Source organism: Eleutherodactylus coqui, chromosome 3 (assembly GCF_035609145.1).
Source record: "Eleutherodactylus coqui strain aEleCoq1 chromosome 3, aEleCoq1.hap1, whole genome shotgun sequence".
NCBI classification, from domain to species: domain Eukaryota; kingdom Metazoa; phylum Chordata; class Amphibia; order Anura; family Eleutherodactylidae; genus Eleutherodactylus; species Eleutherodactylus coqui.
Window position 1 is genome coordinate 179,413,694 of NC_089839.1, and position 108,743 is coordinate 179,522,436.

General features: G+C 45.4%; 3 protein-coding genes across 3 annotated transcripts; 2 read left to right on the forward strand and 1 right to left on the reverse strand.

Moving 5' to 3' along the window:
* The first annotated feature begins 17,433 nt into the window (after positions 1-17,433).
* On the forward strand, positions 17,434-65,519 carry LOC136619882 (ficolin-1-B-like). The gene is made up of 8 exons (XM_066594611.1): positions 17,434-17,511; positions 40,150-40,272; positions 46,542-46,586; positions 49,902-49,940; positions 50,688-50,812; positions 50,912-51,041; positions 57,648-57,782; positions 65,272-65,519. Exons 1-8 carry the CDS (start codon positions 17,442-17,444, stop codon positions 65,517-65,519), a joined length of 915 nt encoding a protein of 304 aa, XP_066450708.1. The 5' UTR covers positions 17,434-17,441.
* Positions 65,520-76,785: 11,266 nt separating this feature from the next.
* Positions 76,786-80,804, forward strand: LOC136620210 (uncharacterized). Its single transcript, XM_066594916.1, has 5 exons — positions 76,786-76,878; positions 76,994-77,097; positions 77,197-77,343; positions 79,050-79,272; positions 80,679-80,804. Exons 1-5 carry the CDS (start codon positions 76,786-76,788, stop codon positions 80,802-80,804), a joined length of 693 nt encoding a protein of 230 aa, XP_066451013.1.
* A 342-nt stretch (positions 80,805-81,146) lies between these two features.
* LOC136620211 (uncharacterized) lies at positions 81,147-92,621 on the reverse strand. Its single transcript, XM_066594917.1, has 6 exons — positions 92,435-92,621; positions 82,788-82,795; positions 82,582-82,698; positions 82,351-82,492; positions 82,050-82,200; positions 81,147-81,951 (listed from the first exon to the last, which is right to left on the reverse strand). Exons 1-6 carry the CDS (start codon positions 92,619-92,621, stop codon positions 81,147-81,149), a joined length of 1,410 nt encoding a protein of 469 aa, XP_066451014.1.
* Positions 92,622-108,743: the final 16,122 nt, after the last annotated feature.

A 108,743-nucleotide genomic window follows, 5' to 3' on the forward strand; every position in this document is an offset into this window, starting at 1 on the left:
TAACTGTGTTGTGGCCCTGCCTACACAATTCTGTCCCTGTAGTATCAATGGAGGGTGCAATGCTCTGCACAGCCGATTTTGAGAAAAAAAAAAAAATGCAACACTGCTAACAGCAGCCAGCACAGTACTCCACATGGTTAAATTTGGCCCTAGAAAGGACCGTTGGGGTTCTTGAAGCCTACACTCACTCCTAACACTCTCCCTGCCTAACCACCACTTCTGTCCCTAATGCAGGGTGCAATGCTCTGCACAGCCGATTTTGAGAAAAAAAAAATATATCCACTGCTAACAGCAGCCTGCACACAGGTAGATGTGGCCCTAAGAAGGACCGTTGGGGTTCTTGAAGCCTACACTCACTACAAACACTCTCCCTACAGCAACTCCAATACAACTGGACTTTCCCTCAGCTAACTCACAAGGCATCTGAGGCGAGCCGTGGGAGGGGCCGACTTTTATACTCGGGTGACATCTGATCTCCCTAGCCACTCACAGCAGGGGGGTGGTATAGGGCTGGAACAACACAGGAGGAAGTTGTAATGCCTTCCCTGTCTTTCAATTGGCCAGAAAAGCGCGCTAACGTCTCAGAGATGAAACTAAAAGTAACCCGAACACCGCGTGGTGCTCCCGAACACCCTAATATTCGTCCGAGCATCGAGCTTGGACGAGTACGTTCGCTCATCTCTAGTTATCATCTTACATATTCCACGAGCGCAAACGTTTTTATTTACAAATTGTTGTTTGCTTCTTTTCTGGTGGCCATTCTCCCTGAGAAAAACCCCCATATTGTCGTTGCAGCTCTCCTCACCTATGAAGGATTTGAAAATGTTAAGACAGATAACCCACCATTAATCCTATTGGCGCTATCTGAACTGTTGTGGTTTCGAATTTTCTGACAGCAGAGAGGCTGGCAATATACAGTAAGAGAACCCCGACGGATATCTTCCAACATCAGAGCAGTACAGCCTTAAAGGGGTTGTCTCGCGAAAGCAAGTGGGGTTATACACTTCTGTATGGCCATATTAATGCACTTTGTAATATACATCGTGCATTAAATATGAGCCATACAGAAGTTATTCACTTACCTGCTCCGATGCTGGCGTCCCCGTCTCCATGGCTCCGTCTAATTTCAGCGTCTAATCTCCCGATTAGACGCGCTTGCGCAGAAGGGTCTTCTGCCTTCTGTTCGGTCTGGCACGAGCGGCATTCTGGCTCTGCCCCCTTCTACGCGTCATCGCGTAGCTCCGCCCCATCACATGTGCCGATTCCAGCCTCCTGATTGTCTGGAATCGGCACATGTGACGGGGGCGGAGCTACGCGATGACGCGTACAAGGGGGCGGAGCCAGAACGCCGCTGCTGCCGGAGCGAGCCGAAGGGAAAAGACCCATCTGCACAAGCGCGTCTAATCCGGCGATTAGACGCTGAAACTAGACGGCACCATGGCGACAGGGACGCCAGCAACGGAGCAGGTAAGTGAATAACTTCTGTATGGCTCATATTTAATGCACAATGTATATTACAAAGTGCATTAATATGGCCATACAGAAGTGCATAACCCCACTTGCTATCGCGGGACAACCCCTTTAACTAATCCAGGGGAATGCTGGGAGCTAAGGGGGTGCAGTTTTTTACAGAAAAGTGTGAGCGGAAGAGAGGAGGAGCCAGACGAGTGGCTAAAGAACCAGGACAAAGAAGAACAGAGTCATGAAAGAATAGAGAAGATTGTGAGAAAACTGCAGAAAGAAGATTGCAGTCAGTGGGTCCAGCAGCAGCAGAAGTCCCAAGACCGAGGAGCAGTTCCTGAGGTCCAGTGGAAGAGGGAGGAAGAAAGAAGAAGAAAGAGCCTGAAGAGGTCAGCTGCCATTACCGAAGATGGAGGCTGTGCTGGTGAGGATCTAAGCGGCGGCGGAGAAACATGGCCGGAAGTGGTTACAGCGGCTGACCGAGGAAGCGCTGCAGGACGAGACGGCTACAGGAGTGATGAGAAAGAGGAGGCCGCGGAGGGCGCATTCGCTGGTGTGCCTGAACTCCAGGCATGCGCCTTGCTGCAGGCGCTGCGTCAGAAGTCCATCCCAGGGCCCCCTGGTTAGGCCTTCTCGCAAGTCCACCGAGCGGGGAGGGGGCAGGCCTGGGAGAAATTCAACACGCTGCAGCGCTGCGTCTCGTACTGGGCCCGTGCTGCGAAGGGGCGGGCCTAGCGCCGGACAGTTGTCCGAGAGAAGAGATGAGGTGGGGATGGCCCTCCCCCTGGGAGCTATAGGGGTCAAGAGGCCACCCCGCCATGTGGCTGATCTAGCAGGAGCTGGGGGCCACTATACAGAGGGAGACAGCAATGGGTGCAGTTCGGCACCCAGAAGATCTGTGGCAGCTGCAAATACAGCGAAGCGGTTGCAGCCAGGGAGAAGCAGGTCAGCACAGAAGGATAGAAGACGGATCGGCGGCTGGTGGGTTCACAGCCCCTGCACAGCCAGGTAAGATACCATCTATGCTTGGTATGTGTAATGTGCTTAGTCAGTTGGCGCCTGCGGGAGGTAGTTGGGGGGAATTTGCGGGGGAGAGGAGGCACTTGCGCGTGCGCCAGACATTGGGGAGCAGATGAGGGCCTTAGTGGGGTTTATGTGGGAGTTCTTATGGTGCCAGAAGTTAGCGCGAACATCGACACCTGCGGTGGCGTGAAGCACGCCGGGGAGCGCGTCATTCAGCAGGGAGAGTTTTTCTGTAAGAAGCTTGGCTAGAGGGACTGGGGTAGAGCAGGTGGTGGGTGTGATGGACGCTTGGCCCACCCCAGGGCTGGTTACGGCATTAAACCTGCCAGATGGCGGATCATCTAGCGGGGAGATTGTCCCGGGCGAAAGTTCCGCCACTGGGGTGGGAGTTGCAGTACTGGTCCAGATGGAGAATGGCGGGAACAGGATCTGCCTGGATGATAGGGCAAAAGGCGAGGTATATGTTTGCTTCGAGTGCCCCTTGGTGGCTCATTTGAAGAAGGAGGTACGGAAAAAAATTTGGAGCGATGAATACATTGAGATATTCTCCCTCTTGCCCTTAAAAATTCAGTTGGACAAGGGAAAACGGACAGAGTACAAAAAGGAGGAAAAGGGCAGGTGGACATTCACAAACTGGTTACACGCTTTTGCCATTTTGGCTAAGCGTCATAGATAAAAAGGCGATGGAAAATTGTTCCAGCCTCTTTCTGCTACTTGGAGTCAATTGGAGAAGCTTATTTGGTTAATGGGGGTCAGACCCGTCTGCGCTATGATGAGCAGGTCAGGCAGAGGAAAGCAGTCCGTCCATTGATTCGATGGAATCAAGAGAATATTGGGTTGAGGCTGAGAGTAATGGCCCCAGTGCGTTTTGGGCTGGCCTTGCAGGGGAGAGCCAGGTCTTCTGGCTCGGCATCTACATCCATGGCAAGGGGTCAAGGGGGACAGGTGGGGGGAAACAAATTTGGCTTTTGCTGGCAGTTCAGTGAGGCCAGTGTAGGTTTGGTGCAGCATGCAAGTTTAAGCATGCCTGCTTACATTGTAGCACAGGGTCGCACGGAGCTTCAAAATGCTTCAAACAAAAAAAAGGGGGGGGGAGCATGGTTTTTGAGAAAAGAGAAGACTCTGGTGAAATTGGCAGAGATTGTGCCTTTTCTAAATACATATCCGGACAGGGAGAAAGGGGCAATATTGTTTAAGGGTTTTTAGCAAGGGGTTCGTTATTCCGCCCCCTGCATATAAAGTCACGTTTTTCCCCAAAAAATCTGCGCTCGGCACTTGAGTACCCGAGTGTTGTGTTAGAGAAACTGGGTAAGGAGGTTAGCTTAGGCTGTATGTCAGGTCCATTTAGGTACCCCCCTTTACAGGATTTGGTGGCATCCCCGCTGGGTGTAGACATAAAGGAAGGAATCGGACAAGCTCCGGTTAAATTCATCACTAGTCCTACCCCAAAGGGGCATCTGTAAATGATGGCAGAGACCCAGACATTTGTTAGATTAGGTAGATTGGCTTGAGGGGGATGTGGTGGCGCAGCATGTTAGAAGAAGTGGAGAGGATGGTGAGTCTGGATAGAGTGCCGGATATACTATTTTTGCACATGGGGAGAATGATTTAGGCAGGAGACCATTTAGGGACCTCTGAAAGGATAATAAGTGTGACATGTGGCAACTGCTAACGTCATACTGTGGCCTTGTAATTGTATGGTCAGAATGAGGCCCTAAGAGGAGTTGGAGGGGAGTGAGGTCGGTGAAGGGTGGAAATAAGGCCAGGATAAAGCTAAACGGGTAGGGGGGGGGGGGTTCTTGTTGTATAGGTCGTAAGGGCAGGGTGGCAGTTAGGTATTTAGATTTGGAGGCAGGCACAGGTAATTACTTGAGATTGGACGGGGATCATGGAAACATCATAGGGATGGATTTGTGCTCAAAAGGAATTCAAGAGGGGGCGTGGCCTGACCGAGGACGGTGGCAGTCGCAAGCTTCTGAGCTCCGCTCCGTCCGATACCTCCAAGCAACTAAATAAGCATCAGCGGGTCTCTTCTCTCCCCCGGAGACGCTCCTGCTTACCTTGGCAACCTGCCATGACCCGACGCAGGACGGCGAAAGCGTCCCCGGTCCCGGGGACGGTCTTCTTCACCGCTCGGAGCGGCAGGAAGACCCCGGCAGCAGCACGCTTCTCCTCAAAAAGCGGCTCACAAAGCTCTGTGGACGACACAGCACAGCCCTGGGAGACACTGACAGAAAGCCCAAGCTCCTGCCGAAGCGACACGCGCCGGTCCCTGAGCCTGGAAGGGGTGAGTGACACTTCTGCAGCCATTATATGCAACACCTCTCACCCAGTTAAAATGGCGCCCGGCCACATGTCAGCCCCTGGGAACAGTCTCTCCCCATCTGCAAGCCCAGAAAAAAGAAGGCAAAGATTGGAGGAGGCAATAAACACCTCTCTGCCTCTCTCCAGTAATGCAGAGTTCCTAGATATGGTCCCTATTTCAGACCAGCCTGCATCACAGGCTTTTATAAAAGAAATGATGCTAGCCCTGAGAAGCACCATGAGAGAGGACTTGCATACGTTCTCAGCCTCCTTTAATAATGCGATAATGGAGGTGGAAGAGAGAACATCCCATATAGAGAATAAAATGGGAGAGCTGACCAAGTCCCACAATTCACTAATTGATGCCCACTACACTTTGGAGGAAGAAGTAGATCAGATCAAAGTAAAAATGGCGGATTTGGAAGACCACAACCGACGTAGCAACGTCAAATTTAGGGGTATCCCCGAAAAAATCAGTCCACCAGATTTGAAGGACTTTCTTATGCAGTTAATGAAAAGACTCCTTCCCTCTACTCCTGTCCAGGAACTGATTATAGACAGGGCGCATCGCTTGCAGAAACCGAAATTCCTGCATGAAAATGTACCCCGTGACGTGATTGCGCGGATCCATTTTTTTCACGTTAAAGAGGCGTTGATGTGCGCATCCCGGAAAATGCCTGATCTACCCCCGCAATTTTCAAATGTTAAGCTGTTTGTGGACTTATCCGCAGCCACTATCCAATCAAGGAAAGCTTTTTCCCGCGTCACTACCACTCTTAGGAGGGAAAAATCCCTTACAGGTGGGGTTTCCCCACAAAGCTTATTCTGCACAGAGAAGGCGTCACGCACATCTTCAATAAGCCAGAAGAAGGGGAGAAATCCCTAGTCTCTTGGGGTCTCCAAATTACTGAGGAACCTCACAACAAATCGCACAACCAACGCCTCCGCGAGCTGTTTGAAGAAGATCTGCAATCCCAGCCACCCCGCTGAACCTAGCTTTTTCTTTTCCTTAAATTTGGAGCTTTAACTCTTTCTCTTTAGTCGGGTGAACTTTTATACCCCCCCAATCCTTTGCAGGATTAAACCCCTGCACAAAACAGCTGATACCAGCTCGCTGTTTATAAGTTCTCATCACCACAAATTTAGCCTTACCGCTAAAATAGAAAAAATGTTTCCTGGCCATATGTTTCAGTGTTATGGGCCAGACACTGCTGTTATGATTGTTTGTGTTTCTAATCCTTTCCTCGACAGGTCATTGGTCGGTAAAAATTTGTGTTCCCACAAAGTCATAGCGTACTTCCCCCCAGCAACATGGCGTTAAAAATTTGTTCTCTAAATGCAAAGGGGCTAAATTCTCCTTTTAAAAGGTCAGCGGCTTGGAGAGATGCGCTTCGCGAGAAGGTCGACATTTTGTGTCTACAGGAATCGCACTTCACCTCCGCGACGCGCCATCTCTTCACGCACAAAAAATTCCCCCAATTTTTTTTTCTTGCGCCCGGGAGAAGAGAGCGGGGACCATAATCGCTATTAAAGATTCAGTAGATACCACACTCACTGAACAGATAGTTGACCCTAGAGGCAGGTTCATAATTTTGGTAGGCACCTTCAATGGCACTCCACTAACCCTAGTTAACCTCTACGCTCCAAACTCCTCACAGATCTCTTTCTTAAATAAGATTGTAAAAAAAATACGCAGAGTCCAAAAAGGGAAAATCATAATATGCGGAGACTTTAACATTGTCCCTGACAAAAAATTTGACTCTACCAGCACGTCTAATAGAATATCCCCTACGCTCTCAACATGGCTCCAAAAACATGCACTCTTTGATTCCTACAGGTGCCTTAACTCTACGGCTAAAGAATACACCTATTACTCCCCTCGCCACAGATCCTTCTCAAGGATTGATCTATTCTTGGTTGATAAATGGACCCTCCCATGCACCAGAAGTGCAGACATAGGCAAGACCACATGGTCAGACCACTCCCCTATCTTTCTCACACTGGTGTTAGCAAGAACCCCTCCGACTTTGGGAAGTTGGAGAATTAACACATCCCTCATGAGACTTCCCGAACACAAAAAGCTTATCAAAGAAGCGCTAAATGAATATTTCTCATTAAATTTGAACCCAGAAATAGATGTGTTCTCCACGTGGTGTGCCCACAAGGCGTACATGAGGGGGATATTAATTAAGATTAGCTCTCACCACAAGAAAAAGAAACAATTGTTAATTAATAACACTCTCGAGCAAATTGCAAGGGTAGAACAGAATATCCAGGCCTCCCCCTCCATCGAGTCACACAGGGAACTCATGTCCCTCCGTCATAGTCTACGCCAGGAACTGATCGGGGACTATATTAAAATTGCAAGTTTTTCTAAAATGAACTTTTATACGGCCTACAACAAACCTTCCAGACTGATGGCCAGGATCATAAAACAGAGCAGGCTCCAACCAAAATCCCATTTCTAGTCAGGCAAGATGGATCAAACTCCAGAATATCTCATCCCCAGGCGATAGCGGATGAATTTAGTCTATTCTACTCTAAACTATATAATTTAAATAATGACGATTCCACTCACCAGCCAGATATCCAACAAATCAACAAATTCTTGGAGGGGATCAACCTTCCCACCATTGGAGAGGACCACCTAAACTCATTGACCTCCCCGGTCTCCCTCACAGAGATCTTAGATACAATAAAATCTTTGAAGTTACACAAGGCCCCAGGACCGGACGGATTTTTCAATGAATATTATAAAGATTTCGCCTCGGACCTGGCGCCTTGTATGGTAGATACATTCAATAAAGCAATATCGACGGGATCTCTCCCGAAAGAAATGTTAAATGCCACCATTGTTACAATCCCCAAACAAGGGAAGCCCCTGTCCTCCCCCGCAAACTTCCGGCCCATTTCACTTTTAAACAGTGACACGAAGATATATTCGAAGCTACTAGCCCAGCGGTTACTAAAAATCCTTCCACAAATAATACACGGAGACCAGGTGGGCTTTACTAAAGGGAGACAGGCGTCCGACGGCACCAGAAGAGTCCTGAATCTGATAGCAGTGGCGGAGGCGAACCGTACCCCAGCTATACTTCTGACTTTAGACGCTGAAAAAGCCTTTGATAGGCTACACTGGGGGTTCGCCTTCGCTGCTCTGGAGAAATTTGGTTTTCGGGGAAATATCCTCAGGGCCATTCGAGCTCTTTATGGCGCTCCTTCTGCTGGGGTCTTGGTTGATGGGGTCATCTCTAAGCCCTTTCAAATTACAAATGGCACCCGCCAGGGCTGCCCATTACCCCCCCTACTTTTTACATTGGTTATGGAACCCCTGGCGGAGGCGATTAGACTCAACGCTAATATCAGAGGGATTTCGGCTGGGGAGAGGCAGCATAAAATTAGCTTATTCGCGGACGATGTCCTGCTCCTTCTCACGGATCCCATTACATCATTGAGGGAGGTGTCCCGTGTGATCCAGGAATTTAGCAGGGTGTCCTATTATAAATTAAATATCGACAAATCTCAACTACTTGCCATTAATATAGACAGTTCCCTGAAGCTAAATATCCAAGAGCAATTTCCATTTCAATGGGGGGAAAATAACATCCCGTTTTTAGGGATAAAAATTTGTACCCCTCTGTCCAATACCGTCCAGGCTAACCTGTCTCCCCTGCTGTCCAGCCTACAAGGAGAACTAACAACCTTAGAAAAAAGAGAACCGTCGTGGATGGGCAGAGTCACAATATATAAAATGCTAATTCTCTCCAAAATACTATACATATTCCGTACAATTAACCTCCCGATTCCCAGACTGGAAGTGCAAAAATTTCAAAAACAACTGTCGAGATTTGTGTGGAGAGATAGAAGACCGAGAGTAGCAGCCTCCATTCTGTATCTCAACAGGAAACAGGGGGGCCTGGGTGTGCCAAATTTGTGGTCATATCTACAAGCGTCTAATATTAACCAATCCAAACACTGGTTGAAACCAGGACCAGGCCCAAGCTGGCTGCAGATTGAGACTCAATTGAATGGTGGTAGACCTCTCCGCTCTCTTCTCCTGGCATCCCTGCTGGCTTCATCCTCCTCTCCTGTGCTCCCAATCTATAATTTCCGTAGTATCTCCCCATCGATGCAGGCCTCTTTAGAATCGTGGAAATGGTTAACTCAGAGACCTACCCTTGGCGGGGGAAAGACAATTCTTCATATACCCATTTCAACTTTGGAATTCTGTGTTCCTAACCTTCATTTGGAGGCGTGGTTGGAGAGGGGAATAACAAATATAGATGATATACTAACAGCGCAAGGCATAGCTTCGTTCCAATCCCTGAGGAAAAGGTTCGACTTGCCTGAGGGAGAATTCCTTAGATACCTTCAAGTAAGGTCTCTACTTCAAACTACAAAAATAGACAAGGTGAAACTACCGGTTGACCTTTTGAAGGTTTTCAATAGCTCCGGCCCGACACCCCGCTCCCTGGTAAGAGTCTGCTACAATATGCTCTCGGGCGACATGGGTGGAACGAAGCGAGCACATGTTCTCAACTGGGAGAGGGACTTGGGGAAAAGGTTTACACCAGATGGGTGGCTCGCGGCCTTTACGTGGGCCAACAAAGCAACGATCAATGCAAACATTTTAGAGGTACACATAAAGGTACTGACAAGATGGTACTTCACCCCAGTAGCATTGGCAAGAGCATTCCCCGATTCGGGTGATGGATGTTGGAGGCTCTGCGGCCATAGAGGTAACATCTATCATATATTTTGGAGTTGCCCAAGACTCTTACAGTTTTGGGACGAAGTCTTCTCAGGAATTACGAAGGTGTGCATCCCTAAATCTCCTGAACTAGCCATATTATTAATTGACAGCAACCACATACCACACCCTATAAAGAATCTGGTAGGCCATATTCTCCTCACTGCCAAACTGTTGATCTCAAGGAGGTGGAGAGCTGCCGAAGTCCCTAATATTTCGGAACCGAGACAGATAATCTCTGATCACAATACATATGAAAAACTCTATGCCCTAAAAAATGGGGAGTATGCAAAATACTGTAGTAAGTGGAACCCATGGTTACAAAATTGTTTGACCTGAATTTCTGGTATTCGAGCAATGACCGATTATTTCTTCCTCCCCCCCCCCCTCCCCCCCCCCTTTAACCTATTGTTATTCTAATATACGTTTCTGCTTTAAAGGATTGAAAGAATTATACACTGATTTCTACATCTCATTATCCAGCAAAACTAACTAATACACTGCTGCTTAGTTGATATCTTTTCCCATTAGTCGCAGCTTTGATATTTACAAAATCTCTGGATAAAGGGAAGTTTCATGTACCTAAATGTTTGTTAATGATTCCAAAAGCCGTGTATCTTTTTTTTTTCTGTACTTATGCTTACATTGATAACCAATTCATGTTTTATGTGTAAGTGTCTAAAATATAATCCAATAAAGAACAAATTGTTAAAAAAAAAAAAGGAATTCAAGAGGGCTTTGAATGAGCTCTAGTGTTGTAGAGGGTGGTGCAGGCTTGAGTGGTCAAACCGTGCTGGCTGTGGCGGTGAGGGGAGGGGTCCTTGGAGTCAGCAAAAAAGTATAGTGGGGGGGAAGGCAGGGGCTGGATAGCTACTTTCCCTTTGATTCTTTAATTGGTGGGTCTGTCGCCTCTTTGCTTTGCCAGGTCAGTGCCCTGCAAAGTTGGTGGGTGTGGCTAGCCAGGGTATGGCTAGTCGGCCTCAGTGTCGGGAGGTCGGCGACTAGAGGAGAGTTGGTTGGTTTACGGCGGTAGGCGTGTGTTGGGAAATAGGGTCCCCCGAGTCAGTAATTTTGTGACGGGCGGCAGTTACAACTATTTCCCAGGTGGTGAGGCGACAGAGTGGTACATGGGTCCAAGGATCTCTCCCCAGTTTTTTCCAGAGAGTTATAAAATGTTGTTTTATGGTAATGTTGTTTGTCAATAAATATGGCTGCTGTGGCCAAAATTATCCAAAAAATGAAATTGTGTCAGTGGTTACTTTAACCCCTTCATGACATGGCCTATTTTGGGCTTAAGGACGCAACAATTTTTGGTGGATTTTCTTCTCCATTTATCAAAAGCCATAACTTTTTTATTTTTCCGTCGACGCGGCCGTGTAAGGGCTTGTTTTTTGTGTGGCGAACTGTAGCTTTTATTGGCGTCATTTTTGGGTACATTGACTATATTGTAAAACATTTATTATTTTTTACAGCTTTAACCATGCAGCATAAATGAGACATTAGATTTTTTCTGCGGGTCGGTACAGTTACAACGATACCAAAATTCTTACATTTTTTTAAGGTTTTTCCACTTTTCTGCAATAAAAACCCTTTTTTTGGAATTTTTTTTTTTTGTTGCTAAATCGCTGCATTCAAAGTCCTGTAACTTTTTTATTTTTTGATGTACGGAGCTCTATGAGGGCTTATTTTTTGCAAGACGAGCTGTAGTTTTTATTGGTACCATTTTGGGGTACATACGGCTTTTTTAATCACTTTTATTGCGTTTTTAGTGAGGCAAAATGCTAAAAATTAGCATTTTGCCTCAGTTTTTTATTGTTTTTTTAAACGCTTTTTTCCGTGCACAGCCAAAAGCATGTGCAACTTATTGTATGCCTTGCTACGGACGCGACAATACCAAATATGTGTTTTTTGGGTTTTTTTTTACCTTTTTTTATGCTAATCTGAGAAAATGCATAAAAAATGGTTTTTTTACATTTTTTTTACATTTTTTTAATTCATTTTTTTAATCTTTTTTTTTTTTACACTGTTTGTGTCTCTCTGAGGGACTTTGACCACAGCCCTGATGATCGCTGTCATAAGGCTCTGCCATGCCGTATCGCTTATACAGCGATCTCAGGCACTGGTAACACAGGACGCCAGTGTCTGGCGTCCTGTTACCATGGCGACAGGCCGGGCTCTCCCGATAACATCGCGAGAGCTGGCCGAAGACACAGAGGGAGCGCGCTCCCTCTGTGAACTCTTTCCCTGCCGCGATCTACTTAGATCGCGGCAGGGAAGGGGTTAACAGCGGGGGGGCGCATCTCCGATGCACCCCCGCTGTTGCAGCGGGACGCCGGCTGTGACTGACAGCCGACTCCTGCTGCGGGATAGCGCGGGATCATATGTGATCCCGCGCTATCCCCAGGACGTAAGTTTACGCCCTGTTGCGGGAAGTACCCCGCTGCCAGGACGTAAACTTACGCCCTGCAGCCGGAATGGGTTAAGTAAGTGGGGTGAGGGGGGGTTTTGAAGGGGGAATGGCTACAGCGGAGACCACTCCATTATACCTGGGTCATGCATTGACACACCAGGTCCACAAATACCAACAGAAAAATACCACAAAATGGTATGTGTGAATGAATCCTAAAAGAGCAAATGGATATGATAGAGGGGAAGCCCTGGCTCAAACTCCTGTCTGTTAACCAGAATGGAGCACTTCCTCTGAAGACCTGCTATGTTTTTTTTTCACACAGACCACCAGTTTAAAATGAATGTTCAGGTTGATGCCAGCAACAAATGATTCCAAAAGTTGCAAAGCTAAGCAGTTTTGTCATTCATGACTCAAGGAAAAATGGATGATAATTGCTGCGAGGATGTTAATGGTGGTGAAAGCAATGGGATAGCATGCTGCACTTCTGCCACAGCTGTGGCAGAGGATTCCTTCATCCACGTGGTCCCCGCGGGGATGAAGGAAACTCCTGTCACAGCTGTGACAGCTATGGCAGAAGTCTGTGGTATTCTCCCTATGTTTTCAATGGGGCTAGCGCTGCTGCCGCTGGCCCCATTGAAAACACTGGCGATGTTCCAGCGTTTTTCTTGCGCTGCGAGGCGAGTGTTTTCACTTGCTCTCGCAGCGCAAGATAGAAAAAAACGCCAGTGGGTGTCCACCCTTAGGGTGATCAATGAGTGGAACAGGTTACCATGGGAGGTGGTGAGTTTTCCTTCAATGGAAGTGTTCAAAGAAAAACTGGACAAATATCTGTCTGGGATGATTTAGTGAAAACTACATTGGAGTTCCCTCCCAACTCTACCATTCTATGATTCTATGATAAGGGTGCCTGGTGGTTTGGAGACTGTCATTGCTCCAGTCTGAATGGACTATATCTGAGAGAAACACACAGCACCTCTCCAGATGGAATTAATTAGAGAACTGAAAAAAGATACAATTATTCCTATAAGAGAACAGAAATGAAGTTCAGACCAATTTAATATGTAGAGTATTTTATGCTTGTGTTAATATAACCCTATGGAATCAAGTCATTGACAGTGTAAATTATATCTGTGATAAATCATAGACACAGATCATATCAGTGCAGTCGTAGTGTTGAACCACCACCAAGTCAATTTTTTGGGTGATGTCCATAAATTTTACCAGCCAACGGCTGTCAACTTTTACTAAGATATAAAGCTCTAACAGAGCTCCGCGCTAGATCTGACTTTAGCTTATGTGGCCTATTAAAAGAAGACCAAAAAATGGATAGGAAATATGATTATCAAAAGGAAACCATTTCTTACACAGCTGAGGTAAAATAAAAGCTGCACTGTGATTGGTTTCTCTTTCTTGTACTGCTAAGGTAAAATAAAAGATGCGCTGTGATTGGTTGGTATGAGCAACACAGATTTTCTTCCCTTCCACCACCCTTAATAATTGCATATATGCAGCAACAACGTCTGCCCTCATGTGTCTGCCCATTTGTGTAGGCATAGCTTATGATGTACACCACTTTCCCCTCTGCCTTGCCTGAGCATCACCAAATAAATGAGTCTTATAGCGCTACCTAGAGAACTCTAGAAATTTTCGGGATAAGACATAGCGTATGTCCTTCCTCAAGATGCCAGCTATCTCCCAACCAAATTTCATGAAAATCATTTCAGCGGTTTAGCCGTGAAAAGGTAACAGACAGACAGACGGAGTTACTTTTGCATTTATATTAGTATGGATTTGTAAATGTAACCTCCTGTGTAATGCATAACCTCATACAATAAATGATTTACCAAATTGTGCTCTGTTTTCTCTCATGACCAAGTAATCAGTCTCCTTTAAAGTTCCCTCCATGTGAAGCAATACATTAGCCCAAACGTTTTTTTTCCCACAGCTGAAAGCTTTTTAGTACTTGTGCTGGTTATTGTTTAATCGCTTCAACAGCGGCAAAACATTTTCCTTTGAGGTTTCTGTAAACCCGAGGAAATAATTTTTAAAAAAGGCTCACAGAACAAAATACTTAATACGGAGCTCTATGTGGGCAGGTGCGTAGTCATGAAGAAAGAACCAGTCAGCTGTCTGCCACAAATCGAGATGTTTTCTTCCTTTCATCGTGACGCAATCTTTTCAAAACTTTCAAATGAAAACTTTGTTTGACTGTTTGACCCTGTGTTACAAATTCTGAGCGCACAATCCCTCTCACATTATGTGGTTTCTCTTGCTGGGAACAATCACATCTCAAATTAAACAAATAAATAAACAATGTTCGCATGAATCAGCCACCGTAAAATAGGTGAAAAACTGAACAATTTATTGAAAAATAATTACTGGAGCCAAATGCAACCTTCACCAACAATGTCGGCTGGCATACCAGGTCAGAAGGCTTCTGCACACATTCACCTAGCAACAGAGAACTGAAAAGTAACTCTCCGCTCACGAGAAGATTACTGTTTCTTTTTGGCACCCTCTCATATAAACCAGTTTATCTCTGGATTGAACTCCTTTAACCATTAATAATAGGAAATCTTGTTTGAAATAATGACACTATAAGCAAAGGCATAGAAAGGCCCAATCTTCTTTGTTACTGGGTCAGAACCTATATACGAGAGGAAACAAGCAGGGAAATGGGTGGAGAAACTCATCACCAAAATGACAGGTCCATTTAAATCATTATTATAGAGCCCTTTCGTCTAGGTATATCACTGACTGTAGGACAAGGACAACTAGCGCTCCAGAGAGTTAAATCCATATGATTAAAACCATTGCTTTGAACTTAACCTTTCACCTCCAGGAAAAAAAACATTTCTTACCCCTTTTTGATGTATTGTAAAACTATAAGGGACATATTTCTGCAGCAGAAAATCTGATGTGAACTGCACCTACATTACCAGCCCATGCTGTTGCAGTACAGAGTTATTGGCTTCTAGCTTGGTCCAAGCTGAGGTCAGATCATCAATAGATAAGTCCCAGAAAACTCTTTGGGTACTAAAAAAATCCCTATCACAACTTCTGTGGGCAAGCACAGGAGAGAGACCCTGCTATAGGAGCTAACGCAGCAAGGAGGTCCTAATGGAAATCATGAGAAAGAGTTGTAGGCTGCTAAAGGCAAATATGGCCAGCAGTTCAGACAGCGCTCACCATAGTTGTGGTGTCTGTGGCTGGAGGATTCTCACAGACACCAGCAGGTACCTAAGCAGCTGCCCAAAGATCATCACCACTATACACTGGAAGTAAGCTGCACCCCCAGTGACGTAAGATAAAGAGTTGGGGCCAAGTAATGCAGTTGGGAGCCCATGTCTGTAGTCAGGAGGATGAAGTGACCTGGGCCAGCCATGATGGAGAATGTAGGAGCCTCTCCATTGTCCTTGGCTTATGCAAATGAATCTCTGGTTGGGCCCTCCCTATACTTCAACCTCTGCATTGGCCCCTAACGGTCACAGAACTGCAGGGTAGATGAATGCCCCAGGTGAGTTGACACCACAATAGGAGAGGAGATCCTGAGCCAGAGGAGCCTTCATCGTCTCAAGTGTGCTAAGTTATGAGATGCTGTGTTCTCTCTTATTTTTCTATAACCTCAGATGTGGTAATGGGGATCTAGGAAAGTTTAGTATGTAAAATAGAGAACCTGTCTTTAAAGTGTTGAATGTGTATTTCATGCTGTATCGTATAAAGTGCTATTGTTCTCCTTGTCTTTGCTTATATATCAGAAAAGATGTTTTACTTGCACAGGATAAGACCAGACTGCTGGTTACAGGAAATAGCTTAACCGAAAACTGACACCTGCTAAGACCTAGCTGCTGTTCGTGAAAGCTTAAAGATTTGCTTTAAAAACTATATCTTTTTGAGTTTCCAAATTAGTTTGTTTATAGTCGAGCTCGGAATAACTTCCAAACCACACAAACAGAGGTGATTGAAAGTTATCTGTTTAATCAATTAACATGCAGCAGTGTATATAGCGGCACACACTTTACTTGTAATATTAATATATTATATTAACATGAATGTTAATATGCATGGTAGGCTGTTAACATCTGCATCACCAAACAGACTTCTCCCAGGTGGAGTGGAACCATACATGACAGACTTCTCAGAACAAGGGTACAGGAATGTATAACAATAAGATGTTTAGGAACAAATGAGAACAGGCTGCTTTGACCCCAGGCTACTAAGTCTACTTTCTCAATCTCTTCTTTGGAATGTTCTAAGCTATCAAGGTTCTCTTTATTATTTAGCACCTTTTTGCAATTCTGGTAAAAGGAAAATGTACAAGAATATGACAGAGAAAGAAGCATACAACAATGGATACAAAACTGAGTCATATTCACTAATTTACATATTCCCTGTAAAATGTCTTTTTTTATTTGCAAAATCTAAAAATCACGTGAACATGAAAAAGTCGCTTGTACTGCAATAGTATTGTGACAAGTACATGGTCACGTGTGGGATTTTGCGAATGTATAAACGGTGTGTCTATTTCCTCTTTAAGGAACTCAGATTTTTGGATGAAAAGTCTCCCCTGAGGCAGCCGACTTAAAATAAATTCACACATTCCTGAAGAATCTGCCCCGGTGTCCTGATTACCCTATAACACAGAAACTTTTGAGGATTTCCTGTCTTGGAACCCACCTTGGATAATGCCCATCAGCCCAGTACTGGACAGATTCCCAGGGTGGAAAGGAGTGGGGAATACTGCATCTGTGGTGACTAGAAAGATATCAGACACTGCAAAAGTGGCCTACAGAGAGTATGGGAGGATAGGGAGTCTCCCTGCCATAAGACTAGAGCTGAGTGGATGAAACAGCCTGGTTGTAGATAATGACAACTAGGCCACAGTTTAGATTTAGGTGACTGTGCAAAGGGTGTGAGAGGAAAGGGAGTCTCCCTTCTTACACGTGTGCCACTGTAGAGACTGGAGACAGATGAGATGACCAGGCTTTCCGTAGACCAGACCAAGCAGATCTGGAGATTGGTGTCAAGAAACTCTGGCTAGACAAGAAAGAGATGGATTCAAAGACTGAGAGTCTGATTAGTGGACAGTTAGTGAGTCTCGAAGACCTCCCCATCGGTAGGAAAACTTAAGACAAGTCTAGACAAGTTAGGACAAGTTAAATGTCTCACTGCATCAGTAGAATACGTGTTACCTCCTTTACAGTTGCATGGCCTAGTAACCATTACCATGCAACATTACCGTGCCCTTCATTTTGAGAGAATTTCTGTATATCTGCAACATGTCATAACCTGTTCACAAACTTTACAGATAATGAGGGATTATCACCATACTATGTCCAATTGGATAAGATCAACAGAGAGGAGCTTATATTTGAATTGTGCAATAAATATCTTTAGGCGGTGCTTATATTTATGAGGAAATATACAGATGAGACTCAAATAAAAGCCCATTACACTCAGGCGGCTGAAGGTCAGATGGTGAGAACAGTCACAATGTGGACTTCGCTGGCTGCTGTGCTCTGCCTGGTAACCTGCATTGGTAGTGCTGAAGACTCATGTCCAGGTGAGTAATCTCTTAGCAATACATACTAGGCAGATCTAACATATCTATTACAGACATTGTACTGAAGCAGAGTTTTGCTGGCCAAAAGATTAAAAACTAACACTATTATTACTGGTAGAAGCATATCATTCAACTAATATTTATTACACCTTCCTAGTAGTGATGGCTCACGAGAAACAAGAAAGGCAGACTGCGTTCTTCTACAATGACAAGTTTCATTAATAAAATTTTAAATTGTCCACAATTTTCACCTGTATATCCTTCTATTTAATTAGTACAAGCTATCAGAATGTCAGTATAAACCACACTGTACTTGTGTACTCGTACAACACAGAGATCTCACAGACCTTCGATAGAGCAGACAAAATCCCACCAAACCTGCTGACAACCATCATTAAAAGGAGATGGCAACATATCTAATTAACTCTATAAATCTATGTGCATCGAGCTCACCATTGTGGCAGCTACAGGCATACATAGCTTTATCACTTAATTCTCAGCTGTGTAGAGCAGAGCACTATGTTGGCGCTGCTTATATGGAGCACTGTAGGCAGTATTGTTTACTTGGGTCACAATGATGGCAGTTGCTGGCTGATCCCCAGGGGGCATTTTGTTGGCATTTTTTATTGAGGGCACTTTCAAGACTGTTTATAGGATACATCCGATGGCATTATTAATTGGGTCAGACTGATGGCGCATTAACAAAAACTATAGGGCTGTTTGGTATTATGAGGAGTATCCGGTACCAGTGGATAGGTTGCACATAGGAAAATTCTGAAATAACTCTTAAAAATAGGAAACATATTCTTTCTATAGATGATTGTGTATAAGTTAACTTCAATTTGGGGAATAGTAGCTCTTTAAATGGGCACTGCACACACATTTCTTTTTATGTCATAGCCAATGTAGATAGCTATCAAAAGTGCAAATCACTTTATTTACCTAAAATTACTTTTTTGTTCTAAAAGAAAAATCACTCTAAAGTGCAGGCGACTAGGGTTTTCCCTCCCTTCTAATTTCTAAGTGCTGTCTGTTGTCAAATGAAGTCCATCTATAGTAGCAGATGCACTGAAATGAATGTGTGGTCTCATGCTACCCATAGAAGACTATAGAGAGGAGGGGGTAAGATGGAGCTGTTAGAGAGACACACAAAAGAAAGGAGACTCTGAGACATGCTGCTGCAGTAAACAATAAGTGTTTTCTGTGTCACAGCTACTGAACTCACATCTACACTTCTCAATACTGTTGTACAATGTCCTCCATGATGTTGTTACTTATGAGGGTGCTATAGAGAGAGAAGATAACTTGCTCTCCTATGTGTGCTGTGTATGGAAGCCATCATAGCAGCAGTCTACACCCACCAGCTAATGGAAAACTTAGAATTAGTGATATAACCTGTAGAGTGGAAAACTGGAACATGCCACATAGAACTGACCATGTAAAAAACAGTCTTCCCTTAAAGGGGTTGTCTCGCGGCAGCAAGTGTGGTTACACACTTCAGTATGGCCATATTAATGCACTTTGTAATATACATCGTTCATTAAATATGAGCTATACAGAAGTTATATACTTACCTGCTCCGTTGCTGGCGTCCTTGTCTCCATGGTGCCGTCTAACACTGTCTTCTTCCATTTAGACGCGTTTGCGCTGTGCGGTCTTCTACTGTGTTCAATGGAGCCGCTCCGGCGTGCTCGCGCCGGAGAGCTGGTCTGCGCATGCGCAGAAGACCTCGGCGGCGCGAGCACGCCGGAGCGGCTCCATTGAACACAGCAGAAGACCGCACAGCACAAGCGCGTCTAAATGGAAGGAGAAGACAGCGTTAGACGGCACCATGGAGACGAGGACGCCAGCAACGGAGCAGGTAAGTATATAACTTCTGTATGGCTCATATTTAATGCACGATGTATATTACAAAGTGCATTAATATGGCCATACAGAAGTGTATAACCCCACTTGCTGCCGCGAGACAACCCCTTTAAGTCTATTTCGGCAACATTCAATGATTGCCCCTGCAATTTGTTGATCATCATTGCAAAGCAGATCTTGAGGGAGAACTGCAGTCTTTTGAACTCAAATGGGTATTCAGTGAGTTTTGCCGGTATTTGTGGCATGAATACAGTTTCCCTTTAGCACATCCAGTGATTAGTGTGGCCTCAATAACATTTCGATGGAGAATTTTTATTTGCAGTCTGGCGCTATTACATAATTTTGGAAGGTTTAGGTTTCTTTGTAAAATAACTGGTGTGCTAATCTTAAGAATGAGGTTATGCGGGGAGAGTGCGGCTGGGTTGAGGGTGTTTAGGAATTCCACGGGATAGTTTACTGTATCATCAGTTTGCAGTACTGAATCTATAGACTTTTATTGCATTTCTTCTCCTTTGAAAGATTTCAACAAAAAATCATTAACAGCAGCTCCTTTGTTAATATTGGGAGTTAAAATTACACGCTTGCATAACCAATTTATTGGCTTCACTTTGATGTCATCTTAGCAGTCAATTCTATAAGAGATGTCACTGCTATGGCTAAGCATGTTGTTATGATGCGCTTACCTTCAAATGTAGAGTTTTCTCCATCTCTACGTATTTTAAGTGACATCTCTGAAAAATGCCCATGGGAAGCCTCGTCTCTTAGGAAACCGCTCATATTTGTTATTAGGGCGAGCTTCTGACTATGAGGCTACAAATATGAAGATTTTAATAAGTATGACCTTACTTCGTCAAATCATGTTCCTCTGGGCACGACTGGTAAAGTTTGCCGAAATAACAAACCCAAAAATAAATGTCCAGGACTGCAGAAATTTATCATTAAAAATTGTTTATTAAGAATTACAAATATAATAAAAGCATTTAAAAAACAGAACATAAAGGAAAGGCAGTATCAATACAAGGGGAATACATCACCTCACGTCACATACATAAGAAATTCCCAAAGAAAATCATGCTTATATAAACTTACAATGGGCGTAACAAGTCTCAATGTCATGCATATAGTAAAGTGGAGTAACCAAAGATCTGGAAATCCCTGCGCCCTGATGCGCACGTTTTGCCCTTAGCTTCATTCAGGAGGTTCCAGGTGAGAGAACCATAACACCCCCCATTAAGCCATCATTTTCCCTTATATCTTTCAGCATTCTACTGAGCGCTTTAATCTCACCTTTGTGAGCCTTGGAGAATTCATTCAATACTATTAGCTTAGTCTCTTTCAGCACTTGCTCCATAATACTCTGCTTTGATGTGTTGCAAAGAGGTGCCACTACATTCATCAGATTTAAGGGCAGTTTAAAAACAGAATGTGAAGTGGCCCAGCACATCATCCTGGTTCTCTCCATAAATGTCATATGTTTGTCTCATGTAGATGCACTGTGCAAACCTGTCTTGTTATTTCCAGTGTGTATGTGTTGCACAGCTGTGGCGCTTGAGAGGTTAACTTTAATAAAATCCTTGCCTGCATGTAAATGTATCAGCCTATCATGTCATGTAGTATGAGTGAAGATATAAATAGGAGTGATAGAGAGTGGGAAAGAGAGAGTTCCATCTTCTGAAGTAGCAAGAATTTCACCTAACAAAGAGCTACATGGAAGCACCTTCAGCTTCCACGTGGTGAAGATGGAAGAGGAGGAGAGATTTCCTGTAGTGACTATATTCTTGATGTGAATGGAGTGAGCCACAAATAAGACAAAGAGCAATTGTAAGTAGTCACTTTTCCTGACAAGGTCAGTGCAGAGGTACTAAATAATCAGTCTTTAAGTTTTCCTACGCGTCCGTCCATAGCCAGGATCACCGTGTGGAAGCATGCTCTTTAAGTGTTTACACCCGTGCATCTCCAGGGCTTGGTAAAAGTCAATAATTGCTGTCAAATTGTCTGTGGAGTGACCCTACTCCTTTCCTCCTCCAGAGTGTTCCCTTCCAGGAGCGGTTCCTGGCAGATAACAGACTGCAGGACCAGTGTCATCCTGACCGCAAAACTCTTGTTTTGCCTGCACTGTAAAGACTGTACTTAAACTGCCTTGTGATTATTGTTTTACAAGTTTGCCAAAGTAAAGTTTATACCGGGCCCTAACCATTCCTAGAGACCCGAGGTACTCAAAGATTGTCTGTGTCTGAATTTTTTCTCTGCCAAGTATCATTCCGGTGTGTAGAAATGGTGGCATCACCTGTGACAAGCCAAAACGTAACTCTTCCAGCTCCCCACGTATGTCAAGTGTCAGGGGTATCCCTATGGTAATCTGCAAATGAGCTGTCTAACCTCCATCTAATAATATGCCAGTAATTTAAGAAGAGGTGACAGCCAAGGCTGTCCCACGACTTTTCCGTATTCTGGCTAGTAGCAGATTTAGGACTAATGTTTTGCTAGTAACCCCAGGAGCATCCAGGAAAAATATTTTGCCAGTGCCCTTCTCAAGACTTTCTAAAATTTGGTTGTAAATTTGAAACTGTTCTTCAATTAACAAACTTTTGTTACTAGACACTACTTGTGCCAAGAAAATTGTGTCATAACTAGAGATGAGCGAGCACCAAAATGCTTGGGTGCTTGTTACTCGGGACGAAATTATCGCGATGCTCGAGGGTTCGTTTCGAGTAATGAACCCCATTATAGTCAATGGGCGATCCGAGCATTTTTGTATATCGCCGATGCTCGCTAAGGTTTTCATTTGTGAAAATCGGGGCAATTCAAGAAAGTGATGGGAACGACACAGCAACGGATAGGGCAGGCGAGGGGCTACATGTTGGGCTGCATCTCAAGTTCACAGGTCCCACTATTAAGCCACAATAGCGGCAAGAGTGCACCCCCACCTCCCAACAACTTTTACTTCTGAAAAGCTCTCATTAGCAATGCATACCTTAGCTAAGCACCACACTACCTCCAACAAAGCACAATCACTGCCTGCATGACACTCCGCTGCCACTTCTCCTGGGTTACATGCTGACCAACCACCACCCCCCCCCCCCGCACGACCCAGTGTCCACAGCGCACACCAAACTGTCCCTGCCCAGCCTTCAGCTGCCCTCATGCCACGCCACACTCATGTCTATTTATAAGTGCGTCTGCCATGAGGAGGAACCGCAGGCACACACTGCAGAGGGTTGGCACGGCTAGGCAGCGACCCTCTTTAAAAGGGGCGAGGCGATAGTCCACAATGCTGTACAGAAGCAATGAGAAATCCAATCCTGTGCCACCTCCATCTGGAGCTGCACACGTGGGCATAGCAATGGGGAACCTATGTGCCACACACTATTCATTCGGTCAAGGTGTCTGCATGCCCCAGTCAGACCACGGTTTTTTATAAATAGTCACAGGCAGGTACAACTCCGCAATGGGAATTCCGTGTGCACCCACAGCATGGGTGGCTCCCTGGAACCCACCGGCGGTACATAAATGTATCCCATTGCATTGCCCATCACAGCTGAGGTAATGTCGTGCTTAATGCAGGTGGGCTTCGGCCCACACTGCATGCCCCAGTCAGACTGGGGTTCTTTAGAAGTGGACACATGCAGTTACAACTCCCTGTGGACCGACAGCATGGGTGGGTGCCAGGAAGCCACCGGCGGTACATAAATATATCCCATTGCAGTGCCCAACACAGCTGATGTAACGTCAGCTGTAATGCAGGTGGGCTAAAAATTAATTTGATTACACTGTAGGCGAGGGCCCCCAAAAATTGGTGTACCAACAGTACTAATGTACCTCAGAAAAATTAGCCATGCCCAACCAAGAGGGCAGGTGAAACCCATTAATCGCTTTGGTTAATGTGGCTTAATTGGTAACTAGGCCTGGAGGCAGCCCAGTTAAAATAAAAATTGGTTGAGGTGAAAGTTTCAACGCTTTAATGAGCATTGAAACGTATAAAAATTGTTTAGAAAAATTATATGACTGAGATTTGTGGGCCTAAGAAAAATTGCCCGTTCGGCGTGATTATGTGAGGTTTCAGGAGGAGGAGCAGGAGGAGGAGGAGGAATATTATATACAGATTGATGAAGCTAAAAGGTCCACGTTTTTGATGGTGATAGAGAACAATGCTTCCATCCGCAGGTGCAGCCTACGTATTGTTTAGGTATCGCTGCTGTCCGCTGGTGGAGAAGAGAACTCTGGGGAAATCCAGGCTTTGTTCATCTTGATGAGTGTAAGCCTGTCGGCACTGTTGGTTGACAGGCGGGTACGCTTATCTGTGATGATTCCCCCAGCCGCACTAAACACCCTCTCTGACAAGACGCTAGCCGCAGGACAAGCAAGCACCTCCAGGGCATACAGCGCGAGTTCAGGCCACGTGTCCAGCTTCGACACCCAGTAGTTGTAGGGGGCAGAGGCATCACGGAGGACGGTCGTGCGATCGGCTACGTACTCCCTCACCATCCTTTTACAGTGCTCCCACCGACTCAGCCTTGACTGGGGAGCGGTGACACAGTCTTGCTGGGGAGCCATAAAGCTGTCAAGGGCCTTAGAGAGTGTTCCCCTGCCTGTGCTGTACATGCTGCCTGATCTCCGCGCCTCCCCTGCTACCTGGCCCTCGGAACTGCGCCTTCGGCCACTAGCGCTGTTGGATGGGAATTTTACCATCAGTTTGTCCGCCAGGGTCCTGTGGTATAGCATCACTCTCAAACCCCTTTCCTCTTCGGGTATGAGAGTGGAAAGGTTCTCCTTATACCGTGGGTCGAGCAGTGTGTACACCCAGTAATCCGTAGTGGCCAGAATGCGTGTAACGCGAGGGTCACGAGAAAGGCATCCTAACATGAAGTCAGCCATGTGTGCCAGGGTACCTGTACGCAACACATGGCTGTCCTCACTAGGAAGATCACTTTCAGGATCCTCCTCCTCCTCCTCCTCCTCCTCAGGCCATACATGCTGAAAGAATGACAGGCAAGCAGCATGTGTACCCTCAGCAGTGGGCCAAGCTGTCTCTTCCCCCTCCTCCTCATCCTCCTCATGCTCCTCCTCCTCAACGCGCTGAGATATAGACAGGAGGGTGCTCTGACTATCCAGCCACATACTGTCTTCCCCCGGCTCTGTTTCGGAGCGCAAAGCGTCTGCCTTTATGCTTTGCAGGGAACTTCTCAAGAGGCATAGCAGAGGAATGGTGACGCTAATGATTGCAGCATCGACGCTCACCATCTGGGTAGACTCCTCAAAGTTTCCAAGGACCTGGCAGAAGTCTGCCAACCAGGCCCACTCTTCTGTAAAGAATTGAGGAGGCTGACTCCCACTGCACCGCCCATGTTGGAGTTGGTATTCCACAATAGCTCTACGCTGCTCATAGAGCCTGGCCAACATGTGGAGCGTAGAGTTCCACCGTGTGGGCACGTCGCACAGCAGTCGGTGCACTGGCAGATGAAACCGATGTTGCAGGGTGCGCAGGGTGGCAGCGTCCATGTGGGACTTGCGGAAATGTGCGCTGACCCGGCGAACCTTTCCGAGCAGGTCTGACAAGCGTGGGTAGCTTTTCAGAAAGCGCTGAACCACCAAATTAAAGACGTGGGCCAGGCATGGCACGTGCGTGAGGCTGCCGAGCTGCAGAGCCGCCACCAGGTTACGGCCGTTGTCACACACGACCATGCCCGGTTGGAGGCTGAGCGGCGCAAGCCAGCGGTCGGTCTGCTCTGTCAGACCCTGGAGCAGTTCGTGGGCCGTGTGCCTCTTATCTCCTAAGCTGAGTAGTTTCAGCACGGCCTGCTGACGCTTGCCCACCGCTGTGATGCCACGCCGCGCGACACCGACTGCTGGCGACGTGCTGCTGCTGACACATCTTGATTGCGAGACAGAGGTTGCGTTGGAGGAGGAGGAGGAGGGTGCTTTAGTGGAGGAAGCATACACCGCCGCAGATACCACCACCGAGCTGGGGCCCGCAATTCTGGGGGTGGGTAGGACGTGAGCGGTCCCAGGCTCTGACTCGGTCCCAGCCTCCACTAAATTCACCCAATGTGCCGTCAGGGAGATATAGTGGCCCTGCCCGCCTGTGCTTGTCCACGTGTCCGTTGTTAAGTGGACCTTGGCAGTAACCGCGTTGGTGAGGGCGCGTACAATGTTGCGGGAGACGTGGTCATGCAGGGCAAGGACGGCACATCGGGAAAAGTAGTGGCGACTGGGAACTGAGTAGCACGGGGCCGCCGCCGCCATCATACTTTTGAAAGACTGCGTTTCCACAACCCTATACGGCAGCATCTCCAGGCTGATAAATTTGGCTATGTGCACGTTTAACGCTTGAGCGTGCGGGTGCGTGGCGGCGTACTTGCGCTTGCGCTCCAACACTTACGCTAGCAACGGCTGGACGGTGCGCTGACAGACATTGGTGGATGGGGCCGAGGACAGCGGACGTGAGGGTGTGGGTGCAGGCCCGGAGACGGTAGTGCCTGTGCCCTGAGAGGGGGGTTGGATCTCAGTGGCAGGTTGGGGCACAGGGGGAGAGGCAGCGGTGCAAACCGGAGGAGGTGAACGGCCTTCGTCCCACCTTGTGGGGTGCTTGGCCATCATATGTCTGCGCATGCTGGTGGTGGTGAGGCTGGTGGTAGTGGCTCCCCGGCTGATCTTGGCGCGACAAAGGTTGCACACCACTGTTCGTCGGTCGTCTGCACTCTCAGTGAAAAACTGCCAGACCTTTGAGCACCTCGGCCTCTGCAGGGTGGCATGGTGCGAGGGGGCGCTTTGGGAAACAGTTGGTGGATTATTCGGTCTGGCCCTGCCTCTACCCCTGGACACCGCACTGCCTCTTGCAACCTGCACTGCTGCTGCCCTTGCCTCCCCCTCTGAAGACCTGTCCTCAGTAGGCGTAGCAAACCAGTTGGGGTTAGTCACCTCATTGTCCTTCTGCTCTTCCTCCAAATCCTCTGTGCGCTCCTCCCTCGGACTTACTGCCCTTACTACTACCTCACTGATAGACAACTGTGTCTCATCGTCATCGGCCTCCTCACCCACTGAAAGGTCTTGAGACAGTTTCCGGAAGTCCCCAGCCTCATCCCCCGGATCCCGGGAACTTTCCAAAGGTTGCGCATCAGTCACGATAAACTCCTCTGGTGGGAGAGGAACCACTGCTGCCCAATCTGAGCAGGGGCCCGAGAACAGTTCCTGGGAGTCTGCCCGCTCCTCAGAATGTGTCATTGTAATGGAGTGAGGAGGCTGGGAGGAAGGAGGAGCAGCAGCCAGAGGATTCAGAGTTGCAGCAGTGGACGGCACAGAACTCTGGGTGGACGATAGATTGCTGGATGCACTTTCTGCCATCCACGACAGGACGTGCTCACACTGCTCATTTTCTAATAAAGGTCTACCGCGTGGACCCATTAATTGTGAGATGAATGTGGGGATGCCAGAAACGTGCCTCTCTCCTAATCCCGCAGCAGTCGGCTGCGATACACCTGGATCAGGAGCTCGGCCTGTGCCCACAACCTGACTTGGGCCTCCACGTCCTCGCCCGCGTCCACGTCCTCTAGGCCTACCCCTACCCCTCAGCATGGTGTATTACCAGTAGTGCAGAAACAGAACGCTGTAATTAAATGTGCCGCTTATTGGCCTGTGGTTGGAGGCTGACTTCGCTTACGGAACGCCAGGAAATAATTTTGTGCAAGCCTGCTGTAACACTTAGCTGGCTGCGTATGAATTAGGAGGACTACTACACCCAGCAGAGACCCAGAACACTGAGGACAGTCACAGGCAGCCCAAATAGATTTTTTTCCCCAAATGTTTTTGCAAAGGCCCACTGCCTATATTCAATAAATATATCTCTTTTCTCTCTGCGTCACCGCTACTGGCCCTGGAGTATGTCAAATAACTGCAGAGTGTTGCACTGTGGACTGCAATACAGCGGTGATTTAACAGCCAACACAGAGCCAGGAAATAATTTTGCGCAAGCCTGCTGTAACACTTAGCTGGCTGCGTATGAATTAGGAGGACTACTACACCCAGCAGAGACCCAGAACACTGAGGACAGTCACAGGCAGCCCAAATAGATTTTTTTCCCCAAATGTTTTTGCAAAGGCCCACTGCCTATATTCAATAAATATATCTCTTCTCTCTCTGCGTCACCGCTACTGGCCCTGGAGTATGTCAAATAACTGCAGAGTGTTGCACTGTGGACTGCAATACAGTGGTGATTTAACAGCCAACACAGAGCCAGGAAATAATTTTGCGCAAGCCTGCTGTAACACTTAGCTGGCTGCGTATGAATTAGGAGGACTACTACACCCAGCAGAGACCCAGAACACTGAGGACAGTCACAGGCAGCCCAAATAGATTTTTTTCCCCAAATGTTTTTGCAAAGGCCCACTGCCTATATTCAATAAATATATCTCTTCTCTCTCTGCATCACCGCTACTGGCCCTGGAGTATGTCAAATAACTGCAGAGTGTTGCACTGTGGACTGGAATACAGCGGTGATTTAACAGCCAACACAGAGCCAGGAAATAATTTTGCGCAAACCTGCTGTAACACTTAGCTGGCTGCGTATGAATTAGGAGGACTACTACACCCAGCAGAGACCCAGAACACTGAGGACAGTCACAGGCAGCCCAAATAGATTTTTTTCCCCAAATGTTTTTGCAAAGGCCCACTGCCTATATTCAATCAATATGTCTTCTGTCCCTGCCTCACAATATATGTGTTCTGTCCCTGCCTCACAATATATGTCTTCTGTCCCTGCCTCACTACTACTGGCCCTGCACTATGTCTAATTACTGCAGGGCGCAATGCTCTGCACGGCCGATATACAAAAAAAAAAAAATGTGCAACACTGCAAAAAGCAGCCTCCACAGTACTGCACACAGTTAGATGTGGCCCTAAGAAGGACCGTTGGGGTTCTTGAAGCCTAAAATACTCCTAACACTCTCGCTATAGCAGCTCCACCAAGACAGCACTTTCCCTAAAGTATGTCAGAACGCATCTGTGGTGAGCCGCGGGAGGGGTCGATTTATATACTCGGGTGACACCTGATCTTGCCAGCCACTCACTGCAGGGGGGTGGTATAGGGCTTGAACGTCGCAGGGGGAAGTTGTAATGCCTTCCCTGTCTTTCTATTGGCCAGAAAAGCGCGCTAATGTCTCAGAGATGAAAGTGAAAGTAACCCGAACATCGCGTGGTACTCGTCACGAGTAATGAGCATCTCGAACACGCTAATATTCGAACGAGTATCAAGCTCGGACGAGTACGTTCGCTCATCTCTAGTCATAACTGATCTCTCTAAGGTAATCTCTATTTTGTAAGACTGTATCATATCTCGTTGGTTGAGGAAAGCCATAGTGTTCTTAACATTGTCCTCCCAAAGACAACACTGCGTCTACAATAGAAATTAGGCATTTATTATAAATTTCATCATAATGCGGTGAACATTTTCTTGCAATTCTGACGCTATATGACTCTGTGTCCCCCGACATACTATCCTTGTATGTTTCCCAAAGATATAAAGCGTCGGATGGTTGACAAAATATCAACAATACAGAGAAAAGTTTCCGTAGTCTGAAAGGAAAATCACAAAGAGAAGCTTCTTCCATAGTAGCATTCCAGTGCTTGTCATCTTCTAGTAAGCGTAGAGCCTTACAGACCGATGTGTCAGGTGAACAATACCATTAAGTCTTCAAATCCAAGAATGATGTTGGACCTTTAGTTTCATGAAGTAGAAGACGAAGATAATAGCACTAAGCATTGCTTGGGTGGACAGTGTACACTCTTCCCAAAGCTTGATCCCTTTTAACTTCTAAATACAACAAAATAACATTAAAAACCCCATGCTCCTGGAGAATGAATATTAAACAATGTGAGAAATAGATGCACTTTGTAGGAATCCTGTTCCAAGTTGGGACTCCTCTAAATTCAGGTAGATCCTCATTAATCCAAGGGATTCTTTAATTGATTAATTCTTCCATTCAAAGATAACAAACATACATACAATCATACTATAGACCAATATATAATGCAACACATTTCAAAGGTATACAGTATAATCTTCTTTATCAAGCATAGAGAACTGGTAAAAAGTATGGGTAATATAGTTTCAGTGTAATAATGTGATGGGGAGAGGGGAGGGGGAAGGAGGTCATGTGGATGTTCGTCACATGATGGCATTACATAACTCTAGTCATGTGACGTTTGCAAAGCTACATACCTTAAGTCATGTGATGTTTCCAAAACCACATGGCATTAGTTATCAACGTCATTTCCACGTTTCCTCCGCTTCAATCTGTTACTTTTCCATACAGAGTAGGAAGGAACTTCCACATAGAGAAGAGTTTTTGCAAAATCATCTGTTTTGCATAGGTTAAAAAATGCTAAAAGTGTAGTTTTCTGTGGGCTGTTACAGAACTGGAATACTCTATGTTAACCCTTTCCAATCCACTTTGTATCCTGGTTTTCCTAGGCGGCTTACTCTTTTTCTGCCGTTATACAATGGTGCTATATGGTGGCTAAAGCCAGTACTGCATGAGGTGATACATTGGATAGGCTCCGACAGCAGAGAGGCTGGCAATATACAGTAAGAGAACCCCGACGGATGTCTTTCAACATCGGAGCTGTATAGCCTTAAATCGTAATGTCTTCAAACGTCAGACAGTGGATTGGAAAGGGTTAATATAGGCAACAAATGTACATGAAATAACAGGATTATGAGGCACCACGGAGCAGTTATCCTGGGTTACACCATTAATTTCAGAGCTCTTCATCGGTAGGAGGGGTATCCGTCGTCTTCTGTTTGAGTTTTTTTCAGGAGGGGTCAATGATACTTTTTGCTGCAAGAACCTTCTTTCATACAAAACAGGGTGTAGTGCAGGTGTTCCTAGTGAGAAGGAGCTCCGGGAGTTGGGGTAAAGGGTAAAACAGGTGGAACTCACTTTTATTCTTAGAATCAGGAAAATACAACAATGTCCAAAACAGGTCCAATTCCCATCGACTGCAATCCGCAGTTTGTTGACTGGAGACACTGCACTCAGAACAATGTGTCGTATCTTTCTCTTGAGATACCGCTCTCTATACATACGTCACATCTGGCACCTTCTTTCAAATGGGGGAATGACTCTCCCCTAACTGTCCCATTTTCCATCTTTTCTTTAGAATAAGTACAGAGAAAGAACATTATAAAGGGAAGGAAAATAAGATCTAATCTTTTCTTGCTCCTAACTACACCTTTCCTTCTCACTGCACTACTTCTTAGTTTCTCACTCTAAGACTCTGGGTGGAGGCATATATAGATTCTAGGTTGTCCACTGAGCACAGAGCTCTGGGAGTAGACAGAAGCCTGGCCTATCCTTTAATGGGGAGTTGTTGGTCCTCCAATCACCAAATCCATTCTAGAGTAAGTGTAAATTAAAGTTACATATATACATTTAAATAAACTATATACATTCTTTATGCGGGGACAAGTCTGGGTCACTACATAGAGCGGAGACGCTGTATCCAAGTCTGCTGTGGAATAAAAGTTTCAATATATACTTTAACCCCTTAACGACCAGCCCATAGTGTTTTTACATCCTCCCGAAGTGGGCTTTATTCTCTGAGGACGTAAAAACATGTGTCCTGCAGAGAATAAAGCCCCTCGGGCTGTGGACGTGACAGCTCCATGCTGTCGGTGTCTGCAGGTGGCCGACAGCATGGAGCTGTCATCCCGGGCTGTTCGGACACCCCCCCCCCCCCCGGCATTGCGATTGGCGCTATCAGGATCCATCAGGGCAGCTGAAATTACTCACCGAGGTTCGCCGTACGACTCCCTGCTGTCCCGATGCTCCGGACACCGTAGCCGTCCTTCTGCACATGCGCGCCAGGCAGCACTATGTCAGCCGCATGCGCAGAAGGCCTGCCGGCACGGGAGACTTAAGATTTCCTAGCTCCTGGCTCCTGTAGGTAGCTGGGAGGCAGGAGATGTCAGCGGGGACCGCGGTGAGCGGTCCCCGGTACCGCGATCGTCGTTATCCAATGGATAACGACGATCGCGGAAAAGTAAAAAAAAGTGTAAAAAAAGAAAAGTTTCACCTCCCCTCATGGATCGGATCCATGAGGGGAGGTGAAAATACTCACCTCAAGTCCGCCGATGTCCTCTGGCCGGTGTCGGGACCCCCGCTGGCGCAGAAGGCCGGCGAGCTCGGCAAATTCAAAATCTCCCTGCACCCGGCTGTCACAGATAGCCGAGTGCAGGGAGATATGACTGGGAACCGCTGTATGCGGTTTCCAGTCATATGATCACCGTTATCCGATGGATAACGGTGATCATATAAAGTTAAAAAGTAAAAAAAAAAAGTTAAAAGTTAAAAAAAAGTTTAAAAAGTTAAAGTTTCATTTAACGATCCGTAAGGGGGGATGAAATTACATACGCAAGGTCCCCGGATTTGTTCCCTGATGGGATGTTGATCCGCGGACCTTACCCCAGCTTCGGCGCATGCGCCCGTCAGCATGATGGCGGACACATGCGCAAAAGTGAAATATTGCCCAAGAAATGTAAAATCTCCCTGCTGCTGGCTACCAAAGATAGCCAAGAGCCTGGAGATGTCACGGGGAGCCGCGGTATGCGGTTACTGGTCACGTGATCGCCGTTATACAATGAATAATGGCGATCACATAAAAGTTCTTTAAAAAGTGGCAGTTTCATATCCCCTCACCGATGCGATCGGTGGGGGGAGATGAAACATCTTCTCGGAGGCTTTCGCATTTGAATCCAGATGCGATTATCCTCCATGGACCCTTACGGCTGCTGCGCATGCGCCCGCCTGCAAAATGCTGGACACATTCGCAGGAGCCGGGGAGCCCAGAAAATTTTAAATCTCCTTGCTCCCAGCGACCAACGGTCGCTGAGTGCTTGGAGCAGTGACCGGAGACCTCGCTGAGCGGTCCCCGGTCACGTGATAAAGTAGCGATCTAACATTATGCTGGTCACGCATGACCGGAGAGGAATTACAGGTTCTGCATGCGCTTGATCAGCGGTAATCCACGGATCAATCGCATGCATTGGATTACACAATTCCCCCCAATTAGCGGGTCGGAATTACGTAATCCACTCGCAGAAACAGATCACAGCATGCTATATTTTACCGCACATATCTGCGACCTAGAGCCCATTGTGCTCTATGACCGTGGATATACTCGCAGCCCATATGCAAATACATTGTGTACAGGCTGCGGGTACTCGGGTCATCTCTAAGCGACGGCGCGGGAAATGCAAACAAAAAAAAAAGTGCTGCGCATGACAGCCTGTGTGAGTAGGCGGTTATGCGCAGTACATTACGCGGCCGTACGCAGGGTCACAGCCGGGCTCACAGATGAGATCCGCTGCGGGCCTCCGCAAACGGATTCTGCATACGGCCGTGTGAGCCCGGCGTTATCCAGACCACTACCTGTAATACGAAATTTACAAGAAGCCCCGGGAATGCTTGCATTCATGCAGTTCCAGGAGCAGTTTGTTGAGCGCCTTCTCTGTGAGACCGCTGCACCGCAGCAAAATTACAAAGCCTCACAGCGCCACTTTTTACACCCCATCCCCGCTGCTGAGGTTACGAAATACCTCCCAAAATACATAAGAGGAGGGGGGATACCCGGTTTTCTTGCCCCATGTGCCCATCCCAAGCAGCCTCCGTAATTACCCCTGTCTTCGGACATAAAACGCAGTTTATATTATTACCTTTATGTAATATTTAGGGAATGCCAAAAAATGGGGATGGTGGTGGGTTGGGGGGGGGGCCCGGGGGGGATTATTTTTAGGAAGTCAAATTTTTTTCCGTATAAGTGGGCAATGGGGCCTGGAATTTATTCAGTTCTGCCCTGAAATCCAGCGGGCATTCCCTCCATTATGGGCCTAGCCATGTGTCCTGTAAGTAGATTAGGGCCACAAGTGGTATGTTTCTGAACACGGGACAAACGGGGGGATCCATTTTGGGGTGAACGACTTCATTCCTATGTACACTGTACAAAAAAAAACAGTTTTTAAATTGACAAAATTGCCAAAAAAATGAAAATCGTATTTTTTTCCTTTTGCTTTGCTTAGATTCATTCAAATACTGTGGGGTCAAAATACGCAGTACACCCCTAGATGAATTTGTTAAGGGGTCTAGTTTTCAAAATGGGGTCATTTGTGGGGGTTCTCTATCGTTTTGGCCGCTCAATGGCTCTACAAGTGGGCAATGGGACTGAAATTTATTCCGTTGTACCCTGAAATCCAACGGGTGCTCCTTCCATTATAGGCCTAGCTATGTTTCCTTTAAGTAGATTAGGGCCACAATGGGTATGTTTCTGAACACAGGACAAACGGGGGTATCCATTTTTGGGTGAATGTCTTCATTCCTATGTACACTGTACAAAAATAACTGTTTTTAAATTGACACAATTGCCAAAAAAATGAAAATCATAATTTTTTCCTTCTGCTTGGCTTAGATTCATTCAAAAACTGTGAAGTCAAAAATGTCATCGTACCCCTAGATAAATTCGTTAAGGGGTCTACTTTTCAAAATGGGGTCATTTGTGGGGGTTCTCCATCGTTTTGGTCACTCAATGGCTCTACAAGTGGGCAATGGGGACTAAATCTCCTTCAAGCAAAATTTCTGTTCTGAAAGCCACCGGTTGCTCCTTTCATTTTGGGCCCCATTGTGCATACACACGTAATACTAGGGCCACAATGGGTATGTTTCTGAGCACGGGACAAACAGGGGTATCCATTTTGGGGTGCAAGTCTTCATTAATATATGTGCGGTACAAAAAAAAATGCTTTTGAAATGACAGAACTACCAAAAAAATGAAAATCATAATTTTTTTCCTTCAGCTTGGCTTAGATTCATCCAAAAACTGTGAAGTCAAAAAAGTCATCGTACCCCAAGATAAATTTGTTAAGGGGTTTACTTTTCAAAATGGGGTCACTTGTGGGCGTTCTCCATCGTTTTGGTCACTCAATGGCTCTACAAGTGTGCAATAGGGCCTAAATCTCCTTCAAGCAAAATTTCTGTTCCGAAAGCCACCGCTTGCTCCTTTCATTTTGGGCCCCATTGTGCACCCAGACGTAAGATTAGGGCCACAATGGGTATGTTTCTGAGCACGGGACAAACAGGGGTATCCATTTTGGGGTGCAAGTCTTCATTCATATATGTGCTGTACAAAAAAACTGCTTTTAAAATGACAGAATTACCAAAAAAATGAAAATCGTAATTTTTTTCCTTCGGCTTGGCTTAGATTCATCCAAAAACTGTGAAGTCAAAAAAGTCATCTTACCCCTAGATAAATTCATTAAGGGGTCTACTTTTCAAAATGGGGTCACTTGTGGGCGTTCTCCATCGTTTTGGTCACTCAATGGCTCTACAAGTGTGCAATAGGGCCTAAATCTCCTTCAAGCAAAATTTCTGTTCCGAAAGCCACCGGTTGCTCCTTTCATTTTGGGCCCCATTGTGCATCCAGACGTAAGATTAGGGCCACAATGGGTATGTTTCTGAGCACGGGACAAACAGGGGTATCCATTTTGGGGTGCAAGTCTTCATTCATATATGTGCTGTACAAAAAAACTGCTTTTAAAATGACAGAATTACCAAAAAAATGAAAATCGTAATTTTTTTCCTTCGGCTTGGCTTAGATTCATCCAAAAACTGTGAAGTCAAAAAAGTCATCTTACCCCTAGATAAATTCATTAAGGGGTCTACTTTTCAAAATGGGGTCACTTGTGGGCGTTCTCCATCGTTTTGGTCACTCAATGGCTCTACAAGTGTGCAATAGGGCCTAAATCTCCTTCAAGCAAAATTTCTGTTCCGAAAGCCACCGCTTGCTCCTTTCATTTTGGGCCCCATTGTGCACCCAGACGTAAGATTAGGGCCACAATGGGTATGTTTCTGAGCACAGGACAAACAGGGGTATCCATTTTGGGGTGCAAGTCTTCATTCATATATGTGCTGTACAAAAAAACTGCTTTTAAAATGACAGAATTACCAAAAAAATGAAAATCGTAATTTTTTTCCTTCGGCTTGGCTTAGATTCATCCAAAAACTGTGAAGTCAAAAAAGTCATCTTACCCCTAGATAAATTCATTAAGGGGTCTACTTTTCAAAATGGGGTCACTTGTGGGCGTTCTCCATCGTTTTGGTCACTCAATGGCTCTACAAGTGTGCAATAGGGCCTAAATCTCCTTCAAGCAAAATTTCTGTTCCGAAAGCCACCGGTTGCTCCTTTCATTTTGGGCCCCATTGTGCATCCAGACGTAAGATTAGGGCCACAATGGGTATGTTTCTGAGCACGGGACAAACAGGGGTATCCATTTTGGGGTGCAAGTCTTCATTCATATATGTGCTGTACAAAAAAACTGCTTTTAAAATGACAGAATTACCAAAAAAATGAAAATCGTAATTTTTTTCCTTCGGCTTGGCTTAGATTCATCCAAAAACTGTGAAGTCAAAAAAGTCATCTTACCCCTAGATAAATTCATTAAGGGGTCTACTTTTCAAAATGGGGTCACTTGTGGGCGTTCTCCATCGTTTTGGTCACTCAATGGCTCTACAAGTGTGCAATAGGGCCTAAATCTCCTTCAAGCAAAATTTCTGTTCCGAAAGCCACCGGTTGCTCCTTTCATTTTGGGCCCCATTGTGCATCCAGACGTAAGATTAGGGCCACAATGGGTATGTTTCTGAGCACGGGACAAACAGGGGTATCCATTTTGGGGTGCAAGTCTTCATTCATATATGTGCTGTACAAAAAAACTGCTTTTAAAATGACAGAATTACCAAAAAAATGAAAATCGTAATTTTTTTCCTTCGGCTTGGCTTAGATTCATCCAAAAACTGTGAAGTCAAAAAAGTCATCTTACCCCTAGATAAATTCATTAAGGGGTCTACTTTTCAGAATGGGGTCACTTGTGGGCGTTCTCCATCGTTTTGGTCACTCAATGGCTCTACAATTGTGCAATAGGGCCTAAATCTCCTTCAAGCAAAATTTCTGTTCCGAAAGCCACCGCTTGCTCCTTTCATTTTGGGCCCCATTGTGCACCCAGACGTAAGATTAGGGCCACAATGGGTATGTTTCTGAGCACGGGACAAACAGGGGTATCCATTTTGGGGTGCAAGTCTTCATTCATATATGTGCTGTACAAAAAAACTGCTTTTAAAATGACAGAATTACCAAAAAAATGAAAATCGTAATTTTTTTCCTTCGGCTTGGCTTAGATTCATCCAAAAACTGTGAAGTCAAAAAAGTCATCTTACCCCTAGATAAATTCATTAAGGGGTCTACTTTTCAAAATGGGGTCACTTGTGGGCGTTCTCCATCGTTTTGGTCACTCAATGGCTCTACAAGTGTGCAATAGGGCCTAAATCTCCTTCAAGCAAAATTTCTGTTCCGAAAGCCATCGGTTGCTCCTTTCATTTTGGGCCCCATTGTGCATCCAGACGTAAGATTAGGGCCACAATGGGTATGTTTCTGAGCACGGGACAAACAGGGGTATCCATTTTGGGGTGCAAGTCTTCATTCATATATGTGCTGTACAAAAAAACTGCTTTTAAAATGACAGAATTACCAAAAAAATGAAAATCGTAATTTTTTTCCTTCGGCTTGGCTTAGATTCATCCAAAAACTGTGAAGTCAAAAAAGTCATCTTACCCCTAGATAAATTCATTAAGGGGTCTACTTTACAAAATGGGGTCACTTGTGGGCGTTCTCCATCGTTTTGGTCACTCAATGGCTCTACAAGTGTGCAATAGGGCCTAAATCTCCTTCAAGCAAAATTTCTGTTCCGAAAGCCACCGGTTGCTCCTTTCATTTTGGGCCCCATTGTGCATCCAGACGTAAGATTAGGGCCACAATGGGTATGTTTCTGAGCACGGGACAAACAGGGGTATCCATTTTGGGGTGCAAGTCTTCATTCATATATGTGCTGTACAAAAAAACTGCTTTTAAAATGACAGAATTACCAAAAAAATGAAAATCGTAATTTTTTTCCTTCGGCTTGGCTTAGATTCATCCAAAAACTGTGAAGTCAAAAAAGTCATCTTACCCCTAGATAAATTCATTAAGGGGTCTACTTTTCAAAATGGGGTCACTTGTGGGCGTTCTCCATCGTTTTGGTCACTCAATGGCTCTACAAGTGTGCAATAGGGCCTAAATCTCCTTCAAGCAAAATTTCTGTTCCGAAAGCCACCGCTTGCTCCTTTCATTTTGGGCCCCATTGTGCACCCAGACGTAAGATTAGGGCCACAATGGGTATGTTTCTGAGCACGGGACAAACAGGGGTATCCATTTTGGGGTGCAAGTCTTCATTCATATATGTGCTGTACAAAAAAACTGCTTTTAAAATGACAGAATTACCAAAAAAATGAAAATCGTAATTTTTTTCCTTCGGCTTGGCTTAGATTCATCCAAAAACTGTGAAGTCAAAAAAGTCATCTTACCCCTAGATAAATTCATTAAGGGGTCTACTTTTCAAAATGGGGTCACTTGTGGGCGTTCTCCATCGTTTTGGTCACTCAATGGCTCTACAAGTGTGCAATAGGGCCTAAATCTCCTTCAAGCAAAATTTCTGTTCCGAAAGCCACCGGTTGCTCCTTTCATTTTGGGCCCCATTGTGCATCCAGACGTAAGATTAGGGCCACAATGGGTATGTTTCTGAGCACGGGACAAACAGGGGTATCCATTTTGGGGTGCAAGTCTTCATTCATATATGTGCTGTACAAAAAAACTGCTTTTAAAATGACAGAATTACCAAAAAAATGAAAATCGTAATTTTTTTCCTTCGGCTTGGCTTAGATTCATCCAAAAACTGTGAAGTCAAAAAAGTCATCTTACCCCTAGATAAATTCATTAAGGGGTCTACTTTTCAAAATGGGGTCACTTGTGGGCGTTCTCCATCGTTTTGGTCACTCAATGGCTCTACAAGTGTGCAATAGGGCCTAAGTCTCCTTCAAGCAAAATTTCTGTTCCGAAAGCCACCGGTTGCTCCTTTCATTTTGGGCCCCATTGTGCATCCAGACGTAAGATTAGGGCCACAATGGGTATGTTTCTGAGCACGGGACAAACAGGGGTATCCATTTTGGGGTGCAAGTCTTCATTCATATATGTGCTGTACAAAAAAACTGCTTTTAAAATGACAGAATTACCAAAAAAATGAAAATCGTAATTTTTTTCCTTCGGCTTGGCTTAGATTCATCCAAAAACTGTGAAGTCAAAAAAGTCATCTTACCCCTAGATAAATTCATTAAGGGGTCTACTTTTCAGAATGGGGTCACTTGTGGGCGTTCTCCATCGTTTTGGTCACTCAATGGCTCTACAAGTGTGCAATAGGGCCTAAATCTCCTTCAAGCAAAATTTCTGTTCCGAAAGCCACCGCTTGCTCCTTTCATTTTGGGCCCCATTGTGCACCCAGACGTAAGATTAGGGCCACAATGGGTATGTTTCTGAGCACGGGACAAACAGGGGTATCCATTTTGGGGTGCAAGTCTTCATTCATATATGTGCTGTACAAAAAAACTGCTTTTAAAATGACAGAATTACCAAAAAAATGAAAATCGTAATTTTTTTCCTTCGGCTTGGCTTAGATTCATCCAAAAACTGTGAAGTCAAAAAAGTCATCTTACCCCTAGATAAATTCATTAAGGGGTCTACTTTTCAAAATGGGGTCACTTGTGGGCGTTCTCCATCGTTTTGGTCACTCAATGGCTCTACAAGTGTGCAATAGGGCCTAAATCTCCTTCAAGCAAAATTTCTGTTCCGAAAGCCACCGGTTGCTCCTTTCATTTTGGGCCCCATTGTGCATCCAGACGTAAGATTAGGGCCACAATGGGTATGTTTCTGAGCACGGGACAAACAGGGGTATCCATTCTGGGGTGCAAATCCTAATTTTCATGTGTACTATAGAAAAAAGTCCTGTCTTTAAAATGACATATTTGCAAAAATATGAAATTTTACTTTTTCTCTTCTAAATTGCATTGACTCTTTAAAAAAACTGTGGGGTTAAAATACTCATGACACCCCTCAGTGAATACCTTAAAGGGTGTAGTTTTTAAAATGGGGTAACTTGTGGGGGTATCTATCATTTTGACTCCTAAGAGCCTTTCCAATCTTGGTTTGGTGTAGGAAAACAAAGTGTTCCTCAAAATGCTGAAAAGTAATGTTAAATTTGTACGTCTCCTAAATGGTTAAAAAAAACCGAAAGTTTTTCCAATGTGCGCCAAAAATAAAGTAAACGGATGGAAATATATATCTTAGCAAAAATTTCTATATTATGTTTGCACATATTTGAGATATTGCAGTTGGAAATGTGAAAAAAATGACGATTTTTTCAAAATTTTCCCAATTTTGGCGCTTTGAATAAATAAACACAAATTCTATCGGTCTTTTTTTTTCCGCCTAGATGAAGTACAACATGTGGTGAAAAAACAATGTCAGAATCGCTTGGATATGCAAAACCTTTCTGGTGTTTTTCCATGCTAAAGTGACACGTGTCAGATTTGCAAAATTTGGCCTGGTCATTAAGGCGCAAACAGGCTTGGTCACTAAGGGGTTAAGAGGGGATTCCACTGAAAGTTACAGATAGGTCACTGCGGGGAAGATAAATATTTAATTTAATGAGAAAAATGTCTTCAGTTACAAGTACCTGTTATGTGTGCTGCTGAGACATGTTGTACTACTGTGCTTCCAGCAGCACAGCACTCTCAGGGTTAGTTGATTGAGCTGGCTGGTTGTGGTACTTCCTGCTGGCCAATCTCCTGGGTCTCATCTTACTTACAGAAGTGAAATACGTGGCAATTGGAGAGACTGAGAAGTTGACTATCCTCCAAGGATGTCCAGGTCTGCCTGGCCCTCCTGGACCTCCTGGACAAAAAGGTGAAGCCGGTCCCATAGGAGAGAAAGGTGAATATTAATGGCATTTTAACAGGCACTTCTACATGTAAGTTATTTTACAACCTATTGCAGGGTTTCCCAAACTTCCCAAATAACCTTCCACATGGGACGGAGTATTCCACAACAGCGTTCTGCCTCAAATACCATATGGCTAACTGCAGATTTGAATGCAGAATTGCCACCAGTATTCTCCTATTTTCAATTCCGCATCAAAATCCACATGTTAGTGGTGCAGATTTTGGTTCTGAATATTCTGTAGGAGGGCATATAGCCCAGTCAATTTATACATCAGACCTTGCATCAGACTTTTTTCTCAATATCTCCTAAAGTATGCATCTGACATACCTTTTTAGAGTTGAATAAATTTGCTAAAACTGGAGCCCTCTCCTAGCTCTGTACGTCCAGTACTTTGAGATACAGCTCTACAAAAATTGGCCATCTATTCCAAAAAGTGAAACATCTTCGTTTTAGTCATGTGTCTTGTCAAATATGTAAAAAATACTCATCCAAGGAGAATAGTCATAGTTAATAAATTTGAAATACATTTATTTAACTTTGAATGAGGTGCCTACCTTGTGTGAAATATAAAGTATCTTTTGGGCTTCATTGTATTTCTTAGAGCAGGTGGGGTGGCACCGTGTGAGTAGGAACATCTGGAACTGGCATAATATATGTCTCCACTGGATGGAGACCAGGAGATGCCAAGCCCAGCTTAGCACACCCACTGGGCCAGGTCACGCCCACCTGCAGGAAAATTGGACATCCACCACCTCCTACTTGCCTATCTCTCCTATTTACTCTTTATATCATTCTTTTGTAGGAAATTGCTGTTTTTATATTATGCAAATGGGGTTGATATATAAGAAGGTTATTTACTGGCAGAGTTCAGTTCTACACCTCATAGAGCTCTAGAGGAAGCTGCTGTTGGTAGTTAGCCAAATATCATCCACAGAAGACCAAAGAGCTGACAGAAGTAATAACAGATACTTTGCTGTTTAAGCACTTCTAGTTCATCTGTGCAGAGCTGGTGAGATCAACTCTGCTACATTTACTATAAGTCATTTATTGCTTTGTGCTCTGGTTTTGCCATGTAAATCGAAGTGTTCGGACTGCAAATTTATATAGTTAAATGCCTATTCCACTGTGCACTGTGGGTTTGTTTTATATGTCGCAGGGAACTGGAGGAAGGCCCAGTCATTGTCAAAAAGAAGCTAGGTATTCTCTCACTTATTAACGCAAGTGTGAAATGTGGTCTTCAAGAGAATCAAACTGTAGGAATGGTGTTCATAGCAAACATTTACGAAGAAGTGGAGTGTTTCTGTAACATCTCCTGTCCAGCTGCTGAATAACATGTTGATATGATACCTTCTCGAATCAGTCAATGTAAAAAAATGGTGCTGATGTGGAAAACTGAAAAATTAGTTCATTCTCCACCATCCATTTCCTATTACTGATAAGTTGCTTTCCATCAGTAGTGGAATTGTAGAAGGTCAATACATAAATTGCCACTTGGCCCAAGAACTGGGAACTGAAGGAGTGATGAAAATTGTTGGTAACACATTTGGTAAAGTAAAAAAGTAACCTTCAAACGTAAGAACAAAGTAGCCACATTGGCATCCATCACCAACCCCGTTGAAGTGGCAAACAAGAGAGTAGTCATTGATCCCCTTACAATTTTCCAAAGGGTGTGCATAACAAATAATTAAGATGAGGAATTAAAAAATCATTTCAAGTACAAATTAGCCCCATTCACAATATCTCTGTTCAATGAACAGGGGATGCGAAAGGGAACCAAGTCCAGTCTCTACTTTGCTTTTACTACACTCGCCAGCCACACGGCAATTGACACAAATATGCATGTATATGTGGATGGTGGATATATTTTGCACAAGGTTGTCTGGCACAGGAAAAATTCCATAACAGACATTGTCTCAGGTTATGGCAGCTATGTAAAAAAACACTTTGGCAGCAATGTCTCGATTGTTTTCGACAGTTACTCTGAGGAGGCCGCCAAGAAAAACATCAAAAGTGCTGAATGACTGTGATGCTGTGCTGCTAACGTCTGCAGTGACATACTTTTTGAGGAATCCACAATCCTCTACCTACCTCAGGAAAAACTATTAGTTAATGAAAACAACAAGTAGTGCCTCATCACACCACTTCGTGATGCATTCAAGCAGCGGGTTGTGGAAGTGAAAGTAAAGGAAGAAGACGATGAGCGGGACATGATTGACATGGCGCTATCCAAAATTCTAAAATTTGACCTGTGATCATAGTAGGAGAAAATGTGGACCTCCTCGTTTTCCTGAATGGCTTGGGCTCAGGCACAACAAATGTCTAGCTACAAAAGAGTAGCAGAGGTGAAGCTAGCTGCTATTATCATTCAAGCTCCTGTTATGCCCATGAACCTGCTCAACACTCAACAGAGGCAGTGTTTTTTATAGATGCGTTCAGTGGGTGCAACACCACTTCTGCACCTTTTGGCCAGGGTAAAACTAAGGTGCCACCGTCATTGACAAAAATCCTCACCTTTTAGAACTGGCTGAAGTTTTCCTGCAGCCAGATTTGAGTCACAAAGCCATAGCAAAAGCTGGGGAGAAATGCTTTGTGGCTCTGTACGGGGGTGATTTTGAAAAAAGATACCTTGAATAGTCTTTGCTTTCTGTTGTGTGTTACATCTGCAGCCAACACCAAGATAAATCTTTCTTGTTTGCCTCCCGCACCTGAGCTTCTACTGCACATGATTTCCTGTAAGTGCAAGAAAGATTGCAGCGGCGATTGCAGCTGCTGCAAAGCTGGACTGAAATGCTCGGGCCTTTGTAAATTTTGTGGTGCCAAATAATTTCAAAATGTGCCATCTCTTCAATTTGAAGATTCCGACGACGAGGAAGACTATCCTATGTGTTATGTCTTGCCAACGCTAGATTGGAGCCGCAGGTGTAGTAGTCGTCCTGGTCACTGGAGAGTAGTCAAGATAACCAGGAATAGTTATCGGGAAGGCACGATATGCAGCAGAATGGGATGAGACAGAAGTGTAGTTAAATGGAAGCCAGAGGTCATTAGCAGTAGGTATCAGTATGCAATACAATGCTATGAGACGGAAGCGTAGTTAAATGGAAGCCAGAATTCAGCAGCAGTATGTACTGGTATTTAGTACAATGGGATGAGACTGAGGCATAGTCAAATGAAAGCCAGCAGTCAGCAGCAGGAGGAAGAGGAGCTTAATCAAGGTGGAGGAGCACAATAATCACATACTGGACCTAAGGCATGGTCAGGCTTTTATAGGAAGTCCTAATTAGTAACAGGACAGGGAGACAAGAAATGGACTTAGCAAGAGCAAGGAAACATAGAACAAGGCTGGGTTTCAGCAAGGAACTGTCCAAATCCACGACAGCCCAGGGGAGAGAGCTACTGACTAGAGCACAAGTGGTCCTGGGTTCAAGCCCTGACACCAGTCCCCTTCTTCCAGGATGGCTACTGGATATCCCAGGAGCCGGCTTACCTGATCACCTGAGATGAAATTCCCTCGTCAGATGAGCAGCATGAATGTTGGGGGTCGGTTCCAAGGAATTCTCCTCTGTGCCATATCCCTTCCACCAGACCAGGTACTGCAGGCCCCCTCTGTTTTCTGGAGTCCAGGAACTCCTCTTCACCCTGAACCCTCACTGGTGGAGGAGGTGGTGGGTTTCTTCCAGGAAAAGCAGTGATACATTAAACACTGGATGGATTTGAAGACCGCCAAGGAGTTTTAGGCGGACGGTGACTTGGGCCAATTTTGCTGAAATCTGAAAGGGACCAATAAATTTTTGCCCTAATTTGTGAGCGGGTACGTGGGGAGAGCTGTTGACTGGAGCACAACAGGTCCCTGGTTCGAGTCCTGACACTATGTTTACTGAACGAAGTGACGAGCCCTCACTTGTTCAAGAAGAAGATTTCTTAAAGCCAGTGCTGTCAAAAAAAATGAAATTATAATGAGATATGTTGTTTTTTTGCATCCAAATCTTCAAAATCTATTTTACCACTTCTCTCTTGAATTTACATTACTACGTGAACTGCTTTCATTGATTCTTCCCCAAATCTATTCTTCCAGGTTTTTCTTTATATGCTATTTTTGAGAGGAACCATTGACCAAATCAGTGCCCATCGGAGCTCAAATTAAAGCAAAATATAATGTATTTCAAATTCATTAACTGACTGTCCTTGTTGGGTGAATATATTTTTTTTACTATATTTGACAAAATACATGACTAAAACGAAAATGTTTCACTTTTTGGAACAAATGCCCAATTTTTCAAGAGCTGTATCTCGGAAAGTACTGGCTGTTGGCCCCTTTGTGTATTGTAATTGTACTTCCTCACTCCTAAATTGCAGTGTCCAGTTTTTAGTTCCATGTGTCGTATGGCAACACCCCGTTGCGACCTACCAACCTAGCAACTTTCCCAAAGTAACTTTATCCAAGCCCTAGTCAATGGTTTACTAAATTGAGAGGCCTCTGAGTTGGAAAAGTTTAATTTCACTACCCTGTATGTGGGGTTATTATTGAGATGATGGCTAAATTGCTGTTCTTGTTTCAGGATATAAAGGAGACCCCGGGAAGGCTGGACCTACAGGGCCGCCAGGTTTGTATTTAGATAACAGTGTCTTTGTGCCACAACGACACTTATATGCACTGTCCTCACACTATCTAGGGTTTATACACTTTTAATAGCTGAAAGTTTGTGGTTTGCTTTTTGAAGATTACATTAGGGTGTTACATTACTGACAATCCTCTAATAAAATGTGCTTTTTCCCAGAATTACTACACAAGTGGCCATGAGGCCATGATAATCATCCATGACTACCAAAGGATTCTATACTATTTTATATTGCCCCGCAGTTGCCATTGGTAGAATACTGGCACTATTTTTCAGCAAGTTATATGATATGCTAATGTACAATGCCCAATGCACCAAAGATGGGGAGACCATGGGGACTGTAAGATGGATGTCACGGGTGGCTTTGTAATCTCTCCCAACAATGGCGGGGAAGGTGTCCTGCTCAGTCACCCCACAGTGGCACAAATTGATACAATCTTGATGGTGAACGGTGGTTTGTCACATGACACCAGCACTTCACTCAGAACTGTAAGACTCAATTGGCAGGAAATAACTTCACAGGTCCTGGTAGCTTTTAATAGTAAACAGGAAGCACATGGTTTACTGAAGCTCTTAAGTAATCAACAGAATACAACAATGGCAGTGGAGCAGGGCAATCAATCTGGCAGTAGACTGACAACATGGTGTAACACAGTTGAATCCTGAACAAATACAGTTCTATCTTCAATGCTCTTTTTATACAGCTAAAGGAGACACAGTAAAAATTCCCACAGGCTAGTTATCTGTTGGGTTTACTGGAAAGTTATTGATACAGTTTTAAGATGAAGATTTTGGTGGACCTTTTGACTATCCCTGGTTTTGACTCCACCCGGTTTTTGTGTAACTCACTGTTTAAGTGGACTGGGTCCCAGTTTCTCTCCTCCTTAGTGTAGTCAGGTCAGGAAGCTGATGAATTCAAGCCTCTCTGCTGTACAAAACACATGTTGAAGCTACTCGCTTTGCTGAACTCCTCCTACACGTTCTCCTTCTCCTCCGACTTCTTAAGCAGACTCTACTTTAACTCCTTCTTCCCTTCCTGTCTTCTTTCCGCACTTTCTCTCCTCTCCCTAAGCATAGTGGCTCACTGTGTAGTTTCCTCTGAGCTCCAACCACACCCCTTGACCAATCAGTGAGAGCATGACAGCCAGCCAATAAGCAGCCAGCTGTTGATAAGTTCTAGGCTTCAAGCTTAGGAAGACGTAAGGCACTTTCTAAGCCTTCTTGGAGCACATAGGCAGGTGTGACAGAAGCATGTTTCTATGGCGCACAAACTGCAATAAAAATGGCATGATAACTTTATTCTATGGGTCATTTTCAACAATGCCTTCCATTCACAAAACTTTGTTGTCCACCACTGAACGTAGTGAGTCAGCTTTAATCTCTTCAATATGCTGACAAATGCTGTCCTTCAGATTTGACACCGATGGAGGCCTTTCAAGTTAGACCTGGCCCGCTACAGCATTACATATCAGTGACTTTCTACTTTAAAAATTTTTTAATAAATGGCAAGTGCATCATCTGAAGTGGTTGCTGTCCGAATTTCATCTCATTTGGAGAGGCCTCTGAGTTGGTGAAGTTTAATTTCACTGCCCTGTATGTGTGTTTATTATTGAGATGATGGCTAAATTTCTGTTCTTGTTTCAGGATCTAAAGGAGACTCTGGGAAGGCTGGACCTGCAGGACAGCCAGGTTTGTATTTAGAGAACAGGGTTTTCTGTAGTAAATGAAAAACTGTGTGATGGATACTGTACCGCTAGGTTATGTGCATTCACAAAGACACTTCCTTGCACTGACCTCCACTCACACTAGCTGGGCTTTATACACTTTACATGGTCCTAAATAGCTGAAAGTTATATTAGGGTGTTACATTTTTTACAGTCCTTTAATATAATGTGCTTTTGTAGTGGGCCAGAGTCGGTGGGGCTCCTCCGTAGGGTTGAGTGTGTTTGTCTTGTGCAATGGTATTCTTAGCATCTTCTATGTGTGTGCATTTGGTGTTTGTTGCACCTTTGCGGCACTGAATGGGTTGATGTCTGGGTTGTGTCTAGGAAATGTATCATGTTGTGCGTCATGTGACCTTGTGTGATTTATGTGTGTTTGGAAGGGGAATGCAAGGGTTGGTCTGAGCTTTGGTGGGAGTGTGGCGGGAGTGCTAGCGAGAGAGGAGTCTACTCACACACAGACACTGCCTTATCGGTCGGTGTGTGGAGGCATGGAAGAGGGTGAGCGATTCCATGTTGTGCGGCCTGGGATTATTCCACCTGGGATGTACCAGTGCTACCACTGAGTACTGAGTGAGGAGAGGGACGCTGCTTGGCGTATTCACGCACAGAAAGCATGAGTGTGTACGGGTAGAGAGTTGGAGAGAGAGAAATAGAGTTGCCAGGGGCCGGATCACACAGATAACTTGACTGTGGATTGTCTGGACTGCCCCCAGTATCCTCCCTGTCACACTTCCCTCCTTTCTCTTGCTGTATCTGTGCCAATCTACTGTTGAACCGTTATCAAAAGTTACAGTAAACGGACATTACCAACCATTCCCGGTTTTGTTCAGAAAGTTATCCCTGTGTGTGGACTAAATTATTTCCAATGACAAGCTTCACCGCAGAGGATGGAACAGTGGCATCACAAGTGACAAAAGGACATTGAGGTAACTCCAGGTTACCATTTCTCTGACCTCCCCCAGCAATAACTTGCATAGGTCCCGAGCTACCCCCAGGGGAGGAGATTGTATAGCTCCGTGGCAGAACTGTGTGTGGTGTGTGTGACACACTTGTAGCAGAGCTGTGTGTGGTGTGTGTGTGACACACTTGTAGCAGAGCTGTGTGTGGTGTATGTGACACACTTGTAGCAGAGCTGTGTGTGGTGTGTGTGACATACATGTAGCATAGCTGTGTGTGGTGTGTGTGACATACATGTAGCAGAGCTGTGTGTAGTGTTTGTGACCCCCGCATGTAGCATAGCTGTGTATAGTGTTTGTGACCCACGCATGTAGCAGAGCTGTGTGTAGTGTGTGTGACACGTGTATGTACCAGAGCTGTGTGTGACACGCGTATGTACCAGAGCTGTGTGTGTGACACGCGCATGTACCAGAGCTGTGTGTGACACGCGCATGTACCAGAGCTTTGTGTGTGTGACACGCGCATGTACCAGAGCTGTGTGTGTGTGACACGCGCATGTACCAGAGCTGTGTGTGTGTGACACGCGCATGTACCAGAGCTATGTGTGTGTGACACATGCATGTACCAGAGCTGTGTGTGTGTGACATGCGCATGTACCAGAGCTGTGTGTGTGTGACACGTGCATGTACCAGAGCTGTGTGTGTGTGACATGCGCATGTACCAGAGATGTGTGTGTGTGACATGCGCATGTACCAGAGCTGTGTGTGTGACACGCGCATGTACCAGAGCTGTGTGTGAGTGACACGCGCATGTACCAGAGCTGTGTGTGTGTGACACACGCATGTACCAGAGCTGTGTGTGTGTGTGAGACACGCACATGTACCAGAACTGTGTGACTGTGAGACACGCACATGTACCAGAGCTGTGTGAGTGTGAGACACGCACATGTACCAGAGCTGTGTGTGTGTGAGACACGCACATGTAGTAGAGCTGCCTGCCTGCACTGGGGGACACTGTATGCTTTCCCCATAAATCGTTAGTGGCCTGCCAGGACCTGCAACCCATCCACCTCTGCAGCCAATCACATAAAGGGGCATCACACCCCTGTCAATCTTGACTCCACAACTACTTGCAGTACTTCATAGCTGTTTGCGTGTGATGTGCATATACCACAGCTGTCTATGTGTGACACGCAGATGTACCACAGCTGTGTGTGTGTGTGTGACGTGCATGTAGCAGAGCTGTGTTGTGCATTGCACCACGAGAAACACTGGTGTTATCATTTTCTAATAATTACTTGTAATTATATAAGTACAGCTGGTATAAGTTATACATCTCCTGCATATAGTGTTATGGAGCATGCTGGTATAACTTTAGTTTCTCTTGTATATTATTATATATTTAAAGCTACTATAAGTTATACATGTCCGTGCACGCTTTACACACAATAAAAAAATGCATCAAAAATCTGCATGTGGTTTTTTTTTTAAAAAAAAGCATGCGATGTTTAAATCTGCAAGCGTTTTTTTTTTAATAGTGTATGCAGTTTCTTAAAAACGTATGTTGTTTTTCAGTACCGCATTCAGTTTTTTAATGTATCAAATTACAGCATATCACATGCATATACCACACGTGTGTAGTAAGCAGAAATACGCTCATGTGAACGCGGCCTAAGGGGCTATAAACAAATTTTCACATAGTCCAAGAAATGAGTCATGTTTGGAAAGCTTATGCCAAGGGTCTAGATTATGTATGTAAATGTGTTTTGCAGCTGCATTTTGCATGGTTTAAATACGGCTACAGGTTGGGGGGGGGGGGGGGGGGGGTTAGCCCAATCTGAATTTTTGCACCCAAGCTCCTAAGCCTTCAGTTATGCCCCTGGCCCTGATGGATGGAGTTCTAAATAGTTGATGAATGACCAACCGGTTTCTACAAGTCTGAAACGTTAGCAGGTAGGTGGCATTGTGATGTTTTTTGAACCAGAAAATTGGGAAGTGAGGGTGTCACAATGAACTCTGAATGATATGTGGAGTTCCTAACTGAGCATTTTCTGCTATGGTATAAAAAGAATTGTGCCTTTTGAAATAAAACAGAATGTTGGAAATTATATGCATGTCATTATCTGCTCAAAAACGTAATTCTACATAATAATTTGGCACAACAGATTGTGTTTATTTCAAAATAGAAAAAAAGCAATCACCGTTATCAGGACTTCTCATTGGTTGTTATAACTGCGCTATTTCTCTTTCTTACCAGTTTTGCTCTTCCACGGTCTTCTGCTCTATTTTTTCCTATTGAAAGGATGGGAAATGTTTAGAAAATGCTCATTTATTTGTTATATTCATTCATAGTTTCATTCATTTATCAATACGTTTTTTTCTAGGAGAGAAAGGAGACCCCGGCCTCTCCGCTCCAGTATATGGTGAGTCTCCAAAGATATTACACTTGGATAATATGCAGTAAATTTTTAGTATTCCATAATTGTGGATTCAGAGATGGTAATAAATAAAATATATAAACACAATAAGGAAAAAAAATGACTTTACCAAATATGGCAGAAAAAATAAAGTAAAATTAAGTTAGGAAAGAATAATCAAATAAAGCAGATAATAAATAATCAGCAAATAAACAATCGCAAAGTGAAATAAGAAATTAATAGATTACTTAGCTTAGGTCAGTTGTTAAAGTTGCATGTACAAAGGAGCTAGGAATTCAATGAGAGTGACAGTGTGTAGATGATTGATCCAATTAGAGCTCCCTCTACCTTGTCCCCATCTCTTTATATCTAAGGCCGGGACGTTGACCTCTGCGGACCACCTGTGTACCTGTCTGCAGTGTTTCTTCATCCGTAATGCGGATGCGCTGGCACATGCGCAACACAGATGACGCTACACTGTCGCTAGGCGATAATGTGGATTCCATTTTTTTTTCTGTTTCTGGTTATTGCTCAACTTCTGTTAGCTGTTATGTGACTGCAATTTGGTGGTTACATTATGTACAATTAGTAATTGTATATGACATGTAACGTCTGGTTTACTATACAGTTAACATGTTTTATTTCCTTGGCCATAGAACCTAGTTCTTGGCAGTAAAAATCTAATAATATCATCACTTTATTCATTATATCTCCATTGGTACTCACCAACAAGCTTTCTATTTCTTTCCACAGCTCGAAATTGCAAGGAACTGCAGGACCAAGGGACGGTTCTTACTGAGTGGTACGAAATATACCCAGATGGAAAGAATCCACTTCGAGTCTATTGTGACATGGATACAGATGGAGGAGGATGGATTGTATGTAATAAAATAGAATTTGTGTTTCCTTACCGTGACCCTCTAAACAAAAACTCTGACTCCATCTCCAAAGTTATACTTTGTTTGTCCTGTCTATAGGTTTTTCAGAGACGGTATGATGGCAGTGTAGACTTTTACAGAGACTGGAATGATTACAAGCGAGGGTTTGGTAACCAACTAAGTGAGTTCTGGCTGGGAAATGATAATATTCACCGCCTCACATTTTCAGGTAACTATTGCATCTAACAGGATCCTCTGTCATTACTGTGGACGAGTCTGCTCATATTGTGACATATTACAAGTTGTCACTGTGGAACTACAGATCACTGCCCATCAGATAGGGTTGCCAGACAGCTTCTGAACCACTGACCCAATCAGTAATTAGGCTCCATTATTGGTTCTGGTATTTAATTTGTGCCGGTCATATTAATGGCCAGTAAAAAAAATTATTTCTTCCTGTGAGTATGGCCGGGCAGCAACCCTGGCCGCAAGTAATTCACTTACTGAAGCAGCTCTGGTCTGGCTGCCACAGCTGCTATAAGCAGAGAGCCTGCTTTGTCACCCGGCATCTGCATTGTGCCATTGCTGCTGTATGCAAAGACCCTGCTTCCTCTCCCAATGTCTGCATAGACACCGCTTCCTCTACTGCCATCTGCATTCCTATATGTGCAGTACGCAGCACAGACGCCAGGGAAGGAAGCAGGATCTCTAAGGGATGACATTTTAATCATACTAATACTATTGGTGCCACTGTCAAGGGTACACTATCATAAATTGGACCACAGTCAGGGGCACTATTACTATTGGGGAAACTAAGGGTTACACTCTTACAAATAGTAATAAGTGATTAGTGGAGTAATCTGTTTGTGTTGGTATTTGGCAGATCTCATACAAATCATCATGAATCGGGACAGTCGATTCCAACTCCCATTGCAGTCAATCAGAGTAAAAATCAGGTTTACTAATTTGCCTTCCAGAAGGCCCCCAATTCAGCTAAATCCCACTAAATTACAAGGGAATACAGCCACACATCTGGGGAACACTGTACTCCTCCCAAAAATTGGTCATAATAGTGTACAGTGTTGTAGGGGTTAATTGTAGTACTGGGGAATCACTCAAACAAAAAGAAGGCACACATAGGGTTTCTTAGGTCAAAACTTGCATCAATGAATATCAGGTGTGCTGCTTGTTTAAAAGCAATGTCATAAATTTTATAAGGACAAATTCTGCCAAGTGAACCCAACACTCAAGCATGGACCTGCTCCAGAGAACAGCTGTAGAGCTACCAAAAATTTTGCTTCGCAAGACAGTATGTGAGCTGCGTGTTTTAAAACAATGTCATAAAGTTTGCAAAACAGAGATTCTACTAGGTGAACAGAACAGCCGATCACGGGCCTTCTCCAAGGAAGAGCTGTAGAGTTACAAATGTTTCCTGTGCTCTAGAAACATTTCGTGTTGGGAGAAGGAGTGACATACTAAGGCACTTGCAGTGTGTAGGATAAGTGAAGTGTGATTGCTCTCAGTAAGAGAAACGAAGCAATCTTGTAGATATGATACCTTTTAATAGCTAACAAAAATACATGATGTTACAGCAAGCTTTCGGGGATATCTCGCCCCCTTCGTCAGACTTATGAATGAAACTAGTTTAGGTGACACATAATTATAACATACAGATGTAGAGGGGAGGGGGGCACACTCCTCTTGATCCAAATAAATGTTTACACAGAAATTTGAGACTTGAAAAAACACAAGACCCTCTGAGCAGAGAGACAAACACTAATCACTAAGCTGAGGACTTCAACAGTTTGATAATGTCTGCTATCACTAATGCACACATAAGAAGATAGAAATACTACCTCAACAGCACCACCTATTGCATGGAAACATTCTTACAATCAATTTCTGAATTCGTATGAGAAAAACAAAAAGAGATTGGGATTATAAGAGTGGTATATGAAATAAAATGGTGTCACAGCAGCTATACCACATCTCTTCAGGTAGTAATGTCTGCAGCGGAACCCAATAAATTTTATGGCATGATATGTTGTGACGCCAGTGCTCTATAGCACAATAGTTAGGTGAGAGGAGTCAATAAAACACAGGCGCAAATGGTTATGAAAATAATAAAATAAACCTTTACTTTAATTTCATCAGAGCAAGAAAAACAGCATTTATCTCAGTATAAGGTGAAACTAGGCAGCATTTCTCTACAAACATTAGATCAGCAGATCAAATAATTTGCATAGAGGATCATCAATTATATACAGTGGCCCTTCTGACTTTTGTCAGTCTGCAACTTGGCCTTTCTGTTACCAGCATTAGGCAAATCCTGGCCCTGGCTGCTGCACTGTCTCCGTCACTCAGGAGCACTTCACTAGGCCTCTGTTACTTCTGAGCCATTACTAGGTCTCTGTCAATTCTGGGACGTCTCCCACTTATCAGACGCCTTTTTGCTTTACCTTACATATACAGACTCACAGTCAGGGACTACCACTTGAAGAGGGGCTTTGGTCTTTCCCTTCCAGCGCTCTAACCCGCTTCACAATCTGTCTCACGTCATCTCCTGAGTCCGCCACAGCTCTTCGCCGACTTCTCACTTCGGCATTGTATCACGCCAAACCACTGCTCTCCACTCACCAGGTAGCTTGACAAAGACTCCAGACGTGAGGCAAAACATCACATTTTGTATGCCAATGAGGGAATAAAAGGTGCAACCCACTGGATGACTGTTTATTGCACCATTTATTGTCGGCGTTCTTCTATTTTTTAATCTGCTGTATTGCATTTGGATCTGATCTATTGTGGGGTGTTCATGAAGGAACACCTCTCCATAATTTGTGGTTAATGCTGCTGACTTAGACAAATCTTTGTCCTTGTAGCGGGAATTAAAGTGGGTGGCCACCGAGTAATCATCTGATGTTTTGATGTGGGCTATACCTCTGTACTCATATGCTCAACGCGCCTAAGAGTGATTGCCCAGATTCCTTGGTTCAGGCCTAAGAGTGTCCTCCAGCTGGTCTCACCATCAATGTACAATAGCTGGGATTAGTGATGGATGGAAGGAGCATTCCATAGACCCCTCCCCTGGCTCTGGACCCATATTATCCCCCTCCTCTTTCTCTATACTTCTTTCATGGGTGGAAAAATGATTTAGAAAAGATGTCCCCTTTCTTGTCCAAAGCGATGCTCCCTGTTGCGTAATGGCGGACTGGTCTGGCAGTTAAGTGTCCCTTCCTCCTAGTCCTATAACATTGTTCCAGAGGCAGTGTAGTTTCTGTTCTAGCAGGCATACAACAGGAATAGTTGTAATGCTCAGTGCATCATTATGACTGACCATTTTGGTTGCTTCCTTAAAGCAGGCTAAAATGGTACACATGTCTTTGATCTACAGCCACTCCAAGGGCATCAAGTGACCTACCTCCATACAGCTTCTGCTAACAGAATACAGCATCTGCTGTTCTGTGATAACTCTCTGATACTGACTTAGCCTCTGAAACATGGAATTCCAGCATGTAGGCATGTCACAGATGAGACAGTTGGGTGGTAGCCCGAACTGTTGCTGCACCTCTGCCAGACAAGAGATGGCTGGGTGTCAACACAGTTTTCTGGTCTTTTCCAGCTTCGGATGTAAACCTGGGTAATTGTTTAGGAAGCACTGCACTACCAGGTTCATCACATGAGAGAGGCAAGAAATGTTTGTGAGAGTGCTGAGGTGAAGGGCTGCCAGCAGATTGGCCCCATTGTCACACATGACCTTGCCTAGTTTTAGATGGTGCAGTGATCAGCCATGTGTCAGCCTGGGCCATCAACCTCTCTTTGGTTGTGTCGCTGTGTTCACCTAGTCATAGGAATTTTAGGACAACATTTTGGCGTTTACCAGTGCACTGCTGTATGGAGGTCAGATTTAGTCACTTATGGATATCTGTGCTGATGTGGAGGATGTTGAAAGTGATAGGAAGAGGTAGAGAAAGAGGAGGTGGATGAGGAGGGAGCAGAGAAAAATGAATGTTCCATAACTCTTGGGGGTACAAGAAAATGAGGGCCACCCCTTTTAGCTTCAGGCCCCACCTGCAGGACATTGACCAACAGGGCTGTTAAGGATTTGCCACGCCCCAGGCCATGCTTGCTGGACCGCCTTTCCGCCAGGGACACGTTATCACTACCATGGTGATGCAGAGCAGGGACAGCTTTTTGGGCAAACGAACTGGCAGCTGGGCAGCTGGTACTGCGAGTTAGCACAGAGCATCATGTTGCAGAAGGCATCTGTGTTCACTAACCTGAAGGGCAGCATTTTGATTGCAAGCAGCTGTGCAATGCTTGTGTTCAGGCTCTGTGCTTGTGGATGGTTGGGATGGTATTTTTGATGCTCCCATAGCTGGGAGATAGACAGCTCTGGCTACTGACTTGGGACATGCTAGAATATGGGATGGATGTGAATGCTGGTAAAGGTGGTGGTGATGGTGATGTCTCAACTTCTGCTCTCCCTTTCCCACTCCTGCTTCTGAAGCCTGTAGCCCAATTGTCAATTGTGAAGGAGAGGCCTGAAGTGCTACTGCCCCTACACAAAACTGCCTCTTTGTGCTCAGAGGATATGGCATGAACAGGGAGGGAGATAGAGAAACAGGCAACTACAGCAGCAGAAGAGGGAGCAGAATAAGGTTGACTCTATGCCCTCTGGCCCAGGTGGGCTCTCCAACTTAGCGGGTGGTGGGAGTTCATGTAACTATTCATACATGTTGTTGTGTTGAGGTGGTTTACATTCTTGCCACATTAAAAACACTTACTGCAGATCCTACAGATAACCACTCTTCTGTCATCATGTGTGGTATCAAAAAATGTCCAAGCTGCGCAACTCCTGTGACCAGACCCAGTTGTGGGCCTGATGTTGGTGCTGTTGCAACAGGTGGTGGTAGCTAATGGTAAACGGTACAGTTTTTTGATTTTGTCTACGACACCGTGCTTCCTGTCTTAGCATGGTGCTGCCCCACAATATCCGCTTCTTTCTTCTCGTCCTGCGAGCTCAAGTACCTCATCATCTTCTACCTCCTCTTCCTTTTCCATCTCCTAAGTGGACTCTATTAAACAGTGAGTGAGCATCTTCATTTCCACATCCTCCTGAGTATGCATTGCCTGTCACTTGACCGCTTGCACTAATCCACACTAATCTTCATCTTCGGAGTAAAAAAATGGTTGGGCATCAGTGAATTGAATGTCTTGGTCTTCTCCCTCTAACTTTTTGGACTGTTCAGTTGACATCCATGACACTGAATGATCAAACAGCTCCTCAGACTGATACATGTGGAAAACATCAGAGGGTGCAATGGATTAGACATTGGGTAAAGAAGAGAAGGGGTGATCCTGGCTGACTGGTGCAGACTGACTGCCACATGCCTGTGAATGGGAGGAAGAGGAGATGCTATTACTTGATGCATGCTGTGTCATCCACTCTATGACCTGTTCTGCATGCTGCGGATGTAACAAATGGGCAAAACCACCTCTAAGGAATGCCAGTGGGATTGCCTTTCCTCCTGAAAAATGTGGAGCTTTTGCTTCAGTGGGACCCGTTGAAGTGCCTACTTGACCCAGTCTCCACCACCATTAACACATCCCTTACTCCTTGCTTTCTTCATGTTTATTTTTTATTGCATCCTTAATTAGTTTTTTTGCTTCACTTTTTTGAGTAGTTGTATGTAACTTATCTGCTAACTTTCCAGTTTGCAGAAAACCACTGCTAGCTGTGTAGGGCTTGCAAATACTTAATAGTGGCAAACTGTAGATTGAACAATGTCTGAGGTTGCTGATATGCACTGTGTGTATTGGCCGTTCTGTCTTGCTTTTCTTTTTTTTTTAATATTAACACGAAACACCACTGTCAACTAAGTAGGACACAACCCCTGAATGACTTGATGAGTGAGAACAGAAGGCCACACAGTGCAGCTTGTACATTTGTGCACTGTCCCTCAAGAAAGTAGGGCATTAAAACTCTCTCACCCAACAGTATTACGGTAAATCCTCTGTAGAATAGCTCTCCCTAACAGACCACATGTTATATAGGCATACAAACATGTTTCAGCTTCTCTGTCCTGTGCTCAACTGAAAAATGGCCGTTGGTTACGCTGTGCCTATGTTCTACAAGGCTAGGTCATGTGGATTCAGCCATACAATAAAACTGCTGCCTACATGCCCGACAAGGCCACTGCAGCAAGCATTATGGGAAATTCAATTTCAACCACGATTTTTGCCAAAAGTTTGGTTCAGGTTTATGGGGAATTTTCTCACCCGACCGATCAAGACACGCAACACTAATTACAACCCCAACTCCAAAAAAAAGGGTGTAAAATGTAAATAACTTTAAAAAAAAATAATGCAATGATTTGGAAATCTCATGTGACTATATTTTATTTACAGTAAAATATATATCAGAAGATGAAAGTGAGACATTTTTGTTATTTGATTTTAAAAAATTAAGAGAGTTTTGTCATGACAACAAAATCCCATCTACCTGCTAGGCCTGGACCTAAAATAAAAAAAGAGGGCAACCTGCCTGTCCTGGTCCCCCGAAAAGCACCTGAGAGCTGCCGCCGACATCGACGGCGACTTCCAGGTTGACAACCCGGCGAAAATCAGGTGTCATCTGCGGCAAATCAGAGGTCTCAGTATACAGTACATATTTATCAGAAGCATGCACTGTGACATAATTACAGTTACGCTGCGGCCTCTGATTGGACGCAGGTGACATCTGACTTCCTCTGTATGTATAAACTTGTAGAACTGTACAGCCTGGATTCTGGCATCTTCCTTTATCCACTGACTTTGTACATGTTTAATCTTCTAGGAACCTATAAACTTCGAGTCGATCTGACAGATTTTGAAAATCAACACACTTTTGCTGCTTATGCTTCATTTTCCCTATCCGGAGAGGCTGACAATTATAAGCTGCACATTGGCAATTTCACTGGAGGCAGTGCAGGTAATGTCTACTCTGGTAATTCATGTAATGTTCTATCATGGGGCCCAATATCTAATACACTGTTTCCCCAAAAATAAACCCTACCCCAAAAATAAGTCATAGCCTAATTTTCAGTGTGTGCGTGTGTATGGGAAAGGGGGCGGGGTGTTTAAATATAAGCGCTACCCTGAAAATATTATGAATCCCATAAGCAGGAAGTGATGTTGTGTGAGCGGCCAAGGACTGCGGGAAGCACATCAGAGCTGTGGAGAGCAGAGGGAGGGACCTAAACCGAGCCTGCTAGTAATAAGACCTAGTGCCTCTTTTAGGGCAAAAGTTAATATAAAACACGGTAGCTTCTAGAGCAGTGATGCTGTCGGGGCATGCTGGAACCTGTAGTTTTGCTACAACTGGAGAACCACACTTTGGAGATCACGGTTCTAGATAAGATGACTAATTTCCCCCCACCATCCCCATCCCCCAGTAATAGGATCCCTCACATTTAGCTGCTATTCTCAGTGTCTGCCAGTGGCAGGAAACATGAGGCATTGCACTTCATCCGTTAACTCCTTGCAGTTTTGCACCCTTGCTTTCCAAGATCCATAGCTTTTTTTCACATTTTTCTGTCTCCATATCCATAGCTATATTAGAATTTTTTTTTTTTAGGACAAGGTTTATTTTTTCAATGTCACCATTTAATGTACCATGTAATATATTGAAACAGTTTTACAACTTTTTAAAAAGAATATATTGCTTTCTATCTCCATATTCTGACATACATAATTTTCTTTTCTTTGGTGCCCCTTGTGAAGATTTGCTTTTTTTTTTTAGTTCAAGCCAGGGTTTATATCTACCATCATGGGGAGCATAAGACTTTTACCACTTTTTGTTACTTTATTTTTTTGAGAAGCAAGGTCACTAACAACACAGTTCTGTCATTGTATAATTTATGCCTTCCTGCTCCAGGGCGTAAGTTTACATCCTGGCAGCAGGGTACTTCCCACAACAGGACGTACACTTACATCCTGTAGATAGTGTGAGATCAGAAGAGATCTCGTGCTATCTGGCAGCAGGAGCTGGCTGTCACTGATAGCTGGCCTCCTGCTGCAACAGCAGGGGTGCATCGGGACAGCAACCCCCGCTGTTAACCTCTTTCCTGCCGCAATCTATGTAGAGCGCGGCATAGGAAGAGTTCATGATGTCATCGGACTCTCAGGATATAATCGCGGAGAGCCCGAGTGGTTGCCATGGCCCGATACCGGCGTCCTGTATTGCCTGTGCCTATGATCGCTGTAACAAGTGATAAGGCATTGCAGGAGAGAAGTCCTGCAATGCCTTATCATAGCGATCATCTGTGCTATGCTATAAGTTCCCCAAAGAGACACAAATGGTGTAAAAAAAGATAAAAATATTGTACAAAAAAGAATGTAAAAGAAAAAACTTTTTTTATGCTGTTTCCCATATTAGCATAATTTTTTTTAAAATAAATAAAATGCACAAATATTTGGTATCATCATGTCCGTAACGACGCGTACAATAAGTTGAACCTGCTTTTTATCCTGCATGACAAAAAGTGTAAAAAGAAATACAAAAATACTGAATAAAAAAATGCAATAAGTGATCAAAAAAGCCGTTTGTACGCCAAAATGATACCAATAAAACCTACAGCTTGTCTTAAAAAAAATAAGCCCTCACAGTGCTCAGTCCATGGAAAAATAAAAAAGTTATAGGATTCTAAATGCAGCGATTTAATAAATAAGAAACTTTCAAAAAAAGGATTTTTTATTGCAGAAAAGTGGAAAAACCAAAAAAAAAATAAAATAAGAATTTTGGTATTGTTGTAATTGTACCAACCCGCAGGAAAAAAAAAAAAAATCTATTGGGTCATTTATGCTGCATAATTAAAGGGGTTGTCCGGCGGCAGCAAGTGGCGTTATACACTTCTGTATGGCCATATTAATGCACTTTGTAATGTACATCGTGCATTAAATATGAGCCATACAGAAGTTATACACTTACCCCCTCCGGTGCTGGCGTCCTCGTCTCCATGGCACCGACTAACGCTGTCTTCTCCTTCCATTAGACGCGCTTGCGCTGTGCAGTCTTCTGCTCTGTTCAATGGGGCTGCTCCGGCGTACTCGCGCCGGAGAGCTGGTCTGCGCATGCGCAGAAGACCTCGGCGGTGCGAGCACGTAATTTTACTATCGGCGGTGCTCTAAGCCCAGGACCAGCCGCCGTAAATTTACGGCGGCTGGTCCTAAACGGGTTAAGGGGTTAAAGAAGGATAAAATAATAATTCTGCAATTTTGGAGGGGATTTAGATTCACATTATAGTTTTTTGTTAATCTTTTACTACCTTTACATGATAAAAGCATTTTTCATAGAACTTATTTAGTTTGCCATATTCGGAGAACCACCATGTTTTTTTTTCTGTCTGTGTAGCTGTGTGAGGGCTTGTTTTTTGTGGGATGAGTTGTCATTTTCATTAGTAGCAATTTGGAGTACATACAACTTTTTGAGTGATTTTTATTCTGCTGTGGGTAGATGTCAGTTGTCCTGCACAGCCGGCAACTGCCATGTATGAAGGAGGCCCGACTCTGACCCTGCACCATACAACTAGAATGACCAAGAGTGTACTCAGCAGAGCAGCTTTGCCATTCAGCACTGTAGAAAAGCTGGATGATAACTGCTGTGGGATTTGTAATGGTGGCCGACTTGGTTATCAAAAAGAAAAGGCACAGTTTTTCATAGATAAGTACTACTTTAGGTCTAATATTTGTTGGTGATTTAGGCCGCCTGCACACGGGCGGAAATCCCGCGGCGAGATTTCCCGTGGGATTTCCGCTACTGAAAGTCTGCATAGGAGTGCATTACAATACGCACTCATATGCAGACGGCCGCGGTTTGGCCGCGCGAAATATCGCGTGGCAAACAAACCGCGGCATGTCCTATTTCTGTGCGGGGCTCGCAGAGCCTCGCACAGAAACATCACTCACCCGGCCGCCGGCTCCGGTCTGCGCATGCACCGGCTGCTCGGCAGCCGGCACATGAAAGAGCCGGGGCCGCCGGGCGCGGGTGAGTACGCGCTCGTCCCTGCAGGCGCTGGGGTCGGGTCCCGCGGCGAGAATCCTCGCCGCCGGATCCGACCCGCTCGTCTGCAGGCGGCCTTAGGGTGTATTTATATGAAAATGTTTAATGCTGCTGATGTGCTACAATTATGAAGCTCCCAGCAAATGTGCGAAATAAAATTGTAAAAAATATATAGGAGATAAAGTTCTTTCCTGCTGTGGACAAAAGCTACATTACGATGGAGATTTTTTGGAAAATTGTGTACTCATTCATGTTCTTGTCTGATATTACCTTTTTTTTACCTGAAAATCGTGTACACCTAAAGAATTCAAAAACATGCGATTCACAAGAAAACCATTCACCAGTGTGGCTTGTGGCCGCACTTTGGTCACTATGTGACGTCTTGTCTTCAGACTGGGTTCTCACATTGTGACCAAATCTCTGCCGACTTAGGCTACATTCTCATGGGTGAGCACAATATTGGGTCAAGAATCCCGGTTCAATATCGCGCTTGTCGACATGCGTGTTACCCGAGGATGTGAGGCGTTTTACATGCAGAAACACCTCACATCACTTCTATAACAATTGAGATCTTCCGGCGCTTGATTCACACAAGTCAGAGGATCGGCAAGTGTTTCCCATTGATTTATATGGAAAACATCACATCGCTTTTGCGTGCACATCACACGGCATGTCATGTGTTTGACTGTCCCATTGAAAACAATGGGCGATGCGTTCCGAGGGACGTGAACAAATAGGACATGCAGTGATTTTTTTTTTTTACCTCACAGCATCGCTCATGTGTATGACTCCATTTAAAAGAATGGAGTTCACATTTGCACGAGTTTTGTCCTTGTGTGAATGTAGCCTTACAGATTAACGCGTTTTTTAAAATTTAATTGCGCGAGAACAGTTTGATGGTGAACGGACATAGTTTTGCAGATAACAGCAGTTTACACTCAGCCGCTAAGTCAGACTACTTCCAGGATAAAAACCAGCAATCTAAAAACCAGGCCAAGCTGCAGGTACAGTAGACGTAGTTTCATCTGCGACTTGTCAGCAACACAAGAATCCAGCCTGCGTGGTGCGTTCACGCATTGTGTTCTTTCTTCCAAATCTACGCCAAACACTGTATCAAAATGTACACCATTTGATGCAGTGTTTACAGCAGATCAGAGACAGATTTAACCCTTTCAATTCCGCTATGTGTGAACACACCCTTAGACTGTCTTCACACACGACGTCTGTTGTGTATTTTGTATATGTACTTGAGTTTTTAGTTGTGGATTTTCTGCTGTGAAATGTGTGGAGTTTTTGTGACATGAGTTCACACTGACAAAATGCGTTTTCTAACATCAATAAATGCACATTTCCAAGCTGATTCAGTGTGTTTCTGCAGCAGAAACACATCAAAGCTGCCTTAGGCCTTAGTCAGACGGGCGTTTTTTCGCGCGATTTGCGCATGTGCATGCGTCCAGCGATTTTTTAAAACCATTGCTTTGCAATGGTATCGGACACATGAGCGCTTTTTATGCGCTCGTCCGATAAATTATAGAACAGAAATCGCAGATCGCACCTATCTGCGATCTGCGATTCCTGTTCTCTTCTCTATATGCGCTCAATGGGGCCAGCGGCAGCAGCGCCGACCCCATTGAGAACATATACTAGACAAATCATTCTTCTCTGCCACAGCTGTAACAGCTGTGGCAGAGAAGAACGATGTTTGCCCATTGAATTCAATGGAGCCGGCAATACAGCTGGCTCCATTGAAAGCAATGGGCTGCCGGCGATCGCGGGATGAATTGTCGGGAAGGGCTTAAATATATAAGCCCTTCCCTGCAATTCATCCAGAAATGTGTAAAAATAGAAAAAATATATATACTCACCTTGTCCCGGCAGACGGAGTTCAGCGCGGCCGGCCTGCAGTGGGTGTGAAGGGGGTGTGAGTCAGAGCTGCCTCTGATTGGCTCAGCACAGGGACCAATCAGGGGCAGCTCTCACTCACACCCATTCATGGATTCATGAATGGGTGTGAGTGAGTTCTGCCTCTGATTGGCTCAGCGCTGAGCCAATCAGGGGCAGCTCTGACTCACACCCCCTTCACACCCACTGCAGGCCGGCCGCGCTGAAATCCGTCTGCCGGGACAAGGTGAGTATATATATATATTTTTTATTTTTACACATTTCTGGATGAATTGCAGGGAAGGGCTTATATATTTAAGCCCTTCCTGACAATTCATCCCGCGATCGCCGGCAGCGCATTGCTTTCAATGGAGCCGGCTGTATTGCCGGCTCCATTGAATTCAATGCGCTGGACAGCTCCGGCCCGTTTCTAATGAAACGCGGCTAGGAGCAGATTTTTCGGGCGATTTTTTTGGCCCCGGTCACGCGATTTGTGGATGCGCATCCGTCATGCGATCCGCAAATCGCGCGAAAAAACACCCGTGTGACTAATGCCTAAGGCCACTCTCACGCACGGCATCAGTAAAATGCCGAAATTTCAAACGGGGTGCTTCACTGCAATTTTGAGTTTTCGGACACAGGTTACTGCATTCAACAGCATTTTTTTAATGCACCCAATCATTCTGATGGGTGACGATGTGCATCAAAAACATGAAAATGCATGAAAATAGAACAGACAGCGATAAAAAAAATGCAGAGTTAAAAATGCTGCGTTCGAACATTGTACCCAGCGCACGGACCCAATTGGTGCAGTGTTTAAAACATTGCGTTAATGGCAGTAAAAAACGGTCTATGTGAGAGCAGCCTCAGGGCTTCTACCCACTAGCATTTTTATTTATTTATTTATTTTTTAACACTGCGATATTGCTGTGTTTTTTTCAATGGAACTTTCTAATGTTAAAATAGCATTGCACAAAAATTGCAAGCTGTGCTTTTGCGATTCTTGTGCGATGCAATTTTAACATTAGAAAGTCCCATTGAAAAAAAACGCAGCAATATCGCAGCGTTAAAAAAAAAAAAAAACAACCAACAAAAAGAAAAAAAAACCCACGTTTTCACATAGCTGAGAAAGTCGTGTGAGATTTGTGTGGTGCGAGACGCAGAAATCTGGCACGAATATGAAGCCCATTCTTTTGAATGGAATTTTTTCTCGCATTGTACCTGGATGCAACGCAGGAAAAAAAATTGCGGCATGTTCTATCTTGGGGCGTGCCCTTGCATCGCATTTCCCATTCCTTTTAATGAGTCTGGCGGCAGCATCGTCCCGCGTGCTAGGTGCACGCGGTGAGATGCAAGGTTTCCCCATTGAAAGCAATGTGAGAAACTCCATAATCCTCTGGCGCAGCTGTCAGCCGCAACAGAGGATCACTACTTCCCTGGAGTGATGCCAGGCAGTTTTGATATAAAAACTCTTCGCATCAGCAAGGAAATTGCATGTTGGCGATCACGATATTGGACTGCGATTCATTGCCAGTGCGCAGTTAGCCTTAGAGCTATTTCAGATGACCGTATATTGGCCGCGTAGTCACACCGGCCGATATACGGTGTCTCTCTCTGCAGGGGGAGGAGGCTGGAAGAGCCGGGAGCAGTGCTCTGAGCTCCCGCCCCCTCTCTGCCTCCTCTCCACCCCCTCTGCACTATTTGCAATGAGGGGAGGCGGGGCAGGGGCGGATCTAATTCACGCACTTAGCCCCACCCCTGTCCCACCTCCTCTCATTGCAAATAGTGCAGAGGGGTGGGGAGGGGGTGGAGAGGAGGCAGAGAGGGGGTGGGAGCTCAGAGCACTGCTCCCGGCTCTTCCAGCCTCCTCCCCCTGCAGAGAGAGAGACCGTATATCGGCCGGCGTGAATACCCGGCTGATATACGGTCGTCTGAGATAGCCCTTAGAGTGCATTCACACAGGCAATAAAATCATGCAAATGTGTGTTGTGAGAAACCCAAAACTCACATGAAAATAAAAGCTACTCTTTTCATTGGGTCTGTTTTCATGGGCGAATTTTTTTATTTTTTTTTTCCTGTAAAAAATGTCCGTGTCCAGTGCGATGCAAGTCGCACTCACTACTGTGAAGGCAACCTTAGAGTGCATTCCCACGAACGTATATTGGCTCGGTTTTCACACCGAGCCGATATACGTCGTCCTCATGTGTGGGGGGGGGGATGGAAGAGCCAGGAGCTGGAACTGAGCTCCCGCCCCCTCTCCACCCCTCTGCACTATTTGCAATGAAAGGGGTGGGGGCGGGGCCAAGTTCCGAGAATTAGCCCTGCCCCCATCCCACCTCTCCCCATTGCAAATAGTGCAGAGGGGCGGAGAGGAGGCAGAGAGGGGGCGGGAGCTCAGTTCCTGCTCCTGGCTCTTCCATCCTCCCCCCCCCCCTGCACATGAGGACAACTATCGGCTCGGCGTGAAAACCAAGCCGATATACGTTCGTGGGAATGCAGCCTCAGAGAGAAATTCTGATAATTGTTGCTTTTGTTCCAGGTGACTCCCTCAGTTTTCACAACAATCTCCCTTTCACAACCAAAGACAGAGACAATGATGCTAATCCAAGTAGTTGTGCAACATTTTATAAGGGTGCCTGGTGGTATGGAAACTGTTATCACTCCCATCTGAATGGACAGTATCTGAAAGAACCGCACAGCACGAATGCAAAAGGAGTTAATTGGTATACTGGAAAAGGATTGAATTATTCCTACAAAATAACAGAAATGAAGTTCAGGCCAGTTTAACATGTACGGTATGTTTATGCTCGTATTAATATAACTATGGAATCAAGTCATTGACCGTGTAATTTTTTTGTCCCATATATTATAGGCACAGATCCTAGCGGTGAAGTCTCATCTCAGACCACCACTAAGTCCATTTTTCGGGTGATGTCCATTATCTTTTTCCATTGGCTGTATATTAACAAAGACCATTGCAATTATGGAAGTGTTTATTAGCTAAAGGGTAGAGATGAGCGAACGCGTTCGTCCGAGCTTGCTATTTGTGCGAATATTAGGGTGTTCGGGATGTTCGTTATTCGTAACGAACACCATGCGGTGTTCTGGTAAATTAAACTTTCTTCCCTGAGACGTTAGCGCTTTTTTTTGGCCAATATAAAGACAGGGAAGGCATTACAACTTCCCCCTGCAACGTTTAAGCCCTATACCACCCCCCTGCAGTGAGTGGCTGGGGAGATAAGGTGTCACCCGAGTATTGAAATCTGCCCCTCCCGCTGCTCGCTATGGATGCATTCTATATGCGCTCAATGGGGCCAGCGGCAGCAGCGCTGACCCCATTGAGAACATATAGAAGACAAATCCTTCTTCTCTGGCACAGCTGTAACAGCTGTAGCAGAGAAGAACGATGTTTGCCCATTGAATTCAATGGAACCGGCAATACAGCCGACTCCACTGAATGCAATGGGCTGCCGGCGATCGCAGGATGAATGGTCGGAAAGGGGTTAAATATATAACCCCTTTCCTGCAATTCATCCAGAAATGTGTTACACTAAAAATATATACCGGCGTATAAGGCGACGGGGCGTATAAGACGACCCCCCAACTGTCACCTTATACGCCGGTAATACAGTGGAGCAAAGAATAAAAAGCATTACTTACGTTTTTAGATGATCTGCGGCGCTCCTGCAGGCTGTCACTCCCTCCTGGTCCACGGCAGACAAGCTTTCTCCACGAAAGACTTTAAATCCCTGCCTCCAGAAGCACATGTGCCTTCAGCCAATCACAGCCAATGACAATGATGTCATTGAATGACTGTGATTGGCTGTGTTTCTGGAGGCGGGGATTTCAAGGCTTGAAGTCCCCGCCTCCAGAAACACAGCCAATCACAGCCATTCAATGACATCATTGTCATTGGCTGTGATTGGCTGAAGGCACATGTGCTTCTGGAGGCAGGGATTTAAAGTCTTTCGTGAAGAAAGCTTGTCTGCCGTGGACCAGGAGGGAGTGACAGCCTGCAGGAGCGCCGCAGATCATCTAAAAACGTAAGTAATGCTTTTTATTCTTTGCTCCACTGTATTACCGGCGTATAAGGTGACAGTTGGGGGGTCGTCTTATACGCCCCGTCGCCTTATACGCCGGTATATATTTTTAGTGTAACACATTTCTGGATGAATTGCAGGAAAGGGGTTATATATTTAACCCCTTTCCGACCATTCATCCTGCGATCGCCGGCAGCCCATTGCATTCAGTGGAGTCGGCTGTATTGCCGGTTCCATTGAATTCAATGGGCAAACATCGTTCTTCTCTGCTACAGCTGTTACAGCTGTGCCAGAGGAGGACGATCTTTATGCTGACAGTGGGGGGGGGGGGGGGGGCCACTCTTGCCGCTATTGTGGCTTAATAGTGGGACCTGTGAACTTGAGATGCAGCCCACCATGTAGCCCCTCGCCTGCCCTATCCGTCACTGTGTCATTCCCATCACTTTCCTGAATTGCCCAGATTTTCACACATGAAAACCTTAGCGAGCATCGGCGAAATACAAAAATGTTCCGGTCGCCCATTGACTTCAATGGGGTTCGTTGTTCGAAACGAACCCTCGAGCATCACGGGAAGTTCGTTACGAATAACGAACACCCGAACATTTTGGTGTTCGCTCATCTCTACTAAAGGGGTCTTGTCTTTCTTTAGGATGTGCTACAATTCATGGAATGATCTTTTATATGGCACACTTGTATATGTAACCTCATGTCGAATTTATAACCTCATACAATAAAGGATTTCTATCACATTGTCCTCTATTTTCTCAGACGATCAAGTAATCTAAATCTTTTATACATAAAACAGATCTCCGTATTGAACTCCCTAACCTAAATGACCAGAAATCTTGGTTGAATTATATACTATAGGCAAAAGGTGTACAAACCATAAAGGAAGACCATGCAGCCCAGCCCTAGATGGACCCATCTTTGTTACTGGGTAGGAACCCATGAAGGAAGGGTTAAAGCAATGAAGGTGAAATAAACACCACGCCCTTCTATGCTGGGTGGAAAACTGATCACCATAATTAGATGCGATTTTGAATATTGCTTAAACCCCCTCTCTTCTATGTACACCACTGACTATAGGACAAGAACAACTAGCACTCCAGAGAATAAGTGGATTTTCCTTTTTTCTTTCTGTACCCACCCCAAAATTAATAAACAATTTATACAAAAGAGAAAAAATGAAAACCATAACTATCTACACACTTTGAATCTAAACCTTACACCTCGTTACATGGTCAATATATAATGAGCTGACTATGGGGTTGGACTGGCCAACTAGAGACTCAGAAGAGGCCTTCAAACATGAGGCCTTCAATACAAGTGGAGGGTTATGCTACGGTGCAGCAGTAAGCAGGTGGAGGCAATAAGGTGCAGCAAAACAATACTTTTATGATGTACAACATGCATATATTATCACTCCATATGATGGCCCTCTACTTGTAATATTACAGACAGTCCTGAACAGGCCTTATGGCCACATGTGATAATTTCATATACTGGCTGAAACTCGGACCATTCTCTAAAGGTCCCATGTAGTCCCGAGGGAACCTCACGGATACAGAGTCAAGGTTCTCCAGCTCAACAGCATGCTTTTTTGACACACCGTTCTGCCTACTCACTATCTCACTAGCCCCAGTACATGTCATGTAGGGTTGCAGAGAGGCTTTTCAAAGGCCTGTACTGCTCTGTGTGGGTCTGTGCAGGCAGAGCACGTGCCACAGTTTATGACATTGTGCTCTGCAGGGCCCATAGTGAAACATAGCCCAGAAATCTTCCGGGCTATATCGCTATGGGCAGTGGAGCTGGTCCCAGAAAATTTCACGGGGTGCCACTCAAAGGGTTAATCAGGTCATTAATCTTTGGTGGTAGCATCTGCAGATAGACTTCCCTTGTTTGTCAAAGTGGTCTGCGGATCTCCTCCCTGGTGGAGGGTGATGCCCTCCATTAGAGCTAGTTGTTTTTTGCCTTTAATGCAGCTATTAGCTCACCTGGATGGGTTTCCAAGCACTATCTTCTGGAACTTCTTGGCTAGTCCATGATCTAATTTGATCAGAGGAGGCAGAAGTTGAATATTCTCAGTGCCTCTGGGTGATAACTCTTCAGCTTTTGTATAGAACTGTCTTTTTCTGGGCTTGAGGCCGAGACTTAAATTCCGTTAAACTCTTAAAGGACACGGACCTTTTTTTAAAAAAATCGTAACTCCTATATTTATTCATCAACATAGCTGTCTGAGGGCTTGTTTTTTGTGAGACGAGTTATATTTTTCAATGGTACTATTTAATGTACCATATAATGTACTGAAAAACCTTTTAAAAAATTCTAAGTGGAGCAAAATGAAAAAAAAGACATTCCGCCATCTTTTAGTGCTTCTTATTTCTACAGCGCACAAACTGCAACAAAACAACATAATTTTATTCTATGGGTCAGTATGATTACTACAATACCAAACTTGTATAGTTTTTTTTTGCTATACTACTTTTATTTCTTTTCAAAAACAATTTTTTACAATTTTCTGCTGCAATCTTCTGCGCGCAATAACTTTATTATTTTTCAGTTGACATAGTTATGTGAGGGCTCATTTTTTACGAGACATCCTGTAGTTTATGTTGGTACCATTTTGGAAAACATATGACTTTTTGTTCGCTTTTTATTGCATTTTTTCTGGGAGACAGGGTGACTGAAAAAGTGTATTTCTGGCGTTCTTTATTTATTTCTTTGGACGACGTTCGCAGGAGTAAATAATGCACTACTTTGATAGATCAGACTTTTATGGACGCGGCTATACCAAATATGTATTTTTGTTGTATGATTTAGATTTTTTTTATTATAGATATGGCACAAGGGGGGTGATTTAAACTTTTTGTTCAAAAAGTTTTTATTGGGACAGATTACACAAGATACATGAAACAAACCAATCCGATTTACAGCAAGGCGATTTAAATGTTTATTACTTTTCTTTTTTTTTTTACAATTAGTAAAACTTTATTGATATTTTTTATAGCCCCCCCCCCCCCCCTAGGGGACCACAACTAGCGATGCTTTGATAGCTCCTGCAGTATGATGTAATGCATACTGCAATTTGACAGGCTGTCTATCTAGCCACCCCATGGGGATGGCTTACTAAGCATACTGGCAAGACAGCCCAGGGGCCTTGAAAGGCCCCCGGCTGCAATGACACCTACATGGCTCCCTGCAATCTCATTGCGGAGGGACCATAGGGAACCCCGAACATCGGTATGGAGATTTAAATGGTGCTGTCAGAGTTGACAGCGGCATTTAAAGGGTTAATAGCGGTGATCAGCCACATGGCTAATTGCAGCTGTTGCCCGTGGGTATCAGCTGTAATAAACACTTGATGCCCGTGCTGAATGATGAGCGGTTACCCGCAATCTCTCTTCATACATTCCCCGACACTGCAGGATGTAAATGTACGTCCTGGAGCGTTAAGGGGTTAAAGCAGTGCCCTGTAGTTGGCCAAACAGGATTTCCACCTTTTGTTTGGTTGCCATAGAATACAGATAGATAATGGCCATAATGTTATCCAGAAAGTCTCTTAAAATGTGGGAACTCCACTGTAACATGGCGAACATGTAACCCTCAGGTAATATGGCATAGAAAGAGTGATGACTGAAGAAGGGATCCACTGTCGCAAGGCTGCTTAGTATCAGACATGGCTGTAGCCATTTCTCACTTGTCTGCACACTCAGCACACAATGTTCACTTATATATAAATGGTCTCTACACTCACCAATATCACAGATTTGCCACATATACTATATAGTGCTGCCTTATGCAGTGGTATTAACTGTAGGAGGCTGGGAAACGTTAAGCTTAGTCTCCAATCTACAGTAACATCAGCGCAGACAACAATACTGAATTCTGCCATTCCAAAGATAGCTGCACCCAGAGCTTACTTCCTGTGGGTATTGCTGAAATCTTCCTTCCAACAGAAACAAGTAGTTGAAACTTTAGTTCCCCTGATGGACAGAGCTGAGCAATGATGATGCAGCAAACAATTGCACCTAGTAATAATCGGTACTGGTGCATCTTGTCTCCACCAGAACAAGGGGTGGAGACCAGGGTTAGTCCTGGTGGAGTTTAACATGTTATGGGAATAATATCTTATTCCAGAAGAGTTCAGCGCTCTGCTCCAAATTGGTTATAATGAGAGGTTTGCATGCATGCAGATGTATTTGAGTCTGAGCCCTTGTTGGTCATTTTCTAATACCCTTCTGGTTTACTCATATCAGAACGTTACAGATATATTTGAACATGACGCATCAATTACATGCACGCCCCCAACATCATAAAAACTCATGATTGGCATAGTATGTAATGACTATGATTAACATGTTAACACCCCAGGTGTATGCCGATACCAAACACGTAATTTCTAAATACCCAAGTAGCATTGACTGTATTAATATCACTGCCTGACCAAAAGAATGCAAGAGGAGATAAGAAGCAGCTCATTCCCATGGGAATAAGTGTCCCAGAGTCTTCTTGTAAGAAACACATCTGGAGACAGTGCTGGCAACGATACGTAGGAGTGTGTTGTAGATAGCACACAAGAATACAACACACACACTAGTGTACAATAATGAACCAGTTAACCATTTAACTGCTATTTGCTATACACACACACACACAAACACGTTTGCCTAGGCTGATGTAAGAAACACATTACTATAACAAGTGGAACCCCCACAGCTGCCAATTGGTTACCTTTAGAGATGAGCGAGCATACTTGTCCGAGCTTGATACTCGTTCGAGTATTAGGGTGTTCGAGATGCTCGTTACTCGAGACGAGCACCACGCGATGTTCGAGTTACTTTCACTTTCTTCTCTGAGAAATTTGCGCGCTTTTCTGGCCAATAGAAAGACAGGGAAGGCATTACAACTTCCTCCTGTGACGTTCCAGCCCTATACCACCCCCCTGCAGTGAGTGGCTGGGGAGATCAGGTGTCACCTGAGTATTAAAATCTGCCCCGCCCGCGGCTCGCCACACATGCATTCTGACATAGATCAGGGAAAGTGCTGCTGATGCTGCTGCTGCTATAGGGAGAGTGTTAGGTGTTATTTTAATCTTCAAGAACCCCAACGGTCCTTCTTAGGGCCACATCTGACCGTGTGCCGTACTGTTGAGGCTGCTGGGAGCAGTGTTGCACAATTTTTGTAGATCGAGCGTGCAGACCATAGCGTCCTCAGTCTGCAGTCATTTTACAGAGTATAGGGGCAGTACTGGTGAGGCAGGGACAGGAAAGGTGAAAGAGGTATACTGGCTATATAGGCAGTGTGGTTGTTCCCACAAAGTTAAAAAATATACAAGATTTGGCCTGCCTGTCAGTGCCTTCCGTTTACAGCGTCTCTGCTGGGTGTAGTAGTTGGTGAATTAATACCCAGCGTTGCGCATAATTGTTTCCTGCCTCTGCAGTGCGTTACGTACGCGAAGTCAGCCTCCAACAGGGCAATCGAAATACAGTGCATATCACAGGCAGTGTGGTTGTTCCCACCAAGTTAAAAATTATACAAGATTTGGCCTGCCTGTCAGTGCCTTCCGTTTACAGTGTCTCTTCTAGGTGTAGTAGTTGGTGAATTAATACCCAGCCTTGCGCATAATTGTTTCCTGCCTCTGCAGTGCGTTACGTACGCAAAGTCAGCCTCCAACAGGGCAATTGAAATACAGTGCATATCACAGGCAGTATGTTTGTTCCCACCAAGTTAAAAAATATACAAGATTTGGCCTGCCTGTCAGTGCCTTCCGTTTACAGTGTCTCTGCTAGGTGTAGTAGTTGGTGAATTAATACCCAGCCTAGTTTCCGGCGTAGTGGGAGTCAGCCTCCTCAATTCTTTACAGAAGAGTGGGCCTGGTTGGCAGACATCTGCCAGGTCCTTGGAAACTTTGAGGAGTCTACCCAGATGGTGAGCGGCGATGCTGCAATCATTAGCGTCACCATTCCTCTGCTATGCCTCTTGAGAAGTTCCCTGCAAAGCATAAAGGCAGACGCTTTGCGCTCGGAAACGGAGGCGGGGGAAGACAGTATGTCGCTGGATAGTCAGAGCACCCTCATGTCTTTATCTCAGCGCGTTGAGGAGGAGGAGGGGGAGGAGCATGAGGAGGAGGGGGAAGAGACAGCTTGGCCCACTGCTGAGGGTACCCATGCTGCTTGCCTGTCATCCTTTCAGCGTGTATGGCCTGAGGAGGAGGGGGATCCTGAAAGTGATCTTCCTAGTGAGGACAGCCATGTGTTGCGTACAGGTATCCTGGCACACATGGCTGACTTCATGTTAGGATGCCTTTCTCGTGACCCTCGCGTTACACGCATTCTGGCCACTACGGATTACTGGGTGTACACACTGCTCGACCCACGGTATAAGGAGAACCTTTCCACTCCCATACCCGAAGAGGAAAGGGTTTCGAGAGTGATGCTATACCACAGGACCCTGGTGGACAAACTGATGGTAAAATTCACATCCGACAGCGCTAGTGGCAGAAGGCGCAGTTCCGAGGGCCAGGTAGCAGGGGAGGCGCGGAGATCAGGCAGCATGTACAGCGCAGGCAGGGGAACACTCTCCAAGGCCTTTGCCAGCTTTATGGCTCCCAGCAAGACTGTCTCACACCTCCCCAGTCCAGGCTGAGTCGGAGGGAGCACTGTAAGAAGATGGTGAGGGAGTACGCAGCCGATCGTACCACCGTCCTCCGTGACGCCTCTGCTCCGTATTACTACTGGGTGTCAAAGCTGGACACGTGGCCTGAACTCGCGCTGTATGCCCTGGAGGTGTTGGCGTGCCCTGTGGCTAGGGTCTTGTCAGAGAGGGTGTTTAGTGCAGCTGGGGGAATCATCACGGACAAGCGTACCCGCCTGTCAACTGACAGCGCCGACAGGCTTACACTCATAAAGATGAACAAAGCCTGGATTTCCCCAGACTTCTCTTCTTCACCAGCGGACAGCAGCGGTACCTAAACAATACGTAGGCTGCACCCACGGATGGAAGCATCGTTCTCTATCACCATAAAAAACGGGGACCTTTTAGCTTCATCAATCTGTGTATTATATTCATCCTCCTCCTCCTGCTCCTCCTCCTGAAACCTCACATAATCACGCCGAACGGGCAATTTTTCTTAGGCCCACAAGGACTTTTGTAAACAATGTTTATACGTTTCAATTTCCATTAAAGCGTTGAAACTTGCACCTGAACCAATTTTTATTTTAACTGGGCTGCCTCCAGGCCTAGTTACAACTTAAGCCACATTAACCAAAGTGATTAATGGGTTTCACCTGCCCTCTTGGTTGGGCATGGGCAATTTTTCTGAGGTACATTAGTACTGTTGGTACACCAATTTTTTTGGGCCATCGCTTACAGTGTAATCCTAGTAATTTTTAGGGGTTTCGCCTGCACTCCTGCTACAGCAAGGTGTGTGGGGTTGGCCTACACTTTTGCTACATAAATGTAACTGGGGCCTTGTCTATACTGCAAATACTGAAATGTGAAAGAGACTGTTATCTCCCTAAACTGCTGCAACGGGAATGTTACTGTGGCCAGTCTTGACTGCTACTACTACTGAAATGGAACTAATACTGTGCTCCCACTATACTGCTGCTTCGGAATTGTTACTGTGGCCTGTCTTGACTGCTACTACTACTGAAATGGAACTAATACTGTGCTCCCCCTATAATGCTGCTAGTGATATGTTACTGGGGCCTGTCCCTAATGCTACCGCTGAAATGTTACTAATTCTGGGCTCTGCCTATACCGCTGCTAATGCTATGTCACTGGGCTGTGGAAACAGAGGCTTCCAAAAGACATGATGGTGGCGAGGCCATTTCCCACCAACGCGGTTACTGTTAAGGTGCATATAACCACGGACACATGGAGAGGACACGTAGTGCCTCAAAAACATTCCCCTCCTCCTCCAACAATGAAAACATTCTAGGCAAATACCTTTGCATTGGTCCGTCTGGTGGCAGTCCAAGAATTTCACCTTTAACGACACAACAAGAGAGCCCCCCCACCATGGCCCACTTAATCCTGGCCACATTCGGAAAATCAACTAAATAAAACAGCACTACTAGGTCCGCAGTCACCACCACATTCCCACCAACCCGGTTACTTTTAAGGTAGATATTACCAGTCTGACTGGGGCATGCACTGTGGGCCGAAGCACACCTGTATTGTATGTGACGTTAGCTCTGCTGAGCAGGGCACTGCAATGGGATACATTTATGTACCGCCGATGGGTTCCAGGGAGCCACCCATGCTGTGGGTCCACAGGGACTTCACATTACGGATTTGTACCTGCCAGTGTCTATGTATTAAAAACCACGGTCAGACTGGGGCATGCAGTGTGGGCCGAAGACCACCTGCATTTAATCGGACGTAACCTCAGCTGTGCTGGGCAATGCAATGGGATATATTTATGTACCGCCGGTGGCTTCCTGGGACCCACCTATGCTGTCGGTCCACACGGAGTTGTAACTGCATGTGTCTACTTATAAAGAACCCCAGTCAGACTGGGGCATGCAGTGTGGGCCGAAGCCCATCTGCATTAAACCTGACATTACCTCAGCTGTGCTGGGCACTGCAATGGGATATATTTATGTACCGCCAGTGGGTTCCAGGGAGCCACCCATGCTGTCGGTCCACATGGACTTCACATTAGTGAGTTGTACCTGCCAGTGTCTATGTATTAAAAACCCCAGTCTGACTGAGGCATGCAGTGTGGGCCGAAGCCCACCTGTATTTAATCTGACGTTAGCTCTACTATCCAGGGCACTGCATTGGGACAAACTACAGGAGCAATACAGCGCTAATGCGACGTGCACAGCTACGCTAGCATAGGAGTCCGCTGTAGGCCCACGATTGCTGAGGGTTTGTGCAGAGGCCTATGTCCTTGGTGCAGTGAAAGTCTGCTTCCTGCCTAGGATTGCTGAAGCTGTGGGCCGAGGCCTATGTCGTGGGTGTGGTGCAAGTCTGCCATGTTTGGCCGCTCAGATCAATTTTTTGTTCATGTCTTGGGCTTCCTAGGACCCCCCTATGCTGTTGGTGCAAACTTAGTTCCCATCGCGGTGTTTGACCTGTCTGGCACAAAGGCACTGACTGACTTCGGTAGAGGGCAGAGCGCTGACGGCTTTCCCCTTGCAGTGTAGATTGAGCTATGCGACACCTTGACAGAATGAATACTGTGTGGCACATGGATTCCCCATTGCTATGCCCACGTTTGCAGCTCCTGATGGAGGTGGCACAGGATTGAAGTTCTCATTGCTTCTGTACAGCATTGTGGGCTATTGCCCCGCCCCTTTTAAAGAGGGTCGCTGCCTGGCCCTGCCAACCCTCTGCAGTGTGTGCCTCCGGTTCCTCCTCATGGCAGACGCACTTATAAATAGAAATGAGGGTGGTGTGGCTATGAGGCCAGCGTGTGGCATGAGGGCAGCTGAAGGCTGCGCAGGGACACTTTGGTGTGCGCTGTGGACACTGGGTCATGCGGGGGGGTTGGGAAGCATGTAACCCAGGAGAAGTGGCAGTGGAGTGTCATGCAGGCAGTGATTGTGCTTTGTTGGAGGTAGTGTGGTGCTTAGCTAAGGTATGCCTTGCTAATGAGGGTTTTTCAGAAGTAAAAATTGTTGGGGGGGGGCCCACTCTTGCCGCTATTGTGGCTTAATAGTGGGACCTGGGAACTTGAGATGCAGCCCAACATGTTGCCCCTCGCCTGCCCTATCCGTTTCTGTGTCGTTCCCATCACTTTCTTGAATTTCCCAGATTTTCACAAATAAAGAAAAAAAGAAAAACACCTTTCTCTTGCTGCGCTCTATTGCAGGATCTCAAAGATGTTTAGGGAATAAGCTACTAGCACAGCCGTACATAGTAAGCCAAGTTTATTTTGGAGAGGCGCGTATTTTAGTAGGTGCAGATTCTAAGAAAACCCTTTCCTGTGAGGTCATCGTCCACGCTCATTTCTGCACAGGGTAGGAAGAGGCTAAGAATTTGTGGCCATTTTCTCTTGAGCTATGGAGCCTACCACAAGAATTCGGCTGAGGCGCGCCAACCGCCGCACACGCATCGCCCTAATGTTGTACATGCAAGGAGAAGAATCCGAAAAGGTGAGCAGTGTTTCGACAGTGTGTGCTTTGTTTCCTTGTTGTTTCTTTAGATGCATTGTGGACTAGAGTGCGATTGCTGCCATGTTCTTTAATTCCTGCTAATATTCTTTTACAGACTGATCGTGCTTCCCGGCGCCGGAGGCGCTACTGGGTGCATCCCCTACTCATCGAGAGGGGGACGAAGGGGCATTTCGCAAGCCTGTACCAAGATTTAAAAAAGTAAGTGAAGTGTATCATGTGATGTGAATAGGTTTGAGATTGTGCAAAGAATTTGTATTTAGTTTAGCCCGCTCTCCCTTTCTCTCTCTCTCTCTGCAGCCATCCGGAGAAGTTCGTAGCCTTCTGCAGGCTGCCTATGGAGGCCTTTGACCGCCTTCTGGAGCTGGTGCGCCGGGATCTTACGTACCAGGATACGCACATGAGGAAGGCGATCACTGCAGAAGAAAGGCTGCTCATCACCCTTCGGTAAGTAACCTTTCTTATCCTGTCCCAGTTGTTTTATCCGTAATGTAATTTGCAACTGTATATATATATTTTTTTCTTACACGTTTTGTGCAATACATTTTATTTTTTCATGCGATGCTGTGATTGCTCCGGCAGTAGGACGTAATGCAATTGCATTACGTCACACTGCTTTTGGACAGCTTGGCTATCGAGCACCCCTTTCATTAGCAACACCTCCATAATGACACGTGCACGGCATCCCCGAACTCACCGGTCGGGTGGGTGTTTGGTTGCCCGTGCGTGAGCCCTCGACACCATTTGTGCTATGTAAATGCCGCTGTCAGAATTGCTAGTGGCATTTCAATGGTTAACCCTTTCCAATATTTTTTTTTTTTTCTCACCCATTCTCCCCAGTTCAAAATAAATTGGTGCTGGGGAGAATGGGTGAAAAGAATTCCTTTGTCCCTGCACCCTCCTGAACTGACAGAGTTCAGGACGGTGCAGGGAGGGAACTGCTTACCTGTCCGGCGTCTTCCACATTCTCCTTCTGCCTCCTGGCTCGGCGATGATGTGATCGCAGTGGTCAGGTGGCACCTGGCCATCACATGATGGCCGGGAGACAGAAGGAGAATGTGCAAGAAGCAAGTCAGGTAAGCATGTCCTCCCACAGTGCTGGCTCCCGACTCGGCTTTGATGTGACCGCCGTGGGTCGGGTAATCGCGGCGGACACATGATCGCCGGGCTGCCGGAATCTCTATGCATTACATAGCGCTAATTGAGCGGTATGTAATGTGTAAAGGAGAAGGCTGAAATGGTTGAAAACCCTTTCTGCATTCGCTACGGGGGTCCTCGATGAGGATGAGTGCAGGAATGCATCTGCACCCGATGTGTCTGATGATCGGGTGCAGATGCACTGCTGCACTGCACTGTTGGGCCTGCCACCACATCGCAGCTGTGAAGGCAAATTATGATGTCGGGGCAGGCCTGAGAATGGATTGGAAAGGGTTAATAGCCGCCATTGGCCCAGCGGCCGTGTGTTGTAGTTCAAACCACCTTACGCCCTTGCTGCGTGGAGTGAGACAGCGCTGCTAGCGGCCAAGACACACGTTCTTCAACAGCTGGAAATAGGTTAATTTTGTGACGTCACAAAGGGCTTCATCCAGCGGAAGACAAACTCCATTTTTTAATTCACAGGCGACGTTGCTGAAAATGTACAGTTGTACGTTTTCGGGTTCTCCTCTAGTAGTTTTGGGAGAGGGCGGTGGAACAGTTCGTTGTCTTTGGTATTCTGTCTTCTGCCACATAACACAGGCATCATCATCTTGTGGGTGGTTGACTTCCGAAACAAATTGGCAGAAGTTAGATTGTTGAACTTACCATAGCAGCCAAGTTGGCCAACCATTGTTGCGCACCGGCAGTCAACGTACCCTAGTTATGTACCTGAGTGTGGCAGGAACATCTTTGCACTTTAACTTTCTCTCTCCCCTATGTTGTAGATGGGGAGAATGGAATTGTGAACCATGTGTGGCGTGTAAAGTGACAATGTAACCTCCCCCATGGCTACCTCTGCAATGCTCATGTTATTTCCTTCACATGAATTATACTGTGTTCTCATATAAATTTTGTGTTGAGATTAATATCTGAATACTTTAATTGTTTGAAGTGTTGACATTATGCGAGTCTTCATTGTGTACTAACTTTTGTTTTTCTTCTCTGCTTCTTTTCAGCTTCTTGGCCACAGGAGAGAGCTATGCATCCCTGCATCTCCAATTTCGTGTTGGTAAATCTACCATCACCGAAATTGTGAGGTGCACATGCAGTGCTATCTGGCAGAAGTTGCAGCCCATCGTGATGCCTTCACCTACCAACGATACTTGGCAACGTGTTGCAGCAGGCTTTCAAGATGTTGCCAAATTTCCTAACTGCATAGGCGCCGTCGACGGCAAACATGTGCGTGTGCTTTAGCCAGCCCACTCAGGCTCCAAATTTTATAATTACAAAAAAAAAATTTCTATTGTCCTGATGGCCGTGGCTGATGCACATAGCAAATTTGTTTGCATCGACGTCGGCGCCTATGGCAGCACTGGAGATTCTCGGGTGCTGCGAACTTCACAGATTGGGATGCAAATTCTTCGAGATGGCGTTTCGCTCCCAGCCCCACAACCTTTCCCGGGAACCACACATCCAGTCCCCTTTGTGATGGTATCGGATGAGGCTTTCCCGTTGTTGCCAAACCTGTTGCGCCCATACCCACGAAGAGGACTGAATGCCCGGAAAAGGATTTTTAATTATCGGCTGAGCCGGGCACGTCGCGTGGTTGAGTGTGCCTTCGGGATCATGGTTAGTCAGTGGAGAGTTCTAGGGACTACCCTAATGGTAGACCCTACCACAGTTGATGACCTTGTCAAGGCATGTTGTGTTCTTCACAACTACCTCCGGGACTATCGCCCCGAGGTAGATGTCGAAGAACTCGCTCCTGCCTTTGACACGGTCATCAACTGGGGTGCAGGTCGCACGGCTGCTACTGCAGTGCAGGTTCGAGAACACTTCACTGACTATTTCCTTAGTCACGAAGGCACCGTGCCATGGCAGTTCTCCTGTGTCGGTGGTGTGCAGCCCTAAACTGGAGTGTGACCCTCCCCCGGCGCCCAGCCCCAGAAGGATGCAGAAGACATTATTGGCATAAAGTGCATTTATTCAAGACCCACCAAAGGCGGTCCATGCAGTTTGTGATCGGTCATTAAAGTTTACAAAATAGTTAGAAAAAAGTTTGGACAAATAAATTTTACTATATTTAATGAAAAATATCACTCTTCTTTTTTTGTTGTTGAACAAAATACCTGAACTTTATGTTAAGTTGAAACAAATGTTAGGCTATGTTGGTTTTTAATAAGTAGCCTAATGAACATGGCAGGTGTATTGGTTTTTAAACGTAACCTTTTTGAAGCATTTCAGCAGTTAACGATTACAACAACATGAGTAGCACAATACATTTCACCCAAGCAATGGAACCACATTCACAAGCTTCACGCCACAGCACTACCGAGCGTTACATTAGGCACGCCCCAGGAGCACATGGAAGCGATGTGTGTGACCGTTTTTTATCCACTAAAATACTGACATTAATTTACATCAATGTTTGATAGCGAAATTCAGGGTTTGGTGTTTCATTGCTCCCCACACAGTTGCAGTCATTTTGCACGTGGTGACTTTTTTTTGGGTAAATGGTGTAACGTTTCTCTCTGTCGCCGGGCGATCCAATACCAATTTGGCTTTCGCCACACTTGACGGATATACCGCAAGGGGAAATGCGGATGGGAACAGGCCGACAGACAGACTGCCCCTGTTCTCATCAGCATTTCTTGGAGTTTATTTCATGTTCGAACTCCGGTAACATGCGTTACACTGGAGCAAACATGAAAATGCACATGAAAATTAAAAAAAGGAAAACAACAAACAAAGGCAATGACCCCGAGAAGTGAAATACCCCAACCTTGGAGGACAGCGAGGCAGCGGACAAAATCACTCTAGACGCACATACACAATCCTTCACGTATAGTCGCACAACCTGCGAATAATTTCACGGTCATGCCACTCACGGGAATGAGTGTGTGTGCCTTGCCTATTTAGCAGCAGAGCAGATAGTAGCCGGCAATGAGCGATGGAAGAAATTGCACCCCAATCTTTCACCTGAGCATCCGTTAGGATTTCTGGGACAGCAGGCAACTGCATGCACCGCTACAAAAGGCAGCATCACAACGGATCCTGCACTTTACAATGCTTGCGTATAAGACATTGCAGTTATCACCATGCAACAGCTGTTATCACTGCAGTGTCGTATAATTGATAAAAGAGCCGTCTCCTGTACTGGATTGAGATCCGCTTAGCGGCGTGTACAGTACCGTGGTTGTGTGTTGCGAGGTCTGATGAACAGGGCTGCTCATCATTGATAGAAACGATTGCTGGGAAGGGGACCCACCAGAGACCGTGTCGCCGTAGCCAGTGTCTTGAGAAACATGGTGCATGGGGTATCCCGTTGTCCTAGGAACCCTGCCTGGTTGGTCAGCGAAAGATTGGGGTGGAGGCAACATGCGGTGCGATTCTGGTACTGCATAGCCTGTTTTTTTCATTGCCGAAATAAGGCTACAGCTATCAGCAATGGGCCTTTCAGAAGCAAAAAGCTCTAAAGTATAGTAAATAACGGGCGCAATAGCCCACTGACGCTCCGGCCTCAGTTCACGAATGCGTGACGCAATGGTGGCACCCATTGCATCCCACTGATCCTCCATGTCAACCCGCCGCAATAACGTCAGCGCCTCGTTTGCGGCATCTGCCTTGTTCTTCCGACGCGGACGAGCTGCAACGCTGCGGCTCGTCCGCTCGGAACTCACCTCCCGGCTACTGCATGCTCTGCTGCTAGTGCCAGCACTGCTGCTACGCGACACGTTTTGTTCCACCACTTCCGGTGTTACAGAAGTGATGGACAAATCGGGCGTGCTCCGCTGGCTGTCTTCCAAGGTTGGGGTACCTTCTCTGATATCATCATCCCGTGACTCCTGTTCCTGCCCTTCTGTGTCGGCTGTAGCGGTTTCGACCGTGGGAGGGTCGGCCGTGACGTTCCCGCTGGATCTGTGGACGAAACAAGAGTATCGTTAGAGACATAGAACATCAAAATGCAACAACAGTGAAGCTGAGCTATAAAAACTCGCCTAAAATACAGCACTTACGGACGCAATGCTCGACTTGTTCTGAGGAAATGCAGTATTTCCTGGTTTGGACACTTTTTCTGAGACGGGGACATGCCGCTTTTTTCACACTCTTTCTCGTGTTTCTTGTAGCGGTCCCGAACTGACCTCCAGCGATTCTTGATGTCTTTAACTGCAATATAATAAAACATGGTTAAAAGCAGAATGTCAAATTATGGAATCCACCGCATGCTGCAATAAACAGTGTGGTTAGATGCAGTACAGTTCTAAATACATGGAAGAAAGAAACACCAAAGCGTTACAACCAATACTGTAAACTTACGGATTTCACTTTGGGTGGCAGCTGTAGCAGAGTCCCAATCGGGATACATCCCAGTGCAGACCGCATTCCAGGCGTCCGCCTTTAAGTCACGGTCACTGTAGCCCGGCTCGGCTGGGTCCCAAATCTCCGGCCTACTTTCAACCTGCAGGGGGGGGGGGGGGGGTGGAAAAACCAGTTGAATTGCATTCCGAGGGGGGTGGATATGGTTGTGTCAGCGGAGACTACACTCACCAAGGTTATCATCCTGATGACGTTGATCCCCATTCGTTGATACCAGGCCATTTTCCGGAAAGTGGCTTGACGTTGCAAACGGAATGCACTCGGCGACTTCAGAAAATGTAGGTAGTCCTGTGAGCAATAAGAAACAGTTAACATTCATCATATACACATGTTGGCCCACTAGCGCACAATTGCAAGTCGCCAAAAATATCGCTTACAATCACATCTGCAAAAAAGTGACAGGCCAAAGTGAGAACAACTATGTAAAAGGAAAAATGGTAAGAAAAAATGTGGGGCGGCTATGCAAAAATTGGACTAAACGCGTGTCCTCGGCCGTGCCAAAAAATGCCATGCAACCGGGTGTGGGGGCCATACAATGTTGGAAATGACCGATGTTACACCGAGCGTGACCCTTGGAAAGGTACACCATGCAACAGTTGAGTAAAGCAAGTGAGCTAACGAGCGAATACCGCTGGTGGCAATGGCCAAAAAAGCCGCGCAAAAGGGCATAAAGCTGCGAAGAGAGAGCACAAGAAGGTGGAGTGGGTGGAGCTGGACGCGTGTTGCCTTCAATGCATAATGTGGTGAAGTAGTTACTTACCTTTTTTAGCAGAGGTTCCCGATGCTGCTAGAGGTGATTGCGATGGCGGTGCTGAAAGTGCTGCTGCCGGTGGTGGTAGCTGTGGTGGACAGGCTGCTCGCCCCGTTGGGGGTTGTAGTGCTGCTGTGGTGGACAGGCTGCTCGCCCCGTTGGGGGTTGTAGTGCTGCTGTGGTGGACAGGCTGCTCGCCCCGTTGGGGGTTGTAGTGCTGCTGTGGTGGGCCAGTTGCTCGCCCCGTTGGGGGTTGTAGTGGTGCCTCCGCTGGGGCTAGTGGTGCCGCTGCTGCTTTTCCCGCCACTGGGCGTGGTCGCAATGGGGGTTGTAGTGAGGCTGTGGTGGACCCGCTGGGGCTAGTGGTGGGCCCGCTGGGGCTAGTGGTGCCGCCGCTGCTTTTCCCGCCACTGGGCGTGGTCGCAATGGGGGTTGTAGTGAGGCTGTGGTGGACCCGCTGGGGCTAGTGGTGGGCCCGCTGGGGCTAGTGGTGCCTCCGCTGGGGCTAGTGGTGCCGCCGCTGCTTTTCCCGCCACTGGGCGGGGTCGCAATGGGGGTTGTAGTGAGGCTGTGGTGGACCCGCTGGGGCTAGTGGTGGGCCCGCTGGGGCTAGTGGTACCTCCGCTGCTTTTCCCGCCACTGGCCGTGGTCGCAATGGGGGTTGTAGTGAGGCTGTGGTGGACCCACTGGGGGTAGTGGTGGGCCCGCTGGGGCTAGTGGTGCCTCCGCTGGGGCTAGTGGTGCCGCCGCTGCTTTTCCCGCCACTGAGCGTGGTCGCAATGGGGGTTGTAGTGAGGCTGTGGTGGACCCGCTGGGGGTAGTGGTGGGCCCGCTGGGGCTAGTGGTGGGCCCGCTTGGGCTAGTGGTGCCGCCGCAGCTATTCCCGCCACTGGGCGTGGTCGCAATGGGGGTTGTAGTGAGGCTGTGGTGGACCCGCTGGGGCTAGTGGTGGACCCACTGGGGGTAGTGGTGGTGCCGCCGCTGCTGGCGGTGCTTTTCCCGCCACTGACGGGGTTGGGAGTTTCCCGCCTGTTGGGCAATATTTTCCCCTGGGCGTCAGTGAAGTGCCTACCGGTGGTGGTGATAGTGCTGCTGCCAATTGGTGTACTGGTGCCGCTGGGGAGGGTCTGGTGCCGCTCGGTGGGGTGCTGCCGGCGGAGCTCCTGCTCCTGCTTCCTCTCTCCATGCAGTCCAGGCTGAAATGGCGCCAAGCGTCTAAAATGGCCGCAGAACCACTTCCTGTTATTGCCCCTCCTTTGTCATGCGGACAAGCAGCTGCGGAACCGCTTTGAAAACCGCGACAAAATAAGCAAAAGCGGTTTTCATAGCGGTTTTTGCTGCGTCCATGGGGCCCTATGGAAAAAAAACCGCTGCGGAAAAGTCGAAAGAATGGACATGCTGCATCTTTCAAAACCGCGACGCAGTTGCTTATCCGCACTGCGGCTCTGCGGTAAATTTTACGCCCTGTGAGAACGAGATTTTTGCCAAACACATTGGCACTGCATTGCACTGCAACCGCGACGGAATGGCCGCAATGCGGATATGCAACGGCAAACCGCGGCAAAACCGCTGCTAATCCGCCCTGTGTGAACCCAGGCTAAAAAACTTCAAGCAAACACAAGCTCTACCAACCGTTGCCGGTTATGCTCTGAAACGTTGTGCGTGGATTCTTTATTGTCATCTTAAGGATTCACTGCAGAGGACAGAATGATGGCATCATCCGTGACAAAGGACTGTTAAAGGTAAAGCCTGTATTGGGTTACCCCAGTGCAATTTTCCCTCAGCGGCACCTTGGATGGGTCCTGTGCTTCCCCCAGGGGGGGAGATGGTAGAACCCCGTAACAAGGCCCAAACTCTAGCCCAATGTCCCTTAGGTTGTGGGCCCACTCCTCGGATGCTGCACCAGAGTGAGGGACAGCTTTATACTGTGACTCCTACTTGGTTATACTACAAATAAAGTAATGGTGGTTATAGTGGTCCTTGTTTGTGATGCCAGTTTTCTGCAGTATCCAGACACCATGCCAGGTATTGTGTTTGGTGGCTGAGGTGTTCAGTGCTGAAAAAACAAGGCAGAGGCTGGAGGCTAGTGAAAACAGAAACTAGAAATTGAACGAACATTTAAGGTACCTTCTCACTTGCGATCGCCATATCGCTACGCTTTTTTAATGTGAATGTCAATAAGACTTTCTAATTTAAAACTGCATCACGCAAAAATTGCAAGTTTGTGCTTTGAGATTTTTATGTGATGCATTTTTAACATTAGAAAGTCCTATTGACACGTGCGTTAAAAAAACTCACGATATTGCGATCGCAAGTGTGAAAGCACCCTAAGTAACATATTACAGCCAACCTTTACCACAAATCTCAGTACTTGTAAAATACACAGTATCTCCAATATGTATATCTCTGCCTTGGAAGCACTTTGATATTTAACTGCTGATAGCCTAATCAGAGTGACTTAGGCCGGGCTCACACGGCCATATGCTTAAAACGCTATGTGGGTCAGGTAGCCTTTTACCGCTGTGGAAATAAGGAAGATGGAACATTACCTCTGCAGTGCCACCCATTGGATGGCGGCATTCCTTCAAATCAATGCTTGGCCCTTTATACAGGTCTGTAAAGCAATGATTAGGAATTGAAAACCAAGGCAGAATCCATACTCAGACAGCTGTTTTGGGGTTTTTGCCCCTCATCAGTGGCAGTAGGATCCAGCTTGGATAGTGAGAGGTCTGTGATATGGGTCAGGAGGGGTAAGATCTCTCCTTACGGAGAGCACCAAGGAGGTGAGTGAGGAGACTTATAAGGCCACCGATAAGTCTTCTCACTCACTTTATTATGGCAGCGAAATTGTACTGACGTTGTATTTCATGCACGCTGTCATGCGCAGTCTACCTGCTTACCCTCACTGTCCTGTTGCTACTAACAGTGGGGGATATTTCTCCAAATCCTGGTCCACCCTTTATTGCTCCTAACTATTATCCTCCACCTGCTCCACTGGGACAGCCTTTAAGCCCAACTACTAGTTCATATATATACTCTCCTGTGTCGTTTCAATGTGCACCCTGGAACTGCCAGTCAGCATGCAACAAACTCCCCACCATCCACAACTTTTTCACTGCTAAATCTCTAAACCTGCTTGCTCTCATAGAAACGTGGATACAGCAGTCTGACATGGCCTCCCCTGCTGCATTGTCTTGCAGTGGCCTGCAGTTTTCCCATACCCCAAGACCAAAATACATGCATGGTGGAGGGGTAGGTGTTCTTCTTTCTCTGCACTGCACCTTCCAGGTCATCCCCCCAGTACCCTCACTCACTTTCCAATTATTCAAAATATATACCCTGCGATTTTTCCGTTCGCTGTCCATGTGAGTAGCAGTTATGTCAGGGTACTGGGGTTTGGGTACTGGAAGTCCCTAAAAGCTACCCGCAACCCCTGTCCCTACCTACTTGTCCCCCTGGGCTAGGCCCCAGGGCGACAACTGGGCGACAGTCCCTATACTCACTAGGGAAGCGGGGCAGGGAGTCAGACTTACAAACAAATACAGAGACAAACAGACACAGAGGCAAGTCAGGAAGTCCGGGTCGGCAACAGGAGAATATGCGGTACCAGGGATCAGGCAAGGTCAAAGTCAGGTCCAAAAGCAGAGGGTCACAACAGGAAATCAGATGAGAATAATGTGGGTGTAGGCTGGAGACAAACATACACTGGCAATGCTGGAGAGAAACAGGCACGTTTAAATGCTGTCAGAACTCCCGCCCCAGCAGCTGATTGGGCCAGGGAGCCTGCCAGCAGCCAGACCCAGGCAAAAGGCAGAGAGTGCAGATCCCAGACATCCAGCAGCAAGTGCAGATGCTGCTAGTCAGGATGTCATGGCAACGTGGACTGCATCGCCGCATCTTCAGCAACAGACCACCCAGGCGCCGCTCCCTGAGCCCAGGAGCACGCGCCCGGAGCCAGTGTCCGGGCCCCCTACGGCCCGGGGAGGTCACCAAGACCGGAGCTCCCCTGCGCCACAACCGATCAGCTCGGGTGATAGGACCGGTGGTGCGGACGCGGAGACCCTGAGAGCTGCCGGTCCTAACAAGTTATCTACCACCCCCAGGTCTTCCCTGCTTGTTTCTGGATCACTTTGCTGCCTGGCTCCCCCACTTCCTACCCTGCAAAATCCCATCCCTCATTCATTCTAGGCGACTTTTATATCCTCACTAATGACCCCATCTCCCCATCGCCCTCTCAGCTTCCATCGCTCACCTCCTCCCTTGGTCTCTCATTAGGCCTTGAAAGTGGCACCTGCTTCTTGCTCATTCTCTCTCTTCAATTGGGGCTCACTCCTCTCTCATCTCTGGAACATACAGTTTCAAGGAACATCTCTTCTTCCTCCATTCTTCACCACATGAGGCTTGAAGGTACCCCCATGTGGCTGGCACTCTCAGAAACCCAGAAGAATTTCTCAGAACTCTGAAGAATGGACTCCTTTTCTGCTCTCACACATTCCTGTTTATATTCTCACTCTCACCATGTGACAAGACAAATTGATATATTGCAAGCATCTCCCAGGTTCATGCAAATACTTAACTCCTCATTTGCTGCAGCTGTGCAATACACATAGCAGAATGACAAGACACTTTTGCACAGTGCACCAATATAAGACATTACATGTATGACATTTATGGAGGGGATCAGGATAGTATGTACTGGGCCACTACACTGTCAGTGACTGAACGACAAACGATAATTTGTTCACTTATCGTTCTTTGTTCAGTTTCAGCAGGCATAAAAGTCAAAATGATGATTGACACGAGTAGACACACAGTCGTTCATTTATGAACAACTGCCAGTTTACTGTGAATGGAGGCGGATAGCCGGAGTGATTATTGCTGGGACAAATGTCCGGCACTTCCAACAATTGTCTCATGTAAAAGGGGCCTAAGGCACCCCGGGAAAAGTTAATGAGTTGCTGAAATAGTGAGAAGCCAAAAAGGTCTGTGCTACAAACTTTGTAGCACTAAGTCGTGCCTGAAAGAAATCTTTATGGTGGTCTGGGCTGGATGGAATAGACAGGTAAAGTAAACAACACCAGAGAGGATGTCACCTGTAAGTCATGTGAGTCACTAAATATAACCATACTGTAATCACTTGTATAGTTTGCAGAGCTCCCATTTAGAATCGGTATTAGTCATTGCGCGGTGATAATATTGTTCTTTGTATAACTATTCTAATTAGGGTGTGCCTGTATAATGTTGTGAGTTTGGGTCAGCAGACCTGGGCTGCGCGGGACACTCGTATATTATGAGGGCAAAATTCGCAAATAATACACTCATCTAAACTGTTTCTGGGGTGATATATATATATATATATATACACACACTGAGGTTAGCGTTAGTACTATATTTCTGTTAAATGGATAAAGAGGTTAAAGGGTAGAAACACACGGTGTGCACCTCCCAACTTCTGAGCGATGAAAAGAGAGGCTGGGGCTGGAAGGAACTGGGGCTCTACAGTACGCAGCTGTATGCGTACTGTAGAGTTCTGGAGTGCGTTAGACGGATCAGGGGGGTGATTTGAGCTTCCACTTCGCATGCGTGCAGAAGTGTGGGAAAGCTGGATACAACTCAGCCTGTATTCTGCAGAGTGTTTGAGGACCAGAGGCGGAATCGATAGGTATCGTCCCTTCCCCTCTCTCCTCTTGTCCAGTGTTAATAAATGCAGGGCCAGGTGGATTGCTGTAGAGTTGTGGCTGTGGCTCATGGTCGCTTTTCCGGTGCCTGGAAAGTTGGGTACCAGTCAATCCACAATCTATGAGCCTTTCCTCCTCGCCCTACCCTGCTACGTGACAGAAACTAAATGGGAGTTACCACAGTGAGAGTTTCAAAATCGCACACAGATGTGTGCTCGGGGTCAGCCCCTTGGAGGTCACTATACGTGAGGTCTGGTCCGCAGTTCTGGCGCTACTCCACGCCAAAGAATGGTAACACTCTTCTTTTAATCCCTGTTATTTTACTGTCTGTCATATCATATGTAAGTCTCTTGCCATTTATCTTGTAACATCATTTTAGTATTAGTATTTTTTCTGTAAATAAGCACTGCTCTTTTCTTTGAGAATTAACCCATTCCCGCTGCAGGGCGTAAGTTTACGTCCTGGGAGCGGGGTACTTCCCGCAACAGGGCGTAAACTTACGTCCTGGAGATAGCGCTGGATCATATGTTATCCAGCTCTATCCCGCAGCGGGAGCCGGCTGTCAGTCACAGCCGGCGTCTCGCTGCAGCAGCGGGGGGACATCAGAGATGCGCCCGCCACTGTTAACCCCTTCCCTGCCGCGATCTAAGTAGATCGCGGCAGGGAAAGAGTTCACAGTGGGAGCGCGGCTCCCTCTGTGTCTCCGGCCGGAACTCGCGATGTCATCGCGAGAGCCCGGCCTGTCACCATGGCAACAGGACGCCAGACACTGGCGTCCTGTATTGCCTATGCCTGAGATCGCTGTATGAGCGATAAGGCATGGGAGAGCAGTATGCCTTATGACAGCGATCATCAGGGCAGTGATTAAAGTCCCTCAGAGGGACACAAACAGTGTAAAAAAAAGAACGATGCGTACAATAAGTTGCACATGCTTTTGACTGTGCAACGAAAAAAACGCTAAAAAAAAAGCTAAAAAACTGAGGCAAAATGCTCATTTTTAGCATTTTGCCTCACTAAAAACGCAATAAAAGTGATCAAAAAAGTTGTATGTACGTCAAAATGGTACCAATAAAATCTACAGCTCGTCTCGCAAAAAATAAGCCCTCATAGAGCTCTGTACATCAAAAAATAAAAAAGTTACGTGACTTTGAATGCAGCAATTTAGAATAGAAAAAAGATTTCCAAAAAAAAGGGTTTTTATTGCAGAAAAGTGGGAAAACCTAAAAAAAATGTTAGAATTTTGGTATCGTTGTAACCGTACTGGTCTGCAGAAAAAATGGAAAGTCTCATTTATGCTGCATGATTAACGGTGTGTAAAAAAAAAAAAAAAAAAATCTATGGCAGAATTGATGCGTTTTCTCTCTCTGCTATCATTAAAAAAAAAATAAAAAATTTTACAATATAGTCTATGTACCCAAAATTGGCATCGATAAAAACTACAGTTCGCCACGCAAAAACAAGCCCTTATACGGCCGCGTCCACGGAAAAATAGAAAAGTTATGGCTTTTGAAAAATGGAGATGGAAAAATACCAAAAAATCGCTTGGTCCTCAACGCCAAAATAGGCCATGTCATGAAGGGGTTAAACTTTAAATTAATTAGTGAGCCTCGTCCGTGTTAACACGAAACCATATTCTCTAAAGATTGTATTCATAAGTCATAATTTGGGTTCCAATTTACCGTAACGAAATTGGCAGTGGCAGCTGTATGCGTACTGTAGAGCTCTGGAGTTCGTTAGACGGATCAGGGAGTGATTTGAGCTTCCACTTTGCATGCGTGCAGAATTGTGGGAAAGCTGGATACAACTCAGCCTGTATTCTAACGACTGCCAGCTTGCAATACTGCAGAGTGTTTGAGGACCAGAGGCGGAATCGATAGGTATCATCCCTTCCCCTCTCTCCTCTTGTCCAGTGAGGGACAAATTGTTAATAAGTGCAGGGCCAGGTGGATTGCTGTAGAGTTGTGGCTGTGGCTCATGGTCGCTTTTCCGGTGCCTGGAAAGTTGGGTACCAGTCACTCCACAATCTACTAGCCTTTCCTCCTCACCCTACCATGCTAAGTGACAGGGCAAGGTTGAAGATATGCCCAAAGGGAATAGAAGATCCAGGGAGTAGCTCAATAGGACAGTTATACGGATGGTGAGGTGGCAGCTGGTCAGCCTTCTGCTTACTGCAAACATCCTCGAACATCCGGTAGTGTACTCTAAGTCCTGCTGCTCACCCTCGAGGTCCTATACTAGTTTAGGGGTGGATGGTGCCATCTGGCAGTTTTCCTTACAGTATTCTTAGGGGAAGGCAATGTTCCTGGTTTCCTAGTTGATAGAGGGATTATGGGTAGAAAGCCAGGGGATCCCAAGAATCACTGGAAATGTCTTTGTCACGAGCGATTTTAAGTCCATGAAGCGTGTGTGTGTGCCCCCCCCCCCCCGCCCGCCCCGGGGTCCAACATTGCTGAGCACTATGTCTTCTGATCGCCTGTTACAATCTCCATTGGGAGGATAAAATGGTGGAGTGGGGGAAAGGGTTTCCACACCGCCCTGAATTATTGGTACAAAGGTGTGTTGGATGGCATCCCCTTGTTTCATGATGGCTGGATTGGCGATTGGCCTGGCGTGGGCCAAGGCAAGAGTCCTTTGGAGCTAGCTTGGACAGTTTAGGACATAATGTATCGTACTCCCACAGTAGTGGCACAGATTTTCAGCCGGGCACCTTTCTTTTTCCATGATAGAGAGAGGTCCACAGAGGACATCCACCTGCATGAGTTCAAGGGCGGTTTCGGTCCCTGACTAGGGACTAAACATGGGTTGACTAAGGCCGCCTGCACACGAGCAGAAATCCCGCCGCTGAAAGTCTGCATAGGAGTGCATTACAATACGCACTCCTATGCAGACGGCCGCGGTTTGGCCGTGCGAAATATCGCGCGGCAAACAAACCGCGGCATGTCCTAATTTTCTGCGGGGCACGCACTCACCCGGCCGCCGGCTCCGGTCTGCGCATGCGCCGGCTGCACGGCAGCCGGCACATGAAAGAGACGGGGCCGCCAGGCGCGGGTGAGTACGCGCTCGTCCCTGCAGGCGCTCGGGTCGCATCGCGCGGCGAGAATTCTCGCTGCCGGATCCGACCCGCTCGTCTGCAGGCGGCCTAAAAGAGTACGGAGTGCTGGTGCCTGAACCCCGCAATTTCTCCCTTCGCCGCTGGGAAAGTCTCTGGTCAATCTGGATCCATAACTGGATGAAGTCCTCCAGGGTATTGTGAATCTCCACTCTGGCAAGTTTGTCTTTTACCCACTCAGATAATCCCCGGCAAAATTGACTCTGTTATGCAGCAGGATTCCATGTGGCATTATTGGCGCAGCAACAAAATTCTGCTGTATATTCTACGAAGGAACATCGCCCTTGTCATTGGTCATGCAGGCTCCCTTCAGCCGTGGCACAGCAGTTTGGTCTCTATGTATGGGGAGGCCCAGGCAAGCGCCTCATCAGTGAGGAGGTTAATAATAAAAAAAATACCTTTTTCCGGTCACTGGTAAACAATGTGGGCTGCATTTAGAAATAAATCCGGCATTGGTTTAAGAAACCCGACATTGACAATGGTCACCTGCAAATTTCGCTGTCAGTGGTATTCGGACATCTGGTGCAGAGTTGTGGATCTCCAAGACCTGCCTCTGTAGCCCTTCGATCTCCCGTTGCATAGCACGAACCTTCTCTTGGTAGGAGGTACAAAATTCCTGAAGTTCTATGACTTGTTCCTGACTGTGGTCACTATGGACTCCATTTTTGGGCATGATTATTTTTTAAAAGTCTTTCCGGCGCTGGATTGTAGCCCAGGTGTAGTAGACAAACCAGACTGGAGAGTAGTAGGGAGGAAGCCAGGTCGTTAGCAGGTAATCACGGTTGCAGTACAGAGATTAAGGCAGGAATTCTAGTCAAGTGTAAACCGGGTCATTAGCAGGTGGTCACGGTTGTAGTAGCAGAGGAGCAGGTAGCAGTGGAGTTTGATTACAGTCTCGAAGCTCAATCTACATGTACAAAGGGCTAGGTTTATGTAAGAAGTGCAATCTGGAACAGGGGCAGGGTCAAGACCAGGAGGCAGGAACTAGGTAACTGGAAAATACAGAACAAGGCTAGGTTTTGAGCAAGAGAACTGTTCAAGTCCTCAATAGCCTAGCGGAGAGAGCTGCTAAATGGAATGCAAGAGGTTGTGGGTATTTGCAGCCATTTTCTAAAAAACCCTTGTAACACAGAGTCCCTCTGATCTAAAAAGTTAAGTAAAAACTCCAGAAGGGATCTCAACACCGAACTTGAATTCATATACAAGCTGAGCATCGCTTGGACTATACGGACTTTCATCCCCAGCTCGCAGTCCTATCCTGAGTATAAACAGCTGGTCCTTCGGTGACACTGCTACAGTTAATTGTAATTATTACTTTTCAATTCTGTATTTGTTATGTTATAACTTTAAAATGAATAAAAGAATTAAACATAAAACTGAAATAAACATTTCCCTTTTCCCATGGAATTCAATTGTTTTTCTTAAAAAAAAAAAAAAATGCTTTCTACTTGCATTGGTTCCATTACATAGATCTTCGACTAAAAATCTGTTTGATTATTTTCAACCCATTTCCATGTATTTTGGTGTGCTGAAAGAAAAACTAAGAAAAATCATAGACGTCAGAATTTACCACAGGCTGCAAAATTCTCTTCAAATGTAGTAAATTTTCTCAATTTTTGGTAATTTTTTTTTTATCTTATGGTTTTTAACTACCGTATATTCCAGCATATAAGGTGACTATGCGTATAAGAAGACCCCCCAACTATCGCCTTATACGCCAGGAACACGGTGTAAAAAAAAAGAAAAGCAGTACTCACCTCCCCGGCATTCTGCGGTGCTGCTGCAGACTGTCGCTCCCTGCTCGTCCCCGACAGAGCATTGCTTTCTGGATGCAGGGTTTGAAATCCCCGCCTCTAGAAAGCTAATGCTGTGATTGGCTAACTCACGCGGCGTCAGCCAATCACAGCCATTCCCCATGAAAAGGAGTTGTTCCTTACTTTGCACAGGAAGACAAGTTGGTTTATTGCATCGATGTCGAAGGTTTGATGGGTTGATTCAAAATCTGTATTGTCCCAGCAGGCACTACAAAACACACACAGCACACTGTCCTGTCTTACCTGTCTGTATGCCATCCTTGGATACCTAAGGTGCTGTCAGTGGGACAGACCCTGTGTCTCCCCCTCTGCTCTAAGCAATGAGCTCATCCCTGATGTCAGCTGGTCCTTCATTGCCTGACAGTCACGTTTAATTTTACTGGTGCAGAGCCCAAAGACAAGGAAGCAGCTCTATTAGTCCCTATGCAGGGGGAGGAGTTTAGAAAGTGTAGGAAGGAAAGATAAAGGTGATAAATAGAAGAAGACAGAACAGTTACTCAGTCGTCAGAGTCAAAAAGGAGGAGGACATCAGACAGTGAGAGTGAGCAATGCAACACGTTTTGCCCCAAGGGAACACAATTAATACCCGGTCCCTTGGCATCCCACAGCAGAGGAAGAGAAGCCTCTCTCTGAGATCCACTTCAGTGAGTCATAACTTTCCGCTGAAGTCAAAGCTGTGATCAGTCTTCCAGCCACTTATCCTCCTGCTTTAGTTCATCTAAATCATTTCCTCAGTCAAATCTACTTGTGGGGAAATTGTCTAGTTTTTCAATCTACAGTAAATATTATAGAGAGAGCATTGAAGTTAAGAAGTGTCATCATTACAATTGTATTTTCACTAAGTACTGTAATCCACCGTGTTCATTGCCAATTACCTCAATTAGTAAATTTGCTCACTCTTGGATTACTAATTTACTGGATTCGTCTCCGTTATTTCTGCGGCATATCATCTGGAGAGTCCAATTACAGTGTGGCGTCACGTGACAAGGACTAGGCCTCTGGCCATACGCATAGTAAGTGTATTGGGGTGTTACAAATCCAATATAATTCAATGCAATGGTGTCTTTTCATAGATTCTTCAAAAAGAAGTCTCAAAGCAGTTTTTCTTCACAACAGAGTTTTTTTACACTTCCATCCCTGTAGGTCATTCCAAACACTTGAAGGAAACATACAAGAACTTGGAATTGGTTCTTCGTAAACTTAAATATATACTTAAAAAAGAAGGGTGGATTGCATTTAAAAAGGTCGTAGAGAAATTTTTAGGCAATAGAAAGATCCTGACTACAAAAAGATCGTTTCAAGAATTTCAAGCTTTAGGTTGCCTGATGAGTTTGAAAGTGCATTTCCTCCAATCCCATTTTGACTACTTTCCTGAAAACATGGGAGCTGTGAGTGAAGAACAAGGTGAACAATTCCACCAGGTCATAAAGAGATGGAAAGAAGATACCAGGGAAAATGGAGCATTACAATGATGGCAGACTACTATTGGATGCTTCAGAGAGACATTCCAGATGCTACTTACAAGCGCAAATGTACCAAGAGGAGCTTCACAGAGAAGAAGAAACAATTTGTGTGTTTTAGTGAGCTCATTTCAGTTCAAAAATGATTTTCATGTAAAATTTGTAATTAAAAATTAATTTTATGTCTATTTTCATCTATTTTGAGGTATTGCTTTATTTAACATAGATAACTGAATTGTCAGGAAATGTGATGTCCTATGACAAAACAGAGGTCATTTTCGGATTTAGCGTACTAAAAAATATAAAGATTACGTGGAATAACCAAAACAGCTCTTAAAAAATGGTACTTTGCAGACCTGTCTTATGTTTCCGAGGAACATTTGCTGTTCACTTCCAAGGTGGGACTGGAAGTAGCCAACGGCTCCATTCAAGTTTATGGAGAGGGACATTGCCCAATTTTACAGATAGTCATGTTATAAAAAAAGTCAAATCTGCTTATCTGTGAGCATAACAAGTAAACTTAGCCCATATAGCAGCGGAGCTTGTATTTTCATATTCTGTATATAACAGGTGAAGAAGACCTGATGTGCTTATTGTCTCCAAATATTTATTTCCTCTAATAAAATAAAGTGCAGAAGTGATCATGCGGAAAATGGACCCAGGCAAATTGGAAACCGGGGTAAAAATAGGAGGCAAATAACATCTGTTATGCAGATGACACAATTCTGCTTGCAGAAACAGAAGCAGGTCTGAAGCAGCTGATTTGTAAGATTAAAAGTGAAAGTGAAAAAATGGGCCTCTACCTGAATTTAAAGACAAAAATTATGATGACTGCAAAAAATGGTCAAATTCAAATCAAAATCGACAATGAGGTCATGGAATGCGTGCTAGACTTCATCTTCCTTAGTTCAATAATTGACCAGGCTGGAGAATCTATGCCAGAGATAATGTAGGATAGCATTGGGGTGAAGTGTAATGCAAAAGCTGGACAAAATCTGGAAAAGTAGGGATATCGGTATACCAACTAAACGCAGGGTAGTGCAAACCCCCGTTTTCCCCATAGTCATGTATGGATGTGAAAGTTGGACTGAGAAAAAAGCTGATAGGAGGACTGATACGTTGGAGCTGTGGTCCTGGTGAAAGCTGCTGGGTATACCCTGGATGGCAAGAGTAACAAACAGAGAAGTCCTGAATTGCTTAAAGGGGTTGTCTCGCGGAAGCAGTGAATTTTTTTTTTTGCCCAGTCCCCCTTATTAAGCATACATTACTAATCACCCATGTAAATGACTTTTCTAGCCGGTTTCTACTTACAGTTCCAGCGTTTCAGCAACTTATAAAAAGTTTACCCAAGATGGCCGCCGGCTCTTTTCCGTCTGCTGTAGCCCGACGTGCTCGCTCCCGAGACGCTACCAGCTGTGTCTCCCTGACAACCAGACGCCCCGCAGCCGCCGACCGGACCCCGGGATTGAACGCGGCCGACCAGTCACCCACCGCCAGGCAGCAGGTAACCGGCGCTAGGCCCCGGCTCCCCCGCGCTAGCCCCGACTTCCCCGCGCTAGCCCTGGCTCCCCAGCGCTACGCCCCGGCTCCCCAGCGCTACGCCCTGCCTCCCCAGCGCTACGCCCCGGCTCCCCAGCGGTAGGCCCCGGCTCCCCAGCGGTAGGCCCCGGCTCCCCAGCGGTAGGCCCCGGCTCCCCAGCGGTAGGCTCCGGGGCCAAAGCGGTAGGCTCCGGGGCCAAAGCGGTAGGCCCTGGGGCCCAGCGGTAGGCTCCGGGGCCACAGCGGTAGGCCCCGGGGACCAGCGGTAGGCTCCGGGCCCACAGCGGTAGGCCCCGGGGCCCAGCGGTAGGCTCCGGGCCCAGCGGCAGGCTCCGGGGCCACAGCGGTAGGCCCCGGGGCCACAGCTGTAGGCTCCGGGCCACAGCGGCAGTCCGTCACGCGTCACCCCCATCAGTCCGTCACCCATCACTTACCTGGGCGGCTGGGCTGGGCGGCTGGGCTGGGCGGCTCTGCTGGGCGGCTCTGCTGGGCGGCCGGGCGGCTCTGCACCTTCCTCTAAGAGAGGATGGTAGCAGAATGGCCGCTCCAGCGCGCTCCCGAGAAGATACAGCTCTTCTGCGCATGCGCAGAAGAGCTGTAGCGGCGAGCACACTGAAGCGGCTCGTGCTCAGAGCAGAAGACCGGACTGCGCAAGCGCGTCTAAAAAAGCAAGCCGCCAGCGAATTTAGACGGAACCATGGAGATGAGGACGCTAGCAACGGAGCAGGTAAGTGAATAACTTCTGTATGGCTCATATTTAATGCACGATGTATATTACAAAGTGCATTAATATGGCCATACAGAAGTGTATAACCCCACTTGATTTCGCGAGACAACCCCTTTAAGACCCGTTATATCACTGGAGGGCAAGATGACCAGACTCAGACTCACGGATTCTGGCCATGTAATGTGAGCAGAGTCGCTAAAAAAAATCTATAATGCTTGGACAGATCAGTAGCAAAAAAAGACGCGGCCGACAAAGAACTTGATGGCTGATATTGTCAAAGCGGATACTGGATATCACACAACTGAAAGAAGCAGTGCAAAACTGAACAACATGGAGGGAGCTTGCCTTTAGGGTCGCCAAGGGTTGTGAACGACTAAACAGCTAACAACAATAACATAAAACATTGACCTATAATGACTCTTCTGTCCTCTTTAGGCCAGGCTCACACAACTAGATGGTAAAACACTTCGTAAAAATCGCTGGCTACTTGTTTTCAATTTGCTGCAAAGAACTGGCTACTTGATTTCTTATTTTTGTTTTTTACTTTTCTTTTATTGTTTCCTAGCAACATGCATATAAAACGCCACACATGCGCAATGAGATTGCATATGTACAGCTTTTTCATATGCACACATACAGAACAATAGGGCTCTATCGTGCCACCTAACCCCAGCGGTCACATGATCGCCAAGCCGAGAGGCAGAAGGGAGAATGCGGAAGACGCCGGACAGGTAAACAGGCCCACCACGGTGCAGTGAGCATCTGCACCCTCCTGAACTCCTGAACAGTTCAGGAGGGTGCAGGGAAATGTATTTTTTCTCATCCATTCTCATCAGCTCCAATTTATTTGGAGGTGGGGAGAATGGATGAGAAAAAATAATTGGACTGAAAAGGGTTAAGAGTGCCTCAGCATACAAGCTTTTTGACTTGAGAGCAAACTCTCTCCTAAATTTTTGCTTTGATTTAAGAGCAAAAACTTGGGTTACGAGTAGAGATGAGCGAGCATACTCGCTAAGGGCAATTACTCGATCGAGCATTGCCCTTAGCGAGTACCTGCCCGCTCGGAAGAAAAGATTCAGCTGCCGAAAGACAATTACAGTTTAGAAAATATTTTAATTTAATTGGATATTTCTCCATACTGATAGGAATTTCTTTTCTCCCGTGTTGAATATTTGAGCAACACTTGCAATTCTTTAGCCCACATTTAAGAGCAGCACTAAGAAGCTTAGATGAAATATTACTTGGAGTGGTATTATTAGTATGTGTCGTAATACGGGAGCATGAAGGGGCTAAAATATTTTTAAATGTCCTATTTCTCTTGAAAATTTCCCTAGGTTTTTCTGGGATTTAGCAACATAGAAAAGGGTCCAAGTGTTTTGCTAAAATATTCTTCACATGCTCATGTTGTAAATTAAAACACGTAGTGCAAAGGGTTTAAAAAGGAGGGGTCATCTGTAATTGAATTCCTCGTATTACCCACAGGGTGGTCTTCTACCAAGACATTCCTATATGAAGACTCCATTAACCTCATGGGATAACCTCTTTCCCAAAAGCGTGTTTTTACTCCTATGGGAGCCCATGAAAGTGGATGGAGGTGGAAGGGAGTTTAGTAGCGTGGCTGCTGAGATCCCTCCCTCTGCTTTCCTCCCCGCTCGTTCTTTGCAATAGGAGGGGGCAGGGCAGGGCAGTGCTAAGTGCCGCCCCATCTCGTCTACTCCCATTGCTGGCTATTGACAAGGAGCGATGCAACCAGCAATGGGAGGAGGCAAGACAGGGCTTAGCTTCACCCCATCCCGCCCCCTCCCATTGCAAAGAACAAGCGGGGAGGAGAGCAGAGGTTAGCCTGTGAGGGGAAGAGGCGATGGCATGGTGACCTCAGCGTATATGCGCCGGGGCCCATGCCATGTGAACGGGCACACAAATGGTAGATTTGTGCGCCTGTTCACAGGCTTCTATGCCCCAGATGGTAGCTTATATCGGCCGACCGTGAAAACGCCGAAGGATATACGCTCATGGGAAGGAAGCCAAAGATTTTTTGTCTTAGTTTGTATAGTATCATCCACAATTTACAGTTCTAAATCAGTTCAAAGATACCTGTAAAATCTAAGCATTATGTATTGTCCTTTAGAATCTCAATAAAAATGTTTAAATCAGTCATACTGCAGTCCCAAACAATTAAAATATCATCAGTGAATGTCAAACATTGGAAAACAAATATTCTCTATGGGCAATTTAAGCGAATACAGAGAAATCGCACCTCTACTCATGTTTTTAGTGAACAATTTAAGAATTTAAAAGCATGTTTTAGGAAAAAGAGTATAACTATGTCCTCTCAACACAACACAGTTATCTCTCTATTTTCTCTTTAAGTAGCTGCTGGTCCTTCCTCCTCACTGCTGATAAGAGTAGAAAATCCACCCAGAATGAACAACAGCCCTCTGTAGTAGTAGCTTTTTCTGCTCTCTGTCCTCCTGATCCCCTCCACCATCCCCCAGTACTGTTATACAGCCTTCTGTAATAGCGCAGTGGAAAGGCAGTGAAAGCATGTTCACAATAAGGGGAGCAGACTAGAAGAGGAGCTGTACATTTTTTCCTAAGATTTCAGTCTTCCAGTCAGCAGGGTATTGGAGAAAATACAAGCAGAAATTTTTAATCAAAACTGTTTACAAAAAGTCTTAATTTACAAAAACACATTGATTAAAAAAAAACTCGATGATGTACCTTTAATTTTTTTTAAAGTAATTATTTAAACTCCTTAAACTCATTTTTACATTTTTTTGTGGTTTCTATAGAAGACAAGAACTAGCTATGGTTTGATCGCTCCTGCAGTATGACATAATACCATGATAGCAGTGGCATAACCGCTACTTGCATCATATTTTAGCCATAGGACACAAGGAACGTTAAAAATATGTTGAGGACATCACTCCATATCCAGAGGTTATCATGCCATAACCGTGGCTTAACTCCCAAGTCACGTCCGACTCTACATAAACTCTTCTATCCACGTATCTTGCTGCCCCATTACACCTGTAGTATGCACATTATAATATCTTCCACATTTCATCATAACTGCATCACACATTAATATAACATTATCCTAACCCACCAACTACACAAGGTCTTGCATTAATCCGAACTATGGCACCATAAATACATTACGCTAACACTATTACAGTCCCAGTGAGTCAATCGGTCCCAGCCTGACCATAGATTTTACATTACACAGACCCGGGAGTCATAGTCCCCTCACCCAGCTGTTGATGTCCTCTCCATTTTCAACATCACCCCCAAATGTGAGGCAATTTTGGTGAAGGGAGATTCGCTCTCCTCTCATACACTGCAGAGTGCTTCACCAAGGGTCTGGTCGGTCAATCATCATGCACTACTTCTTCAGCCACCAGCTCTTAAGGGCCCTTATGAACATCTCTCTGGTCCGTGGCTTCTCCCAAGCATAGGTGTGTTAAAGCAGTGCTGTGCTGTGTGTTAAAACAGGACTATACCATCCCTGGGACATTCACATGTTCCATGTCCAATGTTGTGTATCTGATCCTATGCAGTAAATGTCCCCCCACAGGCCTTTATACTGGAGAAACCGGACAAAAACTTAAGTAAGGATGAGATCTCATTGCCACACAATTAAAGAGAGAAAAACCGATTTACCTGTGGCTGAGCATTTTTCTAGTCACAGACACAACATAAACCATATGCAAGTTATTATACTTAAGGGCAATTTGAAATCCAAATGTCACAGCAGAATTTGGAAGTGCAAATTTATAATGACATTTGACATTGTCAAAAGTGGAATGAACCTTGGAAGGGGCTTGTGGCATCAGTGGAGAATATGAGAAACCTAGAGAAGAAACCACAACGTGGTCTGGTGACACCTTAACATCAATATAGAGACTATAAAACTTTCACTTTCTTATCAGTGGACTAATTAAGTATTTACTCAATCTATTCTGGTATTGTTTTAAGTACTAATTAATTACACCCATGTCTGTGCTTTCTTCATTTGTATGTATATAAAAATGCATGTGCCATCAAACCTATTCCATAAGCCTGGGGAAGAGCCCTGTGTAGGTTCAAAAGCTCGCTATAACATCATTTAATTTTGTTAGCCATTAAAGGGCATCATAGCTACACGATTACTTGATTTCTCTTACTGAGAACAATCATATTTTCCTCTACTAGCTAACACTGTACCAAACCTTTTTCGTTGTGCCACATCAGTTGCCTTCAATCACAGAAAACGGCCATTACTTACTGGTTGAGGAGTGCATATAGATGCATCCTCTCACCATGCAGGTAGCTGACTACCAAATGGAGGAGCCAACAACACCTGTGCAGGACACCGATGAGACAACCACTCACACTGCCTCTTGATAATGACAGGGGTGGATGCTTGGCGTTTACTCCCACACATAGTGGATACAGGGTGCCAGACCATTCTGATATATGTAGTTCACCATGCAGACCAGCAACCTATTAATGATGCCATGATAATTCGGCGGGTTGCCCTGCATTTCAAACAGTGAACCACATTGGTACTGCCCCCCTGGGCTCCCCCTGGAGTCTTAAAGCCACACTGCATGTGAATGATAGATAATAAATGCAAGGCGTTGGTTGGATGTTGGCCAAGACACATGAGCCCAGTAAGCACTTTACGGTTCCTTGCATTGTAGTGGGTCCCTACACTAATATAAATGCGTCACAGAAGGGGAAACAAAAAATTAAAAACAATCACAGAAAACGGCCATTACTTACTGGGTGAGGAGTGCATATAGATGCATCCTCTCACCATGCAGGTAGCTGACTACCAAATGGAGGAGCCAATAACACCTGTGCAGGACACCGATGAGACAACCACTCACACTGCCTCTTGATAATGAGGGGGGTGGACACTTTCCTCCCACACATAGTGGATACAACAATTTTTTGTTTCCCCTTCTGTGACCCATCAGTTGCCTTCAATGCAATTTTGAAGTGCAGATGTGTTGCCATGGCAACAAGTATAAAGAAAATTTTAATTTTTTTTCAAATAAGAAAATATAAGAAAAAAAATGTCTGGAAGATTCTGAACTGTCAAAATATTACATTACATAGCCTACACAGTGATGTTTGTAAAAAAAAAAATACAGAATGTCAGAATTGCAGTTGACCACCTTGTTGCGCCAAATAAATTTGAATAAAAAGTGAACAAAATATCGTATGTACCAAAAAAAGTAGCAATGAAAATTACAGCATACTTAACAAAAAATTAGCAACGGCGCATCACCATCAACAGAAAAATAAAAAAGCTATGGATTTCAGAATATAGCAACAAAACACATTTCTTACCCCACTTAAATATTTTTAAAGTGAACCATTTTATGGTACATTAAATAGAAGTTATGTGAAGAGAAAAAAAAAAGGGGATGGATCTTAAAAAGTAGAGATAAAAAGAAACAGAAAAATGTCAGATCTACAGGGGGTTAATACAAAATGTAATGATTTGTGACTTAATACTTTAAGCAGTTCCATGCTAATAGATTATATGCAATGTGGTGCTGTGATCTGACACAACTGCATTTTTTGCATTAATGAGGATTTTCTAGAGAACATCTCCATCTAGTGACAAAATATGTAACTGCAGATCCTATAAAACAGTAAGGCTGCCTGTCCACAGGTGATACGGGTCATATGTCACTGCGTTGTCTGCAGCAATAATTCAGCTGTGGGTAACTCAGTGAACACTTTCCACAGGCTAATTATTTAAAGCGCAGCCCGACATCCAACGAGCGGAGAATCATAGCGATCTATCTCGCAGTTCTGTGACTTTTAGGGGCTGATGTAGCGACCAAAACACAAACTCCTGTGACCCAGTGGCATCATGCCTGTTGCTGCATCTCTTCCTCCTGGACCCTGTCACTCTCTTACCCAGTGCTATAGTAGGGAGGGAGACTCCCCCTCCTCCTGCATGTCTCACATCAGTTCACCCATCTTGTCCCAGACTGTGAATTGGTAATTGTTGCAGTTGACATCATCTGGTAAAGCGGTGGACTCTGTCGCCACAGGACCATGACTGTAGGATCAAAATAAGGCTGTCCACAGTATGAAGCAGTTGATTACGATGGAACCCCTCTATGTCCTGCCTTCAATCTTAAGCCCTGCTAGTGGTATAAGCTTGTACATGGTGAATTTGTACGCTTTGCCCCTTTTATACTAAGCCACGGCTTTGTAGTTCCTCACAGTAATATTGATTGCTAGTGAGCCCTTCATATAATAGTAACTATTATTTAGGATATACTATATATTCAGTGACATTGATCACAGTGCAGTTACCTTCAGGGATCACAAGTGACATCTTCTCTAATTGGTGTCATTTTCTCTTCCTTTTCTTCTCTATCGGTGCCCAGACCATCACAATGACAGCTACAAAATCCTGGCACGTGTTGTCATGGTTAAACCATGCCCTTTCCTGCTAAGCCTTATGCTTTCCAATAAGCCATACTCTGTTGTTGAGCACAGTGAATTATACTTATTAGTGTATTTGCTTCATAAGTAGGTCTAAAGTTTGATGCCACATTTTGCACCAGAATTGCACATTTTGTAAGGTCTAGGTGCAATTTTATTAGAAAATTTGCCACGCTGTTTTCTGCATATTTCCTGCTCCAATTTCATGTTTTCAGAGAAAAAAAAATAAACCATTCAAATCATTTTTGTTTTAAATGATAAGCACTCTTCTTTTTAGCAATTTATATCTGTTCTTAAAAAGGGCACTAACTTATCAGACAATGTATTTGCTCGTTAATCTCATCATTTCTGTGTTACATTTAAATTTAAAATGCTGCTGATTTACCACTGTAAATCACATTTGAAGTGGTTGCAATTAGGTGTCTCTCTTCCAGATTTTCTGCAATCCACTCTGTTGTTATGTATGGATCTTCCATAGTAACAAGGACAAAGGGATGTTTACATAACAGGGGAGGGGCTATCTTCACAGGCTACACCCATATTATCCCAAGCTGTAGGCTAACAGATCTGCAGACACTGTGAGAATGAGCTCCATGGTCTCTGCTCTGCCTTTGTTGCTGTTACAGCATGTGGTGTGTGTTAATGTGTATGCACACAATACACACACAATTTTCACTGGGTTTACAAACCATTTTGACAAAATGTCTCTGAATGCCCGATTCAGATACTGCCTCACTACTGAATGGCACAGAGACTGTGCAATGCAGCATGGCAAGTAAGATCGAGGAAGCCAGGACATGAACTACTGGCAGAAATCTTGTTGAAAGCTCAGGTACAATTTAAAGACATCTGGATATCATATGAGCCAGAACAGAGATCCGCTCTGCTAGACTTGAGCTCTGCATGTATTATAGTACATGGTCAGCCATTCTTCTGAATATCCACCACGTAATACTACATTTCCACTGTAGTACAACTGTCTAGCCACACGTGGCTTCCTGGGAAAATTATCTGATTTTGGCATCTTAATTCTGAAGGAATAGGTGATCCACAGGGAAACTAGAACCACTCTAATGGGGGTCCCAAGACCCGCATTATTCCTTACCATAGTGTGTTTAGCTGTTTCCAATAGCCACAATGACTTCCATCAGTCCCAAACAATCCTCCTCACTGCAGTAGTTTGGTCAGGAGTACCACATCAGTCAGGGTCCCAGTGAATATGCATTTACCCCCTCTCCTGTATAATGCATACAGATTGTACAATGGGTTCCTTTTGGATTTTGCCACAGCGTTCTAGCAAAATCCACAACAGAGTTTCCCCTGAGAAAAATACATCCCTTAAAGTTTCAGAAAACATCAATTTAGTAGGGTCTAGTCATAAAAAAAGGAATGGGTCTCTATGCTTCTCCACTGAAGAAATGATCAGCGATGGCTGCTTGTTCACACCATATGAAGCCACGAAGCCTTTAGTGATGCAGGTAGTAACACTGCTAGCATATCACCTGAAGATCCAGCCCCATTAGGTCCAAGTGTGATTTAGGCTACCCCCATATGCTAAACATAGGGACCCAAGTGAAGGGTATACAGAAAAGACCTGCTGCGATAATCAAAGCCATTAAGATATTGGGGGGTGAATAATGGCCAGAGGAGTCTATGAGTAAAGGTTGGAAGTATCAGCTGGTGCAGCAGGTGAAGTACATGAGCTTACAACCAGGGCCAAAGGGGGTTGAGTTAGCAAAAAGGCTCATCAGTGACCAATAAGGGCATGTGCACAGGTGAAGGTGGTAAGTAGGATCCTGCAGATGATTGATGCATCCAGATCCAGTGAAATTGGGTCTGGCTGCACCAATCATGAAAAAGCACATACAGAATGGGGGGAACAGGGCTAAGAAGCAGTACATGTGAAAAAGACTTGGGTATATTAATAGATCACAGACTGAGCTTGAGTCAACAGTGTGATGCAGCAGCCAAAAAGACAAACACAATTCTGGGATGTATTAAAAGAAGCATAATGTCTAAATCAAATGAGATAGAATGCTTAGCATGCAAAAAAGAAGGCTGAGAGGAGACTGTTAGAGTAATAAATGTGTATCCATTTTGCATTATGTATCCATCTTCTATGCATTAGCCTGTCAAATCATATTGTTGACATTTTCCCTTACAGGAACTTTGCAGATGTACATCCAGTACAACCTTGCTTGGTCAGTACAGTCTGTACTGTTCAGTACTTTGAGACAAGTGAACCAGACTACACAACCTTGGTACTATCAGTGCCTGTTCTTCATTAGAAGGCCATTATACAGAGGTTTCATGAGACCTAATTCCATTCAAACTGAGAGAAGTCTTGCCTGACAACTAAGAAATCACTGTTGTTGTTAAGTTTTACTAATCAATGAGCTATGAATTATAATAAATTATAATTATTACAGGTGATGCGTGCTCTAGCCTTGTTGCAAATGTCTTTGTATATATACTTCTGTTTGTTAATGGAATAAACAGATGGCTTCCAATCACATCCAATGTGTGTGTGTGATTTGTAAGCTTCTTCAAGGTCGAATATAAACAATTTGGATACCTAAAAACATACCAATTAGCAAATATTTGTGCTAACAATACTTAAGCAGTCTACAAGTATCTGAAGGGCTGTTAGAGTCTAGAGGGGTCCGCTCTATTCTTATTTGCACAAGGAAAGACTGGAAGCAATGGGATGAAACTGTAAGGAAGGACACAGAGATTAGATATTAGAAAAAACTTGTTGACAATAGAACAGAATAACACGAGACATGGTGAATTCTCCTTCAAACAGGGGCTGGACAAACATCTGTCTGGGATAATTTAGTGAATTCTGCATTAAGCAGAGGGTTGGACCAGATGACCCTGAAAGTCCCTTTCGATTATATAATTATATGAGTGTAAGCACATGGGAGGAGAAGAAGTCACGCTCCCCACTTGACCTGAGTGAGAGGTGCAGATGACAGCTGACTAGATGACAATGAAAGATAAACATCCACAGCGACACAGCAGTGAGACAAGTCCAGAGTGGAGAGTCTGCTCGGAGGAATGGGTCAAGTTTACCTTGCGCTTCCTCATAAGTGGAACGAGGAACTGAGACTGAAGTGCAGATTGCAGCCGTGCAGTAAGACTAGTAGTGGGGCTTGTAAGGTACGAAGTAGCTGTGGAGGTGTATCATACGTTATGTAGCATGCTGTTGAGCTGCAGAACCTTGCCTCTGTATCCAGGAAGTTCCCTTGGGACTACATGGGATCTAAGAGAGTGGTCAGTGTTTCAGCCAGTATATAAAATCCTCCCATGTGGCCATACAGCCTGTTGAGGACTGTTTGCAATGTTACAAGTCGAGTGCCATCATATGGAGTGATAATATATGTACATGGTAAAAAAGCTTGCTTTGCTGCATCTTAATGCCCCCACCTGCTTACTGCTGCACAATTACATAACACTCCATCCATACTGAAGATCTCATGGTCCTTGCTATAGCTCCTAATTTCTATAGGTGGCCAGTCCAACCCCATAGTTAGTTCATTATATATTGACCAGCGAGGTTTAGATTCAAAATTTGTAAACAGTTATGGTTTTAATTTAATGGATCTAATTATCTGGAGTGCTACCAGTAGTTGTCCTTGTTCTTTAGTCAGTGGTGTACATAGAAGAGAGGGTGCCTATAGCAGTGATCAAAATGGACATCCTTTGCTTATAGTGTTATTAATTCAATCATGATTTCCCATCATCTAGGTTAGGGAGTTCAACATGGAGATGATCTGTTTTATGTATAAAAGATTAAGATTACTTGATGGTCCAAAAAATAGAGGACAATGTGGTAGAAATTATTTATTGTATGAGGTTATACATTAGACATGAAGTTACATATATAAATGTGCCATATAAAGGATCACCCCATGAATTTTAGCACATCATAAAGAAAGACAAGACCCTTTACTTCATAAACACTTCAGTAATTAGGATAACCTTTGTTAATATGCAGCCAATTGCTGGTAAAATTCATGGACATCAGCCACAAAATGAACTCAGCCTTAATAAATATGATCAGGGCATTAGTGTATCTTGACGCCACCAGGAAGTCCTGGTAGAGTCAAGATTGACAGTGGGGTGACGCCCCCTGTCATTGATTCGCTGCTTATTAGCTTGGCCTGTAGGTCCTGGAAGGCCACTAAGCAGTTCAAGAGGATGACGGGATGGACATAGGAGACACGGCTGTCCCGACGGTGGAGCAGCACATGTGCGTCGGAGCGAGCCATAGGGAAAACCCAGGCAGTGGCGGCGGCTCGAGGGACGCAGCAGTGAGGGGGCTATGAAACACCACATGTGTGTGGGAGCGGACCACAGGGAAAACCCAGGCAGCGGTGGCTCGAGGGACGCACCAGTAAGGGGGCTGTTACCCGGCTGGTGGAGAAGCACATGCATGGGTAGCATATACCTTTGCAGCGGTGTTGGCAGTGAATCGGCCATCAGGAAGCAGAGAATGCAGCCGGTGGCTGGTAGGCCGTCCCGCCGGCAGAACCAATGCGCGGCCAGCGGCAAAATGGAGGATGAAGTGGTGAGCGACGCTCATGGAACAGAGCTGCTGTATTGGCTTCCCCAACTCTGCAGTCAGGCATTGGACGTCAGGAAGCCGGGGACGGCCGCTCCGCTCACAGTCATCGCTGCAGCGTTTGTATTGATGGCTGGCTGCCCTGCTTCTTTTGCCTGACGGTTAATTCTGTTTTTAGGCGTACATTATGACATGTTTATGGTCCCAGCTTAGACCGGTAACATTGAAGCCA

Excerpts from the sequence above, each read along its gene's own strand:
- LOC136619882 (XM_066594611.1), top strand. The coding sequence starts at position 17,442 with ATGTGGACTTCGCTGGCTGCTGTGCTCTGCCTGGTAACCTGCATTGGT. Across the intron at positions 40,273-46,541 it reads CGGTCCCATAGGAGAGAAAG|GATCTAAAGGAGACTCTGGG; the intron begins GTGAATATTAAT and ends TTCTTGTTTCAG. Across the intron at positions 57,783-65,271 it reads TTTCACTGGAGGCAGTGCAG|GTGACTCCCTCAGTTTTCAC; the intron begins GTAATGTCTACT and ends CTTTTGTTCCAG.
- LOC136620210 (XM_066594916.1), top strand. The coding sequence starts at position 76,786 with ATGGAGCCTACCACAAGAATTCGGCTGAGGCGCGCCAACCGCCGCACA. Across the intron at positions 76,879-76,993 it reads AAGGAGAAGAATCCGAAAAG|ACTGATCGTGCTTCCCGGCG; the intron begins GTGAGCAGTGTT and ends ATTCTTTTACAG. Across the intron at positions 77,344-79,049 it reads AGGCTGCTCATCACCCTTCG|CTTCTTGGCCACAGGAGAGA; the intron begins GTAAGTAACCTT and ends GCTTCTTTTCAG.
- LOC136620211 (XM_066594917.1), bottom strand. The coding sequence starts at position 92,621 with ATGCCCAAAAATGGAGTCCATAGTGACCACAGTCAGGAACAAGTCATA. Across the intron at positions 82,493-82,581 it reads TCATCAGGATGATAACCTTG|GTTGAAAGTAGGCCGGAGAT; the intron begins GTGAGTGTAGTC and ends CCCCCCCTGCAG. Across the intron at positions 82,201-82,350 it reads TGCCACCCAAAGTGAAATCC|TTAAAGACATCAAGAATCGC; the intron begins GTAAGTTTACAG and ends ATTATATTGCAG.